Source organism: Gopherus evgoodei, chromosome 9 (genome assembly GCF_007399415.2).
Source record: "Gopherus evgoodei ecotype Sinaloan lineage chromosome 9, rGopEvg1_v1.p, whole genome shotgun sequence".
Classification (NCBI taxonomy): domain Eukaryota; kingdom Metazoa; phylum Chordata; order Testudines; family Testudinidae; genus Gopherus; species Gopherus evgoodei.
In genome coordinates, this window is record NC_044330.1 from 59,712,260 (window position 1) to 59,838,472 (window position 126,213).

General features: G+C 47.2%; 4 protein-coding genes, 2 long non-coding RNA genes and 1 pseudogene across 14 annotated transcripts; 3 read left to right on the plus strand and 4 right to left on the minus strand.

Moving 5' to 3' along the window:
- Nucleotides 1-314: 314 nt before the first annotated feature.
- Nucleotides 315-13,657, minus strand: LOC115658059. Its single transcript, XR_004002139.1, has 3 exons — nucleotides 13,548-13,657; nucleotides 12,975-13,178; nucleotides 315-352 (listed from the first exon to the last, which is right to left on the minus strand). It is a non-coding gene; the product is annotated as an uncharacterized LOC115658059 (long non-coding RNA).
- A 227-nt stretch (nucleotides 13,658-13,884) lies between these two features.
- Nucleotides 13,885-34,028, plus strand: FUNDC2 (FUN14 domain containing 2). 2 transcript variants are annotated; one of them, XM_030574683.1, is made up of 5 exons: nucleotides 13,885-14,041; nucleotides 18,466-18,616; nucleotides 27,757-27,832; nucleotides 29,544-29,678; nucleotides 30,336-34,028. In XM_030574683.1, the coding sequence occupies exons 1-5, from the start codon at nucleotides 13,906-13,908 to the stop codon at nucleotides 30,411-30,413; spliced, it is 576 nt and encodes a 191-aa protein (XP_030430543.1). In that variant the 5' UTR covers nucleotides 13,885-13,905; the 3' UTR covers nucleotides 30,414-34,028. The 2 variants fall into 2 exon arrangements, with proteins under 2 accessions (XP_030430543.1, XP_030430544.1); XM_030574684.1 differs by lacking the exon at nucleotides 13,885-14,041 and adding an exon at nucleotides 14,323-14,582.
- A 2,698-nt stretch (nucleotides 34,029-36,726) lies between these two features.
- Nucleotides 36,727-56,435, minus strand: CMC4 (C-X9-C motif containing 4). 7 transcript variants are annotated; one of them, XM_030574449.1, is made up of 4 exons: nucleotides 56,308-56,390; nucleotides 50,043-50,119; nucleotides 40,840-40,907; nucleotides 36,727-38,184 (listed from the first exon to the last, which is right to left on the minus strand). In XM_030574449.1, the coding sequence occupies exons 3-4, from the start codon at nucleotides 40,895-40,897 to the stop codon at nucleotides 38,015-38,017; spliced, it is 228 nt and encodes a 75-aa protein (XP_030430309.1). In that variant the 5' UTR covers nucleotides 40,898-40,907; nucleotides 50,043-50,119; nucleotides 56,308-56,390; the 3' UTR covers nucleotides 36,727-38,014. The 7 variants fall into 7 exon arrangements, with proteins under 7 accessions (XP_030430309.1, XP_030430310.1, XP_030430307.1 ...); XM_030574450.1 differs by having other exon boundaries at nucleotides 56,230-56,314; XM_030574447.1 differs by lacking the exons at nucleotides 50,043-50,119; nucleotides 56,308-56,390 and adding exons at nucleotides 42,230-42,281; nucleotides 42,431-42,465.
- MTCP1 (mature T cell proliferation 1) lies at nucleotides 42,058-42,930 on the minus strand. Its single transcript, XM_030574453.1, has 4 exons — nucleotides 42,706-42,930; nucleotides 42,431-42,601; nucleotides 42,230-42,281; nucleotides 42,058-42,148 (listed from the first exon to the last, which is right to left on the minus strand). Exons 1-3 carry the CDS (start codon nucleotides 42,823-42,825, stop codon nucleotides 42,234-42,236), a joined length of 339 nt encoding a protein of 112 aa, XP_030430313.1. The 5' UTR covers nucleotides 42,826-42,930; the 3' UTR covers nucleotides 42,058-42,148; nucleotides 42,230-42,233.
- On the minus strand, nucleotides 50,996-56,178 carry LOC115657123. Its single transcript, XR_004001880.1, has 4 exons — nucleotides 56,106-56,178; nucleotides 54,012-54,153; nucleotides 53,430-53,600; nucleotides 50,996-53,327 (listed from the first exon to the last, which is right to left on the minus strand). It is a non-coding gene; the product is annotated as an uncharacterized LOC115657123 (long non-coding RNA).
- Nucleotides 56,436-56,567: 132 nt separating the features above from the next.
- On the plus strand, nucleotides 56,568-68,626 carry BRCC3 (BRCA1/BRCA2-containing complex subunit 3). Of its 2 annotated transcripts, XM_030574444.1 has the most exons (9): nucleotides 56,568-56,709; nucleotides 58,135-58,254; nucleotides 59,635-59,722; nucleotides 62,019-62,107; nucleotides 63,169-63,224; nucleotides 63,714-63,845; nucleotides 64,632-64,675; nucleotides 67,083-67,273; nucleotides 67,379-68,626. In XM_030574444.1, exons 1-8 carry the CDS (start codon nucleotides 56,605-56,607, stop codon nucleotides 67,232-67,234), a joined length of 786 nt encoding a protein of 261 aa, XP_030430304.1. In that variant the 5' UTR covers nucleotides 56,568-56,604; the 3' UTR covers nucleotides 67,235-67,273; nucleotides 67,379-68,626. The 2 variants fall into 2 exon arrangements, with proteins under 2 accessions (XP_030430304.1, XP_030430303.1); XM_030574443.1 differs by having other exon boundaries at nucleotides 67,083-68,626.
- Nucleotides 68,627-93,194: 24,568 nt separating this feature from the next.
- On the plus strand, nucleotides 93,195-116,699 carry LOC115657628 (annotated as a pseudogene).
- Nucleotides 116,700-126,213: the final 9,514 nt, after the last annotated feature.

A 126,213-nucleotide genomic window follows, 5' to 3' on the forward strand; every position in this document is an offset into this window, starting at 1 on the left:
TCCAGTTATGCCCACTGAATGCTGCAAGCTTATATGAGTTCATCAATTTAACAAAGAAATTGTTATGTACCAGGCTTGTTCTCCCAAGAGGAGCCTCTGACATGCTTCAAACCAAACGCACTGCTTCAGGTAGAATAAACAAACAGATTTATTAACCATAAAGATAGATTCTAAGTGATTATAAGTCAAAGCGTAACAAGTCAGATTTGGCCAAAGGAAATAAAAGCAAGTGCATTCTAAGCTGATCTTGACACTGTTCAATGTCCTTACAACTTAGATGCTTCTCACCACAGGCTGGCTGGTTGCTCTTCAGCCAGGCTCTCCCCTTTGATCAGTCGCTTGGTGGTGATGTCTGTAGATATAGGTGGAAGAGAGAGAGAGTGCATGGCAAATGTCTCTTACTTTTATCATGTCCTTTCTTCCCTCTTGGCTTTGCCCCCCACCTTCAGAGTCAGGTGAGCATTACCTCATTGCAGTTCCAAACTGACCAAAGGAAGAGGGTGACTCCCTGGAGAGTCTAACAGATTATTTTGTTGCTGTCTAGGTCAGCATCGTTTGTTCCTGTGAGACTGGGTTTGTCCTATACCTGCCCTGATGAGGTGTAAACTGACTCCCTGCTCTTGGAAAGTTTTTGTCTAGGCTTGCTTTAAGCCATGAGGATACATTTTCAGCCTCATAAGTATATACATTAAATTATAACCTATAACATCCCTATAACAATAATGCTCAGTACATCATGAGCCTTCCGAAGACACCCAATATGACAAACTTTGCATTGTATACCACACAATCATTTTACAAGGATGAACATGGGGTCTGTGATGCTCTGTACCCTGAGGTACTCAGAGCATCACAGCATGCATATGAGCAAACCTATGCGTATAGCTATTGGGGTTCATGATTTTAAGGATTGATAAGCTGGAACCTACCAAGGCTAGAAATTAAAAGGGGGATCCCAGTCTCTTTCCAGTGTGATTAAATACCTGTTGCCAGCCTGATCTGTTCATGAGATATTCAGCTTTTAAATCTGTCACTGGTTGTCAAGAATCTACAGGTTTGGTGCTACACCCCCAGCTATGGAAGAGTCTCTAGGAAGAACCCTGTTAGTGTGCCAGACCCCCAAGGGGTCTCACTTTTCCTTCAGGATTGCATCTGATGAAGTGGGTTCTAGCCCACGAAAGCTTATGCCCAAATGAATTTGATGCCACAGGGTAGGCCATATGGCTTCACCAACTCCTTAGACTTGACTTCTGGGCCTTCAGGTCCCTGCTTCACACTATGAGCTCTGTTCAGTGAGTCCAACAGAGACAGATTCTTGTATGCACTGCAGGGATTAATGTACCTCATCCAATATTTGCAGTGACTCTACAGACTTACCAAAAGTCAGGTTTATTAGGAACTGGGACACAGCACAGAAAGTCCTCAGGTTGGCACAGAGGAATGAAGGTTAATGCATAGTTCACTCTGGGGAGCCTAGCCAAGCTGTAGTGAACCCCATTAGTCTAGCTTTGTCTGTCCCTCCTTGGTCAGACTCCAGGTGAGAGCCCTGACTCCTTCCAGCAGCCAACACCTCTGTCCTTTGTTCTCCAGCTGGGGGATGTTGCTCAGCTTCCCTGCTGAGAGGTGAGGAAAATCAGTATCTCCCTAGGTTATTGGTTATGAGGTGTCAATGTCATGGTTATTGGGTTTGACATTGTCTTCTCAAGGTACTCCACTGATATGGCGACTAAGGCCAGACAGCTAGGGGACATCCATACTGATGTTTCCTAGCATGCCCTGAGAGCAAACAGTCCCTTTCCCCACTTGATAACAATGTAGCATTTAGGGGAAACTGAAACACATATAGGCTTCATAAAAACATTACAGAAAATTCCCACTTCATATCAGTCCAGACCTGGATTTTGTGGCAAGTTTTTAAATTTCTGCATTTAGCAACTGTTTGAAGTTGCTGAGAGGTTTGGAAGGTTGGAAGTAGTCCCAGTGGGCAAAGTGTAGGTGAAATTGGTCAAAGATGCAAGGTGCAAATACAAATTATCACGACTCAGCAATTTAGTCATAGATTTTTTTAAGGCCAGAAGGGGTCATTGTGATCTTCTAGTCTGACCTCCTGCATCAATTTTCCTGTATCAATTTCTGCTTCAGCTTCATTAGCTATACTTGAACTAGAGCATATCTTTTAGAAAAACACTACCACCTCGATATCCCTTGCACATATATAGTACATGTGAATATAATTATCATTAATTAATATAGCACTTTTCAACTCTATATCTCAAAGTGTTTGCCAAAAGAGATCAGTATAATTATCCCTGTTTTACAGATGGGGAAACTGAGGTACAAGGAGGTCCTGCCCAAGGTCACCTAGCAGGCCAACAGCAGAGAGAGGAACAGAACTCAGGTCTTCCTCTATTAATAATAAGTGATTATTATTTACTATTTGTAATGCCTGAGGGCCAGTTTGTGGGAATCCTTTACTCATTTGGATGAGCAGCTGCGCATGCAAGTAGACCCATTGAAATCCTCAGGATTCCTTGCATGAGTAACTGCTCACTAAGAGCATATGGGAAATATGAGTAGGCTCTATATGAAATCAACTACCTTTTATACGGATTTGCCAAGGTTAGGGTGACCAGATAGTAAGTGTGCAAAATTGGGATGGGGGTTATAGCTGCCTATACAAGACAAAGCCCCTAATATTGGGACATCTGGTCACCCCAGCCAAGGTACAGTGATGAGCAGGGGAGAAGCCTGATTGGGAAATGGCCTCAAAGCTTTCACTAAACCAGATCAGCAGAAATTCCAGCTGTCAGTGCAAGAGGAGAAGAAAGTCCCTTTATTTGCTGAGTGGAAGTCAGGAAAGAGACAAACTAGGCTGTAAAGTCCCTACAGCCTATCTGAAAGCAGTCAGGGCTAAAAAGATGAGCTCTCGCCTCCACAAAGCAGCAAAATGTGCCAAATGGCATGAAAAACTGGAGACTGAGTGTGCTTCATTTCCAGAAAATGAGAAGAAAGCGAGAGGGGAGGGGAGAAAACCCAGTAAAAATCCCCCATTTCTTGTTTGATCTAAGAGGAGCTCTCGTCATCACAGCAAACCTGTGGCGCAGGGACTGTCCCTGCTGGAGGTGAGTAAGAAGAGTATGAACGTCCCATCCTGGGGGCAGGGGAATTCAGAGCTGCTTGCTGCAGTACTGATAAAAGCAGAAGCAACTCTGCCTCCATCCAGGCTCAACAGAGAGCAGCTTCAATGGCTAGATGGCACGAAGAAGGAAGCAAAATAATGACCCAAACTGGGGATTCAGACCATGGGTTGTGTCCAGGCCTCCTTCTCACTTCATCAGCTGCCCTGCTACCTGTGGATTTTACTCTGAGGAAGAAGCTGAAAGCCCAGGGGAAGAAAATGAAGCTCTACAAAGCCTTGTCTCTTTTTCTTTTTTTTTTCTCTTCAGTTCTGTTTAATTTTTTTTCTTCTGCTAAAAATGCTGAGTCTGGAGTTGGGCTGGGGACACATGGTTAGGAACAATGCGTTTCATTTTCTAAGAAAGCATCCAGGAGCAGCACGTCTGGTGGACAAAGGGTAACCCTCACCTGGCTCGGGCCCATCTGGAAAAGCATTTTGGTTCTTGCTTTTGTAAAAGAGCAAACTTTTTTTATGATTCGCTGAGAGAAATGGCAAGGTATGGTGACCACATCTGACAGTGCACTAATTGCTCCATGGGGATGACCCTGTAAGGTGCTGAGCATTGGGGCCCTGATCCAGCATATCACTCAAGCACATTCTTAACTATAACCAGTTCCATTTGAAGTCAATGGGACTCACTTGCTTAAAGCTAAACTCACACTTAAGTGCTTTGCTGGATCAGAGCCATAAGGTGCAGGTTCAAAGGTTATTTTCTTAATAGGAGCTGATGGCTCCCCAGTGCTGAGCTGTAGCATTTAAGCACATGCTTAACTTTAAGGAACTGCAGTAGTCCTATTGATTTCAACAGGAGTACTAATGTACTTACAGTTAAGCACAGGCTGAAATGGAGGTTGAGAGACTGGTGACTTTGCTAAGAGAGCAAGTAGCTTTTGAGCTTTGATTTTAAAAAAAAATCTGATTTTTTTTCTTTCAAAGTTTTGCATCTTGCAAACCATTGTTCTCTGAATTAAAATTTAATCTGAAAGGGGGCAGAGGGGAAATCCTTGTGCAGTATTTCTAGTCTGTGCTAGGAAAATGTTTCTTGTTTGAAAGTCTTGCTATGCTTTGAGGGTGATTGTGGAAGAACCTATAAGCAGCAGCAGCAGCTTAGAGCTGGCTTTTTGCCAGGCCTGAGTTCTACTGTAAATCTAGAACCCACTATTTCTAAGTGGCTTCTGCATTTGGCAAAAATAAGATCTCCCATTCCCAATCTGTGTGTGCATGTGTGTACCCAAGTGTGCATTTGGGTTCCATCTGAATGCCCTAAGTGCTATATTGTCCCCATCTGAGTGTGCCTATCTCCCTTTTATTATACAGAAGTAAAAAAGATCTGCAGTGATGAGCCACCATCTCTTATATAACAGCCATGCTACAGTGCTCTGCAGTCATGCCTCAAGCATAGCAGTAAGTTGGGGCATTCCAGTGTATTTCTGGAGAACACTGTAGCCTGTTAGAGCAATGCTGCACACCTCTGTAGGGCTCTATTTATATTCAAAGCATTTCACCCCCTATTTTTCCCAGAAAAGGAAGTTGCGTGATCACCTTGTGCTCACCTCTCACAGCAATCGTGCACATTTCTCACATCGGCTCGGTGCAGCAGGAAGGATGGGGTAGCCACATCGCCTGGGAGGATGTGTAGCTGAGCACTCATGCAAACAGGTGCAGTATGAGCCCCATCCAGCTGCCTCTGCTATGCGGCTGGGAAAGATGCTCCAGGGCGCGGAACCACCCTAGATCCATTGTGCAAGCTGGGGGCCAGGCTGAAGAGGCTGCACAGGGGGACATTTCACCCATGCACTCCAGAGCCCCTCTCTCTAGTAGCATGGGGAAGAGTGGGGCACAGGAGCATGCCACAATGCAGACCCATAGGGATAATCTCCCCAAACAGGGCTCCAACTGCAGCTACAGTGGCATTAGCAATGTGGCTGAGGGCCTTGCCAGGGGCTTGGAAAAGGTAGCCTCATACACTGATCCCTGGTTACATCTCCTACTTATCTGAGCTTTGCATGAGGGTGGGGAGAGACACAGGTGTTACCAGGCTTGTTTATTTCACAGAACAGCTTTGCTCTAAGTGGAAGGTGGCCGGCCCTGAATTTAAAGGTGGTAATGGAACAACTGGGAATGTTCAATCAGCTTCTCCATAGACTTTCACAGGATCCTAGCTCATTAATGGCATGTTCTGCCTGGAAAAGAGAGATTTCTTGTTGTTACTTACAAAAATGACAAAAGAAATAGTAAGGCTGAGAGCCAAGGGATGACCACCGCTGCTAGTGAGAGACATGATAGGAAAAGCAGGAAGAAAAAATGCAGCAGGGGGAGAAAGCAGGTGTCTATGACAGACAGGGAGGTGAGAGTGGGTTGATGGGAAAGATAAGCAGAAGGTAAATTGATGAGGCCAGGAACCAATGCACAATAGCCCAAGTTTCTCTGTGGCTCATCCTCAGACACTTCTGTCTTAAAAGAGAAAAGGGACACGTGTCCCTTTCTGAAAAAGCAAGTTGAGCATGTCACATAGCCTGTCATCGGCCCCACTTCCTGCTGGGTTTGCACCAGCTTGCCACAATGGTGGAGCAGGGCACAATGTGGTAACGCCCTCTACTATGTGAAGGATGCAGAGAATCAATAGTGTGCAAAATATGAAGGCTGGTCAGCAAGAGGGTATGTTGAGGGCCACGCTGATCTCAATGGTTCTCTTGTGGGACCCCAGCTGGGTTTAAAGGGGCCCTGCTAAAAAATCCAAGGAAGGGCAGTGATTGTTCAGACTGATGAGCACTTCCCCAGAGGCCTAGAGGAATTCTTGCTGTGTTAGCTAGGATTGCTCTGGGGACTTTGGCTGTTGGATGGCCCCACCTTGCCAGTCCTCCCCTTCCCCTTCTCTTGATAATGTGACCAGAGATTAAGTCCCCAATCTGGTTCCAAAACCATGTCAACCCCCAACACAAACCTTCCCCAAGTGCTGTGGCACAGTCTGAAAAGCAATGGCCTGGAAGTAACTCATGTCTTTTTCCTGAGGCGGAAGGAGAGTGAGTTAGTTCTACCACAGGATTAAATACCACGGGTCAACATGCATGGCTGGCCCAAAACCTGCCAAAGCCAGGAAATTCAGACCTTGCTCCTTAGCCCACTGAGGTAAACAAAGGGTGGTGGCCAAGTCTGACTTTGGTCTCTCCCTTCTCAGCAGAGGCTGGGAGCTGTGACTCAGCTGGGTACTCCCAACTAGACTAATAACAAGAGTTGTCAACAGGCTCCAAAGAGAGCCTGACTCATTCTCCTTGGCCAGAACAGTGTCTACAATGTGTGTGGCAGTGTAAAGCAGTGATGAATTGGAAGGGAGGCGTAGCTGTGAATTGGAGATTCTCAAGACCCTGGCTGATCCCCGTGAAGAAGAGAGATTTGAAACTCCTGAATGTGTGGGCTTCACACAGACCTCTTTGCACTGCAACACTGGTATTTTTACAGAGACAGTTGCATTTCAGGAACATAGGCACCTGTATGGTTGCTTTTCATCCAGCCTCCTTCTTTGCATGTGGTCACTACCCTCCTGGGACCATGTCTTGTTTTCACAGGGTGAAGATACTATGCTAACAGCAAGCCCCACTTGGAGTTCCCTCTCTTTCCCTTGAAGAGATATGGAGAAGCAGGAGACCCTAGATGCAATTAGCTGCTCAGTAGTCGGTGTAGGATCTGTCTGACATTATTACCAACAGCTACATCTGATTACTGGGTCACTGATAGCATCATCAAACTGCAGCCAACTGGAGCACTTCGACAGAGAAAGTCAGCGAGGGGGAAAAGAACAAGGATGAGAGTTTTTGTTCACTTGCGAGTTTGACCCTGCATTTGTAGCTTACCCCACGCCTCTGTTGACTCAAAAGGGGAACATAGGACTCAATCTGGGGATCCTCACAGGCATTTAGGCGCCAAAGTCCCATTTAAATCAATGGGAGTTAGGTGCCTGCATTTTTTCGAGGATCTGTCCAGTGTGTCTAAATGCCACAGAAAACAGTACCATGCCTGCTGGGAACTTTCATGAGTAACTTTCTAAGCTGAAAAGGAGCTAATAAATTTCCCATAGCACATTTTGGGTTATTTGGGTTGATCTCATTTTGCACTTAGCACTGTGGTAAGAACAGAACAGAATCCTGTTAATGGTTAGACATACAGTACAGACCTGTTTACGTGCAAATCCGCTTAGCACGCGGTAGTGCCATACCTCCCAGTGCTACCTATTTAACACGTGAGACTCATTAACATGTGGTACAGGAACTTGCTATGTAGCGCTACAGATTTGCTCACTAACTCACTGCAGGAAGTGCGGAGCAGAAATGTGTTGTACGTCTTCCATGCTGCTCATGATTCTTCATCTGACCTCAGAGATTTTGTTTGGGGCACAAGAAGTCTCACATAGAGCCCTGCCTTCTCTCTAATCTAATTGAGATGTTAATATTGAGCCAGAAATATCTTCAGTCAGATGATAGGACAGGAGTCAGGAGACCTAATTTCTATTCTTGGCTCTATCCTTGGCCTGCTAGCTAACCTCAAGTAACTGATGTCATCTGTTTGTGAGCCGATTCATCTGTGAAATAGGAATAATGATACTTGTCTTGCAATAGAAATTGCTCTGGAATGGAAGGAAAAAGAGTTAACTTTTTTGTAGTAGATGGATTTACCTGGCACATTTTGTGCCAGGAGTATAGAATCAAGTCTAACCCAGAGCCCAATGCCTACCCTTCCCCACAAGATCCAGCCTATGGGTTGAGGAGGGTTCTGCAGTATTTGCAGCAAAAATATCATCACCTTTTGTCATTTGATCCTTCCAATACTTTCATCTAGTGCATGCCAGGTTACATGGGCCTCAGCTCCCTCTCCCTGCACCCCTAACATGGACCTCTGTTTAGGAAACCTCCAGGTTTGTTACATGAAATCCATATGTACAAGAGAAGTAGAGCAGTTACACTAGAAGCAGCTTACAAATGCTGGCATCTCTGTTTGTCAGCCACTTGGAAGAGCACTCTGCGTCCTTCTGGCTGTTAGGTCAGACTCACTCTTTAACTAAGCATGCTCATGGTTAACTGTCACAATTCCCTACTCCCCCAGAAACAGTCCCAGGTCAGACCTGCCACTGTGCAGGCAGCACAGGCCTCCTCTTGCTTTCCAGAGTTTGGATTTCACAAAGCTCTCCCCTGTGCAGATTATTTTAGTTTCCCTTAATCAGTATCACAGGAAACACATGTGTTTGTGCATAACAGCCTAAATGACCTGCTATTTCTCTGAACACGTCTGTGTTTGCCTGGGAGGGGCAACATGATGTTCAATTGTTCATGAGCAGGATTTCTGGGCCAAAACTCCTGCATACGTGCTTGATGTGCTTTGGTTTCATTTGTTTTCAGAACAAATTACAATATACAGGCTCTTTTCAATGCCTGTTGTTTTGTTGAGGGTTTAATCCAAAAGTCTTTACTCTTCTGTCAAATGTGTTGGATTTTATTTCTCAGAGCCCACTAGAGCAAGACAGTAAGAAATTACTTGTTTGCTGAACTATCTAAAATGGGCTGCTAGGGCTCTGATCGATTCCTAGGAGACAAAAATTGTCATTGCCATCCTAAGATGACTGTCTCAGTAAGAGAGGGCAGGTGATAGACTAGGCAAGCTCACCCCATTGATGACCCTTTCAAGTTAGGGTGGAGGCAGACAGAATGGAGCTGCTTGCCACACTGCAACAGTTCTGTGGGAGAATAGAGGACTTTGTTCTAGGTCCAGATCTAAATTCAGGATTTTTCACCAGCACTAAATACATTTTAAATTAACAACGTAAGATATATGTAGAAGCACCAATCATCAACTGATATAGATTGCGGTAGCTCCACTGACTTCAGTGCCCAGCAAGAATCATATGATCAGAGTCATAATCCCCTCTTCAACCATTGCCCTAGAGTGTGCCCCATTAAATCCAGTCCCGCGGCTTTCCCCTCAAAGACAAAGAACAATGGTCTTTAGGGATGTTAATCTAATGCCAAATTTCCTCATTTTTTCCCCCATGCCTACCTTTGCACTGCTAAGAAAAAACAATTATAATTTTGATTGGGCCCATCAAAAATAAAATGCTGGATCTAGGAAAAGCATTTAAAACCAAGTTTTTGGCATATGTTCCTGTGCACATGCATGCACAGAGAGAACGAGCGAGCAATCAACCATGTGCTCCCTTGAAACACACAGCTCTTAGTACAAATAAGGAACCAGAGACAAAACCCATATCCCTGAGAATTTGTGCAACCTAACTAGGGATAAACTGGTGGCTGCTATAAACTTCTTAGTTATGGATGACTTCTGGGTCTGCAGGCACCATTTGTGATAAGTAACAAAAACAAGAAAACCAAGACAACATGGGATGAATCACTTGATGAGTGCCTGCTCTGTTCATTTCCTCTGAAACACCTGGCATTGGCTACTGTCAGAAGACAGGATACTGGGCTTGATGGACCATTGGTCTGACCCCGTATGGCTGTTCTTTTGTTCTTCAAAGAAAGAACATTAGTAAGCTGAAAATGATCTTCTGTAAAAATAAGGAACCAGTAAACTCAAGCAGAAATGCTGGAGGACTTCTACTAGGTTAAAATCTTTATTCTGCTAATTTACTAAAAAACCTGACAATTGTCACTTTTGCCCTGACCACACTAAAACCTGCGGGACAGCCAGAGAAAGGATGACAAACCCTGTAATAACTCACAGAAGCTATCTATATATCTATCTATGAAATGCATCCTAGAATACTCAAGGAGTTAATAGAGGAGGTATCTGAGCCTCTAGCTATTATCTTTGGGAAATCATGGGAGACGGGGGAGATTCCAGAAGACCGGAAGGGGGCAAATATAGTGCCCATCTATAAAAAGGGAAATAAAAACAACCCAGGAAACTACAGACCAGTTAGTTTAACTTCTGTGCCAGGGAAGATAATGGAGCAGGTAATCAAAGAAATCATCTGCAAACACTTGGAAGGTGGTAAGGTGATAGGGAATAGCCAGCATGGATTTGTAAAGAACAAATCGTGTCAAACTAATCTGATAGTGTTCTTTGATAGGATAATGAGCCTTGTGGATAAGGGAGAAGCGGTGGATGTGATATACCTAGACTTTAGTAAGGCATTTAATACAGTTTCACATGATATTCTTATAGATAAGCTAGGAAAGTACAATTTAGATGGGGCTACTATAAGGTGGGTGCATAACTGGCTGGATAACCGTACTCAGAGAGTAGTTGTTAATGGCTCCCAATCCTGCTGGAAAGGTATAACAAGTGGGGTTCCGCAGGGGTCTGTTTTGGGACCGGTTCTGTTCAATAGCTTCATCAACGATTTAGATGTTGGCATAGAAAGTACGCTTATTAAGTTTGCGGACGATACCAAACTGGGAGGGATTGCAACTGCTCTGGAGGACAGGGTCAAAATTCAAAATGATCTGGACAAATTGGAGAAATGGTCTGAGGTAAACAGGATGAAGTTCAATAAAAACAAATGCAAAGTGCTCCACTTAGGAAGGAACAATCAGTTTCACACATACAGAATGGGAAGAGACTGTCTAGGAAGGAGTATGGCAGAAAGAGATCTAGGGGTCATAGTGGACCACAAGCTTAATATGAGTGAACAGTGTGATACTGTTGCAAAAAAAGCAAACATGATTCTGGGATGCATTAACAGGTGTGTTGTAAACAAGACACGAGAAGTCATTCTTCCGCTTTACTCTGCGCTGGTTAGGCCTCAACTGGAGTATTGTGTCCAGTTCTGGGCACCGCATTTCAAGAAAGATGTGGAGAAATTGGAGAGGGTCCAGAGAAGAGCAACAAGAATGATTAAAGGTCTTGAGAACATGACCTATGAAGGAAGGCTGAAGGAATTGGGTTTGTTTAGTTTGGAAAAGAGAAGACTGAGAGGGGACCTGATAGCAGTTTTCAGGTATCTAAAAGGGTGTCATCAGGAGGAGGGAGACAGCTTGTTCACCTTAGCCTCCAATGATAGAACAAGAAGCAATGGGCTTAAACTGCAGCAAGGGAGATTAGGTTGGACATTAGGAAAAAGTTCCTAACTGTCAGGGTAGTTAAACACTGGAATAGATTGCTTAGGGAAGTTGTGGAATCTCCATCGCTGGAGATATTTAAGAGTAGGTTAGATAAATGTCTATCAGGGATGGTCTAGACAGTATTTGGTCCTGCCATGAGGGCAGGGGACTGGACTCGATGACCTCTCGAGGTCCCTTCCAGTCCTAGAGTCTATGAGTCTATAAGTAGGGCCATACCAATTTCACAGTGGTGAAAAAAGTGTCATGAACTGTAAAATAAGCCCTTCCCTGTGAAATCTGATCTCTCCCTTGCTTCTGGGAGCACCCCAGTCAGGGGGCTCCTAGGTGCAAGACCTGGCTGGGCTGGAGAGGGAGAGGAGTACTTGTCCTTCCCTACTCTGGCTCCAGGGAGAGATCAGACCCACCTCCCAGTGCCAACCCACTGCAGGAAGCTCCAGCCCAGGAGGTTCCTGGCTATGGAGAAGACTTGTGGAAGTGAGTCCGATATCCCTCTGCTCCTGGAAGCACCCTAATGAGGGAGCTGTGAGTGGGAGCAACAGGTCTTGTCCATTCCTTGCATGGCAGCTTGGGGTGGGGGAGATCAGACCTACCTCCAGGTATCTTTTGGATTGGGACTCTCATGGTTACAACACTGTGAAATTTCAGATGTAAATAGCTGAAAGCATGAAATTGACCAATTTTAAAACTCCCTGACTGTGAAATTGATCAGAATGGACTCTGAATTTGGTAGGACCCTACTATCTATAAGCAATAATGTGACTCTTAACATAGCAGTTAGGCGCCACCTAGGTGTACAGTGAGCTGCTGCATGTTAGTTTTCAAAGCACACCTGCTTAGTTTTTAAGAATGCTCACTTTGGAGTGACTGACAAATACAATAAAACATGAAAAACTAAAAATGTTAGCCATGCAAAAAATTATCTCCAGAGCCTTAGTATGGCCAAGTGGATCGCACACTGGCCTGGATTCAGAAGAGGTAGGTTCTATTCCCAACTCAACCACCAGCTAGCAGGTACCCCAGGGCAAGTCACTTCCCCTTTCTGTACCTCAGTTTCCCCATCTGTAAAATGGGGATAATGATACTGACCTCCTGTGAAAAGCACTTGAAGATCTACAGATGAAAAATGCTATATTAGAGCTAGGTGTTGTTTTCTCCTTCCCATTTTATGCAACCATCCAGTTGGTGGTGCTGTTCCTACACTACTTTGTATTTATTAGTTAAGTACCATCAGTGTGCTTGGCCCTATACAGAAGACTAACACCCAACCTGCCCAGAGACAGTACAATTTAGACAGGCTACACTGCGAGGCCCAGTAGCAGGAGTCACATTAGTTCACTGTAATTATTATTAATAATCAGATCATTTTAATTTTCTCCATGTTGTTCTCTGGCAGAACAAATAGGTGTTTGGACATATGCGCAGCCAAGGGAGGAGTGCACAGGAGCAGGGGTTGGGCATCAGTCTACCCAGGCAGAAGATACCAAGTGAGAGCAATCAAGAGAGGCACCGAGAGCCCACACCTCCCGCTGTCCTATGTTAGCCATTTCTATGGGTCAAGTCTCATGAGGAAAAAAAGGGGCACTGCCTTTCAAAACAAGCCCACCCCATTTCAGAGGGAGACGAGTGGGGGTGTTTACAAATTCTATTATTTTTTAGTAGTTCTAGTGTTGCTGCATGCAACATTAAGTTACACCTAAAAATCTTAAAATAATAAATGTACTTACATTATTAAAAATCCTCACTCTCTCCATCCTCAATGGTCTCTTTTGCCTCAACGTGATTCAATAGTTCAACAGGGGAATGTAACATATCCCAGGGGACGACAAAAAAACAGAACATAGGATGTGTCGTGTGCAGAGCAGAAGATTCACCAATTTGGAGGTGTCTTCTTAATTGAATGGGAGTCGGGATAGGATGATTCTAAAATTCTAAGGAGGGGCACAATGACACCAGTCAATCACCAAACTCCTCTCATACCATTGTGTTGAAATAACCAATTACAAAAACCCCAAATAAGCAGCTTCCAAATAAAAGAAGCCCCAGACCCCAGGGCCCTTGGAGTCCAGAACATTCAAGCCACTTTTAACAAAACAGGTCCCATTCTGTGAACTGGAAGCAGACGGGCAGAGACTGTAGGGGCTGAGTCAGGCCCTGGCCTTGTCGGGCCCCAACCTGCTCAGCTCCAACCCAACCCAGAGCCCAAGCAGGTTCGAAGGCCTGAGCGCCAATTCCCACAGTGGACACCACCCACCCTGTCTGACACCCTGGGACTAAGGGCAGGGGCCCGCCCTAGAGACCTGAGCCTGTCCCCACCCACACGGGCTGGGCAGGAGCCAAGGGCACTCCCCAGCTACGAGTGGAGGGAAGCACGTAAGCTGACCGCCCCGCTAGAATCCATCGAGGTGGGGCCTCCCAAAGAGCCTGGGTCACATGACACAGTATAGCTGTGGTGGGGGCGGTAATGGCCACGAGCCGGGTGCACATGGGCAGGAAGGAATCATGATCACGTGACAACGGTGGCTAAGGGGCCGGATCACGAAGACATGCGGAGTGTATGTCGTTGGGGAATGAAAGTCACATGACCAGTGTAGCTGTGTGACGTGTCTCAGCTCCGGTGTCACGTGGCGGGGCCTGGCGGTTTCCGCCGCGGGTGAGATGGGGGAAGAGGAGGAGGAGGAGCTTGTGTCACGTGTCCAGCTCCGCTCCTGCGCCTCGCTCATCCAGCAGCAGCAGGAGGCGAAGCGCAGGCGCTGGGCTCGGCAGCGAGCGCGCGGGATGGCGGCGGGCGGAGGTGAGAGCCCTGCTGGGGCCTCGCGCCTGCTGCCCGCGCGCGCTCCCTCGGCGCCGCCAGCGGTCGGGCCTGACCCGGGGGGCTCTGCCGGAGGCCGCTCTCCCCCCCCCCCACGGGCCGGGCTCTGCCCCGTCAGCGCCCCTCGGCCGCCAGCCCTGGGTGTTAAGCGCTCTCAGCCCGAGGCCAGCGCCGGTGCCGGCGAGCGGGGCTCCAAACCCCGCCCCTAGCGGACGGGCTCCCGCCCTTTGTGCTGGGTCTGCGCAGCACCTGGCACGCGGCTGGGGCTCCTGGCGCTGGGGTCAGGCCGCAATGTGCCGCCGGGGCCTGCTCGTCATGGGGGCGCGTATGCAGCCTTCGGTGTCTCTGAGCGTCCCTTGCTGTTAGCCCCTATGGCACCCGCAGCCGGTTCGCACTGCAGGGTTGGGAACACGCCCCCTGCCCATCGGGGGACGCACATACACGCGGCCCCAGGCACCCTTCCAGCATGTGGCTTGTTGCCCCATCCTATTGCCCTCCTGTATGTCTCGCTTCTGTGGCGACTGTAAGTTCTCTGGGTCATTAATCGTGTCTCCAAATCTGTGAATGCTCTTAGTGTTCTGTAAAACAGCTTGTAAATAGCAGTGTGGTGTGTAAACTGTCAGACAGGATCTCTGTCCTAATGAAAAATGATTGGGTTTAAAAGCAAACGTGGTAGTCGCTAAGATTAACTGGGGTTAATTTTACTGCAGTTAGCCTGGTTTCTGTGGCTTTCATTTTTCAAATCCCGATAATGTAGATTGTGCTGCTTTGACAATGGCAAATGTAGCCTTGTACATTTAGTGAAATCCGTATTTTCAGACAAATGGTGGGTGTCAGTGGACCATCCTTACCTATCTGAAAACATTTCCCCATCAGTGAGAACAGTAAACTCTGAGACTAAGTGTGTTTTGAAACCATAGCTAAGGTTGCCTTAATTTGTAAATTTTACAGTGTTTTAAAGCATTTTAATTAGCTTTTGATCACTGCTTGATTGTGATTTAACGTTGATTAGGTAGTATGATATCTTTTTAATTCAAAATCAGACTCAAAACTTCTAGTCTAAGTCCATTCAAAACAGGGTAAAGTCAGGAAGACTCAATTTAATAATGGATTTCTACAAAGAAGTGCATTCTTGTTATAACTTTAGTACATATTCTTCACAACTCAGACATGGTTTTCATTTTTAGAAGGTACATACTATACATTTTTAAAATGATTCATTTTGAAAACGTTTCAGATTGATTTTACGGCTATATCAGAAAATGAATGACTGGTTATTTTGTTTACCAAAGGTTATTGAAGCAGATAGTTCACCTCCTAATGACTTCATAAATATCTCCAATTCAGCGGATTAATCGTTAATATTTGGAGGACTTTCTTGCCATGCTGTATTAGAAGGAGAACATCTGCAAACAGACATTTAAATTGTTTTAACTAAAACAACAACGTTAGGTATTCTGGATTTTCTTCTTCAACAGCAAACATAATATTAACAAAACAAGCAACTAAATTCAAAAATTTATCTAAACACTCAAGTTTTTTTTTAAATCAGGTTTGTTTTTGTTTTTTTAACTAAAATAGTTAAATGAAATATTTTTTTTAAAAATTGTCAGCCAGGTCAACATGAGAAACTTAAAATATTGGCTTCTGTAGCTAACTCCGTCGTCTTCACCTTCATTTTCCTGTTTGTTCATAATCTGGAAAAGAAGAACAAGCTTTCCTGCTTTTTCAGGTCCCAAACAATTTCTCAGTTTGGAATTAATTAGTCCAAAGGAAGAAAATATTTTTCCTACACCAGCAGAAGAAGCTACTGCTGTTAAAAGTGAGATTATCACTCAACTGTCTCTGAATCTAAGTAATTAAGTGACTTCCACAAGTTCACTGGTGTCTCTCTAAAACCTCATCAGGAAACACACATTTCTTGAATGGTTCTTATTCCCAAACTGGGTCTCTTTTACAGTCTGCTGCCATTATAGGTTTCTTTTCTAATAAGAGACAAGTATGGTAGATCTCAAATCAATGAAGGCTACACTCAGAAAGACTTCTGGAATATGCTGCTCAAATAGTGTCACATTTGTTTCTACTGCCTGTCCCTCCCTTCTCGCATTTATCTCCAGACTTCTCCTTGTCCAGATCTATTCCGGCTCCAATAATCTTCTATTCATTGAACTTTTTGAAACTTTGCAATTTTAGAGAGAGGTAAGGGATTGACTCTGTGTACAGAAATTTGCAGGGAGACAATAGGGTTGAGGTCTGTTATTTCTCATCTCTATATATTATTTATTTAAAAACATTTTTGCTGTTAACAAGCATGTTATCTCTGGAGACACAATCCACAGTTTGGGAACTGCAAAACTAAGCATCTCTGATGGGATCTTCTAGACTGAGCACTGAGTCCCATTGGGTAGATAGAAAGATTAACCTAAATAATCTATACGGAAGGCCCTGGAACCCCATAAAATTGGGTCCCTAATCCATGAACTATTGAAACTCATTTACAAAACTTTGCTTAAACATTACATGAATATACTGTCTCATACTATAGAATTAAAATTTTTAATCCCTATTCCATGATGAGATATCTTTGAGCTATAATGTATCTTTAGATTGCTTTTTGAGGGAAAAACCTTTTTATCAAAAAACTTATATATTTTAAAAATCATTGATTTTTATCCACCCTGATTCAAACTAAATGTTTCTTAGAGGAGGTTCCATATTCTGGCAGTATGTGAGCAGATGCCCTTCTGTCGTCTTTGTACATCCTTATTTGTAGTATAATGTGATCCACAGAGAATTTGACTTCTATGCAGTCTTCCTCTTACCCATTTTTATCATCATTCCAAGTCCTGTAATGAGGAATATTTGGGAGGGGCTGGGTTGGGAAAATTAGTGGACATCATGGCAATAGCAGTGTCTCATCCCCCACACACGCACACCCGCGGGCCCCCCCCCTTTTTTTTAATGCAATTGTTACAGCTACCTGGACATCTGAGGTGCTGATCTAGCATATCATATCTGGCACCTGAACTCACCAAGTAACTACTTCTGCAGGGCATGTGTTTCCCAGCCGCCAAAGACATGCAAGTCCACTGTGATCTTTTCAGCTTATGCCTCTTGTATGTAATATTTCATCTCCATGTCATAGGCTAGCAAACTCTGTGTGTATCTGAAACTGTTTGTCTGATTCAGCATGTTATATTGTAATCACATGGCATCCAGTGCTTTCAGTTACCGATGAAAATGTTGACTCCTTAACTATGAATCCCCTCAGCTGTGTAAGGTTTTTTGCTTCAGGCTAAAACTTGGTGTACGTTCATCTGCCAATAGATTTACTATTTAAAAGTTTGGCATCTTTTGGTCCCTGTCTCTAGGCTTTTGAACTAGCATATTTGAACTGTTAGGATGCAGCCTGCAAATGAGCCATCTGTTAACCCTGCATCCCTGGGTATTCTGAGGATGTTATGTCAAATGTATGTTGCAGTGCAAAGATGTGCAGTAGACAATCTCTGCTGGAGAAGGACAAAGAAGACAAAAATAGGATCACTAATAATGGTGCAGCTGACTTTTTTAGGCCTGTTATTCTTGGGAGGCTCTCGTATATGAAAAATCAGAAGTACAATTGTTAAAAACCAAGCCACACAAACCTTCAGAAAGCCAGAACATGAAGGCTATGGCAAAACTAGTAAGCATGGGATGAATGTCTATTTTGACTATCACAGCTAGGCATTATAGCAGAGCACTGAGTGCAACTCCCAGGAACAATGGAAAGTGATGGTTGAGGCTGAATTCTTTGGATTTTGTTGGGTTTTTTACATGGAATGGGAGGTTTGTTTTTCTTGGTAGCAATTTATGAAAGACCCACACCTTTCTCTTCCCCATAGAATTTAATTTAAATAATTCAGAGATGGGAAGGATGGTTTCAGCACTTTAGCTACAAACTGGGAATTGGAAGACGTGTGTTCTATTCCTGCTGTTGACATACTGAGTGATCTTGGGCAAATCACTTACCTCTCTGTTTCTCTTTCCCTATCTGTAAAATGGGAGATTTGCTTAACTCTACAGAGAGGGATATGAAGTTTTGTTTATGAATGTTTGCCTGGTGCTTTGAGATCTGAGGCAGACGCTATGTAAGCATAAAATGTTGTATTAGGAGTTCTAAGACTGTATTTGAGCTGAGAACAGGTGACTGAAGCTACCTGTTCTCTTTAAGGAGGTTCTTTTCCTGCTTCTTAAATCTCATCAGGACAGTACCATTTACCATGCTTAAAGGCTCCTCATCTGAATGCTGCTGGCTCAGAGTAGTGAGTTGAAGTACACTTGACTAGAGAATAAACCTGGTCTCTGCCCTTCATGGTCATATTGCCTGCTAGATACACCTATGCTCACATGCATTTTCATATTCACAGCAAAGAAAGAGGACTCCTGCGAGGTGCTGGACCTGGCAGAGTACACCAAGAATCAGCCCTGGTGGCGCAAGCTCTTTGGGCGGAGCTCTGGTTCAAGTGCTGAAAAGTACAATGTAGCAACTCAGCTGGTGATTGGAGGAGTCACTGGATGGTAAGGTGATGGTTCTTTGGTCCCTTTAGCAGGCATGGGGTTTCTTTAATGCAGGGGTTGGCAACCTATGGCACGCGTGCCAAAGATGGCACGCGAGCCGTTTTTTAATGGCACGCAACTGCCTGCAGGGACTCCGCGTGCCATTAAAAATCCTGCCGATGCGTCAAGCTGCAGGGTCCGCGCTTCCCGGCTGGAGTGCTGGCCGAGCGCAGCAAGCCGCCGGCTCCTCCTCCGCCTTCCCCTGGAGCCCTGCCGCCACGCGCAGCACTCTGGGGGTGGGGCAGCGTTTGGCTCCGTGGAGACGGAGACGCTCCCCACTTATCCAGAGCCCTGCTGCCACACGTGCAGCGCTCTGAGGGGCGGGGCTGGGCTGCGCGCGCGCGTGGAGGTAGGGCTTCGGATGAGCAGGGAGTCTCATGGTAAGGGATTCAGGGGTTGGGTAAAGGGTGGGGGCAATCAAGGGACAGGCAGCAGGGTAGGAGTTCCCGGGAGGGTGGTTAGGGGCGGGAGTCTCTGGAGGGGGCAGTCAGGGAGCGGGGGGGGGGGGTTGGATGGGGCATGGGAGTCCCGGGGTCTGTTAGGAGGTGGGGGGTGGATAGGGGTCAGGGCAGTCAGGGGACAGGGAGCAAGGAGGGTCGGGGGAGGCAGTTAGGGTGGGTTGGTCTCTGGAGGGGGTGGTCAGGAGACAAGGAGCTGGGGAGGTTGGATGAGTCGGGAGTTCTGGGGGGCTGTCAGGAGGCAGGGGTGTGGAGAGGGGTTGGGCAAGCAGAGGGTGGGGTTGTATGGGTCCAGAGTTCTGGGGGGCTCCTGTCAGGGGGCAGGGAGTGGTTCGATGGGACATGAGAGTCCAGGGGGTTCTGTCTGGGTGTGGGTAAGTGTTGGGGCAGTCAGGGGACAGGTAGGGGGTAGGGTTCTAGGGGGGCAAACACGGGACAAGGGGCAGGGAGGTTTAGATAGGGAGTGGGGTCCCAGGAGGGGGTAGTCGGGACAAGGAGCGGGGGGAGGGTTGGGGGTTCTGGGGGGGCAGTAACCCAGCCTTCTGCCCTGACCGCCCCCCCACACATACCCAGTCTTCTGCCCTGAGCCCTGCGCCCCCCCCCCACAGTCTTCTGCCCGAGCCCTGCACCTCCCCTACACACCCCAGGCCCCTGCCCTGAGCCCTGTACCACCCAGCCCTCTGTTGACTCCTTCACCCCCCACCCATGACCCCAGCCCTGACTCTGGCACCCCCACACATACCCAGCCCCCCTACCCTGACACCTGCACCCCGCACATCCTCACCCCCACCCTGAGCACCAAATGGGAGCTCCTGCACCCCTACTCACATTCCCACCTGCACCTCTCACACCAAATGGGAGCTGCCCAGGTAAGTGCCCCCACACCCAAACCTCCTCCTGTCCCAACCCATAGCCCCCTCCCTCATTTTAGCTCCTGACCAGACCCTTCACCCCCAGCCCTGTGCTCAGTCAACTCCCACCCTCAGCTCAGTGCAGAGAGAAGAAGAGAATGGGCCAGAACCAGGGAAAAGGTAGGTACCCCTGTATGTGGGCAGGGCCAGGACCCAAGACCGGCAACGGGCTGAGCAGGTCCGGCAGCCGGGATCCCGGCTGGCAGGAACCAGCGGATGGAACCCCTGAGTGGTAGTGGGCTGAGCCGCTCAGCCCACTACTGGTCTGGGGTCCCAGCTGCTGGCCCTGCACAGCCTGCTGCCGGTCTGGGGTTCTGGCTGCCAGACCCTTCCCAGCGGGGGTCCCGGCCGCAGGCCTCACTCAGCCCACTGCCGGCCTAGGTGAACAGAACCCCAGGCCAGCAGCACGCTGAGCGGGCCGGTGGCATAAGATCAACATTTTAATTTAATTTTAAATGAAGCATCTTAAACATTTTGAAAACCTTGTTTATTTTACAGTACAACACTAGTTTAGTTATATAATATATAGACTTGTAGAGAGAGACCTTCTAAAAAACATTAAAATGTATTACCGGCACACGAAACCGTACATTAGAGTGAATAAATGAAGACTCGGCACACCACTTCTGAAAGGTTGCCGACCCCTGCTTTAATGTATGAATGATGATGGAGTGCTAGTCATCAAAAGATTGTATCTGTTTGGTGAGATATCCCATGAAGCATATGCATGTGGGTGGCAAACAACATTTCAGAGGTGAAGGGAGATTAGCCTGAGCTCTGTATCTTCAGGCATATCTTGTTCAGTTACATGAGTGTTTTGTAGAATTTAAGGCCAGAAGGCACCATTATAAGATCATAGAAATGTAGGGTTTGGAAGGGACCTCAACAGGTTATCTAGTCCATCCCTCAGCGCAAAGGCAGGACCAAGTAAACCTAGACCATCCGTGACAAGTGTTTGTCCAGTGCTGCCAATGATGGGGATTCCACGACCTCCCTTGGAAGCCTGTTCCGGAGCTTAACTATCCTTATAGTTAGGTTAGATATTAGGAAAAAATTCTGTCTCCCTTGCTGTAGACTAAGGTCATTACTTCTTGCCCTACCTTCAGTGGACACGGAGAACAATTGATCAGTGTGCTCTTTATAACAGCCCTTAACACAGTTGTGCCAAAATTTTTCCTGTTGTGCCCCCCGCCCCCTCTTTTATCGGTAATGGAATCTGTCCATGCTGCGCGCCCTCCCTCCCTCCCATTACTGCACAGTGCTGAAGACAGAATTAAGACAGAGCTGTGCCCAGTGGTGGAGCAGAGCTCCCTCCTTGCCCCGCATGGGTGCTGGCCCAGGCCCTGCTGCCCGCCTTCTAAATGTTCCTTCGCACCCTCGGCCCCTTCCCCATCTTCTTTTCTCAAGGCTAAATATGTACAGTCTTTCAACCTTTCCTTGTAGGTCTGGTTTTATAAACCTTTTAATCATTTTTGTTGCTGTCCTCTGGATGCTCTCCAATTTGTCCATTTCTTTCTTAAAATGTGTGTTGCCAAGAACTGACCACAGTACTTCAGCTGAGGCCTCAACAGTGTTGATTAGAATAGAACATTTACTTCCCATGTCTTACATGTGAAACTCCTCTTAATACAGAATTAAGGTCATCCGGTCTGACCACCTGCATAATACAGGCTATAGAACTTCATGCAGTGATTCCACCATCAAATCCAATAACCTGTGATTGAAGTAAAGTGAATAATTTTAGAAAGATATCCAGTCTTGATTTAAAGACTCTTTAAGTTATGGAGGATCCACCACATCCCCAGGTTAGCTGTTCCAGTGGTTATATTTTGGGACAGATGCTTGTGAGTCTTCTAGGATGACCAAGACCTTGGGGCTATGCACTGGGCCTAATCATTGTCTCTTGGGAGTCAGGCTACAGTATTTTCCCAGAGAACTTTCTTGTCTCCTCATCTGAGAAGAGTTGGACCTAAAGGGTTCAGTGTACTCAGAAACAAATCTTTTGCTGCTGAAAGGAAGAATTAGCGTACTGGTGGCTTGTGACTGTGAGGCCACTTCTAGATCTTCCTGTTGGAATATTCCACAATCCACAGTGCCACTAGAGTGTGCTCTCTTCTAATTAAGATGTTGCTTTTTTTAAAAAATGAATAGTACAGAGTTTAAGTGTAGAAGTTTCTGGTTATCAGGGAATAGCATACAGATTATCAGGGGTGCAAAGTTCGGTTTAAGATCGGATGGCATAAGGAATACATAATCTGCAGTATCCCTGATTGGGGGTAAAGGGTTAATGAGTCAAAGTACAGACATTGAGATATAAGGGTATGTTGTTCATATAATTGCTATGTTCAGGTGTGGAGTATAATGCGTGGATACGATGATGATAAATCAGGAAGTACAATCAGGACTGCTTTTCTAGCACATTATGGCAAAAAGCAAGAGTTCTCCCCATTCTACTCCAATGATAAGCCACTTAAAGCATAAGATGTACCCTTGCAACATGTATCTATTCGCAGTATGAGCCTGTAACTTCTGTCTTGTGCCCAGGCTGTTTGCACCTATTAGCAGAGCAATCCTGCAGTTTTATAATCTGAATAGTGAATCTGTATCACCTGAAATAATGCTTGATGTGAGTGATGTCAGACAATATTATATATAGGGCCCTACCAATTTCACGGTTGTGAAAAACATGTCCCAGACTGTGAAATAAGCCCTTCCTCATGAAATCTGATTTCCCCCATGCTGCTGGGAGTGCCCCAGCTGAAGGGGCTCCTAGCTGCAAGCCTGGCTGGGCTGGGAAGCAACAGGACTTGTGCTTTCCCTGCACTGCCTCTTTTGGGGACAGATCAGACCTACGTCCGGGTGCCTCCCCCTGCTGCAGGAAGCTCTGGGGCTCAGCTCTGGCTATGAAATTGATCAAAATGGACCATGAATTTGGTAGGGCCCTAATTATATATCTCCTTACTGCTTAACCAAGTAGTGAGAGCTGAGTTCATCTATGTTTTGATAGCAGGGATGCTCATGTACGTAGAAAGGAAATATTCCACCACACCAGGTTGAGTCTCATAGACTCTAGGACTGGAAGGGACCTCGAGAGATTGAGTCCAGTCCCCTGCCCTTATGGCAGGACCAAATACTGTCTAGACCATCCCTAATAGACATTTATCTAACCTACTCTTAAATATCTCCAGAGATAGAAATTCCACAACTTCCCTAGGCAATCTATTCCAGTGTTTAACTACCTTGACAGTTAGGAACTTTTTCCTAATGTCCAACCTAAATCTCCCTTGCTGCAGTTTAAGCCCATTGCTTCTTGTTCTATCATTGGAGGCTAAGGTGAACAAGTTTTCTCCCTCCTCCTGATGACACCCTTTTAGATACCTGAAAACTGCTATCATGTCCCCTCTCAGTCTTCTCTTTTCCAAACTAAACAAACCCAATTCCTTCAGCCTTCCTTCATAGGTCATGTTCTCAAGACCTTTAATCATTCTTGTTGCTCTTCTCTGGACCCTCTCCAATTTCTGCACATCTTTCTTGAAATGCGGTGCCCAGAACTGGACACAATACTCCAGTTGAGGCCTGACCAGCGCAGAGTAAAGCGGAAGAATGACTTCTCGTGTCTTGTTTACAACACACCTGTTAATGCATCCCAGAATCACGTTTGCTTTTTTTGCAGCAGTATCACACTGTTGACTCATATTAAGCTTGTGGTCCACTATGACCCCTAGATCTCTTTCTGCCGTACTCCTTCCTAGACAGTCTCTTCCCATTCTGTATGTGTGAAACTGATTGTTCCTTCCTAAGTGGAGCACTTTGCATTTGTCTTTATTGAACTTCATCCTGTTTACCTCAGACCATTTCTCCAATTTGTCCAGATAATTTTGACCCTGTCCTCCAAAGCAGTTGCAATCCCTCCCAGTTTGATATCGTCTGCAAACTTAATAAGCGTACTTTCTATGCCAACACCTAAATCGTCATAAAAGGACACAGTCCAAATAGTCTAGACCTACATCTACTCAAGACTATCAGTCTTCAAACTTTATCTTTACAAACCATCTTCTCCATTTTTGAGAAACTAAAACAACTGCCCTGGAATGTGCAGGATCTGCTTCACATGCTATGCACTCTTGTCATGGTATAATCCCCACTCTGAACCTTAGTGTCCAAAAAGATGGGGTACCAGCATGAATTCCTCTAAGCTTAATTACCAGCTTAGAACCTGTAGCGCTGCCACCAACCAGGAATTACAGTGCCTGGTACACTCTGGTCCCCCCAAAACCTGGCCCGGGGACCCCCAAGACCCAGACCCTCTGGATCTTAACACAAGGAAAGTAAACCCTTTCCTTCACCGTTGCCTCTCCCAGACTTCCCCTCCCTGGCTTATCCTGGAAGATCACTGTGATTCAAACCCCTTGAATCCTGAAACAGAGAGGAAAATGCACCTTCCCCCCTCCTTCTCTCTTCCCCTCCCGGATACTCCCTGAGAGAGACAGTAATCTTAACACAGAGAGAATTTAGCCTCTCTCTCCCCCTTCCCTCCTTTTCCCCACCAATTCCCTGGTGAATCCAGACCCAGTCCCCTGGGGTCTCACCAGAATAAAAAAACAATCAGGTTCTTAAACAAGAAAAGCTTTTAATTAAAGAGAGAATTTTTACTGTTTTTTATCTTGTAAGTTTAAGATGGAATAGGTACAGGGTTTTTTAGCTATAGGCACTGGGAATACTCTCCCAGCCTAAGTATACAAGTACAAATTAAAATCTTTTCAGCAAAAATACAAATTTGAACTCCTTTCAGCCAAATACACATTTGCAAATAAAGAAAACAAACATAAGCCTAACTCGCTTTATCTACCTAGTACTCACTATTTGGAATCTATAAGAACCTATATCGGGGAGATTGGAGAGAAACCTGGTTGCACGTCTGGTCTCTCTGAGCCCCCAGAGTGAACAACAACCAAACACTAACAGCAAACACACAAAAACTTCCCTCCCTCAAGATTTGAAAGTATCCGGTCCTCTGATTGGTCCTCTGGTCAGGTGCCAGCCAGGCTCACTGTTCTTCTTAACCCTTTCCAGGCAGAGAGATATGAAGCACTTCTGTTCTATTAACTCTTACTTATCTGTTTATGACAACTCTGGTCCAGAAGCAGCTAGAAAAAATACCAGTCCAGTTACAATTTTATTCTCTCAGCCAAGAGGATGTTATCCAAGATTCTTTGTCAGAAATGGCCGTCAAAAAAATCCCACGTTCATGTCATTTGAAAACTTGTCAGAAAATCAGTGGTAAAGGAGTAAAAATCTATAGATGGAGTGAGGATATGCATGTGAAGATTTAAAGGGACTCAGTTTTACAGTCTGTTGTGGGGTCCCACGGAGCTGACTGCTTTGCCTTTCCTTCCCCTAGTCCCAAATTTGCTCTCCTCCTTGTTCATCTGTCTTCCTTGGCAGGTGCGGCAGGTTTGTATATAATTCTTGGTAGTGCCCTGAATGTGTCTTAAGTCCCCTCCGCGCCCCCACTCCACCACCTTGTAAGCTGATATATATTTAATTAAATAATGTAAAAATGGACTGGAAACAGTAAGCGTTTAACAGTTTCCCTTTATTACAAAATATGTATTGTAATAAAAAAAAATTAACTAAGAATATCACTGTTATTAATACTCTTTTGAATACAGAAACAACCAAGCATTCTTTGATCAATAACCCTCAAAAGCAAATACTTTCTAAGATTAAAACAAATATAGCTCTTTCTTTTGCAGTGTTCTTTTGTGATGATCAAGAATTTGTTACTGGGATAAAATGAAGCTACAATGCACCAGCACCACAAGATTACAAGGGCCAGTTAAAAGTGGAAAGTCAGAAGCACCACTCGCCTGCTTCAGTATATTATATTTTGTTGTACCTGTTGTGATGAAGTGGGAATGTTCTTAATGTTTTCTCTAAATAATGTGTGGGTGGCCTCAGTTTCCCCTGCAAGGTGCCAGAGAACAAAGAGATCAGGTGTCCTTCTTGCCCGGAAAAGAGACAAAGGCCAGAGGAGGGGCTGGAGAAATGCATAGAGGAAACTGAGGCACCACACAGTATTCAGAGAAAACATTAAGAACATTCCCACTTTGTAACACCTGCATACAACCAATTATATACTTTAAAGGGTGTAAAATCAAGTATTGTGCTAAACACGATCATACCCCAAACTGACTGCCAAATTTAAGTTGCGTGTTTTTCCCCTCAGGTGAGGGCTCTGGGGTGGGGCTGAGGCGTTCACAGTGCAGGAGGGGGCTCAGGACTGTGGCTCAAGTCTGGGGTGCTGGGAGTGCAGGCTCTGGGGTGGGGCTGGGGAGAAGGAGCTTGGGGTGCAGACAGGCTGCCCAGGGCTAGGGCCAGAGAGGACTTCCCCCTCCCCTCTCCCAACCTCTTCCCACCTGCAGCAGCAAGCTCTGGGGGAGGGACCTCTTGTCGTCGTCGCCCCCCCTCTCTCCCGCAGCACACTCACTCTGCATCACTGTTGCTGCACATAGTCCTATGGCCCCTCTCAGGTCCAGGAAGCCCCCTCGCCTCCCCTATGGTGAGTACTGGGGATGGGGGGAGGCTGCCATCATGTGTGGCCTCCCTTCTGCTGCCTCTCACCCTAGCCTCACTGGGGGTGGGGGATGGGGCTGTCCCTTGCCCAGCATGCGGCAGGAGTGGTGGCTGCGGGATTGGGGGAGAAGGGCAGGGTGTCACAAAATTCACCCAAGCCCCAGCTGGTAGGTCCAGGAAGCCCCGTCCCCATCTCCCCTGTGGGTGGGGGGTGCTGTGGGGGGGAGGAGGGGACTGCTATCACATGTGGCTTCCTTCCTCCCATGCTGCCTCTCACCATAGCCTCACTGGGGGTGGGGGATGATGCTGCCCCTTGCCCAGCATGGGGCAGGAGTGGTGGCTGGGTGGAGGGGGAGGGCAAGGTGTCACAAAATTCACCCAAGCCCCACTGCTCAGGTCCAGGAAGCCCCTCCCCCCATCTCCCCTGTGGTGGGTGGGTGCTGCAGGGGAGAGGACTGCCATCACATGTGTCTTCCTTCCTCCCCTGCTGCAGCCTGCTGCCCCTCACCCTAGCCTCACTGGGGATGGGGCTGCCCCTTGTCCAGGGTGGGGCAGGAATGGTGGCTGCTGGGGGAGTGGGTGGATCACAGGGTCAAACACTCACAGAAGCTCCAGCAGCTGCTCAGGTGAGTGAGGTCCACTTCAGCTGTCTCCCACCGCAAGCCCCTTTGGTGTCTCCTCCCGGTGGGTGCCGTGGGAGGGAAGGGCAGCGCTGCCAAGCATGTGTGTGCCCCCTCCCCCTCCTGAGGTAGAGCAGCAGTGCAGGCAGCCGAGGGAGAGCCGCGCCCTGCTTTCAGTCAAGCAGGGATGCTCCAGGGCCGGGGGGGGGGAGGATGCGGGATGCTCCAGGGGCAGGGTGGGAGGGGATGCTGTGGGGGCGGGGGCGGGCAGTTGGGGGCCAGGGGACGCTGCAGGCAGGGCCGAGGGAGAGACCCAGCTCCAAACATTGGTGGAGCAGGGCCCTGGGCCCTGAATATTCCTGGAGCCCGGGCACCTCAGGCCCATGCAACTCTCCGCCCCTGTTCCTTGGTTAGTGAGGCTGTTTCTGGGGTCTCTGAGTGGTGTGTGTGTGTGGAAGGATGGAGTATCTATAGAAAGCCAAAGTGTGTGTGTGGTATTTGAACTCATTTTCTGGCCTGTCTTTCTTTGATTATAGGTGTACTGGCTTCATTTTTCAGAAGGTTGGAAAGCTGGCAGCAACAGCAGTGGGTGGTGGCTTTTTCCTACTTCAGGTGCGTATGGTTAGTCTAGGCTTTATGAAAACTGCTCTTGGGGATAGTTCTGAGCTGCAGAGAGGTAGGCTAGTCCAGTGGTTAGGTGCTCGCCTGGGTATCAGGAGCCCTACGTTCCACTTCCTGCTCTGCTGGAGATTTCCTGTGTGACTGTGGGCAAGTCACTTCAGATATGTCTGTTCTGTAAGTCCAGGTCTGCAGCTCGGACAGACATACCTGCACTAGCATGGCTAAAAATAGCAGTGTAGATAGATGTGGTGGCAAAGGCTTCACCACTGCATCGACGGTGCTATTTTTAGCTGTGCTTGTGGCTAGTGCTAAAGTGGGTATGTCTGCCCAAGCTGCCATCACACCTGGGATTGCAGTATAGACTGTACTTTTCTGGGCCTCAGGTCCCTCTCTGTGAAATGGGGATAATAGCCCTGCCCTGCCTGTGAAGTGTTGTGAGGGTAAATACATTGCAAATTGTGAGGTGCTCATATACTATGGTAGTGGAGTTACATAAGTACTTTTATGCAAGCATGCTGCATCACAGTGGGTGGGGCTTCTTCGCTTTTAATAGCTGCAATTGAGTCAATATGCATTGTTTGAAGCTGCTGATTTTTTGACGTTAAGGCCTGCTTTCAAATCCAAGACGGGGCCTCTTCTTCTCTGAACTGGCTGCACAGCAGAAACTATGTCCCCTGGACCGAGCATTGGAGGGAAGCCATGTGCTCAATAGTGACTACTGGCCAAGGCGAGGGGCAGCACTGAACTTCATAGGCACTGTCGACGTCTGCTCAGCCAGGCTGAGTTTGGCTTTAATGTAAGGCCTCACAGGGCACCACCCTCCACAGTCTGGTTAGGGACGAGAAGCCCCCTGTTAATGTATTCTTTGGGGACAGTGCAGCAATAGAAATTACTCATTTACTCAACTATATCTTCGTTGGCTTTAAAAGCCCTACCCTTCTGGAGCAGGGCAGAGTATCCTGTACTGGGTTGCTGGGCCAGGAGGGCAGGAAACTGAAGTCTAAATTTCACTGTTGTATGTGGGACAGAATGCAACTACTAGACCCTATCCAGTGATCCCCTTCTTTGTTCCAGCACTTAAACCGTGTATAACTGCTTCCCCTCACCCCGCTAGATCTCCTTGTCCCGTTAAAGGTGAATGTTTCTTTAAAGGTGGATGTCTCTTTAAAGCATTGTTCAGGCAGTGTTTCAGTTTTGGCCCACCATAACAAGACAAAATACTTATATGGAGACAACCTATTAATAAACCATGCCCTCTCATAGCAGCAGGAGATCTGGAATGTGACAGCTGCATGTAGGCTTTGAATGATAGCAATATAACAAGCTTGGGGGTGAGTAAGTGCAGTTGGTGCCAGTTCTGTATTGCAAAGTAAAGAGGCTGACCTAGGTTAATGTTAAACAATATGTAAAAATCTCTGTGTGTGAACTTCCAATGGAGGATCCTACAGATAGAGGTAAGCAGAGGGGTCCTGTGTAACTGAACTATTTAGTTAATTTCTCCATGCCTCTAGCCCGTTTATATTCCCTTTCCATTAATTTAGTTAGTAGAATAGTTCTCTCACTAACCAAAATGAGATGGTACCTTCTAGAGTTGTTGAGTGGGTTATTTGGGTTAGCAGTGGGGTAGGAGGGAAAGGAAGGTCTTGCTAGCTATGGGTTATGCAGGATTCACTTCATGTTTCTTACCACCACTCAAATGTAGATTGCGAACCACACGGGATACATCAAAGTGGACTGGAAGCTAGTAGAGCAGGACGTGAGCAAAGCCAAGGAGCAGCTGAAATTTCACAGCAGTGGCAGCAAACTGTCCCCAGAAGTTAAAAGCAGAGTTGATGAGGTAAGAGCACTTCTCCTTCTCAGATCTTTGCCTGGATGTATCCAGATGCTGGAGAGAAGGGTTGGGAACTACTTCTAGGGCTCTTTTAAGGGTAACCACACAGTAGCAAGACAGGGTAGTGGGCAAATCTGCTAGATGTCCTGTGAGATCATGAAGATGGCTTCCAGATGGTGTTTCACCATACAGTGCCCTGTGGGAAATCCCTTGGAATCCAAAGAAGGACCCCTCAGAGCAATTAAGACAGCTAAGCAGATAGCACAGCATAAAAGTGCATCAGTCACTCTAGACTCCCTCTGCACTCTGGATCAGTGTGTGCAGGGGCATTTGTCCCCATGCCTCCTGTCTTCTAGATCTTTGACTGCTAATTGTGGAAAAGCTATAAACGTTTGAAGCCCCTAGTGCATGTTCAGAATGTCTGCAGCACATTGTGATGCCATAGTGTGCAAGCAGTGAATGAAGTAGGGAGGGCCATATCTTTGCCCTCCCCTCCTGTGGAAGGGGAGTGGAATAGCACTAGTTCCCCTGCCACTAATTTTGGTCATTAGTTGAACTAGATATGGATAGTGAGCTGGGTGCAGTGGGTGGAAGGGCTCAGTGCTCATCTGACCTAAGTGACTGATTCTAATATGTGTTGACTGTCCTCTTTCTCCTGCCCAGGTAATAACATTTCTGAAGAAGAACATTATCCTGACTGGAGGGTTTGCTGGGGGATTCCTGCTTGGAATGTCTTCATAGAAACTACACAGAACTGACTACTCTGTCCCTTCTCACCCCTTCCCACTTAGTAAACAGTGGGTTGTGCTGACAGACTTGGCTTCTTCAGGTCCTCCTACTCCTCCTGAGATCAAGTCCCCCACTACCACTAACTTTTCTCCCTTTCCTTTCTCTGTACCTGATTTCTGTTGGTGCTGGAATCAATCAAGAGAATTGTGACCCTCAGCGTCTGCTTGTTGATCTGACTCCCTATCTCAATCAGAATGCCTCACTGCAGTTTTCAGGGTCAGTTGCAACCCCATGAATAGCCTGCAGGATGGAGATCTGAGAACAGGCCCACTGCTGTGATGCACAAGACTGACCGATATAAGCTCTCCTCCTCCAGTGCACACAAGGTTCGTCAAACTCCGTATGCTCCTAGTTGCCTTGTATTCTCTCTTCTCTGGTAATAGGAAAGCCCATACTTCCTCCAGGAAAATGGTATTTTCATGACTATCCATGGATGGAGGCAGAATTGTCAGAAGCTGTCTGAGAACACGCTCAGAAATGGACATAGGTGTTTGGGGAAAAAGCTAATTCCACAGTGGTTCGTGGCAAAGTGAGCACATGGCAGAAATACTATTGGAGATCTGTTCTTCTGCCTTCACTTCTCCCTAGACACTTACCATTATGTTACACACAGGTGATCACTTATCTGTGGTATTTATATATCCCCTTAATGGAATTGCAGCATTGGCACTGCCAATAGAAATTGTGAGTGTTGCATGTCACTATCCCAGCTCCTTTCTTATCATAGGTTTTGAAAGTCATTGGGCATCCCACCATTGAGAAGATATTCTCTCTCACTCTCCAGCTGGTGTCTCAGCCAATTAACTTTAAAATGCACTGAGGCTGTATGTCTGTCTGGCAGAAAGTCTGCCTGAAGTGTCTGTGTATATCACTGAAACCTGCACTACCAGCCCATTCAGTCCAGCATACATTTCTATAGTTACAATAACTAATTTATCCCTGGTGTCACATCAGCATTTCTGACGCTAAAGCCTTTTTCTCTGGAATTGCAGCTACCTGTAGGTATCTGGTGCACATGGGGCAAGCTTTCTGGAAAGTAGTGCCCTGGGCAGATGAAAGTAGGTGGGATCCTCCCCTGTGTAATACAACGTGGGATATGATATCCTGGAGCAGGATTCCAGTTTAAGTGCAGACAACTGTTCAGGATTCACACTCGGACTAGGATTACTTTGAATCCAGAAAGCCATTTGTCTCCCTTTGCAGAGCAGATTCCATCTGCCCTCAGCGAAAGGCTGAATCTTCCAGGCAGTCCCCCACTCAGCTGCACCGTAAAATCCCTGGTGATTACCTTCCTGCCTGTCATATGTGCCTTTACTGAGCAGTAGGTGACATGCTCTTATCATGAGAGCCTGTGTTTAAAGAGCGATTGGGCATGTGAGGGGAGCCAGTCCCATACGTTCCTTCTCCAAACAGAGACTGGCACTTCAGTGCCATAGACAAAGGAGTAGGTATCCCAGAACAGCTCAGTCTGCTTGCCTCTCCCTGCAAAAAATGATAGCACTCTTACTGTCTTATCTCTTTGGAAGCTAGACAGTGGGTGATAGGAAATGCACTCTGTGCTGCTGTCAGTCTGGGTTAACTTGCCCCCTTCCTCAGCTCCATTGGCTTCTCCCATTCATGCAAAAACAAGCATGTGTGTCCAGTTATTTCAATTTGTTTTAATTCCTGCACCTGCAGACCCATCACTGGGCTATAACATGGAGATGGGTTCTGATTGGCCCAGAAAGGCATGTTAACTGTTACCCACATCCTGAGCATCTCTATCCTTCAAGAAAAATGTAAAAATGACAGAGATCCATTAAGCAAAGCCTAGTACTAGGCAATACTGATCTCCCTGCTCAGACATCCTTTGGAGAGGAAGGAGGTCCAGCTGGTGATAAGCACATTCTTGTTGAAGGTTGGTTCCGTTCCGCCTCTGAAATCATGCCCTAGAATTATGTTGAACTCCAGGAGCTCATTGTGTGCATGGCTGGACGCTGTTCAGAATATAGTGTCCATGGCACAAGGATGCACGTTGCACTTCTATTATGCTGCAGTAATTCCATGTTTACAGTGTTTAGCATTTGACCTGACTGGAAGCAAGGGATGTACCCAAAAGAATGCCAGGAGCCCTGAGTACTGTCCTGTCCTATTAGAGCTGTGGCAGCCTGGCAACTGCAGCTGTTTTCAGGAGAGCCCCTGACATTTCATCTGTGCTAACTTTATTTCGCCATGTCTGTCCCCTAATATACAGAGTTTAGAAAGTCAGTCACATCATTTCAGCTTTTCTTTCCTTCCTGATCCCATAGTACAATATGCCTTTACCTAGTCAGAATCTTTGCTGTCTTGCATTCTCTGGCTGTCTACAGCAGGGCAGGAGAAATTGGGCTTATAGCATGTCTAATGATGTACAGTCAAATGCTACAGGAATTGTGCAGTGATATAGGTGCACGATAACTGTTGGTTAGGGAGCGGGGCAGCTAGCTGCTGTGTCAGAAGAAATTCTGTATAGCGGAATGATCTTGATGCATTTATAAAAACATATCTTGCTAGAACTCTCCTGTTCAAATAGGAAGATAGTATACCTACACCTCTGCCTGGTATACTAGTAACAAAGCTTTTTATTCAGACTTCATTCTTCCAGCCTCCCTCCAAAGACAATGCTGAATAGAAATGACCCTCCCCCTTTTCCCTTGGAAGTGACAGTTTTGGGATAACAGTTATAACTTGACCAAAACATTTGGCCTGGTACCTCTCTCTCCCATTAGCCTGATAATCTGCTGGAAATGTAATGGTGAGTTCTGCTCATGTGGGTATAAAAACTGGCCATGGTCTCTTGACTTCAGCATCCTCCTTTCCAGCTGCCATTATATTCCCTTCATGCATGGAGAGACTGCTGTGCATGCAAAGGCTCTGCTGGTGCTATATTGCTATAGCCTTAGAAGCAAGCAACTTCCCACCAGACCTCAGGGCTGTTCCTACAACTTCCTGCTAACTTATGCCAGTTAGTAAGCCCAAATCCTGGGCATAAGACTCATTAGTCTAACGAGGAATATATTGGGAGCCCACTCTGACCCTGAGGCATTTAAAAATAGCTATTTTGTCTAGAATATTATAAATTGATTCCACGGGGCTAAGCAACTGCAAGAAAGAGCTAAAACTTAACTTCTCAAAGCTGTTGCTGGAAGAGAGGCCAAACCAGCAGTTTAAGTACAGCCACAGTAGTTTCTGGTTTGAAGACTTGGAGGGAGAGAGGGAAAGCACGGGGCATCCATGTGTTGTTACCATGGAAAGTGTAAAACTGCCAAACTGGAGCTTCCTTGGTACCTCTCATGAAGTTCTGTAAGTAGCTAAGATATTTTGGTCTGGCAAATGTGATCTTTGTATATAGCATGAAAATCACATTTGGTCATGTCATGGGTGCCAAAATGAAATCTTAATCCCTCTTCTGTTTTGTTTCAACAGTCTCTAGCACCCATGCCAGGAAGTTGTGGTTTAAAAATAAGTAGGCTTTTAAGATATTTTTGTACATTGTATGTAGATGTTTGTTGAAGTGATATCTTATTAAACTGTTGCTCTAATCACTTATCTTTCGGTGGTCTTTCAGCTTTGCCACTCCTTGCACTGCAAACACTCTGTTTATGGTAGCCTAGAGGAGAGAAGGCAGGAGCAGTATCCAGTACTGTAACTGAAGGAGCAGTTGCTGTAATTCTGGGGGAGACGCAACTGGGAGTAAAGCCAAGATCATTGGAGATATTTAGGAGCCTACCTCCTGTTGAAATCAATGAATTAAGCTCCTAAATACCTGTTGGGAGCTGGGCCTCAGTATCCATGAAGGGGGTTAACTGGGAGTCTTCCTCAGCTGTGCACTCCATTTAACCATACTTCAGTCCGACCTTGCATAGAATACTAGCCTATTGTGCAGGTGCCAGTCCCAAGGCAGATGTGTGGTTGAGCTGGGCCCTACCTGTGAGCTTTTAATTCACATTGAAAAAATTTCCTTTCACAGCCAAACATCTCTATTTCTGGGCTGCTAACAAGCTCTAATAAGCTGCCTTTTGTGCAGCCAAGCTGAGAGTCTTATGTGAGCATGTTGGGGGCAGTCATGTGAATTCCTGATTTCCTGGGGGCTGGGTAAATGTGGCCCTCAAAGATAATCATTCCCTTAAATAACCCTGGCTTATCTATGTTAGTGTTGATCCTTTCCCCAATGGGGCAATTGGTGCAATCTCATTCAGCATGTGCCTAAGGAATCTTGGATTTCCCTAGCTATTTTGCCCTCCAGGGTAAGAAATCAATGACACCTCTGCAAGCTCCTGTTGTAAGAGTCTCCCTACTAACAAATGTCACACTCCATCCAGTCAAGCAAACAGAAGGGAACAAAAAAGTAACTCTTGTCCTAAGGCTTCTGCATTGGACACAATAAAAGGAAACTAAGTAGTCATGGGATGAGAGAGAAGGTCCTTGGGTGGATCATTAACTGCTTGAATGATAGGAAATAAGGGTAGGAATAAATGGTCAGTTTTTACAATGGAGAAGTGAACAGCAGGATTCCCCTACAATCTGTGCTGCTTAACACATTCAATGATCTAGAAAAGGGAGTGAACAGTGAAGTGGCAGAGTTTGCAAATGATACAAAATTACATATAAGAACAGTCATACTGGGTCAGACCAAAGGTCCATCTAGCCCAGTATCTTTCTACCAACAGTGGCCAATGCCAGGTGCTCCAGAGAGAGTGGACCTAACAGGCAATGATCAAGTGATCTCTCTCCTGCCATCCATCTCCATCCTCTGATAAACAGAGGCTAGGGACATGGTTCCTTACCCATTCTGGCTAATAGCCATTTATGGACTTAACCACCATGAATTTATCCAGTTCTCTTTTAAACGCTGTTATAGTCCCAGCCTTCCCAACCTCCTCAGGTAAGGAGTTCTACAAGTTGACTGTGCGCTGCATGAAAAAGAACTTCCTTTTATTTGTTTTAAATCTGCTGCCTATTAATTTCATTTGGTGACCCCTAGTTCTTGTATTATGGGAATAAGTAAATAACTTTTCCTTACTCACTTTCTCCACATCACTCATGATTTTATATACCTCTCTCATATCCCCCCTTAATCTCCTCTTTTCCAAGCTGAAGAGTCCTAGCCTCTTTAATCTTTCCTCATATGGGACCCCCTCCAAGCCCCTAATTTTAGTTGCCCTTCTCTGAACCTTTTCTAGTGCTAGTATATCTTTTTTGAGATGAGGAGACCACATCTGTATGCAGGATAGCTAAGGCCAAAGCAGATGGCTAGGAGTTACAAAGGGATCTCATAAAACTGGCAGATGAATTTTTATGTTAATACAAAGTAATGCACAGTGGGGAAAATTATCCCACCTATAAATACATGGTGGGTTCTAAATTAGCTATTACTGTCTAAAAAAAGAGATCTAAGTGGTACCATTAATAGTTCCCTGAAAACATTTGCTCAATGTGCAGCAGCAGTCAAAAAAGTTAATATTAGGAAGCATTAGGAAAGGGCTAGAAAGGACAGAAAATGTCTCAATGACACTACATAAATCTATGGTGCAGCCACACCCTCTGTACTGTGTCCAGTTCTGGTTGCCCCATCGCAAAAAGAATATAGGGAAACTGGAAAGGGTTTAGAGAAGGGCAACAATGATTATCAAAGATGAAAAGGACAAAAATGTTTAGCTTAGAGATGACTATGGGTGGATGAGATAGAGGGCTATGCAAAAAGTGAATAAGTGTTATTTACCCTTACACAGAATACAAAGACCAGGGGTCAGCTGACAAAATTAACATGCACTAGATCTAATACAAACAAGGAAGTACTTTTTCACACAGTGCAGTTAATCTGTGGAACTCATCACCATGGGATATTGTGATGGCCAAAAGTACAACTTGGTTCACAAAAGAACTGGATAAGTTTATCACTGGATATTTGCCAAAATGGTCAGGGCCAGAACCCCATGCTTGGGACAAAGCTGGGAGTGGAAGACACTCCATTACTGACCTGTTGTACACCCTCCCCAAAAGTTCTGGTACTGGCTACTGTCAAAGAGACAGGATATTGGGTAAGAGGAACCATAGTCTGACCCTGTAGGGCAGTTATGATGTCCTTAAGGCAAAGTTGTGGCTGTAAAAAACCTTTTAGCCAGCGCTTTGTGTATTGCTGCAACTTCTCTTTGAATGGGAAATGAGGCAAATATGAAAAAGGGCTTCAAAGCCACTTCACTTCATTACTTTCCTAGCTCTTAATCAAAACAAGATCCTAGGTTACTCCTGTGACAAATTAATTTATTATTACAGGCTCAGGATATAAACACACCAAACAGTTTCCAAATATTTGCAGGTGGAGGCCTTAATCCTGAAATCAGCCAATCTGCCTGACCATGTGAGAGAAAAGGTTATGCTCTAACCAGACAACAATAAATACCCCTAGCGAGAACTCATATTATTCCAGTCATTTATTTTGTATCATGGTATTTAGAATACAAGACACAAATGGATCTGTCACATGTGCTTTGATATAGCTGCCTATTATGTTGAGTAACTGCAGCAGTCTGTTATTGTTCATAAAAACCTATATTTCAAAACTAAGTTGTGCTTGATAGTGTAATGCTCACCCTGAAGTGCACAAAGTTGATTAGGCTTTGTATGACAGAATTATGTGTAAAGGGGCATTGCAGTCTCACAAATTCATTGCATATCATATTGCTCAGAGATGTTCAGTCAGACAAGATGACCGCTGTTCTCAACATCGTAAAAATCCATTTTATACCAACACCTTGGTTTTCCATAAATACGGCTTTAAAAGATTCTCTTCCTTTAGCACTCCCTGAAATAAAATGCTTCTGCAACATCTTTAAAGGTCATACAAATACTATTGTGCAATGTGGTCCAATTAATCATTAATCCAATACCCCATTGCAGAACTAAGGAAACAGGCACCTCGGTGAAGTGACTTATGGTCACAGAGGAAATGTGGCAGAGCTAGGAATAAACCCCAGAGCTGACTCCTATTCTTGCTTTAAGCACTAGAAATGCAGATCACATCTTTGGGAAACTATGGCTCAATGATAGGAATATTTCCGCTACTCAAAGATGGTCTTGCTAAATGCATCAAATTCAATAGAATCTCCTTAAACTTATATCCTGTACGTCCTATGCCAGAAGGCTGAATACATTTTATATTTTACCCTCAAATTCTTATTGAGAATGGATTACTGAGGACATTAAGAATCAGAAACAAACTGTGTTTAGAGAGAAGTAATACACTCTAAGTCACAATAGTTTGGGATAGAAAACAGACTCCTTTGAACAGCCCATCCATTGTATTGCATTTTACATTTGGTGCACAGGACGTTTTATTCTAAGAAGGATTCTTCTCTGGCTTCCTTATCAGTCTGAATAATACATTATTTTAACAGTTTTACTCCTCGAGATGGCCTCCACTTCAGCCTGAATCTCATGGTTTAGCTCTGAAGGTTTGTTTATTATTTGCCACTTGCACGCTACTTTGTCTGAGGAGAGGGCCACGCTCCATAACCTCCTGGAGCTGCAGCCTGTTACTGTGGTGCTGCATGAATCCCATTTGAAGCTGTCTTAAGCTTCTCCCTCTCTCTTCCCTCTTTCTCAAACCCCGAACAACAGATGGATCTGCCCTTGGGGTATTGGGCGCAGCATCTTCGCATCTCTTGGAGCACAGCCTCACATCTAGCCTCCAGGTAGTTGTTGGCTGTAAAATAAAAGAAGGGAGATGCTAATCCTGCACTAGAGAGCAAACTGCATGAAAAAGGGTGTTCATCTATCCCAGTTAAGTTCTTGTACATTGTGGATTGAGCTTAATCCTCTTGTGGCCACTTCCCCATCCCATCCACACCCCTGCTCTGCAATAGGTATTAGTTTGGGGAAAATGATGTTAAGGAGATGAGGTGCAAATAACTCACTTTAATGGAGGGAGTATAGCTGATGGGTTGCATCTACCACTGCTAGGTGGAGAACTTCACACTTATTAACAAATCTTCACTGATTGCCTGCCCTGCAACCCCAGTTCTCTCTAGCTGGGTTTGGACTTCGGTTCTGTTGTCCCACGGATTTATTCCCCATCCAATTCTGAGGTCACCTGTGCAGACGCTCCCCAGATTACGCAAACCCGATTTAAAGAAATCTGGACCTACAGAAAAAGTTCCATAAGTTCCGTAAGCTTATTTTTGCATATTTGTCAGAGATTCATTCCTGACTTATGCAAAATTCGACTTATGTAAGGCGTTCCAGAATGGAACACTTGTGTAAGCTGGAGAGCTTCTATAAATGATTAGAGTTGAATTTAAATCTTAGACACGAGATGAAGAACATAGTGCAAATGCAGAGAAAGATGATGCATGGTTTGTTTTTTCCACTCAAGTTAGTCAAAGAGGCCTTTGGGCCCCATAAGAGGGGCCAGGGATGGGTTGCAACCAGCAAGAATCATTCCTTGGGGGCAGGCAGAGAGCTCTGCAGAGCAGCATGAGGCCCCCTGCTCCCTTTCCTGTACGAAATACCTCTTCTCACAGTGCCTCAGTTAGCTCAAAGGAGCTGAGACTAGAAATAAGCAACCTTCTAGTGGATGTAAACCCACACAGCTCTCTCCTTCCCTTCCCAGTACCTACAGTACCCCAGGTTTTAAGAAGCAGCGATAGCTGTGGCACTTTTTGAAGCCATAATGCTCCAGGGTGCTAAGTCTTCTCAAGCTCTGCAGAACATGTTACTTGTCCAATGCCATCTTTAATCTTTACTTTCTGAAACTGACACTCGGCTCAGCAGCACAGCTTGTTCAATGCTGTAACATCCCAAAACACTTTGCAGGGCAGACCACCACCTTCAAAGAATGTGAGGATTTTGAGGAAGGTAGCCTCTAGCATGACTGAGCAGCTATTGCCGCAGGTGGAACAGTGGCGCTAGCTAATAAAGTCTCTGTCTGCAGGAAGCTTTCCTGGCCAGAGGGTTTGGTGACCACGCTGGGGTTACCTACCTCCCCTTATAAATTAGGCTTGAAAGGACTAGATTTTTATTGGTAAATGACATTTAGTGACAGTTTCACCCTACACAGACAAGCTGACGCATCCAATCAATAATCATCAAAATTTCCAGATCGGCAAAGTAAGAAAAATGCTGCTTGAGAACTTACTAGGAGTTTGATTTAAGGATATTTACCCTGTATATAATGTCAATTTATCTTTTCGAATTTCAACACTGACTGTCATTAAATCACTGACCCTGATCCCCCTGATCTCCTGTAATTGTGAAAATTTAAATGGATAAAAATAAAAATGTTTAAACCCCAAAATTTTGTGCAATTTTGAAAATATAGTTACAAATTGAAAAAAAATGAAAATTATTGATTGAAGTTATAAAACAATGAAACTCATTCTGCCAAGCCTAGTTAAAAGAGACGGAGATTGCGCTGCCCAAACAGGCACTGCTATAATCTTTCTCCCAAGCTTTTTGAAGACTAAGAAGGAGCAAACAGTGACCCAATGACTAATAAAGAGCAGCTTGTGGATTCCAGAACAGGCATCAGAATCTTTCCAGGGGAAGAGCAACCAGAGCAACATCCTGCCAGAGTAACCCCAACTAGAGCCCATGACCGTGATCTAGCCTGGGAGCGACACAGGTCTCCTGTTGTGTCACCTGTACATCTTGCTGTGTGTAAACAGGAGCTGCAGAGACTAAAGGAGGGTACGTTGCTCCTGGTGCTTTCCCTGATCAGTGAGCATCCCTTTTAAGTTAGCTGGAATGAGTCCAGGCCAATTAGCTCTCATTCATTCCCAGCCCCTCTCAGCCATTGGGAAAGCAAGGAGGCTGATTAATCTAGGCTTAATGAGGACGACACCTATAGCTCAGCAGCATCCCTCCATAGATAGCCTCTCATGGTTTCCCCTGCAGGCTGCAGACATACATGGAACAGGGGAGGGAAGACAGAGTGAAATCCTGGGCCTTCGCAAGAACAACTCACGGGAGAGAACCCGCACACCCACCTAGGATTTTCCAAAATGAGTGACCTTTGGCTCATTTTACTACGTGTGAGTAATGTGACCATCCAAAATTCAGGTTAATGCAAACTTTACCCCCTACTACACCACCACTGCCTCTCCTATATATCTATCTCCAGACACACAAATAAATACTATCCTTTATTATAACAAACTCTTTGTCGTACAGTAGTGGAGTTTAGTTACATCAAATCAAATGCAATGTGGTGATATTAAAATCTGATTTTACAATTACATTACATTTGCAACTAAGTCATTTTTTCTCCTTGCCTTATTCCTCTTACTAGGGAGAAAGGAGGATGGGGTTAAATTTCAAAACAAAACAAAAGACACCAAAAAGAAAACATTGCACATGGTACCTTGCAAGCATTTCTGTATTTCACAGGCTTGTTTCTGGCAGGGATCCTTCTGGGGCATATCCACAGAACTAGAATGATAGGAAAATGTTACTATACAAACAGTGGGGTTTGGGTTTTCTCTAGGGGCTGGGCAAGGCACTAGCGAGACCCTAGAAAGCTCACATTTTCCCTGCTCATACACCCTCATCACAATGGACAACTGGATGGGTCCTCATTCAAAGCCAGTCTCATGCTGCTTTAGGGTCACTGTGAGACACACAAAGAATCCCTTATCCCCACAATCTGACCACAGAGCCTTCCCCCTTTCCTGTCCTCCACTGGCCCAGGGAGCAACAATGCTTTAAACACCCTAGGATATCACTGGGGACAGCTAAAGTTAGGCAAGGAATGAAAAGTGGATGATGGGTATCTTGAAGCGTTCATCTTGTAAAACCTGAAGATCTCTTCCTGGTCAAATCTAGTTCTTTTCCCATTTGGCAGTTAGTGAACTCTCACCCACGCTGAATCTGAATGATGCTTAAATGAACATGGTTGTTTTAGTTTAACAGTTCAATTCAGGTAGAGCTTATTACGCTCAAATATCTTTCAATGTACCAACATTGCTGGGCAGAGCGGCGCTGCTAGGGAAACAGCATTTGTCATATAACTACCCCTGGAGAGAAATTTATAAATAAAAGCATATTTTTGTGATCCTAAGAAAGAATTACTTTTTTAACAAAACGTCTTGGCGATCGGTAGATTAAAACAACCTAGCAAAAAATGCAGCAGAAGACCCTATCAAACTCAAACCTTTTTAAGATAGGATTTTTGACACACAATTTGACCTATTGTCATGACACTTTGAGATCAAAAGGAAAGCAGAGGTGGATGGGATTAGTAGTTGGATGGAAGACTCCAAAGAAAATGCAGATGCTGCAGAAGTGGCATTGGGGCATCATTCTTCCCTCTGAGCCACCATTAAGCCGAAGTCCCCACACAGTGCTAGGAGATGCTGATGTACTGTCTTGTGGATAGGATATGAAACAGACATTCTGACCATGGTCATTAACAATCCTATGGCACTTTTCAAAACAGATGAGGTATTAGCCCCAGTATCCTGGCCAAACTCCAGTCAGGGAAATTACATTCTGCCTACCTAAAACTGCCCCTTGTAGTTTCAACTGGACATGATACTCTTCTTCACTGCCTGTCCTAAACTCTTGTGTGGTGCTGCTGTGTGCTGTTAAACAGCTGCCACCTCCCACCTCTGAGGTGGGAGAATCATATATTGTACAAAACAAACAGGGACATCTTCCTAGAGGCACCGCTCCTGAAAGACAAAAATTCATATTAAAGGACCACTACATATAGTTAAAGAAGAGTAAGAAAGAGAGGAAATGGTGACACTTACCAGGTTAATCACTGGGCATGAGTCTAAGCAGCAGCTCCTCAACTCCCCCAATCTGTAAATGACGAGGAAAAGCTCAGTACACTTTGTGGCAAAGAGCTAATATACCTCAATAATATTTCTTTGCCCTTCTACAGCACCTTTCCTCAGTGATCTCAAATCACTTCACAAACATGAATGACTCAGGTTTGCCACCAGCCTTACCATTAGGTGGTGCTGTATCTCCCAAATGCGAGAGTTACTATCCCTGTACTGCTCGCCCTCGGAAAGCTGCCACATGTGAGGCAGTTGCGATGGGGGAAGTTGGCTGGGTCGCAGTGCCTCGCCCAGGGGGACCCGAACTCGTTGAATCCGGGCCCTCAGGGTACCTGCCTCCTATGGGAAAGTACACAAGAGAAGAATAGTCAGCTATTAGCAATGCAGTAAAGACATCCACAATGTCAGAACTATGATCACTGAGAAGCTTGAAAGTCACTTGCCTCTTCCACAGCCACGAGCCATGTTTTACGGCGTTCATCACAGTAGACGCCTACCCGTCGCACCCACAGATGGATGGGTGGAGCACCGGCATCCCCTCCTTCTGCCATTCCCTCAACCATTTATGACACTCCCACTAGGCATGCAGCATCAACACACAGGACACACGCATGTTTCCCCCTCAGCTCTGAACAAATTCACGGAGCAAACTGTTAGGCCTGAAAACTACCTGGTTTCAACGGTGCCATCGTGTGCTCACAAAAAGAGTTACTAGCAACATACCCAAAAGTCAATTCACGAAACTAACGAGATACCCAAATGTCATAAGATGCACCTACTTTGGAGCATATGTGGCTGTATATAGCTTGTAAGGCATTTTGGGATCCTTTGGGATGAAAGTGCTATATAACCATCATTACATCCCTTTACAATCGGCATTACTTATTCCATTAACAGTTCTAATTAAGAAACAGGCTTTGTGCAAACAATACATTATTTTACAAAGTGCCTTTAAACAAGAGTCCAGAGCCAATGATGCTCATGATGCCAAAGGCAGGACTGGCAACCAACAAGAGGTGAAAGTAGCTTAGAAAGAACCAAAGTCATTCCAGAAACAATCCTGCCTACGCAGCATACAGCTCTGCAGGTCTGATTATCTCATACTTGGCACTTGCAGTGCAGCCATGCTGAATCATCAGATCTCTTTGAAAGGCTGGGAGAACTGCCCATTCATTTACAAGCTTCTTGTCAATAGCCATTACTACTTTGTGCATTTCAGATTTTAGCTGCTAATTGAAGGGTTACTGATACCAGCGAAGGCAACAGAATGTTAGTCACTGAGGTGGCTTTTTCTATTGGGATTCTTCAAATTTATCAGCCCTCTGAAGTCTGGCATAAGCTGACCTTAACATAATGAAGGTCAAGAAAACTACTCTCCTTAGAACTACATAAGGTAACCAAAACAGTGTATTCTTCTTTGAGTGCTTGTTCAAGTCCATTCCAATCAGGTGTGTGCGCATGCACATGCATGGTAGTTGGAAGATTTTCCCATAGCAGCATCTGTTGGGTTGGTCTGGGAGCCCGCTGGAGTTGCGCCTTTAGGGCATTCAATATAGAGCCCTTCCGACCCACCACCCCCTCAGTTCCTTCTTACCGCCAGTGACAATTAGCTGGAATTTTCCTGTGCTCTTGTCTTAGCAAGTGCATTTAGCAGTTTATATACATAGTTTTCATTAGCTCTGTAGTGTTAATTAAATAGTCAGTAGCCCTTAGTGTTAGATTGTTTTCTTTGCGCGGGGAGGGATGGTTCCCCTCCTACACTCTCTTGACACCAGGGCATGCCAGGCTCTCCAGGCTTCAAAGCCTGCAAAGTCTGTGGCACATGTATGCCCAGAAGCGATCCTCACACTTCGTGTTTGAAGCATTTAGGAGAGAACCATCAGAAGGATCATTCTGCCATCTGCAAGACCTTTCAGCCCAGGGCATTAAAGGATAGAGATCAGCACCTGAAGGTCCTGTTAATGGAGGCTGCACTCCGCCCCCAGTCTGACTGCAGGTCGACCGACTCTATGCCAAGTTCCTCAGTGTGGAGAGCTCCGGCACCATCAGCACAAGCACTGGTGCTGGGTTGTTCTTAGTCCTGCTTTGAGCAGGGGTTTGGACTAGATGACCTTCTGAGGTCCCTTCCAACCCTGATATTCGATGATTCTAAGGACAAGTACTCACGGTACCGTCCCAGCTCCATTCATGGCTCACATGCCACATGCACGCACCGTTCTCAATTGCCAGTACCGCAGAAGAAGAGGCCAGAGAGCAGTCGTTCTCCCTGTTAGGCCTAAGGAGCCAGCCGTTGTGAGACCCAAGTTGGGCCACACTACTTCCGCTACACCACCGGTGACGGTTGCGTCGACTCCTGCCCACATGGAAGGGCAGTTGAATCTGGACACTCTTTGTTCACCGAGGCCAAGCCAGGAGCTGCACCTCCCTTTGACTCCAGAGGCATTCGAGGCAGCCCAAGAATTGTTTCATCTCACGGCAGCATTCTCCCCTCCCAGACTGGACAGGTCACTGGCACTGGTCACTCCCCCAGCACCTTCGGGGAGAAAGCTTGCCATGATGCCCCGCTGATCTCCACCCCCAGTGTGCCAATCCCAGGCACCAGAACAGACCCAGCAGCTGCGCCGGTCCCCGAGCCCTCAGCATGAACAGTTGACGCCTAGAAATACCCCTCTTCCGTGGTCCTTTTTTTCAGACACCGCAGAGTTGGACTCCTATTGGTCCTGTAGGAGTGTCAACACAGGACCGGCACTCTTACCTGGCACCATGGCCCGTGCAATGGCAGCCCCCGGAGCAATGGCCATTTTGGACTCTCTGGGCTTTTCATCAAAGCCAAGGTCAGAGCCAAGGGTCACATCCCAGGGCAACGTCAGTGGCCTCAGCCATGTTTGTACCCCCGCCAGCACCGTTGGCATTGGCAGGATCAGGGATAGCTGCATTGCCACCCAGGAGGGAGGGACAGCTCAGTGGTTTGAGCATTGGCCTGCTAAACCCAGGGTTGTGAGTTCAGTCCTTAAGGGGGCCATTTAGGGATCTGGGGAAAAAAATCTGTCTGGGGATTAGTCCTGCTTTGAGCAGGGGATTGGACTAGATCACCTCCTGAGGTCCCTTCCAATCCTGATATTCCATGATTCCCATCGCCGCCTGCACCAGCTCCAGTTGTTTCGGCTCCGATGTCTCCAACACTGACAAGGGCTCTGGCACCGATAACAGGCTCGGCACTGATTACACTTTCAGCACCGACGTATGCAGTCCTGACACCAAGGGGCATGACTCCATCTGAGTCGGCACCGGCCCAAGAAATCCAGGTGCCGCGGGACCCTTTGGGTGCAGAAGGAAGGGAGCAGCCACCCCTTATGGGGGGTCTCTTCCTCACCCTCACTGGACAAGGTGCTGGCAGGCCTGGCTACAGCCTCAGCCCTGGAAGACTGCAGGGTTCTATAGCAATTGCTGTGGCGGGTTGCCCAGGGCGTGGGCATTCAGGCAGAGGAGGTAGTGGACGCAGATCCAATGGTAGACATCCTTGCCCCCTCCAGACCTGCACGTATCACCTTGCCTCTTATAAAGATCATCTCTGACACCACAAAAACTTTGTAGCAGACCCTAGCCTCATTGCCCCCTACAGCTAAGCACAACAAAAGGTGCTACTTTGTGCCATCCAGGGGCTACGAGCATTTGTATGCGTATCCCCCACCTGACTCTCTCATTATTGATGCTGCCAATTAACATGAATGCCAGGGCTTCCACGGACCCTCCCCAAAGAAATCAGGAGGCAAAACGACTTGACCTTTACCTATCAGCAGGTACTACTACAAACACATTCGGGACAATGGTGAAATTTGCGGAGCTGATTGCAGGACTCCTGCGCCGAGTTTTCGGCTCTGGTGAAGAAGGGAAAGCTCATTTCACGAGCTTCGCTACAAGCCGCACTGGATGGTACAGATGCAGCTACGGGCATAGCCATGACAAGGGGCTTCTGGCTCCAGGTCTCGGGCCTGCCATATGAGATCCAATAGAATATTCAGGACCTCCCATTCGAGGATTCGGCTCTCTTTTCTGAGAAAAGAGACAAAAGGCTGCATAGCCAAAAGGACTCAAGAACCACTCTCAAATCATTGGGCCTCCATACTCCTGCTATGCAGCAGAAGCATTTTAGACCACAACCTTCCCCGTGCTTCTACCAGCAGAACCATCAGGATAGTTCCAAGAGGAGGAAGAGGAGTGGCAGGAAAAGGCCACATCCATCATCAAGCCAGAGTTCTGGCCAATCCAAGCCACCTTCCGGCCCAAAACAGGCCTTCTGAAGTGCAGTTGAGGACAGCACACCAGAACAAAAACTGGATCTACCCTGCCTTACCTTTTCATCCCGACTGTCCCCTTTCTACTGTTCTTGGTCCCGTATCACTTCAGACTGCTGAGCGCTCTGCACAGTAGAGAGGGGATAATTCCATCCTATTCTGTACCCACCTGCCCTTCCACCATCCTTCAACGTCCCTTCATTAGATCCAGAAGACTGGTATGCCACCCTCAGCTTGAAGGATGCATACTTTCACATAATAACTCAGTCTGACAGAAAATACCTCAGGTTTGTGGTGAACACCACCTACTACCAGTACATAGTCCTCCCATTCAGCCTGTCAGCCACACCTTGTATTCACCAAGTGGATGGCAGTCGTAGCCACGTTCCTCCACAGGCGACAGGTACAGGTCAAGGGACTCAAGTAGAAATGCAGTTCATCTTCATAAGAGCTTCTTTCGATGAAGTGGGGCTGCTACTGAACAAGAGGAAATCAATGCTGTCCCCAGTTCAGATGACAGAATTTGTAGGGATGGTACTGGAATCAACATACGCCAGGGCATTTACTTCCAGAAGCGAGATTTCAAGCCCTGGGTGACATTATTCAAGGTCTCAAAAAGGTGTCCCACCACCACAGCATGGAACTGCCTAAAACTTCTAGGACACATGGTAGCTTGTACCTACATAGTACAGCATGCCAGACTTCGACCTCTTCAGTCATGGCGGTTGTCAGTGTATCGGCCAGCCCGGGTCAGTTTGGACAGGACTGTAACTCTGCCTCGCCTGGTACTTGACTCCCTCCTGTGGTGGCTCGACCTAAAGGTAGTATGTGCAGGGGTCCCTTTGACCAGCCCTCAGCCATCCCTCTCACTAGTGAAGGACACGTCAGAGTTGGGTTGAGGGCCACATTTGGAAGACCTCAGAACCCAAGGCCTCTGGTCTCAGGCAGATCTTGCTCTTCACATCAATGTCAGAGAGCTGTATGTCTGGCATACCAGACTTTCCGAGCACACCTAGAAAAGAGATGTCTGTCATGACTGATACAAAACACCATGGCGATGTTTTATATCAACAAATGGGGTTGCATGCTCTTCTACCCTGTGCCAGGAAGTCCTCATGCTGTGAGACTTCTGTGTAGAACACTTGATACACCTGCAAGCATCGTACCTACCTGGAGTACAGAATGAGTTGGCAATTCATCTCAGCAGGTCATTCCACAACCATGAGTGGTCCCTTCGCCCGGACATCCTTAACTCAATTTTCCATCAGTGGGGTTTTCCCCAGATAGACCTGTTCGCCACACAACACAACAGGAAGTGTCAGCAGTTTTGCTCCTTCCTGAATCACAGCCCAGGATCCATCACGGGAGTGTTCCTCCTCCCACGGGGAGGTCATCTCCTATATGCATTCCCACCCATCCCTCTGGTTCACAAAGTACTCAAGATATGGAGGGAAGAAACTTCGGTGATTCTGATAGCTCCAGCCTGGCCCTGCCAACACTGGTACACATCACTCCTGAAAATGTCCATGGAAGCTCCAGTCACTTTGCCGCTCTTCCCAGACTTACTAACTTAGGATCATGGGGGTCTCCAACATCCAAACCTAGAGTTGCTGCATTTCATGATGTGGAAGCTCCATGGTTGAGCCCAATGGAGCTCTCCTACTCAGACTTTGTTAAGCAAGTCCTCCTGGGCAGTAGAAAGCCCTCCACCAGGGCTACCTACCTTGCTAAGTGGAAGAGATTTTCAGTCTGGTCAGTGCAGCATCATTCACCCCTAATGCTCACCTTTGTGCAATTTATATTAGACTATCTCCTCCATCTCAAGCAGTAGGGGCTGTCCATATCGTCAATAAGGGATCACTTGGCCACCATCTCTGCCTTTCATCCAGGTGCAGAGGGCCACTCGATCTTTGCCAAATCTATGGTCAGCCATTTCCTTAAAGGGCTCGACAGGCTACACCCGCATTTCGAGCAGCCTGTCCCAGCTTGGGACCTCAATCTGGTCCTTTCCAGACTCATGGGATCACCCTTTGAACCTTTGGCGACATGCTCCCTGCTCCATCTCTCATACAAGGTAGCATTTCTGGTAGCAATAACCTCATCCTCCTTACACTGTGTTCCATAAGGACAAGGTCCAGCTCAGACCTCACCCAGCTTTCCTCCTGAAGGTTGCTTCCCAGTTTCACACCCAACCAGGATATCTTCTACCGGTATTCTATACTAAGCCACACTCAAGTGGCAGGCAGGGCCGGCTTCAGGCACCAGCGAAGGAAGCTGTCTGTTATTGGGGCGACATGTCCGGCACTTCGGCACTCCATTTTAGTCTTTGGCGGAAATTCAGCAGTGGGTCCTTCACTCCATCTTTTCATCTTTGGTGGCACTTCTGCGGCAGCTCAATTTTTTTTTCCACTGCTTGAGGTGGCAAAAGAGCTGGAGCCGGCCCTGGCGGCAGGAGGAAAAGACTTCACTCATTGGATGTCCACAGAGCACTAGCCTTCTACATTGAGAGAATGAAACCGTTCCGAAACTCGGTGCAGTTATTCATGGCAGTGGCAGACAGAATGAAATGTCTTTCTGTTTCTTCTAAATGGATTTCGTCATGGATCTCGTCCTGCATCCGGGAGTGCTACAATCTGGCAGGAGTACTTGCTTCTTCCATCACTGTGCATTCCACCAGGGCTCAGGCCTCTTCAACAGGGTTCCTGGTGCAGGTTCCCACCCAGGAAATCTGCAGAGCAGCAACATGATCCTCCATTTACACTTTCATCATGCACTATGCAATCACCGAACAGGCCAGAGATGATGCGGTCTTTGGAAGAGTGGTGCTCCAATCAGTGGACGACTCCAACCTCACCTCCTGAATCTGGGCTTGAGAGTCATCTGATTGGAATGGACATGAACACACACTCAAAGAAGAAAAAATGGTTATTCACTTTCTTGTAACTGTTGTTTTTCAAGATGTGTTGTTCGTGTCCACTCCTCCTACGCCTCTGTCAGAGTAGCCAGCAAGAAGGAACTGAGGGGCTGGCGGGTCACCAGGGCTCTATATTGAGCGCCATGAAGGTGCAACTCCAGGGGGTGCCCAGACCGACCCGACTGATGCTGCTAGGGGAAAAATCTTCCGGCTACCGTGCACATGCATACACACACCTAATTGGAATGGACGTGAACAACACATCTCGAAGAACAACAGTTACAAGGTGAGTAACCATTTTTTCTTTGTTCTATCTTTGACGTGGAGTAAAAGAATTAAGACCTAATCAGTGTAAGGTCTACCTGCTATAGACTAGAAGCAATATCCCAGTGAAATACAGTGATCTCATCCAGAAAAATTGTGGATGTATGAGGCAAACATTGCATGCAAGTAATCAAATCTGGGTACAAAAACAGGAGAGTTCAGGGAGAGAGAAAAATTATTAACTGCCTCAGTGCAATGTACATAGGAAAAATACACTCCCTTGCTATCCTATACACCTCGGACATACCAAATAATGAATTGGAACACTGGCACTTCAAGGAAATCAGCACTGAAGTCATTCAACACGAGGCTTTCTGGAACGATCTGTAAAGGATAAGGTGACATTTCTATTGCACCGTTCATTCTGGAAGATCCCAAAGTGCTTTACAGACTCGAATTGAATCTCAAACTATGCACAGGAGTCACTTTATCCAACACCAATATGTGGAAACCATCATTGTACACCTTAAGTGAGCAGAATGTAATTACCCAAGTTGGAATTTGGCCAGGATACTGCCCTACTCCATGGACTCCATAATGATCACGAATGCTCAAGATCTTGATTTTGTGTGTCATTCGAAAGACAGAACTTCCGATAGCACAGTTCTCCCCAACACCACATTGGAGAATCAGTTCAGTTCTGCACTGGCTGATACCTATTGGATCACCAACTCTACTTCCTACAGTTTTCCTTAGTGGTCTATCATCCAAGTACTGACCCAGTTTGATTTTGTTTAGCTAAATCTAACAGGATCACAGCACAGGGTGGTGTGACTGTAACATCTCCCACAAAGTCTACAAATACTATTAGATTATGCTTGGATTAGGAAAATACAGATGTATACTTATTTGGTATGAATGTGGTGCTAGTGAAAGGTACAGCATGAGCAGCAGCTGTGCAAGTTTCCATTTTAGTCTGGGAGTGTAACGTAGTAAAATCTCATTCTGTGGGCAAGTTAGTGACAGCGAAGTGCCAGTTGATTCATAAAAATCTACATAATCATAATTTCAATGGTATCCTCTGCGACAGGCGGGAACTTGCATCCTCCTCCCTCTAGCTCCAGGTCCTCCAGTCGGTGGAAATTTTGATAACAGGGTAATGTTGGAAATGGGTTGAGATGGGTATCACTCGAAAGCCCTTTCTCTCACAAATATAATGGTATCCAACATGACAAACCTAAAACAATTATGTTTGAGAAAATGCTTAAAAATCAACTTTATTTAATGATACTTCGACGCAGGAATGCAATGCTTACATAAAAAAAAAAAGACATTGATCTTTGGTAATTCTAGAGAAGTTAGCCTTGACTTGCAGGATTGAAAACATTTATTCAGCAAAATCACCATCCATGTCATCTCAGTCTAGGGCACCACTGCTAGACATGCTGTCACACTGACCTTTGTCCACACCACACTCGCACATCTCCATACAAGACAGGCTGATGGCCAAACATTTACAGAGTGAGCATCTGGTATTTGCAGATGAGCATTTGATTAGCTGAAGGATTAATTCAGGAGTATATGGTATTTCACATACAACAAGACTCATCCATAGGGAGAATAGTTTTGGATGTGTTCAATCATTCTGGAGCCATTCCATTACTCAATAATTTGCCTTGGTGTTAGCAGGTATAAACGCACCCCTTTTCAGTGGCAATTTTTCTCCATTTGTCTGCTTCTTGGAAAACATCCATCTATGTAGCTCTGCGAGTGTTGTCATGTTGGTCTTAAAATGATAAACTCAGCATACAAACGCCTCCAGTGCATTTATGACCTCATCAGTGACTCTCTCAGCTGTTCCGAGTACCTTAAGAGTGAGGAAAGTCTCTGGGGGCTTAATCAAATGCCTTCCAGTAAGATAATTTGGTCTTTCCAGTCAATCTTCCATTGTGACATTGGAGAAGTTTGTGGAGTCAATTATTTTTTATTGGACAGTTGTAATATCATGGAGTGTCTTCTTCCTGGTACTATTTTTCATTGCTTTCTCTGCATACATATCAAATGCAAGGGGGACTTTGTCATACATCCAGTATTTTCTCTGTAGCTTCATAATGAAGTGTTCAGCCAAATCTTGGCAGGTATTAACAGTTTCTGGTTTGTTGAGAGCATATATCTCAACCATAGCATCTATGATTGCTATGCTGAAAGACCTTTGCTGGTATAAGGTCCCGGTCACATTGTTAATACGTGGTGGCTTAGGAACACAATGGAAGATGTGCATTAGTTTGCTTTTCTCCTGGCACATATACATTGTTCTATCACATTCAAACATCAATTTTGGTACCACAGAGAACTTGTACTTTTTTCAAAGTCTCACATATCAACATCATTTTGAGATCTGGACACAACCAGGAGAAGAGCAAACAATGTACTATGTGTGGTTAACTCAGTAATTGTCCCTGCCACCTTCACTCTGACTTTCTCTCTTATATAAGAGCACAGCTTTAGTCTGTTCTTCTTGACTGGAGCCCATAGTTTGAAATAGTCTGGAATAATTCTTTGGGTTTTAAAGGTTTCATACAAATCATGACCAGAAGTATGCATTTGACTGACATCTTCAGTTATCTCATCACTGAAGACTGTTTTTATCATAATATTAATGAGCTCCGGCCCAAACAGGTTGCCATCCTGTAGCTTTAAAATTGCCCCTTCTTGGCATATAACTGCACCTAATGAATTTAGATGGAGCTTGGCTTTTTCTGGGGAAGTCATCCCAGTCATGCTTAATGTTTCATTGAAAACTTGATGGATGTAGTTCTGGATTTGTCAGGAAAAACTGTGAAAGAGCCTTTGGATACTGTGTTATGCCCACTCTACCCCCCTTCACTTTCGTTGCTCTATTTTTATGTTCTAGGAAAGTGGTTCCCAAACTTGTTCTGTCACTTGTGCAGGGAAAGCCCCTGCTGGGCTGGGCCGGTTTGTTTACCTGCCGCATCCGCAGGTTCAGCCAATCGCGGCCACAAACCCCGGCCACTAGGAGCCGTAATCGGCTGAACCTGCAGACATGGCAGGTAAACAAACCGGCCCAGCACACCAGGGGCTTTCCCTGCACAAGCAGTGGAACAAGTTTGGGAACCAGTGTTCTAGGGCTTCATCTGAACTAAGTGCACAGAAGGGAGTTGGCGGCCTTTTAACAACCCAATTTCCCTTTCAAAATTCCTCTGTTTTTCTACACCTCTTATTTCAGGGAGGTACCAGGCAATCATCACAATATAGCTGGTTAAATCTACAGCAAAGAAGTATTTAACAAAGTCTTCCAGTGCTGTGAGGTACAAACGCCAATTAGCAGTCCTGACAGATCAAATAAAGAACAGCAAAGACTCGCCCACAGATGGCACTCATCTTGGCATCTTCAACATTTTCCTGGGTGCTTGATGTACTTTCTCTCCAGCCGTTCCAAATTCAGTTTATGGGCGCACTTCTTATAAGCATGTGACGTGCCACTGAAGCATTTTGTTTAACCCAGTTCTCCACGGTGGTATTCTCCAAAGATGCAGCTACTAGATGTTACTCTTCATCTCCACACTAATGCCTAAAAAGGATCAACACCAAAGTAAAAACAAGGATTTTGCAATAAATTACTTTGCGATTGTAATTAAATTATATAATGTATTTTATGTAACGATGTGCATACCATTTGCAGATGGATTCCAGTAATTTTTGACTTGATGCTGACATCTTAACCAGTGCCTCATTAGAACTCTTTTGGCATAAAAAACAAAGCCGATAGTCGATACAACTGAACTGCTTCTTTTTTGCCAATGATGGCAAATCAACTCGAAGTACTCCTTCCATTTATAGTAATCTGTAACATCAAAAAATTAATCAGGTATCCAGTTCTGGCATTAACTGATGACACAGCACAGTCAGTCAAGGGCCATGATCTAGCTTTGTGAGGGCTGCATGTTTGACATGCCTGTGTTAAAGTATAATTTTTAAAAGTTGATTTTTTAAACATTTTCTCTAATGTATATCTACACAATTGTTCTAGGTTTATCATGTTGTGTACACTTGTGTTTTATGAAAGAAAGGGCTTTCAAATGATATCCAACTTAACCCATTTCTGATGACAATGTATTATCAAAAAATTCCACCAACTGGAGAATTTGGAGTGGGGTGGGGAGGGGGAGCGAGTCCCCCCGCCATGCTTCAGAGGGTGACACCACTGAAATTGTGATCCTGTAGATTTTTATGAATCAAATGACACCTCCCTTACCTTTCTATCATTAATGAGCCCATAGAATTGCACATGCTTCCAGACTATTTGCTGATTCAGAAATGTGCTCCAACTCTGCCCTGAATTCCACAGGTGAATTCAGTCCCCATGGCCCACTCAGTCCTGTCCCTCTTGTGTGAGACTGCCAACAAGATTCCTAGTTAGTGGCAGCTTGGTCTTGAGGACATGGAACTGGGGTAAGAAATATCTTTCTTTAAAAATAAAAAAGCTAACACAGAAGAGAGACATGGATGTGATCTGAAGAAGTAAAGAGCAGGAAGGATCATACCTAAAACCTTGAGAATAACTTGAAAGGAGAAAACATACAAAACTCCTATTCCTGATTATACAGAGAAGGCAATCAAACAGCTTGTAGGAAGCAGCAGCAGAAAGGAGACATGAGGTTACTTACTATTTATTTTACAATATAAGAACTGTTCCTTATTTTCTACACAATGTGGTTTAGCCCCATATTGTTCCATACTCTAAACAGAATCATTATCCAGCCTGAAATTTTCAGAATTAAAGAATCTATCTATTATAATTGATCCTATGTCCTATCAATATGTTTGCAGAGGAGTGCAGGTGTTCAGCCCATCTCAGTATCAGGCTGTTGAAGTTTAAAGGAGTCCTAGGACACCAGTGGCTTTCACCTATAGGCATGAAAATGGTTGGTAGGAGGGCTAGATCGTGTGATAAACATAATTTATTAGCTTTTAAGATTGATACAATAAATAATTTACAAGGAAAGATGAAGAAATTGTTATAGCTGCATCTCAGACGATGGCCAGAGCTACAGTTCATTGAGTGCTAAACAGTCTGTGCCCATGTGAAACATTTTGTAGTTGTTAATTGTAGTAAATTGTATTTCAAGAAGGGGTCAGGTCAGATTTTCAGAAGAGTTCAGCTACCATTTAGGCACTTTAGTAAGTGGCCAGTTTTTCAAAAGTTTGCAGCATCCTGCACCTCCTATTGTTTTCATTGGAATCTGTTTGATGCCGATTTAAAAATATGGCCATTTCATTTAGTCGCCTATATGGGAACTGAGCTCATCTGAAACTATAGCCCATCTACCCTAAACCAGCCATACATGCAAGAGCCATGAGTCAGGTGAGCCATTACAATACATTTAACCACTAATTTAACCACTCTCAACTCTACCTGGAGTACTTGCATAGAGCAGAGGCATCTGACAGACACTCAGCTTTCCACTCTGCTCAAATTATTAAGGGATAGAAGAGGTTTACCAATCAGAGAGTTGAGCAGAAGTTAGGAACGGATGATCTAGGTTTGATGGGATCAGATGAGAGGAAGGCAAATGGAGCACAGCAAGGAAAAAGCAAGGCAGAAATAGGGCATGGTAGCCAGAAGCAGGAGAGGATGAGCACAGGCAGATATAAAAGGGGAGGAGAGAGAAATTATGGCATTTGAAGGCAAAATGTGTTGCAGATTCACTTGGCATTACTGGCCTCCCCCCCATGCAGAACCATCCCCATCAATGTTTTCTGATCACTGTGCAGCCATTTACCAACCCTTGGCCACCAGACTACTGGAGGGCATGAAGCTGAAGTCACAGTGAGCATGCAATTCAGTTGCAAAAGGCCTTCACAAGGGGATCCAGTGTGGGACAGACCCTCTCAGGGTATAGCTCACTGATGCCCAAAGGCAACTGAACCCCTTCACCATGAGACTTTAAAATCTACCTTGAAACCTCTGCCAAATTAAGAGTCCCCACTCCCCGCAAGTGAATGAGCCAGGCCTGCGGGCGTGGGGGCACTGCACTCCACGCATGTCAGATGCAAACCAGCTGCTCAGCCTTTGCCCACCCTGTTCTGCGCGAAGTAGGGCATGATGGTCACCCAGCGCCCTAGGTGCCAATGGCAAAGCTGCCCCTGTCAGGGCACATTGCCCCGTCCTGCCCCACTACCCCTAGCAGGAGTTATTGGGGGGGTGCAGCCTCCAAAGTCCCCAGGGGCCTGCGAGACCTCTCCTTAGCCTCCCTCCCTGCTCTTCCCCATGGGAGTAGGGGACCCGATCCCTCTGCACACTGGAGGGCGCAGACCCTACGTTCGCCCCCGACTTCCTGCGTCTCACTGAGACATCGGCTGCCTCCTTCCTCGAAATGGCCCAGCCTGGGGGGAGCAGCCAGCCCGGCCCCAGCGGGACGCATGCAGCTGAGGAGACGCCCTGCCCCGCCCCGCCCCTCCTAGTGACCTACTTGCAGCCCCCAGCCAGCTAACGGCCATCACCGTGTGCGCCGCTCAAACCCCTCCTCCTGTCCACCCTTCCTCTGTACCTCCTGGGCCCCGGGCGGTTCGGAGACCCAGCGGCCAGCGCACACAGCCCCCGCCCGCGGACTCCGCTCTCTGCAGCCCACAGCGGAGGGTTCGAAGCGCCGGAACCGAAGTGCCTCAGCTCAGGCATGTGGCCGGACTCTTCCGACAGCCTGACCGGAAGTTGAACTGCCCCTAGAGAGGGCCATTGGCTGTTGGCTTTTCAGGGTGCGCTGGGATTGGCCGCGAAGAGCCGGCTCTTACGTGCGGCATGACCCGCACTTCCCTGGTGGGTGCGTGGGTGGGGTGGCGGTGCAAAGATGGCGGTGCAGGCTGTGCACTTGGAGGCGGATGCCTTCCTGGTCTGCCTCAACCACGCGCTGAGCACCGAGAAGGAGGAGGTCATGGGGCTGTGCATCGGGGAGGTACCTGCCGGGCCGCGGGCAAGCGGGCCCCAGAGCCCAGGCGCTGGGTGTGCAGGAGTGTCCCCGCCGCTGGTGCCTGGCCACCTCTGCTCCCCATAGGCGAGGGGCCGGGGGTGTCCCCCACCCCGGGGATGCCAGCCTGCCCCCCCAATAGACTAGGGGCCGGGGGTGTCCCCCACCCCGGGGATGCCAGCCTGCCCCCCCAATAGACTAGGGGCCGGGGGTGTCCCCCACCCCGGGGATGCCAGCCTGCCCCCCCAATAGACTAGGGGCTGGGGGTGTCCCCTACCCCGGGAGACAGTTCCAGTGCCTCCGCTCTTGCTAGGGAGAGGGGCAGCCACTGCTAATGCCCCCTGCTGGAGCGGGGGCACAACCACATTCCCCCTTTCCAGGAGAAAGGTGTGGGTGTGTATAGGGTGCTTGTTAGTAATACCGTGCCATCCCAAAAAAAGGATCTGTGTGTATGTCAGGAGGTCCTGCTGCCCCAGTGTAGGACTCTGAGATTTAGGGACAAGGGGTGTGGGGAGAAATATATATACACACGCACACTTATAATGGAGTGACTCCACACCACTAGTAATGTATGGTATTGAGGTAAACACTGGCTCTGTGGGGTGGGGGGCTGTAATGTATTGGTTGGGGGACAACATGGACTTGTTAGTGGGAGATGACCCAATGCTAACTGATATGGTGTGTATTTTCTGAGTGCAGCATTGACTAGTGTTTGCTTGAGAGCACTAGCATTAATTTAGGGGTGGGGGATGTGCAAAGTCTAGCCAATAAGAGACCATTTCTTCATGTTCCAAGTCAAAGCATCAGATGAGTGGCCTGCAGGAAAGGGCATGGCTGTGTGTTTTGACTAGATAAGTAGGTTTAGTTTTTGAGCGAGTGGGTGTTGGGTAGGCTTTTCATGCCCTGATTGATCCTAAAAGCGAAATATGCAAAAAATCGTGTAGTTAAGTTACATCTTTACACAAAGATAAACTTTCTAAATTCTATCTTCATGGGGGAACCTGATCCTCAGGGAACTGAAGAAATAATAGTAATGACCAAAGCTGGCATAGTTTAGACATGTTCTGCATAAGCATTTCTTGCATAGCTCAGGTAATATGTGCCTCTCTCTTGCTCTGGAGCCTACAGCTGGCTACTCTTGTCTTGGCTGACTTTTCAGTAGTCAGCCACTTGTGCCAATTCAGCTGTGAGATTGTTGTGACACCCTAAACTCATAGCTTCAAGAATTTTAAATTCCTGGTTTCAGAAGTGAAAACCTAGAATAAGTAACCCACTAAAAAACCTATCACTGTGTATTAAGAGTTCTAAGCTGGAAAGCGTGCTTTTTTAGTAAAGATGTGGTAGCAGCAGTGTCTTTGAGAAGTTGGTTCACTGAGAGAGATGAGTGATTCTTGCTCCCTCATTTATTATTAGGTGGACACCAGCAGAATTGTTCATATTCATTCTGTGATTATCCTGCGCCGTTCAGATAAGAGGAAGGATCGAGTGGAGATTTCTCCGGAGCAGCTTTCAGCTGCTTCTACTGAAGCAGAGATATCCTTTTACAGAGACTGTAGCCAGAAAGGGCTGTATTCAGTAGGAAGTTTTATCAACAAGGTTTCTAGACCTCAAACCTGTTTGGTTTCAGTACCACCCTTGATTTATTGTAGTTAATATAAAAGATGCCTACCATCTTTTCACATACTCTGCCTGAGAGGCTGTGCTATAGCACTCCACTGCTGCAGTCTCTTTCCACACTTTTTGAATGATGTGATGGAACCATATTGTAATTACCCATTGTTCTTGATCACTTGGTTTTGTCACAAATATATATTTTCAATGCTACAGTTTTTAATATGTGTAGGGAAGAACATAGAAGATAAGGGTTGGAAGAGATCTCAGGAGGTCATGTAGTCCAACCACCTGCTCAAAGGAAGACCAACTTCAGCTAAATCATCCCAGCCAAGGCTTTTTCAAGCTATACCTTAAAAACCTCTAAGTATGGAGATTCCACCACCTCCCTAGGTAACCCATTCCAGTGCTTCACCTCCCTCCTAGTGAAATAGTTTTTCCTAATATCCAACCTAGATCTCCCTCACTGCAACATGAGACCGCTATTCCTTGTTCTGTCATCTGCCACCACTGAGAACAGCCTACCTCCATCCTCTTTGGAACCCCCCTTCAGGCCATTGAAGGCCGCTATCAAATCCCCCTCACACTTCTCCAGACTCAATAAGCCCAGTTCCCTCAGCCTCTCCTCATAAATAGTGTGTCTTAGCCCTCTAATAATTTTTGTTGCCCTCTGCTGGACTCTTTCTAATTTGTCCACATTCTTTCTGTAGTGGGGAGCCCAAAACTGGACACAGTACTCTAGATGAGGCCTCACCAGTGCCAGATAGAGGAGAGAATGTTTAGACTAACACCAAAAGTATTATAACTAATCCCTGGAGTTTTCGTTTAAGATTGCCTTTGTATTTTGAAGAAAACTCACCTTTCACTTTTAGAATTGGCAAATGCAGCAAGAAAACTTTGTGGAAATGAAAGGTTAATAGGTTTGTGTTTTCAGGTTTGGTGTATCTGAAAACTCCCCCAGTAGAAAAGCCCATTTTACATGTAATCTTTGTAATGGCAAGAGTCCAATTCTTTGGGTAGCTTACTAGCATTTGTTATCAAATATTTCTATGTACAAATGCACATTGCTTCTGTTCAAGGAAGTGTTACATCTGTGAGGATGAGATTGTCCATTGGTGGCTACGAGGAAGATAGTTTCAGTGTACGCCGTCACTTGTCTTTCTTCCTTTTAATGTACTAAAATCAAATTAACCCTTGAGGGCCATGTTTGGATTCTGCCCCATGGTGGTTATTTAACTTGCACAAGGGACATATAGTCTCTTCTGCTCTATCACTGTTTTTAAAGTACCTTGACTGACACACAGATTGGCTGAGATTACAGGACGTCCCATGAGGGTTGTGGGCTGGTATCATTCTCATCCACACATAACTGTCTGGCCATCTCACGTGGGTAAGGAGTATCTCAGCCCAGAGCTTCATATAGATATGTGCTTCATTGTCCAATTTTTTTTGTTAAAGTGATACTGTTGAAGTTTTTAATCGCACATTTTTCCCTACATTCAAATTATCGAAAATGGGAAGTCCTCTGGACTCCTAAAGTAGGCAAAGTCTGTTTCTAGGTGTTCTTCAAGACAGGAAGTTCAGAGCTGCAGTCAGAAACACAAGGAACAAAAGGAGATACTCAAAGCTCTTTGGATGTCTTTATTTTTTCTAGTTGTACAGTAGAACATCAGAGTTATGAACGCCTCAAGAATGGAGGTTGTTCTAAATCTGAAATGTTCATAACTCTGAACAAATGTTTATGGTTCTTACAAAAACTGTTTTACAACTGAACATTGACTTAATATAGCTTTGAAACAGTACTATGCAGAAGAAATATGCTGCTTTCCCTTTATCTTTTTTTAGTAGTTTACATTTAACACAATACTGTACTGTATTTGCTTTTTTTATTTGATTTTTGTGCACGGGGGTGGAGGGGGGAGGGCTCTGCTACTGCCACTGTCTGGTTGCGTACTTCCAGTTCCAAATGAAGTGTGTGGCTGACTGGTCAGTTTGTAACTCTGTTGTTCGTAACTCTGTTGTTCCTAACTCTGAGGTTCTACTGTACATGGATGTGTATGCTATAACAAAAGAACAATACTTCTTCAAAAGAGCTGTTGAAATCTGCTTGGGTGTCTGGTCACTGCTTTGATCTGACTGTCTGGATACATGTTATACTCCTGGGGGAATTCTGTGCTACTGCACGTGTGTGTAATTAATGAGCCACGTATATTTTTAATTTTCTGCAGAAGCTTTTTTCTGCACAAAAATGTTGATGCATTTCCTCCTTTTGCCTACCAGAGGGCACTGTGGTGATAGAATGTTGCAGCAGCAGCTCCTGGCCATCTAGGGCAGAGAAAGAGCCTGCTTTCTTCACAGCACCTGTCGGCCTAGGTCAGGAGACAGGGGCTATGGGGAGACAGACAGCATGGGATGCTGGAGGGATCAGACAGGGCTCATAAGGGCTAGTTGGGGAGGAGAGACTGGGAAAGAGGCTGAATGGGAATGGAGGCACGGGAGGAGGGAGGTCCAGAGCCACATGGTGATGGGAGAAGAGGTGCAGAGCTACATAGGGACAGAGGGTGACTGAGTGGGAGCACAGAGTCTCATGGGGATGGGGGGGTGCAGGGACACACAGAGATGGGGTGGTTGAGTGAGGGCACAGACACGTGGGGACTGGATGGGGGTATAGAGCCACACAGGGATAGGGATGGCTTAGTGGGGGCACAGAGACACATGGAGATGGGGGCATGCAGGGACACATAGGGAGGATGTGGTTGAGTGGGGGCACAGAGACGCATGGGGATGGGGGAGGGTGTGCAGGGCCACATGAGGATGGAGGGGAGTGGGTGTCTGAGGGGCGGGTGGAGGTACATGTGGACAAGAGGTGCAAGGATAGATAGGGGTGCAGGAACACATGGGGAATGGGGCAGATGTGCCTGACTGAGTGGGATACTTTACCCACCCATACCCACAATCCTCCAAGTTCACACCCAGGCTCCTTCCCAGCAATTTACTTCCCTTTCCCTCAGCTCCTTCATTACCCCAGACTCCCACAGGCCTTTGCATCGCTTCTGAGGGGTGTGGGAAATACTGTTCTGTATTGTAGTTTAAATGAATTATTACTCAGAATTCTGTGTGAATATGCCTAGTAAGGAATCTGTTTGTCAAAAAACATTTCCTGAATCTTTTTTGTTGTCTGTATTGTTACAGACATTCTTGCTGACAGGTATTTTGAAAAAAATAACCAAAAATAATTGAAACTGGTGTGATTATATTGTGTTGTTTTGACAAATAAAATGTGCAGAATTGTGCAGAATTTTTAGTTTTGTTGCAGCATTTTAAATTTTTTGGCTCAGAATTCCCCCAGGGGTAATGTTATCAGACTACTTTTTACTTCATTATTTCATATTGCTTTTTTTATAATAGGATTTTAAAGATAGAACATTAGCATTTTAGCCTTGTTTTGTGTTAGATCGTTACTGGAAACTTTTAAATATTCCTTTAAAGCTGGCCATGTTTGGGACCTGGAGAGGTATTCTTTTAAAACAACCCCCCCCCCCCCCCAAAAAAAAAATTGACTAGAATGAAAATAAAGAGTGGTATCTGGAAAGGTGGCAGGTCTTTGCCTGGTGCTTCAGGTGACGGGCACAGTCCTTCACTGCTTAGCAGTAGGCTGTTTGTTTTGTTTTCATTCACACCTGCAGATGTTCGCACTCAAGCCATGTATCAGATGATGGACCAGGGCTTTGTGGGGCTTATCTTCTCCTGTTTCATTGAGGACAAGAACACAAAGGTAGGCAACTTGCAAATGGAGAGAAACCCTTCATATGCCAGTTTCAAGCTTCAGCTTTGATGCGGAGGTGAAGTCTTATGTTTAACCCTGAATGGTATCTGAAATTAGGGTTCACTCTGGAGCTGGGTCAGGGGCCTGCTGGAATGTAATCAGTGTAAATGCAGCACAGATGTGAATTAATCTCCAGGCTGCTTTGTTCACAAATATATTCAATGCTACAGTTGAATGTGGTTTGAGAAAATGCTCTGGAAGAAGCAAACTTGTGTTTAGCTCCAATTTATAATTGGCAAATGTAGCAAGAAAACTTGATGGGAAATGATAGGTTAATAGGTTTGGTGCATTTGAAAATTCCCCCAGTAGAATTCTGCAGCCTATAGATTGTTTCATAGCTCTGCTGGTGTTTGAGCTCTGGGACCAGACAGAATGGGTATGGTGTGCTTGTGTGTGCATCAAAAAGTAACTTACTGCACCACAATAACACATTCCATTCAATATAGACTTTTTTGTCCTGTTTTTCAGGCCTGTTGTGTCTAATTAGTTCAGAGTATTTTGTCTAACATCATTGTCCCTCTGAGAAGCTAACAGTTGGGATGAACTGGGAATGAAATGTTGCCTTTGACCAGGTTTTCCAGGTTTTTGTTGGTTAAATCAGAACCATCTGATTAAAGAGTTTTCATGTGATAGTTAATATAGTCTGCAGTGCAGGGGGTCGGGACCCTTCAGGATGTCACAAAGTTATTACATGGGGAGTTGCGAACTGTCAGTCTCCACTCCAAACCCTGCTTTGCCTCCAGCATTTATAATGGTGTTAAATACATAAAAAAGTGTTTTTAATTTACTCAGACGCTTGCTATGTGAAAGAGGTTACCAGTACAAAAGTTTGAGAACCACTGCTATAGTGTGTGTCTCAGTATTTTTGCTTATTAAGATTTTTTCCTTCCTCCTCCCTCACCAAAAAGTGGTACATTTGAACCCTCAGGGAAAGTATTATTTGCATGTTTGGATTTCAGGTGAGCTCTCATTGCTCATAGTCTGATGTTTATCTCTGCTGATTCTTTTAGACAGGCCGGATACTCTACACCTGTTTCCAGTCAATTCAGGCTCAGAAGAGCTCAGAGTAAGTACTGTCTGAAAAGATTCTTAACATTCATCTCACAGGAGAGAAATGATCAGTCTCTTCTGTCTCCTTTTAATTGTCAGTTTTCCTTGGTAACTGAGTAGTACTATTATTGTTTGATCATCTGAACGTAGAACTAAATGTTGTGTTAATCCCAGTAATTATGGATGCTTAAAGGAGGTCTCATTTCCTGCTTGAAAGTGGACAAATTTCTAAAGGGGAATCTAAGCCATAGTGCTCATATACTTATCAGGGGCTGTCGCCGATGCTGACTTCCTAGCTACTCTTTTTTCCCATTCCTAAACTGGGTAATGAACTCCATTACAAACTGCTTCTCATCTGTCAGTCAGCATGAGCAAGCCTGCCTGGCAGCAAACCTATAGTGATGTCACTGTTGGGCAAGCCATTACTGCTGTATGGAATATAGGACTGTCTAAAGCAGCATACCACAGGGGTAGGGGCAGTAACTTGCACATGATCATCTTGCAGGTATGAGAGGATTGAAATTCCTATTCATGTTGTTCCCCATGACACCATTGGCAAAGTGTGCCTGGAATCGGCAGTGGAGCTGCCCAAGATCTTGTGCCAGGAGGAGCAAGATGCATACAGGAGAATTCACAGGTAGGGGGAGTCAGGGTCCCACAGCACCAGAGGGTCTAGTTGATGACAATAGCTTTTAAGGTTGATATACTTGACCCTCATAGTCCTTTATCCTGAGCAGAGCACAAGTGTAGAAAGAAATAAAGCATTAGCTACACCTAGTATCATGAGGGGCCTTGAAACTAGCTCTCAGTCCTAAAGTTCTGCTGTTTAATCTATGCATTTGTATGTCTGACTAATGACGCCTGCTCCCTGAAGTGCCTCTGCAGGGGCACTAGTTTCAAAAAATTCTTCCAAATTTTTCATCTGTAAGCTTGATAAGACTGCAACTCCTTGCTTAGTGGAATGTATCTCAGGCCCCACTCCTAGAGATGGAGAGGCTACAGCTAGCAGCTCCTCTAGCCTAGAAGAGGATAAGGAGCCTGCATATTATGACAGTGATGCAGATACTAAGGCAACTGCATGATCTTCTCATGATCATGTTTATCCAAATTTGATAGGATTGAAAATGGTTGATCAGAAGGGAAGGTATTTGAGAAATAAGACCAAATGCTAGTAGGATTACCGCCCTCCTGTCATAAGCCTCTGTCTGTGGAGTTCAGCATGGAGAATGCATGATGCTCATTATAATACATGGTTTGATGTGGTGTAATCAATGCAGTGGAACTCCCATTAAGTAAGGGTTAGTAGTTCCAAAGTGGCTGTGGTTTTACACTCTTGTAGGTGGCTGTCTTCAGTAATTCAGGTTCACCTCATATTCAGTTCATTGCTGTCTTGTCACCAGCTGTGTTCTGTTCTTTTCCTTAGCCTCACCCATCTAGACTCTGTAACCAAGATTCACAATGGCTCAGGTAAGGGTTCCTCTTCTGGGAATAAGGAGCTGTACTGTGAGTTGAAGTATGAGTCACCTTGTGGTCTTGAAAAATGGTCATTTTGGGTCTGTCTGTAGAGGGCAGTAGACCATAATGTGTATCACCATGAATTGTAACCATGTGTCCACTTGGAGATGTTCAGCATTGAGCCAGCCTATGAACAGATTACTTCACCCAAGTTTAGCGCTATGTTTTGATCTTACCATGTGGTTTGTCTTGCTCCATAGCTTGGCTGACATTCAAAATTGTCCGTTCTTATATTGGGGGCTAGGGAAGTTCAGTAGTGAATCAAATTATTCGTTACATTTCTGGTGTTTGAAGGGGTGGGCCAAATCACAAATGGAATGAACTGGGTGGCCTCCTTCAGTTTATCCATTTGGTTTTAAATCGTTATAAAATTCGACTTGGTGTTGGAACAGCACAAGGTACTATAGTATGGATGCATCTTAAAGATTACTCGTGGGGGAATTCATGGCCCCCGCAGATTTATTTGCTTCCCCTCAGAAAAATGACTTTCTGATGGGGAACATAAGAAGGAGAAGCAAAGGGAAGCAGCAGGAGCAGTCATGAGCCCCTCTCCAGCAGTGCAGGTGTATTGTTTCGGGGGCCCGGAGCAACTGGTGGAGAGGTAAATCACTGCTGAGCCCCAGGCCCTTTTCTCTACCCCCACACCCTTCTGCTGAGCCCCAATCACCTTCACCTGGACCTCCCTGCAGAGTCCCATTGCTCTTGTACATGGAAGCCCCTGTTGACCCCTGTGCATCCAGATAGTCCCTGCATCCGGCCCCCACACTGAGCTGCCCGCACCCAGAATGCCCCACACAGAACCCGATCACCTCACACTAAGTCTCTTCACGACTGAGCCTGCCTGCCCGCAACTGATGTGTGTGGTGCAGAGGGAGAGGGCCCTGGGATGTTTCTGGGTCAAGCCCGGCCCTTGCACTGTGTCAGGGTTGGGTGCAGGCTCACCACCGAGTTCGTACCCCTTAGTGGGGGGGAGAAGAAGGGCTGGCAGGGAGATCTCCCACCTCTGTGTAGCCAGTAGTCTGTGCTCTAGGATAGCAGTGGGGAGTCTCCATGTTTGTTTATAGACACATTTTGCAGAATTTTCAAATACTGGGTGCAGAATTTTTATCTTTTTGGTGCAGAATTTCCTCAGGGGTAATCTTAGAGCTGTGTTGGTCCAGAACTGAAATCAGGGTAAAGGGGACCAATCAATATTCCTGCAAACACCTTCTGGTGCTTCCACATGTGAGTTACACCAACGTAGACTTCTGTGTGGTCACACATCACTGAGGGGAAGTAGGTCTCCTCAATTCCATAGCCTTTAACTCTGATCTCCATAGGGTGGAGTGGTGTTCTACCACAAGAGTGGCCAATGTCATGTCTAACTTCCAGTGTGAAATATGTTTTTTCATTATATAAGATGCTCTTTTCCCTATTGACCATGAATAAGACTACGTTTTAGTCACAGGTATTTGTAATAAGTCATGGACAGGTCACGTGCAGTAAACAAAAATTCACAGCCTGCGACCTGTCCATGAGTTGTACTATATAGCCCTGATTAAATCTTGGGGAGGGGGTTGGCCCGGGAGTGCCGCAGTTGCTCGAGGGGGGAAGGGGTCCCTGGTGGGGGCGCCGCGGGTGTTGGGGAGGGGAGCAGCTGCCTGGGGGGGGGAGCAGAATCCTGCCGGTGCTGGGAGGGTGGTTGGTGGGGCTGGCAGGCTCCCTACCCAGCTCCTTGCCTCCCCAGAAGCAGTGACATCCCTGTTCTGGTGGAGGTATGGCCAGGCAGCTCTTCATGCTGCCTCCCCCTGATCACCGGTTCCATGGCTCCACAGCTCCTGTTAGAGCTGCAGGGGTGGTACCTGCAGGCAGAGGCAGTGCTGTGCGCAGAGCCCCCTGGCTGTGCCTCCCCCCTAGGAGCCAAGGGATGTCACTGCTTCTGGGGAGCCCCCCTGAAGTAAGCGCTGCCCGGAGCCTTCACCCCCTCCTGCACCCCAGCCCTGAGCTCCCCACCCAAACTCCTGCTGCTATTGTCGGGGGGAGCGTTGGCTGCTGCAGAAGTCACAGAATCCGTGACCTCCGTGACAAACTCGCAGCCTTAACTATGAAAAACAATCAGTCTACACTAGGCTTGTTTACATGTCATTTTTTATTGTATGTCCCCAAAGGGCATCTAAAACTCAGGTTTAAATAATTTTTATAAGTATTCTCCCCTCCTCCCCTTCGGACTGGTAGCTGTTGTGAACCCTTTTCTGTGAGGATCCAAGATGTCTCAATGTGAAATACTGTTGTGAAACCTTTCTACTTAAGCTTTGCAATTCTGCAGCCTGGTGAGAGATTCTTCCTTTTGCACTAACATGTTGTATTGTGTCTTTTCCAGTGTTCACCAAGAATCTCTGCAGCCAGATGTCTGCTATCAGTGGTCCCCTCCTGCAGTGGCTGGAGGACAGACTGGAGCAGAACAAACAGCGAGTGCAGGAACTGCAGCGGGAGAAAGAGGAGCTCATGGAAGAACTAGCTGCCCTGGAGTGAAGAGGAAACCCCAGACACTTTTCTTTTTTTTCTTTTTCTGTAAGTCAGTAGGATTGGACAGGAGTGACGTGTGGCTGATGTGTGGTCTGTCTTGCCTTTCTATGAAGATGCTACTTGTTCCTCTCATCTCGCTTCTTGTGACAGCTCCAAGAACACTTCCACAAGATGACCAAGGGCTCACATCTGTCTCCAGCTAGATGGGAAAGCCTTGTGCCGCCTATGTGAAAAGTACACTCTGAGTGCACAAAGGAGCAATCCAGCACCACGCTCACTAGGGTAATTCAGCAGCATGCTCTTGGGAAGAGACCATAGCTTTAGGAGGGGGATACGTAGTGAATTTATTTGGTTTCCCTCTCCCCTGTTATTCAACACAAATCTTTTTCTCTTTTATATATATTGCTGGGAGCCTAGAGCCAGAAGATCATGAGTGGGATAATAGCTGCACTTCTGCAGTGATCATGACATCTCTGTTGTAGCAAATAAATCAAGCAACTCGCTAGTCATGGTCAGAGAAGGGAGGGGGGGGCATGTTATGCCCTTGACACTGCCAATTTTGCCTCTTTTTGGTAGCTCCAGTTGACAGGTAGTGGCTTGATGTCCAGTAACATTGCCTACTCTTGCACATGTGCTAGGGTTGGGGTAGATGCGGCCAAGATGAAGGGGGCTTAAGGCTTATGCCTCCTGTATTTCAAACCAAATAAAGAAACCCAAAGTGAGGGCAGTCTGAGAGTGGAAATGAGTTGGATGCTGCACCAAATACCATGTGAGTGCTGCAGTTTGAGTGTTCGGTTTCCTTCAGCCTCTCTCACTGTAGTTGTACACTGGTCACTGAGCTGCTACACACTGTTGAACTGGACTGGATGGGTGATGTTATTTTACAGAGAGGAGTATGTGAGGAGGGAGTAGCTGTGACAGACAATGAAAACTTTTCCTTCCTGTGTCCTGAGCGCCATTGCAGAGGTTTATTTGCAGTAGTAATTTTCAACTTCAGTGTTAAATTACCCTTCACATTTTCCTCCTCAGTGGGTTTTCAAGCAGGGTTTACCATCCGCCACCAGCCGCATAAATATCTACCATTACTGAGGGGAAGCCTGTATCAAGGGCTCTTGCGTATCTCAGAGTGATTCGGAGACCACCTGCATATTTGAAAGCTTTCTGTTAAAACTCTTTGTATTTCTGCTTTTTAAATTGAAGCCACTAGCTGCTCAGAAAAAATGGTATTCACATTTCAAAAAACATAAAACTGCACATAATACAGGGGCCCTCCTGCTGCATATAGCACTCTATAGCATGCCTATAATTTATCTTGCCACTTTGGGTGGCCCATTAATTAAATTGTAGTCAGTTTGATAAAACAGGTTAAAGGTATTCTTACAATTAAAAGCTACTGCTGTATTAGTGAGGCTAATGCATTGGAACAATACTCTGATGGCAATAGGCTGAAGTCATACAGGACTTGTCTATGCTGAGGAAAATTTCTAATCTATTTTAAAATCAGTTCAAATAAATTGACTTTAAAACTTGTTAGGAAATACAAAAGGAGCACTTATAGACGATAAAGTCATTGCAGAGAAACTAAATGGATTCTTTGCTTCAGTCTTCACGGCTGAGGATGTTAGGGAGATTCCCAAAACCTGAGCTGGCTTTTGTAGGTGACAAAACAGAGGAACTGTCACAGATTGAAGTGTCACTAGAGAAGGTTTTGGAATTAATTGATAAACTCAACATTAACAAGTCACCGGGACCAGATGGCATTCACCCAAGAGTTCGGAAAGAACTCAAATATGAAGTTATGGAACTATTAACTAAGATTTGTAACCTGTCCTTTAAATTGGCTTCGGTACCCAATGACTGGAAGTTAGCTAATGTAACACCAATATTTAAAAGGGCTCTAGAGGTGATCCCGGCAATTACAGACCAGTAAGTCTAACGTCGGTACCGGGCAAATTAGTCGAAACAATAGTTAAGAATAAAATTGTCAGACACATAGAAAAACAAACTGTTGAGCAATAGTCAACATGGTTTCTGTAAAGGGAAATCGTGTCTTGCTAATCTATTAGAGTTCTTTGAAGGGGTCAGCAAACATGTGGACAAGGGAGATCCAGTGGACATAATGTACTTAGATTTCCAGAAAGCCTTTGACAAGGTCCCTCACCAAAGGCTCTTACGTAAATTAAGCTGTCATGGGATAAAAGGGAAGGTCCTTTCATGGATTGAGAACTGGTTAAAAGACAGGGAACAAAGGGTAGGAATTAATGGTAAATTCTCAGAATGGAGAGGGGTGACTAGTGGTGTTCCCCAAGGGTCAGTCCTAGGACCAATCCTATTCAATTTATTCATAAATGATCTGGAGAAAGGGGTAAACAGTGAGGTGGCAAAGTTTGCAGATGATACTAAACTACTCAAGCTAGTTAAGACCAAAGCAGATTGTGAAGAACTTCAAAAAGATCTCACAAAACTAAGTGATTGGGCAACAAAATGGCAAATGAAATTTAATGTGGATAAATGTAAAGTAATGCACATTGGAAAAAATAACCCCAACTATACATACAATATGATGGGGGCTAATTTAGCTACAACGAGTCAGGAAAAAGATCTTGGAGTTATCGTGGATAGTTCTCTGAAGATGTAGAAACAAGCAACCTAACATTCACCAGCTCCTACTGCAAACAACCTCTGTTAGCCTTCAAGTACTGGACAAGGACAAGTCTGTGGGCTACTGCTCACAGCAGAAGACTGGAGTCAGGACATTTGTATAGAATTAACAACTCTGGCCCTCACTTGCTGTGGGGAAAAAAGAGCAAGCCATTCTCTCCTGCTGCCCACCTGGAAAATGGGTTTCCTGATATCTACCTAAGAGCTAGGGCTGAGGAGGGGCTTCAAGATTTACTGCAAACTAATTTTTAAAAAGTGCCTCTTCCTACTGCATGAAGCCCTGAAAGATTGGGGTGGGGAGCTATGCTTGTTCATTAGGGGTTTGTCTAGATGAACAGTGAGCAAGATGCAAATTTGCCACACACTATGTGTGTAGTAGTGGGATCCACACACTAAAAGGTCCCCTCGTGTACACTGCCATACTTCCATCTCTAAGTGGGGTAGATCAAAGTGTGCTAGGGAACTTCAAGTGCAGAGCAGCAGGGGCACAGGGACAGTCAGTGTGTGGCAGGCTGGTGCGAGATAGATTTACATCCCAGCTTGCTGCATTGTCCATATAGACAAGCCCTTATAGCAGTAGCATGGTCAAGGATAAAGTAGGGTAAACTGAGTTTACTTCTCATTTGGTGAGTATGGAGGTTAGTTTACCCGCCTTTAAAAAAAAAAAAAATCACTACCCCACATCACCGCCTTATACACCTGTACCCTGGCACCCGCCCAAGGACAGAATGAGCCTGGCCTGGTGCTGCTGAGCTCCAGCGATGGTCACCCTCGGGGTGCATTGCTGGGCGAACATAATACAAAAGGTGCCCCCTAACTGCATGGAGAGTAACATTTGACTGGGAGGCCGCAGTGGCGATGACATATAAAGGAAGGGGGCCATTACTCCTTCTGAAAGGAGTGCGATCTTTATAATGGCTGGGCAGAGTGCTAGCTGCATTCCTGAACCATGAAATTTCTTGAGCTGGTGGAAGATTTTCTGACATTTTATCATCAAAAAATGCTAATTCAGTGGAGCTGGCACATTCACAGGCGCTTGTCTACTCCATCAGACCTTGCAATGGAAAGCGTGTGGGCAGGCTTGCTGGCTCCCCAGCCAACGTGGGCAGTGGGTTCCGCAGAGTCTCTGGCATCCCTGGGCAGCTGGCTTCCCCAGCTGGTGGGTTCCCCAAGTTGCCCATCAGGTAGGTGGGAGGGCTTCCTGGGCAAACAACTTCCCACCTCTCCCTGCTGCTTCCCACAGAAAATTTTCCAGTTCATGCTGTTTGTTCTAGTTCAGGATGGATATTTTTTTTTTCAGACATGCAAAATTTTCTGAGAGAAGGAAATTCCAGTTCTAGTAATTTCTGTACAAGTAGCCGGGAGGCTTGGCAGGAGTAAATTGCTGCATTTGGAATAAAAGACTCTTTCCATTAGCCAGGAATATACACAACTCTCTCTCTTTTCAGAACTCTGCTCTAAAGCATCTCACTCTGCAGTTGAGGGATAATTGCACTGCTTTCCAAAAATGGCACTAAAAGAGCAGACCCCAGCAAACTAAAAAAAGGATATAAGTCCTTCAAATTGTAGTTATTAATTCCCACTGCCCAGAAGGACATCCTCATGTTGTGTACTCTCTATAGAGAAGTGTTTTTCTATAGAGCCCCCTGCTGAGACACTTGGGGTACTGCACAATATAAAACAACCACCCTCCAGCAAAAAAACCCACTCACTTAAAATATATACAGTATGAATATATCAGTAGTCTTTAACTAGGCAGAATGTGATTTTTTTTCTTATATTTTATGTTTCTTTTTAATTTTTATAGATTTAAAAACAATTACAAGAAACTATGGGGAAGGGTCAGACAATAGGGGAGCAGATAATGACAAGAGACACTGAGATTCCATAAGTTAAAGCCTTGTAACCATTAAAACCCAAACTGGCAACATCTCATGTCAAAATGTACAAAGTTAATATCCTTAAATCAAACTCTAATAAGTTCTCAAGCAGCATTTTTCTTACTTCAGCCAGCTGTAAATTTTGATTATCAGTGGAAATATTTTTGTCTGTTTTGTGTGTATGTTGAAATTGATGCTTAGTGACATTTACTGAGAAAAATATCTAATCTTTCCAAGCCTATTTATAAAGCAGGGGAATGGTCGTGGAGTTAAAGAAGTCGGTAAAAGTCTCACGTGAGAGTGAACTAAAATACACATGGAAAAGAAAACCTTGATTGGGGAATGAGATGCTTTAAAGTTGGATTCTGTCCTCACCCAGTACAAACAAGTACCTTCCGTGAATGTTTGTCTTGGCAGAGGGGGAAGGTGCCAGTATCTTTTGCAACAGCTGAGAGCAGTTGTAAAGACTCAGTTATCTGTGACAGCATAAAAGGGTGGTGAAATCTATAGAGCAGCTAGGGGAAGGCCAGATGTCAGATTTCCTCCTTCTGGAAAAGGAGAGAGAATCTCCCTGCCATTCAGCTATGAAAAGGGTCCTTGTCCTATCTCATCACTTAGAACAGCAGGAGGTCCTGATCCATTACCCTTCTTGGAGGACAGGTGCAAAGTGGTCATAGGGGGTCTGTCTGCTGCTCCTAGGGGTTCTATGACTGTTGTGAAAACCCTCTTCATTCTAGCACAGCCACAATCTCTGTGTCAGTTTTCTGGCTAAAGCATAGTTCAGTTCCATCTAATTTCCGAATACCTGATCTTCAGAAACCTGGCTGGAAACATGTTGCTTATGGATTGTCGTGAATGAATGGCATGGTGGCAGAGGTGCTGAGCATCCACAATTCCCATTGATTTTCACTGGAGTGGGGCAGGCTCTGCATTGCTGAAAATCAGGTCCTGAATGTTTAAAGTGTACTTTGTGATCTCAACAGTGTCAAAAGGCTGGATCAGTAACATTGAAGACAGCCCCAGATTGTAAGAGTGATCATACTGGTTCAGACCAATGGTCCATCCAGCCCAGTGTCCTGTCTTCTGACAATGGCAAAGGTAAGGTGCTTCAGAGGGAATAAACAGAACAGGGCAATGTATCAGGTAATCCATCTCCTGTTGTCCACTCCCAGCTTTGGGCAATCAGAGAGGCTTAAGGACTCCCAGAGCATGGTGTTGCATCTCTGATCATCTTGACTAATAGCCTTTGATGGACCTATTGGCTAATGTCTGTGAAAAAGCAGCAGCTTTTCCTGGAGGTCACCAAGGATATGGACACTTCGGGCGTGAAGCTCCTGCCATCTTCTTGGGGCCCTACATTTTCCACCTCCTGCCCAGATGACAAAGCAATGCAAAGATCTAGGTATGCAGCATGGCCAGGAGGAGGAATTAAGTGGCAAATCAGCAGATGATCTTCATGGATCAAAAGCTTGAGTAGCATCCAGCAAAAGGTAATGGAGATAGAAGTTAGGCTTACGGGCTGCACCGTAGAGCATCACTACACGGCTAGGACTGAAAACAAAAGGCTGAAATATAGCCTAGACCAGGGGTAGGCAACCTATGGCACGTGTGCCGAAGGTGGCACGCGAGCTGATTTTCGGTGGCACTCATGGTCCTGGCCACTGGTCCGGGGGGCTTTGCATTTTAATTTAATTTTAGAGGAAGCTTCTTAAACATTTTAAAAACCTTATTTACTTTACAGACAACAATAGTTTAGTTATATATTATAGACTTATAGAAAGAGACCTTCTAAAAACATGTATTACCGGCACACGAAATCTTAAATTAGAGTGAATAAATGAAGACTCGGCACACCACTTCTGAAAGATTGCCGACCCCTGGCCTAGACGCTGCTCCATATGCAGCATGAGTGACAGGGATCACTGGGCCTAGTGCCCAGAAGAGTTTTATAACATGAATAGGGCAGCAAATTCTGAGAGGTCTCAGGTACGGTTCAGAGAGAATTCAGGACTTCTTTTAAAAAACGAAATCAAACCCACTGTAAGATCCTTGTCTTTGGGGCAGGAGGAATCTCTCCTAAACCGACTCATAGGAGCCCTCAGCAACTTGTAAACAGAAACACAAAGCTGCTGAGCAGCCTCAACACCTATTGAAATCTATGGGATTTATTGGGCCAAACACAGAGGTCCAGATCCTTTGAAGGTATTTAGGCACCTAACTCCCACTGAAAGCGAGCCCCAAATCTTTCAAAGTGAGCTCTGTTGCAAAGCAAGCCCCACTTCCTGAGCACGTCTCCCGTTAGACACGGCAGAGGGTCTCCTATAACCCCAGTGGGACACGGCACTAAGTCCCCCTCACCAAGCCCAGTTCTGCTGGCATTTAAATTAGTGGCCAGGGGATCAGTCCACAGGAGGAAGCTAGGTTGAGTCATTTGGTTAGCCAAGCAGGCAGGCTTCTCCCATGTCCAGTCAGCACCAGTGATCGGATGATCACACCAAGTTTCACAAGAGAGGGATGATTTATTAATACAGCTGCTCCTACCAGAGAGAGAAAAGGAGCAGCTGGCAGGGTGTTCTCTGCGAGGGCCCTTCAGCTTTTGAATTCTTCCCCCCCTCCCCCATTTGAAAAAGACCTAATTAATTGACTTTCCTGACACACTGCAAGGCCCATTTGCATTCCATGGATGCAAGGATTCTGTCAAGAGGTGTTACAACCGTTCCTCTATTTTGACCTGAGCAGCTAGTCCAAGTTTGCGGCTCTGTGGCTGTGCCAACTGGGAGTAGAAATCAGTGATAGAACTGGGATAGAAATTGGTTTCTTTGATGCAATCTTCTTTTTTAACAAAGAATGCACAAAGCCCCGTGTTTCTGAGTTCAGAAGGAATCAAATAGCAGGAACCAGCATTTTTCACTCTCAGTGCTAGTAACGCTCTCTTCAGCCTGCATCTCTGACCCAAAACCTCTTCACGAGTTTCTTCCAGTCAGCCACTCAGCTTTCAGCAGCAGCTTCAGGCTGTATCTCTCTCTTTTCCACCCTCTTTTTCAGCATGTTTTCTCCCACCCCACCTGGTCACAGTTCCCAACTCTGCTCACCGGGTGCTAGTTTCTGGGCAGATTCTATTACACTTTGTTTTAAGTAAAAGCAGCAAAGAATCCTGTGGCACCTTATAGACTAACAGACGTTTTGGAGCATGAGCTTTCGTGGGTGAATACCCACTTCAGATGCATGTGGTGGAAATTTCCAGGGGCAATATATATATGCTAGCAAGCAAGCTAGAGATAACGAGGTCAGTTCAATCAGGGAGGATGAGGCCCTGTTCTAGCAGTTGAGGTGTGAAAACCATGAGAGGAGAAACTGGTTCTGTAGTTGGCAAGCCATTCACAGTCTTTGTTCAATCCTGAGCTGACACCATCTCCTCTCTTGGTTTTCACACCTCAACTGCTAGAACAGGGCCTCATCCTCCCTGATTGAACTGACCTCGTTATCTCTAGCTTGCTTGCTAGCATATATATACCTGCCCCTGGAAATTTCCACCACATGCATCTGAAGTGGGTATTCACCCACGAAAGCTCATGCTCCAAAACGTCTGTTAGTCTATAAGGTGCCACAGGATTCTTTGCTGCTTTTACAGATCCAGACTAACACGGCTACCCCTCTGATACTTTGTTTTAAGTGTGGCCCCTTAATTGTCTCCTACAACTCACTCAAATGCAGGACTCATTCCCCTGTGTCAGGTTAAAGGGGTTTTTAACTCCACTCATAACAAGCTTTCACCCAGCTCATAACATATGCTTTTAGGTGCTATTCGAAATAATCAAGTTGAGTTCCTGGCTCCCAGCTCTGTGCTTAGAGCTTATTTTCCCCTCTCTAAGTTACTGTGTGATGGGAGGAAGTTAAATGTAGTCACAGGACAGTTAGGCCAGCGATCCATACCAATATACTTGAGCTCATGTCACATGCATCTCAAAACAGTCACTCAAGTAGCTTAGTTCCAAAATGCTCCTTGCATTTTAATGCAATGCTAGTGACAGAAAGTCCTTTACGTTCTAACAACCTAGGAATGGGTGTTCTTGGGGGTTTAAATATCAGAGGGGTAGCCATGTTAGTCGGGATCTGTAAAAGCAGCAAAGAATCCTGTGGCACCTTATAGACTAACAGACGTTTTGGAGCATGAGCTTTCGTGGGTGAAAACATGCATCCGACGAAGTGGGTATTCACCCACGAAAGCTCATGCTCCAATACGTCTGTTAGTCTATAAGGTGCCATAGAACTCTTTGCTGCTTTTGGGGGTTTTAGTTCTACCAGGTTAGTGCATAGGGTAATAAAACTAATCTATGATTCTATAACAGACAAGAGAACTCTTGGATCTGGCTATTGAATGCTCAGTTCTTGATCTGCTAAAACATACTAACACTAATCCAACTTTGCCTCTAAAGACAAGACTGTTAGGTAATAAAGCAAGTCCTTACTCACCTCTCCAGCACCCGAGTTCGTGCGGGAGGCTATGGGCACACAATTCTGTCAGAGACCAGACACAAATGCGTTGATCAACGGGCTCACACTAACCCCAAAAGCTTTAGAATAAGTGTGGCCCCTTTATTAGGGGTGAGCATCAATATTTATACACAGAAGTAAACAAAGTGATTAATAAAAGATAATGGTCATGCATAATCAATCAAGATTTTACAGGAAAAGCAAGTTTAACAAGTAAATGCATAGAGATAAAGGCTAATGGCTACTTGATAAAGGGGGTGTCATGAGTAGTTTGCAGGTCAGTGCTTTGTTCGATAAAGGGTTCAGAAAGGATTATGCAGAGACGGCCAGTCTGGGTGTGTTTTGGCTCCAAAGTTCACCAAAAGTTTAGACCCAACATTCCTCCATTTGTAGCTTTGAGATAACTATTAATCAAAAAGCTACACCCTATTTCAAGATCTCAAGGGCCACTTGGCAATTTCAGCCTGGGCCAATTTGAAGAGAGTAAGGCTTTTAGCTGAAGTGGGAAAAGAATAAACTGACTTACATGAGTTTATGAGGGAGGGGACACACTGAATACAGCAACACAGTATTATAAGGACTACTATGGCCCCAACAACACCCACCAAGAGGTTTTTAACCCACCCAAGTCCGGGCAGCCAATTCCATAAGGCTCCCCACCAATCATAAGGTGGCTGGCCAGAGGAGTAGTTTTTAGCCATTTCCCTTAGGTGTTTGGTACGTTGAAAAGTGTCAGAGTAGGTGTCATTTACAAAAACACAGCATTCTTCATTTATGAGGGCGCAAGTTCCTCCCTGGGCTGCTAACATCATATCTAAAGCCATTCTGTTTTGCAAAGCTAACTGGCGCAGCTGGGACATTTTCCCGGCCTGATTTTCAAATAGGGTTGCAGTTTTATTGGTCAAAGATTCTAATAGTCCCTGTAGAAGGATGATAGCACCCTTCAAGCTAGTGTGACCAGCCCACCGCTGCCAGGACAAACCATCACGGAGATTAATATCTCTGTCAGTTTCACGAATGTTACGAACTTGGGGAAAATGAGGGGGAGTGAGGGAGATGCGAGAAGGCGGTGCTAGCCATGCCAAATAACATCACCCTGCCCAATCAGGGGAGAGAAAATAATAAGCCTTGGGCCCGCACACCCAGTATGTTCCATATAATGCGTTTTGGGTATTCCATTTCTCAAAGTAGGAGGTAACCCACCACCCGGTGTACCACTGTTCCCCTGGTAACGCAGAGGGGTCGTTGTGTGAACTGCAGAGGCACAATTTGGTAGTGTGGTCCTCAAAGGGCAGTGTAGTACTGCTTGAGCAGTTGTAGAAGGCAATTGTGTATCCTTTAACAATTAGTTGGACACCCTCTGAGCAGGGCTTTTTAAAAACTGACTCTGAAAACCTGCCCCTCCATGAAAAAGTTGAAAAGGTTGGATCGGGGTGAGGGATCCACATATGGGATAAGTGGGATGCGCAAGGCTTGAAGCCAAGATTTTTACTAAAGGCGGTGCCATTAAAATATATGTTGCATTTACTTGTTCCCACAAAAGTTGACCCTTTTTCTTTAACAAAACACAGTGATCCTGTTTGATTGGTTACCCTGAGATATTTGTTAATTAGCACTTCTGTTTTGTCCCATGTAAGATTGGGTTGGACTGGATCTTTTATTCTAGTCGGTGGCATTCAAGTCATATTAGCGGTGGTTAGGGGAATGGGTGTGAAGGGGAGTCCCTGTGCTGCATTTACTGGAAATTGAGTACATACCCAGCAATTACTTCTATTTTCTAAAATACGAGTTTTAACCTCGTGGGAATATCTAATAAAAGCATTATCTTCATAAGCAGAAAATAAACTAAAAAAGCATAAAAAACATACAGTTGTCAGAATAAAGGGTCCTCTCATTTTTTCCGAGTTAATTTAAGTCTAATGTCTGAGAGAGGTAAGCTGGTCCACTGGTCGAAGGCAGTGTCCTCAGTGGTGACAAGAGCTGCTGGTCCGTCACTGTGGTCCACTACGGCTGGCTTGACGTGGGAGTGGTGGATCCAAGATTTGCGTCCTTTCAGGAACACTGCAGTCGGGGTGTCAAAAGAACCTGGTGGGGTCCAGTAAACCTTGCTGGAGGGTGTCGTCACGAAGGAACTTTTTGGCCCAGACGAAGTCCCCTGGTTGGAACGGGTGGATTTGTTCCTCCAGCGGCACGGTCTGGGAAAACTGCGAGGCTTTCCAAAGGGTACGGAGGCGAGCCTGTAGGGAGAGAAACTGACAGCGCGGTCATATGATCCCCTCCCAATAGTGGAAACATCAGCACGTGGTAGCGCCCCGCCTTTGAAAGGGGGGTGTCCATAGAGCAGTTCAAAGGGGGATAATCCCAATGCGCGGGTTGGGCGAGTACGAAGGTGAAACAGGACCAAGGGAAGTACCTGAGGCCACTTTAAATCCTGTTTCCTGACAGTATTTAGCCAATGTAAACTTAAGTTTCCTATTCATACGCTCAACTTTCCCGCTAGACTGGGGGTGGTAGGGTGGTATGAAGGAGTGTGAAATGCCCAGTCCTTGTTCTAAACGGGGCCAAGGACATGACCAGTATAAGTGAGGTTCCGTCGATCTGAGTCTATCACAATAGGGATCAAAAACGGGGGTACAATATCTCTAAGGAGAATCTCGCCACTGTGGCAGCAGTACAATTAGCAGTAGGAAAAGCTTCGACCCAGGAAGTCAGAGGGCAACCAAAACAAGGAGGTGCTTTTTCCCAAAAGCCTTTGGCATATCTGCAAAGTCAATTTGAAGATGTTGAAATGGAGCAGCAGGCGGAGGTCTTCCACCCTTAATTTTGTTAAGAGGCGGAGCAGGTCCATTACGCTGACATGTGCGGCATGCTTTCAACTATTGATAAGGCAATAGGGTTGAATGCCTGGAGCATACCAAAAGCGAGCGATAGTGTCCACGAGGGCGTGCGTGCCGTAGTGACCCCCCTTTATCATGGTGCCAGCGAACTGCCACGGGGTATGTGGAGCGAGGGAGGCAGGCTCGGCCATCTGGGCATAAGCCAGGTCCCTTTGACCAGAGTGGCCCCGAGGCTCTCCCACGATTGTAGTTCAGCAGCGGGTACTGTACGGGGGTGCGGTGGAGGTAAAGGAGGAGGTTTGCATAGCCAATGTGGGCATGGCTAAAGGAAGGTGGCAGCCTTCTTGGCGGAGGCGTCAGGCCAGGGCAGGTCCCACGGGTAACGGGGCTGCTATCTTTAGTATGGGCCCGGCAGTGAACTACAGCCAGGACAGAGGGTTTTTGGAGGGCGTCCAAAAGCTTGTGGATGAGGGGGAGGTGCTGAATGGGTTTACCGGCAGCTGTCTGGAAACCTTGAAACTTCCAGAGGTGGATATGACAATGCACAACTTCAAAAGCATATTTGCTATCAGTAAAAATGGTAACGGTCTTACCAGCGGCCAACTGGCAAGCTCGGGCCAGGGCATAGAGTTCAGCGGCTTGGGCTCCCCAGTTGCCTGGCAGTGAGGCGGCCTCTTGAATGTCCCATTCAGAGGTGACAGCATAACCAGTGAAACGCTTGCCATTAACATAGAAGGAGCTTTTGTCCGAGAAGAGGATGCAATTGGGATTGTCCAGTGGCACGTCAAACAGGTTGTCCCTTATCTGTAAGATGCTGGAAACTACTTCCACACAGTCGTGCTGATCCTGGAGGACTGGCAGGTCAGGAAGCAAGGTAGCTGGATTAAGGGGTCCACACCTTTCAAAAATTAGGTTAGTGTCTTTTAAGAGTTTGGCCTCTAGCTGTTGCTGACGATGGGCCGAAAAGACTTGGGTTGTGCCCCTACGCAGAAGGGCTGACAAGACATGAGAGGTCCAAACCGTGGTAAAATGACCCAGGGTTAGGCTCTTTGCCTTTGTGATCAGCAGGGCAGCTGCTGCCAGAGTCCGGGTGCAGGATGGGGTTTCCTGAGCGACAGGGTCGATTTGCTGAGAGTAAAAAGCAAGCGGGAAATGGTGGGGCCCGCTCAGCTGGGTAAGGACACCACTAGCAATTCCGCCCCTCTCGTGGACAAAAAGGTGAAAGGGTTTGCTGTAATTGGGGGGACGGAGAGACATGGAGGAGGCCACACTGTCCTTGAGTAACTGAAAGGCTTTAATAGTGTCCGGGGACCACTGCAAAGGGTCAGGAGCAAGGTTAGCAGTGAGTCGGTGGAGCGGTTTGCTTAACTCCCCGCAGGATGGCAACCAGGGGCGACAGAAGCCAATTAATCCTAAGAAACCTCGAAGTTGTTTCTTGGTGTTCGGTAGAGGGCAGTTTTGAATAGTCTTTATGCGGGCTGGGTCCATCTGTTTTCCCTCTGGGGTTAACAGGAAGCCCAGATATCGGACCTTCTGTGAGACCCACTGAATCTTTTTAGGGTCTACCTTGTGGCCTCTGGTGTGTAGGTATAATAAAAGTGCCTTACCATCGATGCGGAGGGCAGCTTTTTCGCGATTACCTAATAGGATGTCATCTACGTATAGGACCAATGTGGATCCCTGCGGACTGGTGAAACCTTCCAAGTCGTGGCGGAGGCACTGGCTGAAAATCGTGGGGCTGTCTCTGTAGCCTTGAGGAAGTCGTTGCCAGACATAACTTTGTCCCTCCCAGGTGAAACCAAAGAGATACTGAGAGTCTGGGTGCACAGGAATGCTGAAAAAAGCTGATTTTAAGTCAATAACAGTGAACCACTCAGCATCCCAGGGGATTTGGCTGATGATAGTAGCTGGGTCAGGGACTACTGCATGAAGAGGGACCACATACTGATTAACAACTCGTAGATCCTGTACAAAGCGCCAACGAACAGGGTCTCCGTTCTTTTTAGGAGGCTTTTTGACAGGCAGTATAGGGGTGTTACAGGGAGTGCGCTGAGGGCGGACTAGCTTTTGTGCAATGAATCCCTCGATAATGGGGCGGATGCCCTCCCGGGCTTCCAGCGACAGGGGGTATTGAGGGACTGACGGGGGGGGTTAAGGAAGGCTTCACCTGAATCCTTACGGGTTCTGCCGAAAGGAGCAGGCCAACATCAGTGTCAGAAATTCCCCAGAGGGTTGAAGGCAAGTCAGTGAGGTCAGGGGAGAGAGAGAGGGGTGTTTCCCAATTACCCTGAGTAGGGGCCGAATCTCCTAACACTGTCATCAATAATCCTACCCCTTCAGGAGTGCAGGTTAAAGTAGCCTCAAGCTTACAGAGTAAATCCCGGCCCATCAAAGGGATCGGACAAGCTGGGGAAAAAAGAAAACGGTGAGGAAAACATTTATCAGCATAAACAACATTCAAAGGCAAAGTGAGTTCCAGAGACTGTGGGTTGCCCTCCACCCCAGTCGCAGTTTTAACCTCAGAGGATAGCCAGGGAGAGGGGGCATGATTTAAAAGAGAGAAAGTAGCCCCAGTATCAATGAGGAAAGAGACAGGCAGTCCCTGGACTGAAAGGGTTAAACGAGGCTCTTTGCTGGGAGGGGAGAAAGTGAGAAAGGAGCCGGCTAAAGACATTAAGGAAATAAGACCATCACATTGTTTGCCTTCGCCCCCGGGGTACCGTCATTGAGGAGGCTGAGTTTGCTGCAGCTGCTGCTGTTTCCCGTAGTTGATCCAGGCCTGGGGAATTGGCTGAGCTGGTGGTGCAGGGGTGTATTCCTCACTTGTGTAAGCATCTGCGGATGCAACCAGACCCTCTGGGCGTCCCCAGGGGCATTCACGTCTAAAGTGACCAGGCTGTCCGCACTGAAAACAATTTCCTGATGGCTGGGGTCGCCAGGACCCTCTTCCTCGGGCACCCTGGAATCCCCTGCCACGGCCACGGCCTTTGCCTCGAACACTGCCGTGAAAAGCTAAAGCCATCAGCTTATATTCTTCCTTTTTCTCTCTACTTAACAACTGATCCACATCCGTATAAGTAGGATTATAACTTAAAAACAATCTTTCTAGAAGTTCTATGATCTTTCGGGGATTTTCCCCAAAAGACCCTGACAACTGTCCCCACTCTTTCAAGTCCCATTCTAGCCATCCTTTATATTCCACAATACTAGCATGTTGCAACCGTCCATCATTGCCCATATAAGGTTGATCATGCACCTGTAAAGGCATCTCTCTAACTATACTTTCCTCGGGGGGGGGGGGGGCATGCACCCTGCCGTACCTGCTTGGACATAAGCCTAGTAACTACTTCTTCCGAGGTTTGCCCCTCCATTTCCTCCTTATCCTTCTGCAGAAATTCCAATCTGGTATCCTGCAGATTCCCCTCTGCTACAAGGAGAGGGTCCCCCTGCGGAGGAATAGGGGCAGGTGCAGAGGGGACCAGCTGACGAGTCAAAACACGCCGTGGTCTACACCCTTCATCGAAATAACCTGGAGGGGGTTCACTCTCGGGAGAGTACCTGACTGCCATAATTTTTAAAGATTTCCACAGCTCTGCTGCTGTGTCCCAACAAAACCAGTAACATAACTGTCCCGGATGGCCTTTTTCGATCTGGCTCTTTACTCCTCTTAAGGCAGCCTGTTCGAAAGAGCCATACGAAGGCCACCTTATCTCCGGGTCGGCCAATACCGCGGTATACCCAGTCCAATTCCTTACACATAGTGTGTACAATTTCTTCCTAGACATTCCTGTCTGTACTGGGAGTTTCCCTTCGTTTCATAACTTATTTACAATCCCCAACGGACTCTCAAGAGGCACGCTAGTCCCTTGACCCATGGTGTCTGACAGGAGCCCTCCAACTGGCATTTACCCTGCTGTCCAATACATGACCCCTCAATATTGAATTGGCTGGGAGAAATCTCCTGTGGCGCCTTGCCAATTCATATATGAGTGGTCTGACCACTGGACAGAGGTACCGCACCAGAAGGTATCCCGGACGAGCCCCCAAATTGTTAGGTAATAAAGCAAGTCCTTACTCACCTCTCCAGCACCCGAGTTCGTGCGGGAGGCTATGGGCACACAATTCTGTCAGAGACCAGACACAAATGCGTTGATCAACGGGCTCACACTAACCCCAAAAGCTTTAGAATAAGTGTGGCCCCTTTATTAGGGGTGAGCATCAATATTTATACACAGAAGTAAACAAAGTGATTAATAAAAGATAATGGTCATGCATAATCAATCAAGATTTTACAGGAAAAGCAAGTTTAACAAGTAAATGCATAGAGATAAAGGCTAATGGCTACTTGATAAAGGGGGGTGTCATGAGTAGTTTGCAGGTCAGTGCTTTGTTCGATAAAGGGTTCAGAAAGGATTATGCAGAGACGGCCAGTCTGGGTGTGTTTTGGCTCCAAAGTTCACCAAAAGTTTAGACCCAACAAGACCACAACCTGAGGTGCTCTGGATGCCTGCCAGAAAAGTTGCATTTGTCTCTAGTTTCCTTCTGTTTATTGTTACCATCCAGACTTTGTCAGTTTCTGCTCTACTCAGCAGGCCAAAGTCCAAAACATCTGCAACCAAACCAGCAGCAAGTGAGATCTTAGGCCTTGGCTACACTGGTGCTTTACAGCACTGCAAATTTCTCGCTCAGGGGTGTGAAAAAAACACTCCCTGAGCGCTGCAAGATACAGCGCTGTAAAGCGCCAGTGTAAACAGTGCCACAGCGCTGGAAGTGTGGTTCCCAGCGCTGCAAGCTAATCCCCATGAGGAGGTGGAGTACGTGCAGCGCTGGGAGAGCTCTCTCCCAGCACTGGCGATGTGACCACACTCACACTTCAAAGTGCTGCTGCGGCAGCGCTTTGAAGTTTCGAGTGTTGCCAAGCCCTTACACCGCAGAGACAGAGCTATATCTATTAGGGCAGTTCAGAAGGGCCACGCTCAGCTGTTCATTTTTAACCTAGCATCAGCATTGCCACCTCCAGTAACAGAAATCATGGGACTGGCTAAAATGATCACAAGATCATAAAACAATAATTGTTGGGTTCTTTTTTATTTGCCTTCTGGCTTTTGTATCATTAGGGTTCATGTTTCCAGGCTCTTCAATGCACCTCTGAGGGCAAGAAACCTAATTATTTACATTTTCTTTTTAAGCAGGATTCTCTCATAACTGGTTGACTTCAGGAGCTGGGCTTTTCATGATACTTCATGTTCTGTGACCTATGATAAAATCTTGCAAGCTGACAACACAGGCTGCTTTCCAGATACTGCAAATTAAACTGCCAGAATGCAGTTTGAATAGAGTGTGGGGGATGGGGGAGGATCAGACTCTCATCTGTGAGATTCATTCACCTTCTCCTGTGCTACTAACTCCTTTGCTGCTGCTGCTGGTTCTTGCATTCCCATCATGCTCTTGCTGGATCAATCAGCACTAAAGCTATTGTCCTGAGCTGGGACCTTTAACGAATGTCCTTATGAAATGGACAGAAAATCATTCTGTTCAATCTGCTCATGGCTCAGCGAGCCCTGAGATGCACCTTCCTGGATTAATCTGCCCATGAGGAAAGCCACAAATATAATCTTTCACTCCCTTGCTCCTTCGCTTCTGTCTTCCAGTAGATCACTTCATGGGCATGTGAGCCCCATGTTGGCTGGTTGCATAGATCCCTGACTCATGGGGAAGGCTTGGGGTGGGAAGGCAGTCTGTTAATGGCTGACTGCTTGGGGCCAAGCTAGCATACAACTGCATGGGAGGAGAAGGGAGGGAGACATTGACACCCACGGTCTGGTGCCAGCACTTTACTGAAATATGCCAAAGTCTAACAGGACTAAAACCATCCTTTTAATCCACTGAGGTCCTAAATCAGGGGTAGGCAACCTATGGCACACATGCCGCCTTCGGCACGCTAGCTGATTTTCAGTGGCACTCACACTGCCTGGGTCTTGGCCACCAGTCCGGGGGGCTCTGCATTTTAATTTAATTTTAAATGAAGCTTCTTAAACATTTAAAAAACTTTATTTACTTTACATACAACCATAGTTTAGTTATATATTATAGACTTACAGAAAGAGACCTTCTAAAAATGTTAAAATGTATGACTGGCACACGAAACCTTAAATTAGAGTGAATAAATGAAGACTCGGCACAGCACTTCTGAAAGGTTGCCGACCCCTGTCCTAGATATTCCTGAATTCTTCTTCGAGTGATTGCTCATGTGAATTCCACAATAGGTGTGCGTGCTTGCCATGTGGACCGGTGCTAGAAGTTTCTCCCTTAGCAGTACCTGTAGGGGAGCGCCCCTAGCGATCCCTGGAGTGTTGCTGCCATGGCGTGGTATAAGGGGCACTGCGCACTCTCCCTACCCTCAGTTCCTTCTTGCCGCCAGCGAAGGTGCTTCGGAACTGCTCTGCTCCAGCTCTGCTGTAGCTTTCCCTCTTTGGACTTTGTTAGTTCGTAGTTAGTTAGTACCTGTAGTTATGGGGAAAAAAAAAGTTTAGTTAGAATAGTTAAGTGCCCCCACATCGGGGCATGCCCCGTGCCCTGGGTTTTAAGTCGTGCGACACTTGTAAAAGGCCTATGCCCATGAGTGATCCACACATGGACTATTTACGTTGTCTGGGGGAAACCCACCTCAGTGACCGCTGCAAAATTTGCAGATCCTTCAAACCTCGGACCAAGAAGGAGTGGGACATACGCCTCCGAGCCATTTTGATGGAGTCAGCCCTGACCCTGACACTGCTGTACCGCTCCGAGTTGGCACCGAGAACCTCTGCATCGGTGCATGGCTACCTAATGGTGCCCTCTACCAGTCGGCACTGCTTCCCGTCCATGGGACCCTCTAAGAAGGCGAAGAAAAAGTCTTCTCTACCAAGACACTGGAGCAAGGCTGTGGGAGACACTAGACACAGGTTGGGCAGCTCTCAGTCTCCATTGGCCTCGCGGCCTCCGCCTCAAGTCGAGTAGAGTAACCCAGCCCACTCCAAGCCAACCTCCCTAGATGCCAGTGGCCACATTTGGGTGCCCTTCATGCCAGAGGCCCTGCAGGCAGCTCAAGACGTTATGTCTCTACTGGTATCAGCTGCACTGACATCAGCAGCTCCCCGGTCCAGAGGCATGCTGCCACTCAGATCCCCACAGTCATCGCCTGGACGGTACCACTCATGGTTGAGGGAAGGTTTGCAACGCGATTCTCTGCACAGCGACCGTCCCGTGTGCAGCCCACGCCGGTCCCCATCAACCCCCACCAAGTTGTCTGGCTTGGTGTCGAGCCACAGGGTTCTAGGCACCGCTCCACCTTGAGGGAACACAGACCTCGTGATGAGAGCATGCCTCGCCGAGACCAGGACAGACGGCACTAGAGGTTGTTATCTCCAAGAAGCTATTGTAGCCCCTTGCGGTACGGATGTTGATGCACTCCCGCTCTTCATCCCATTCGAGGTCTCCACCATGGCACCACTCCCGCAGCCCCAGGCATAGATCGCCAGCATCCTGCCATCGCGAATCTGCCTGTTGAAGCCATTTGCAGAGCAGCTGCTACAGATGATATTCCTGCTCCTCCACACCGGGATCACAGTCTCATGTTTGGCACCACTCCTGACGCCGTCACTCGTCCCTGGTAGCTGTAGATCATATGCCAGCCTGGCCTTCCTTCAAAGTCGTCAGGCAGGGCAGTCTGCTGCTGGGTCCCTGGCCAGCTCCCTGGTACCAATGGGCCCCATGGGCCCCAACACAGCCCCTGGTGGTTGCTTTCTCAGTGGCTGGGCCTCGAAAAGACCATCAACCTTCCTTTCTCAGCCTCCAAAAAAGGGTCAGCTGAGTGCTCATCCCCAGTCCTGCACCTAGAAGGAGACCAAGTGGTGGGACCTGCGGCACGGGTGGGGACACAGAGCACCCCCCCATCCTCATCCTCATCCTCCCCCGATGAGGCAATCATGGCTCCTCTGCCTCCCATCCCATAGTAGGACGTGAAAACCCATCAAGAACTGTTGAAAAGCATGGCATCAAGCCTCAACCTACAAGCTGAGGAGGTGGAGGAATCCTTGGACTCCCTCTTCAATGTCCTCTTGGCTTCAGCACCAGCCATGGTGGCTCTCCCACTCCATGAAGGGGTGGCAAAGATCTTGAATGCCCTATGGCAAACCCCAGCTTCCTTGCCCCCCATCTCTAAGAGGGCAGAACGAAAGTATTTTGTGCCTGCCAAGGGGCACGAATATCTGTATACCCACCCAGCCACCAACTCTCTAGTGGTCGAGGCTGTCAACCATAGGGAATGTCAAGGTCAACCCCCTCCTACTCCTAAGAATAAGGACTCAAGGAGACTAGATTTATTCGGTAGAAAGATTTATTCATCCTCAAGCTTCCAACTGAAGGCAAACCACCAAGCCCTGCTGGGCATATATGACTTCAGTTTGTGGGGCTCGATGCCCAAATTTGCGGACTCCCTCCAGGAGCATGGTAAGAAGGAGTTTAAGGCTCTGGTTGAGGAGGGCATGGCTACCATCAGGGCGGCCCTTCAGGCAGCCTCGTCCGCTGTGGATACGGCTGCAAGGTCTATAGCCTCCACGGTATCCATGAGGAGAGTGTTGTGGCTCCTGCTGTCTGGGTTGTGCAGCGAGGCACAGAACTCAGTCCTTGCAGGACCTTCCATTGGATGGCAAGGCCCTGTTTGTGGAACAAACAGACGTGAAGTTACACGGTCTTAAGGATTCCCGCACAACATTAAAGACCCTCAGTCTTTATGTCCCAGCCCTGGCCAGGACCAAATTGAAACCGCAGCTGGCTCACAGTCAGGGCACCTACTCCAGATATCAGCCCCCTTATAAAAAATCAAGGGACTATAAAAAGCACCCAACATGGCAATCCCGGCCTGCTCCTCAGCCTGGGCCTTCTAAGGGAACGTCCAGGGATGACTTACCAGTTTGTACCAGGGATCCACCCGACCTTCCCTTCTCCAGCTGCCTATGCACTTTCCTCCTGGAGTGGTCACTGCTGACCTCAGATTGATGGGTCCTCAACACCGTCTCCCGGGGCTATACCCTCCAGTTTCTTTATACCCCCCTCACCCACCCTTCCTCCCCGTCCCTCTTCAGGGACTCCTTCCACAAGAGCTTACTCGAGCAGGAGATGAGATGGCTCCTTTGCTTAGGAGCGGTGGAGGTAGTGCCGTCAGAGTTCAGATACAATGGGTACTATTCCTGCTATTTCCTTATCCTGAAGGCCAAAGGAGGGCACAGGCCCATCCTGGACCTGCGAGGCCTGAACCAGTACATGGTAAAGCTCAGGTTTTGCATGGTCTCTCTGGCCTCCATCATCCCCTCCCTGGATCCAGGAGACTGGTACGCCGCCCTCGATCTACAGGACACATACTTCCCCATTCCTATATTCGAGGGCCACAGGCATTTCCTCTGCTTCACAGTAGGACAGGAGCACTACCAGTTCACTGTCCTCCCATTTGGCCTATCAACGGCTCCCAAAGTCTTCACAAAGTGTATGTCTGTGGTGGCGACCTACCTCAGGCATCGGGGTTGGGGGGCAGATCTTTCCCTACCTTGACGAATGGCTGGTCAAGGGCAGCTCCAGCTGTTTCACAGGGCAGGGAGGGAGGGGGGCAGAGGGTGAACACAGCGCGCTGGGGGAAGAGGTGGGGCTGGGATTTGGGGAAGGGATCCAATGGGGCAGGGAGGGGGCAGAGTTGGGGCAGGGACTTTGGGGAAGGGGTTGGAATGGGGGCAGGGCCAGGGGCGGGGAAAGGGTGGAGTCGGGGCAAGGGTGGTGGGCGTGAGCACCCACCAGCACCGGAGAAAGTTGGCGCCTATGCCCAAGTGGACCTTTTGTGACCTGATAGAACTGCTGGTGTCCCCGTTTCTGCTCCAGGGGAGGGTTGGGCATTGGCACGATCTCTGACACCTTCCTTCTGTCCTGGTCAGGTCAGTTTTTCTATGCCTTTCCCCCAATTCCACTGATCGGCAAGGTCTTGGAAAAGATAAAGATGGACAGAGCCCATGTCCTTCTGATCAACCCGGCATGGCCTAGGCAAGTATGGGACTCCCATGACCTTGGCAGTCACCCCGCCGTGGATGTTGCCAACCCGCCTGGACCTGCTCTCCCAGGACCAAGGTCACCTCCTCCACCCCAACCTAGCAGCCCTCCACCTCACAGCATGGCTGCTAAATGGTTAGACTGGGCGGAGAGGACTTGCTCAGAAGGCGTTCAGTGCATTCTTCTGGAGAGCAGGAGGCCCTCCACGCGTCAGGGCTACCTGGCAAAATGGTCTTGGTTTTCCTGATGGCCGCTGATCAGGGTGTCTTGCCAGTGGCTGCTCTGATCCAGCTTATACTAGACTACCTCCTTCATCTTAGAGCCCAGGGCCTAGCACCATCATCTGTCAAGGTGCACCTGGCAGCCATATCGGCCTTCCACCAGCCAGTGCAGGGCCACATGATATTCTCATGCCGTGATGGGTCGATTCCTTAAGGGCTTGGATCGCCTCTTTCCATATGTTAGACCCCCAGTGGGACCTGAACTTGGTGCTGGCCAGGCTAACTGGACCTCTGTTTGAGCCACTTGCTACATGCTCCTAGTCACACACCTCATGGAGAGTAGGCTTTCTGGTGGTGATCATGTCTGCTAGAAGGGTTTCGGAACTCCGGTCCCTGACCTCCGAACCCCAGTACACAGTGTTCCATAAGGAGAAGGTCCAGCTCTGCCAACACCCTTCGTTCCTCCCTAAGGTGGTCTCTGCCTATCATATGGGTCAGGACATTTTCCTGCTGGTGCTCTGTCCCAAACCACACGCATCCAGTGAGGACCACCGCCTCCACATGCTAGATGTGAGACAGGCTCTGGCTTTTTACCTGGAATATACAAAGCCGTTCATGAAGTCTTCGCAACTGTTCATCACCTCGGCCGAACACATGAAAGGTCGGCCAATCTCCTCTCAGCGGCTCTCCAACCGGATCATTTCATGTATCCGTATTTGTTATGACCTGGCGGCAGTTCCCCCGCAGTTGATTGTGAGGGCACACTCAACTAGGCTGCAAGCCTCGTCGGCTGCCTTTCTGGTCCATGTCCCTATTCAGGACATCTGTAGGGTTGCCACATGGTTGTCAGTCCACACGTTCACCTCACATTATGCGATTATCTTCCAAACCAGGGAGGACTCTGGGTTCGGCAGGGCAGTGCTCTGCTCTGAGTGTCTGTGAACTCCTACCCACCGCCAAGAGATATAGCTTGGAATCACCTATTGTGGAATGCACATGAGCAAATACTCGAAGAAGAAAAGACAGTAGTTACCTTTTCTGTAACTGGTGTTCTTCGAAATGTGTTGCTCATGTCTATTCCACATCCCGCTCTCCTTCCCCTCTGTCAGAGTTATCTGACTCAATGCCAGCTCATGCCAACACCAGGGCTGGGACACCAGTCCAGGCTAGCTCATGAAGGATTCTCTGGCAGAGTTTCCCCTTATTTCAGCTCTGGGGTGGGGCACTGACCTACCATCAGACTCCCCAGCAAGAGAAGTCTCCCCTTTTCCTTAAATGCCTTCTGATAGGTTTGGCTTCTCTTCATTTTATGCCTTCTCTTCCTCATGCCTGCATGCTTAACTTTTTTCCTACTACCTGCTGTAGCATGAGTTGTGGTACTGCAGTGTACTTCATGGCTCGTCACATTATCTGCCACCCTTGTTCTCTGACCTAGCTACGAAACAGTGTGATCACTGGAGAGACTCCCATGCCCCCTCCCCCTTACCCTCCACTGAGCCAGAGGCTTGGAGTTGTCCAACAGGAGCCACCCAACCCTGGCATGTGAGCTCTCTGGGCTGTACAGAACCTAACACATTGAGCCCTGCGCTGGTTCCTAGATCTCCTTGAGGCATTACCACAATATAAATGGTTACAGGGTGGGGAGGGAGGATATAGTAAGGGATGGGAGAGCCAAGTAATGGGGGGGGGGAAGACATGAGGGAGTGACAGCAAGGGCTAGAATGAGAGCAAGTCTACACTACAGCAGCAAAGCATCATTTCATAGACACTTCCGACAGCAACGGAAGAGGATATTCTGTTGATTGATAATCCACCTTCCCTGTGTGGAATAATTCTTCAGTCAAATAATTTTCTGTTTACCTCGCCTTGTCTACACTGGGGGTTAGCTTGGCTTACTTCTAGCATCTGTGTGTGTATGGGAAGGGGGAATTAGCTTAGCTTACCTCTAGCATGTGTGTGTGTGTGTGAGCAGGAGTGGTGCCAGGGTTTTTGGCGCCCTAGGCACAGGGCCGGCTCTAGCCATTTTGCCGGCCCAAGCACGGCGGCACACTGCGGGGGGCGCTTTGCCGCTCGCCGGTCCCGCAGCTCCGGTGGACCTCCTGCAGGCGTTCCTGCAGAGGGTCCGCTGGTCCCGCGGCTCTGGTGGACCTGCAGCAGGCATGCCTGCGGATGCTCCACCGGAGCCACGGGACCAGTGGACCCTGCCTAAATGGAAGCTCTGGCCCTGTGTGTGTGTGAGAGAGTGAGAGAGAGAATTTCTCTCACCCCTGAGTGGAGGTAGCTAAGATGATGTAAATGTTAAGTGATGCCCAGGGCTAAGGCCAAGTGGGAATAGCAGTGAGGGTTAAGGGTAAATAAGTTGGGGGATGAGAGGAGAATAAAGACTGAGCAGGAGAATGGGATAAAGGAGGGAGAGGACTACAAACTGAGCATGGAAGGGGGTTGAGTGTTGGCAGTTTGAGGCAAACTGCTGAGAAGCAAGAACCATTCCCTGCTGGAATACATTCTGGGGTGGACAATAATCTGTGTATGATCAAGAGCTCTGAGCAGTTCATGGGAGAAAGGAGGCATCTGTATATGTTGCAGTTGCATAATGTCTATGAGGCACTTGACACCCCAGCTGTTAATCCTATACTACTTAGATATGGTCTGACTTGGCTATTGGCCATGTCTGGCAAAACAATCCCTTGGATTCCCAACATGGGCAGGCTGGGTACGCTTTCTTCCTAGGTTGGTGAGGACTCTGTGGGGTGGGGGAAGGGTACGTGGAGGGGGGACTTATTTTATTTGTTAAACTGGTATAAGCCTTGGATTTCTCCTGGAGCTTCTCTGACCCCCATTAATTTCAACTAGCACAAACTCTTCAATTTCAGAGCCCAGGATCCGGGAAAGACGGAGAGAAAGCCATAGGCCAGATCACAACTGTCTGACTCCGCTAGTGCCTGGAGTAGGGAAAGGGGAGCTGGGATACCTCTTCTAACTAATAGACCGCACAGCATGGAGTCTTCTGTGTCCAATTTTCAAGAGCTTAGTATCCAACACAACGCTTACTTAGGGGACTAAATGGGAGTTGAGCAGTCTTGAAAATGTGGCCCTGCTTGCTAGTGCTGAGCCCCTTCCCAATTCTCTAGCTTGAGCTCTGTGCCGCCCTGTCCCCAGCTGTAAGAGGGGGATAATACCACAAAGGTGAGTTGTGAGTCTTACTTCAATATTAGCAGCAAAGAATCCTGTGGCATGCATCTGAGGAAGTGGGTATTCACCCATGAAAGCTCATGCTCCAAAACGTCTGTTAGTCTATAAGGTGCCACAGGATTCTTTGCTGCTTTTACAGATCCAGACTAACACGGCTACCCCTCTGATACTTACTTCAATATTGAAACTCCTACCTCTCTCCTCCACCGATGTCACAGGTGTGTTGCCTGGTAGGCTGAAAGACGGGGGTTATTTATTTGTATCCCCAAAGTTCCTAAGAGGGCTAGTCTTGGAGTGAGACTCCCATCTGCTAGATGCTGTAAAGAGCCAGAGGGAACAGAGAGTGCCCCAATGACAGCACTTAATTTGTAATGAAAGAGGTGCCAGGGCTCAAGCAATTTTTTGACATTCATAACTGAGGTGGCTGGGGCTCAGCCTGGCAAGCACTGCCCAGAGCGATTCTAATCTAAGTGTAGGAGGAGACACAACACGTGTGTGTGTGGGGGGGGGGGTTATAGGGACAGAGACAAGGCGGGTGGAAATAGCAGCTGCGGAGAGGAGGAGGCCCCCAGACGAGGGGGCGGGCTGTGTGAGGGCGGCTCTAGGACCCCGAGGGCCCTGGCACGCCCCAGTAGCGGCGGAGCGCGGGGCTGGGCTGTGCGCTTCGGGACTGCCCAGCCCCCGACGGGTCCCGGGAGCAGCGCGGACCCCTGATCCCCGGGGACAGCACGGCCATGGGCGAGGTTCGCGTCCTCCGGCCCTTCAAGCTAATCGCCCTCGTCTGCCTGCTGGTCGCCCTGGCGCTGGACGTGGTGGCCCTATTGAGCCCCGCCTGGGTCACTTCGGAGCGCGGCTCGCTGTCGCTGTGGGAGGCGTGTAAACGGGCCCCGGACGTGTGGCACTGCCTCAGCACCTTGAGGACAGGTAGAGCGGGGGGCATGTCCGGGGGCAGCGCCGCTGGGGACAAGGGGCGGTCCCTGGCCCTGCCTGGCTGTCCGCGGGGTCAGCCTCGCCCCAGTGTGCAATGGTTATACTGGGGCTGAGGGGCTGGCTGCTGGGGCCGCCTCTGGGCGCTGAAGCCCCGGGAAGGGGAGGGGGCAGGAGGTGCGTCCCCAGGGTAAACTAGCCTGGCTCTAGCTTTGAGACTGGCCCGAAGCGGTAGGGGTGGAGGGGGAGCTGGATTCCGAGACTCGCAGCAGCTGTGTAAACGGGCTTGAGTGGCGCTGACAGCGTGTCTGTAAGACGCTGCGCCAGCGTCCTGTGGCACAAGCCAGCGCGAACATGAGCTTGGTCAGCCTGCTGGGGGGCTGTACTCTTGTGGGCTACGTCATCCGGAGCTGGAACCGTGGAAACGCCCTGCTCTCAGGAGCCCTCTGGGTATCGTCACTCCGAACTGATGGCAGCACCATGAATCCTAGAGTGCGGAGGCATAAAGGGTGCCCAGAGCTTGTCCCTGCGCCTTGGGGCCTGCACAGAGGGAGAGCGTCACCTGTCCGGGAGAAGCATGGAAGGAGACTGTGGGCGGCTGGGAGAAGGGGATGATGTAGAGGGGGTTGCCTTTCGTGATCATGTGATTCCTGAGGAGCCGATGGAGTTCTTGGCAGATAGGCCCAGTGTTAGAGGAAGGGAGTAACTAAGGGATGGGAGGCTCTGGGGAGGGAGCAGAGTAATTCATGAGAAGGTCAAACCTCCCTCCCCTCAACTTAAAGTGTAAAAGGCAATGTGGTCTAGTGGATAGAGCACTGGGACTTGGGAGACCTAAGTTCTGTTCCCAGCTCTGCCACTGGCCTACTGGGTGACCTTAGACAAGTCACTTACTGCTCAGTGCCTCAGTTTCCCCATCTGTAAAATGGGAATAATGACCTGCTTTAATAAAGTGCTTTGGGCTCCACTAATTAAGTGAGAAGCCTGAATCCAGTTTGAGGGTGGCTCCTTGGCCTGAATAAGCTGAAGTCAAAGCATCTGGAATCAACTTATTGGCTGTCAAGCTTCTGGGCAATTAAAGAATGCATCTTGAGAGTGCAGTGCCCTCTCTGATGGGACTCCCCCAACCAGTGAGTTATAGATCTTGGTGGGAGCTTTACCATGGAAAACTCATGAAGCTGTGCTGGCCAGGGACTCCATACACAACTGCACCTAGCATAGGGCATCCAGTGCAGGGGAAACAGCACGTGTACTTTACAAAGAGGTTGCACTGGTAACTCTGGGCCAAATGGGGCTGCCATTGGCTCACAGGAGAAATGTTACTGACTAGTACCAGCACAGTTTTATTGGGCTCCTGGCTCAGCCCATCCTATAACTTGGCACTGAGGCAGTGACCCCGGAGAAAAAGTGTAACCCAGCATTTGCCATCTCAATGTTGAGTAGAATGGATGGTCCATTCAGGAGGCTGTATTGTAGTTGTGTAAAAGACCTACATAAACAGGGGAATCTGTTTCCTTGCTGTTTCCTCTGAAGAAACTGAAAACACAAAGTAACAATAGAGAAATATTTTGCAAATCTTTTGGTTAGAATGATCATTAGTCTGTCTTGTAAATTTCATTACATTAAAAATGTCCCTTTAAACAGATTTCAGGTCTGGTTCTCCACTGGCCTTTCACCTTTTCTTGTCACTGAGACCTGTGCAATGTGGATGTAAAACACAGAGTGGAAAATTCTGATTTGCTGGCATTTTACATCCATTTTGAACATCCAGTGGAGTGTCAAGCCCTGCATGTTTGTCTGACAAAGAATAGAATTCACTATAGTGACACTAGCTGGGATAAAATGACAATGGCTCTCAATCCTCATGCTTCAGGGCAGAAGCTGATCAGATGCAGTTAGGAAGAAATGACCCCTATGGGACAGCAGATGTATGATGCCTTCTTCTGAAGAATCTAACACTGGCATGACCAGACAGATTAAATGGACCACACTGATCTTTCAAGATAGGAATTCATATGTTGGAGGTGTGAACAGATGTTCACAGCATGAGTCATCTCAACCCAAAGCAAGACAGGATAACAGAGATGAGGTAGCTGCAAACTCCATTCTCTGGTGTCTGCACACCTCTCTGTTTACAGCCATTATAGGTCTTGGTTATCTTGAGGTCCCTAGTTGAATATTTTATGGAGCTGTTACTTCTGGGGGAGGAAATCAAAACTGGCCTTCAAATGACATGCAGAGATCATTGTCCATCCGCTAAAAATGTCTCATCTGAGTTTCCTCTGCTCACTACCGATTCCCAGGGGTCCCCAGCCTCCTGCAAATGAAGTAAGCATAAATCAGGCCAAGTTGTGGTTGATGGTGCAGGCCGGCAGGGAGCATAGCTGAGGTCTCAATATAGTAATGTGTACTAATGCATTCTATCTCAACTTCCTTGTCTCCCAGAGCCTCTCCATCAGCACTTGGTTCTGCTGGGTCAAGCAGCCTGGTTTAAAATAAGTCTTCTGAGCAGGGTTGGGGTTGCAGTCAGTGCTCCAGGGGTTTGGATCCTGGCTTTCTCCCAGGGCCACCCAGAGGATTCAGGGGGCCTGGGGCAAAGCAATTTCGGGGGCCCCTTCCATAAAAAAAAGTTGCAATACTTTAGAATACTATATTCTTGTTGGGGCCCCTGCGGAGCCCGGGGCCTGGATCAAATTGCCCCACTTGCCCTCCCCTGGGGGGCCCTGCTTTCTCTTGCTGTATCCAGAGAAGATGGGCTGCATCCCCAAAGCTCCATTGCAAATTGCCTTGGGAACTCCCTGCTATTCCTGTTGCTGTTCTCCTGCTTCAAATGGCAGGGAGTGAGTGAAAGGGGGAAGATGGCTGCTGCTGAGTGAGTGACGAGGGTGACTAACTTCAGCACAGCTTTACAGGGTGTACTGACACTATGGGCTTGGTGCAGAAATCACTGCATGAAATTCCTTGGCCTGTGCAGGGCAGGAGGTCAGATTATAATGGTCCTTGCTGGCCTTAAAGTCTAAGAAGGCATCTTTACCTCTGAACAAGCACAGAATTCAAGAGAGTTCATAGTCCTGTAATCTGTCCACACGGGGATATCGGCTCCAATCTAGGTGCTTGTATATGAGCTCTTTTCTCCTTCTTGTGGAGATCAAGCCAGGCTATTCTGGCTATTGCCTTACCTGTCTCTTCCTTTATGGTCTTGAGTGAAGATGATCAGCTGCTTAGATGTATTTACAGCTTCATCGTGAAGTTCTAGTTTTGCTGTCTAACATAAACAGCTGGGCTGTGTAAGGGAGGGAGAATGGCAGGTGAGGGGGAAGCTTCTGAGCTCCCCATCCTTGGGTCTGTTTTCTTGGAGAGGGGAAACAATAGGGCAGGAGTTGTGGCACTGAAGCAATGAAAGAGGGAGGCAGAAGGGGAGCTCACACTGTAACCTCTTTCGTTTTGCTTTTTGTTAGCAGCAACTCATCCAGGAAAATCGGGGAGGAGCTGAAATGGGGAAGGGGGTTGGAGGAAAGTGTGTTCATTTGTTTCTGTTTGGGGAGAAGGCTGTACTGTCAGAGGGAGGGGGGAGCAGATGTGCACCATTCATTATGCTACCCCCTCTCTTCTGAACTTACCCCTGAGATTTATACCAAGCCCTTCAGCTGACTGTCTGCCTCAATCTCCCACAAAGCAGCTGGGCAGCTGCTGCTCCTCCCGAACAGAACAGCAGTGGGTGTGAACAGATGACTTTATGGCGCTGACTCCAGACCATGTCAGAGCCTGGGAATTGAGTAACGTCTCTGAGGCTGCCCACTGGTACTTCATTCAGCTGTGTAAACTAGTGCTCAGCCATCTGGATTCTCTGGGTAGCACTAGCTGGCCCGTATTCACAGTCCTTGCTCTTCAGTTGAATTCAGACTCTTAACAATACAGAAGTTTCACTGCATTAAGGCTTGTTCTCTTTTCATGGACTTGCTTGACTTTCATGTCTAGGGCACTGTAGAGTTTAAGGCCAGATGAGAGCGTTAGATCTAGTCTGACCTTCTGTACAGCACAGGCCATTTAACTCCACCAGTTACCCTTTTATTGAACCTATAAACTTGTCTTTCAGGAAGATGCTTTAGCCAAACACATCAGTCTGGATTTGAAAACTCCAAGGCATGGAGCATCCACCAGTTCCCAAAGTTAATTACCCTCACTGTTAAAAACTCGTGCCTTCATTTTAATTTGAATTTGTCTGGCATCAGCTTCCAGCCATGGGTTCTTGTTCTGTCTTTCTCCGGGAGATGACAGAGCCAGTAGGACCCAGTGTCTTCTCCTCCTGAAGGTATTTAGGCTGTAATCAAGTCAATTTCATTTTCATCCTTCATAATCATAACATGAACAGAGTGAGCTCAGTCCTTCACTGTAAGCCATATTCACTTTTGTGGCTCTTCTCTGCATCATCTAGTAAAGTCTCCTGAATTTCAGACAGGCCCTCCTATAACGGCTTTAGAGCTGGGGTAGGAGTTGGTACTTTCTAGAAGGTAGACGTCCCTCTAAATTGGTTCAGAACAAGTGCTCCAATGGCTGCTCAGCTCCTAGGAGATTGTTTTCTGGGTGAGATTTGAAGCTGAGGTGCTGAAGCACCTTGTAGCTATTAAAGATCCCATTACACTTCTTGCAAGAGCAGGGGAATGAACCCTAGTGTCCTGGACAAATTCCAGTTTATGTAACTGCACTGTCTGCCGAAAGACTGCAGAGGGAATTTAATTGGCTATAAAGTTCACTTCCTGTCCTAAACAAAGTAATGTCACTCAGCTTCTCCACCTGAGGTGGCTGCATTTCAGTTTGGGATGAAGCAATCCTTTATTCTTATAGCTTGTAAAGTGCTTTGGAATCTTTTACACCATTAGAGAAATGCACAGTACTGGCTTTTATCTGGGAGTTATGGACAGCTGAAAACTGCAGCTGACTCTCGTACAAGTGGAGCGGTTAGGGTTGGTTGTGCCAGGGTGGTACACTGGGAGTGGATTTCAGCTGGTGGCTGACTCACTGCTCCCTTAATTGACTTGGCTGCTCTGGAGATGGGACAGTTTGGTCTGCCAGCCAATAAAGCTGGATCTGGTGCCAAACATTCTTTGGACCGCTCCCTCTGTGAAACACAAGCTGAGAATATGCAGGATGTCAGATTCAAAGCAGAAGCAAGTTGTCTTAGACGGACTCTTAAACAATAGCAGAGAAGCAGTTGGCTGCGCTTCTAACTGAACTATCAGACTGCTCCAAATGTCAGAGGTGCCTGAGATCTTGAGTGTTGGCCAACTCCTGAATGCAAGTCTGTGAATAGCCTCCCTGGGACACTGTATGGAATCTGGGAGACATGATATTGTTGATACCAGTATTATAAAATTGCAAGGAATCTGACCAAATATGCCATCTAAGGTATCTGTGAAAATGTTATGATTTTCCTAGTATGATTATCTTGTTTATAAGTTTGTATCGCCTTGCATTGTGAGTTATTGATATGTATGGTATATCTGTATTTCAACACTTGTACTATGGTTCTGGGTGACACCCCCAGACAGCTTGGCATCAGCACTGCCTTGCCTGCTTTTGATGGCCCATCAAGGGACATCGGCTATACATTGAACCCATTGAATAAAGCCAGGGACTACATCTGAGTCAGCAAGACATGTAGGGGCCTTGTCTATGGATAGAACTCTAAGGCTTTTCCATGTCATGTGCTGTGAAGCTTGTGTTTAGGACATAAGAACCTAAGAATGGCCATACTGAGTCAGACCAAAGGTCCATCTGGCCCAGTATCCTGTCTTCCGACAGTGGCAGTGCCAGGTGCCCCAGAAGACAAAGGAAGTACAAGGCACATGGCAAAAGGTATAAAAGACAGCTGCCTCTTCTCCATTTTGTCTTCATTCCTGCTTCTTGTGTCTTGACTTTAGTAAAGCTTTTGATACTGTCTTGCATGACCTTCTCATAAACAAACTAGGGAAATGCAACCTAGATGAAGCTACTGTAAGGTGGGTGCAAAACTGGTTGGAAAACCGTTCCCAGAAGGTAGTTATAAGTGGTTCACAGTCATGCTGGAAGGGCATAACAAGTGAGGTCCTGCAGGGATCAGGTCTGGGTCTGGTTTTGTTCAATATCTTCATCAAGGATTTAGATAATGGCGGAGAGAGTACACTTATAAAGTTTGCGGACGATACCAAACTGGAAGGGGTTGCAAATACTTTGGAGAATAGGATGAAAATTCAAAATAATCTAGACAAACTGGAGAAATGGTCTGTAGTGAATAGAATGAAATACAATAAGAACAAATGCAAAGTACTGCATTTAGGAAGGTACAATCAGTTGCACACATACAAAATGGGAAATGACTGCCTAGGAAGAACTACTGCGGAAAGGGATCTGGGGTCACAGTGGACCACAAGATAAATATGAGTCAACAGTGTAAGGCTGTTGCAAAAAAAGACATCATTCTGGGATGTATTAGCAGGAGTGTTGTAACTAAGAGTATGTCTACACTATGAAATTAGGTCGATTTTTATAGATGTTGATTTTTAGAAATCAATTTTATACAGTCAATTGTGTGTGTCCCTACCAAGCACATTAAGTCCACAGTACTGAGGCTAGTGTCAACTTTAGGAGCGTTGCACTGTGGGTAGCTATCCCACAGTTTCTGCAGTCTCTGCCGCCCATTGGAATTCTGGGTTGAGCTCCCAATGCCTGATGGAGCAAAAACATTGTTGCAGGTGGTTTTGGGTACATGTCGTCAGGCCTCCTTCCCTCCATCCCTCTGTGAAAGCAACGGCAAACAATCATTTCTCGCCTTTTTTCCTGGGTTACCCGTGCAGACAATATACCACAGCAAGCATGGAGCCTGCTCAGCTCACTGTCACTGTCCATCTCCTGGGTGCTGCTGGCAGACGCAGTACTACATCTCCTTATCTTGCCTTGCTTTGCCTTGCCAGCGGAGATGGTGCAATACAACGGTTAACCGTCGTTGTCATCTTGGGTGCTCCTGGCCGACCTCAGTGAGGTGTTGGGGGCGCCTGGGCAGACATGGGTGCTTCTGGCTAACCTTGGTAAGGTTGGACGGGGGCACCTGGACATAAATGGAAATGACTCCAGGTCATTCTCTTCTTTAAGTTTCATCTAATGGAGATTCAGTCCTGCCTGGAATATCATGTGAGCTGGAGGCTTCTGCCTGGGGTTGCACTCCCAGCTGGCAGCACCACACGATCCCGCCTACCCTTTGCTCCCATGGCTCATGAAGCCTGGACAGTAGTAAGGAGCAGTTCAACTATAGGCTGAGCAAGTGCAGAATGGTGGTAGAATGTGCCTTTGGACGTTTAAAAGCTCTTTGGTGCTGTTCGCTGACTAGGCTGTTTGTGATTAGAAGAGCACAGCAAGCCGCACTGTGCATCACAGAGGCTTTGAAAACCAGTTTCATGACTGGCCAGGCTACGGTGTGACAGTTACGTGTGTTTTTCCTTGATGCAAACCCACCCCCTTTGTTGATTTTAATTCCCTATAAGCCAACCCTGTAAGCCATGTCGTCAGTTGCCCCTCCCTCCGTGACAGCAATGGCAGACAATCGTTTCGCACCTTCTTTCCATGCAGATGCTATACCATGGCAAGCATGGAGCCCGCTCAGATCACCGTGGCAGTTATGAGCACCGTAAACATCACACACATTATCCTGCAGTATATGCAGCACCAGAAACTTCAAAAGCAGGTGAGGAGGCAACGGCAGCTCGGTGACGAGAGTGATGAGGACATGGACACAGACTTCTCTCAAAGCACAGGCCCTGGCCATTTGGACATCCTGGTGGTAAAGGGGCAGGTTCATGCTGTGGAATGCCGATTCTGGGCCCGGGAAACAATCACAGACTGGTGGGACTGCATAGAGTTGCAGGTCTGGGGTGATTCCTGTTGGCTGCGAAACTTTCACATGCAGAAGGGCACTTTCATGGAACTTTGTGACTTGCTTTCCCCTGCCTGAAGCTCAAGAATACCAAGATGAGAGCAGTCCTCACGGTTCACAAACAAGTGGCGATAGCCCTCTGGAAGCTTGCAACACCAGACAGCTACCGGTCAGTCAGGAATCAGTTTGGAGTGGGCAAATTTACTGTGGGGGCTGCTGTGATCCAAGTAGCCAATGTGATCACTGAGCTGCTGCTATCAAGGGTAGTGACTCTGGGAAATATGCAGGTCATAGTGGATGGCTTTGCTGCAATGGGATTCCCTAACTGTGGTGGGGCGATAGACAGAACACATATCTCTATCTTGGGACTGGACCACCAAGGTAGCCAGTACATAAACCAAAAGGGGTACTTTTCAATGGTGCTGCAAGCTCTGGTGGATCACAAGAGACATTTCATCAACATCAACGTGGGATGGCCGGGAACGGTACATGACGCTCGCATCTTTAGGAACTCTGGTCTGTGTGAACGGCTGCAGCAAGGGATTTACTTTCCAGACCAGAAAATAACCGTTGGGGATGTTGAAATGCCTATAGTTATCCTTAGGGTAGGCTGGGTCCCCTTAATGCCATGGCTCATGAAGCCGTACACAGGCACCCTGGACAGTAGTCAGGAGCTGTTCAACTACAGGCTGAGCAAGTGCAGAATGGTGGTAGAATGTGCATTTTGACATTTAAAAGGATGCTGGTGCAGTTTACTGACCTGGTTAGACCTCAGCGAAACCAATATTCCCATCGTTATTATTGGTTCCCCTGTGCTCCACAATATCTGTGAGAGTAAGAGGGAGATGTTTATGGCGGGGTAGGAGGTTGAGGCAAATTGCCTGGCCGCTGATTACGCGCATACAGACACCAGGGTTGTTAGAAGAGCACAGCAGGGCACAGTGTGCATCAGAGAAGCTTTGAAAACCAGTTTCATCCCTGGCCAGGCTATGGTGTGAAAGTTCTGTTTGTTTCTCCTTGATGAAAACCCGGACCCTTGGTTCACTGTACTTCCCTGTAAGTCAACTGCCCTCCCCTCCTTTGATCTCCCTTTGCAGAGGCAATTAAAATCATTGTTGTTTCAAATTCATGGATTCGTTATTAATTCATCACACAAATGAGGGGATAACTGCCAAGGTAGCCCAGTAGGGGTGGGAGAGGAGGGAAGCACCGGGTGGGGTGGCGGAGGAGGTAAGGACAAGGCCACAGTGCACTTCAAAACTTATTGAATGCCAGCTTTCTGTTGCTTGGGGAGTCCTCTGTGGTGGAGTGGTTGGGTGTCTGGAGGCCCCCCACCGTGTTCTTGGGCGTCTGGGTGAGGAGGCTATGGAACTTGGGGAGGAGGGTGGTTGGTTACACAGGGGCTGCAGCAGCAGTCTGTGCTTCTGCTGCCTTTCCTGCACCTCAACAATACACGGAGAATATCAGTTTGATCCTCCATTGCTTTTGCCTCCTCTCATCATGCTTACGCCACCGATCATCTGATCCCATCATCTCTCCTCTTGCTCCTGCCACCTCTCCTCACGTTCATTTTGTGCTTTCCTGACATTGTCTGCCTCCAGGCATTCTGCTGGGCTCTTTCAGTGTGGGAGGACTGCATGAGCTAAGAGAACATTTCATCGCAAGTGCATTTTTTTCACCTTCTGATCTTTGCTAGCCTCTGTACGGAAATGATATGGGGAGCGTTGAAGCATTTTCAGCTGTGGGAGGAAAAAAAGGGAGAGTAGTATTTAAAAAGACACATTTTAGAGAACAATGGTAGACTCTTTCATGGTGAACCATGTAACATTACATAGCATGTGTGCTTTCTTTACAAGGTCGCATTTTGCCTCTTATATTGAGGGCCTGCCGGTTTGATGTGAGACATCACACACGCAGGGCTGGCAGGCAACAGAATTCGACTTGCAGGCAGACGTGGTAAGCCACAGTCTTCTGGCTTCTTTAACTTTCATAACATGTGGGGATGGTTTCAAACAGCAGCGCCCTCATTTCCCATACCAAGCACCCATTGGGTTGACCATTTCAAAGGAAGGGCTGTGGTTTTCAGTTTAACGTGTAGCACAAACCCAACTATCCCTCCTCCCCACCCCCTGCACACACACCCAATTCTCTGGGATGATCGCTTCACCCTTCCCCTCACCACGTGGTTAACAGCAGGGATGATTTCTGTTCAGCCACAGGCAAACAGCCCAGCAGGAACGGCCACTTCTGAATGTCCCCTTAATAAGATTCCCCTATTTCAACTAGGTGACCCTGGGAGTACATCCAGGAGAGCTTCACTGAGATGTCCCTGGAGGATTTCCGCTCCATCCCCGTACAGGTTAATAGACTTTTCCAGTAGCTTTACTGGCCGCCAATGCATCCCAAGTCTTCAGGGCAAATTAATCATTAAACACGCTTGCTTTTAAACCAGGTATTATATTTACAAGGGTACACTCACCAAAGATCCCTTCTCCACTCTTCAAGGTCCAGGAGCCCGCCTTGGGTGGGTTGGGAGGGTACTAGATCCAGGGTGAAAAACAGTTCCTGGCTGTTGGGGAAAACGGTTTCTCCACTTGCTTGCTGTGTGCTATCTTCAACCTCCTCCTCTCCTCATCTTCCTTGTCCCCAAAATCTGCATCCCTGTTGCGTGAGAATCCATTGACGGAGTCCATGCACAGGGGTGGGGTAGTTGTAGAGGCGCCCCCTAGAATGGCATGCAGCTCATCATAGAAGCGGCATGTCTGGGACTCTGACTCAGAGCGCCTGTTTGCCACTCTGTTTTTTTGGTAGGCTTGGCTGAGCTTCTTAAGTTTCATGTAGCACTGCTGCGGGTCCCTGTTAAAGCCTCTGTGCTTCATGCCCTTAGAGATTTTTTTCAAATATTCTGGCATTTCGACTTTTGGAACGGAGTTCTGATAGCACAGATTCGTCTGCCCTAACAGCGATCAGATCTAGTACCTCCTGTTTGGTCCGTGCTGGAGCTCTTTTGCGATTCTGGGACTCCATGGTCACCTCTGCTGATGAGCTCTGCATGGTCACGTGTGCTCATCAGCTCACCATACTGGCCAAACAGGAAATGAAATTCAAAAGCTTGCAGGGCTTTTCCTGTCAGTGCATCTAAAGCCTCATCCAGACTAGGGGAGGAAAATCGATCTTAGATACGCAACTTCAGCTACGTGAATAACGTAGCTGAAGTTGAATATCTAAGATCGAATTACTCACCCGTCCAGACAGCACGGGATCGATGTCCGCGCCTCTCCGTGTCGATTGCGGAACTCCGTTGGGGTTGATGGAGTTCCGGAATCGATATAAGCGCGCTCGGGGATCGATATATCGCGTCTAGATTAGACGCGATATATCGATCCCTGAGCAATCGATTTTAACCCGCTGATACGGCGGGGTAGTCTGGACGTGGGCTGAGTGAGAGTTCTGTCCAGAGCTGTCACAACGGAGCACTCTGGGATAGCTCCGGGAGGCCAATACCGTCAAATTGCATCCACCCTACCCCAAATTTGACCCAGCAGGGTCAATTTCAGCGCTAATCCCCTCATTGAGGAGGAGTACAGAAATTGATTTTAAGAGCCCTTTAAGGCGACAAAAATGGCTTCGTCGTGTGGACGGGTGCAGGGTTAAATCTATCTAACGCTGCTAAATTCGACTTAAACTCATAGTGTAGACCAGGGCTAAGACATGAGAAAAGTAAGTCTGTATCCACAAAAACAACAAGGAGTCCGATAGCACCTTAAAGACTAACAGATTTATTTGGGCATAAGCTTTCGTGGGTAAAAAACCTCATGAAGAAGTGGTTTTTTACCCACGAAAGCTTATGCCCAAATAAATCTGTTAGTCTTTAAGGTGCTACCGGACTCCTTGTTGTTTTTAAGACATGAGAAGTAATTCTCCTGCTCTACTTCACGCTGATTAGGCCTCAACTGGAGTATTGTGTCCAGTTCTGGGTGCCACATTTCAGGAAAGATATGGACAAATTGGAGAAAGTCCAGAGAAGAGTAACAAAAATTATTAAAGGTCTAGAAAACATGACCCATGAGGGAAGACTGAAAAAATTGGGTTGTTTAATCTGGAAAAGAGAAAACTGAGAGGGGACATAACAGTTTTCCAATATGTAAAAGGCTGTTAAAAGGAGGAGGGAGAAAAATTGTTCCTAACCTCTGAGGACAGGACAAGAAACAATGGGCTTAAATTGCAGCAAGGGAGCTTTAGGTTGGACATTAGAAAAATCTTCCTAACTGTCAGGGTGGTTAAGCACTGGAATAAATTGCCTAGGGAGATTGTGGAATCTCCATCATTGGAGATTTTTAAGAGCAGGTTAAATAAACACTTGTCAGGAATGGTCTAGATAATACTTAGTCCTGCTATGAGTGCAGGGGACTGGACTAGATGACTTCTCGAGGTCCGTTCCAGTTCTATGAGTCTTACCTCTGGAGTAACTTTTCTATAAATGAAGCTCTGAAAAAAGGACTGAATGACCCATCCAAGCTGGGATGTGTTCCAGAGGGACTTTCAAGCCAGCAAACTCACCAATACAGCTAAGAACTTGATATATCGACTTTGAAGTCTGTGTGTGTATTTAATTGCTTTACCGTTACTCTCTTCTTGTTCTTTCTTTTTTCTTTATAATAAACCTCTAGTTTTAGACACTAAAGGACTGGCTGGCAGCGTGGTATTTTGGGTAAGATCCAACCTAAATTGACCTGGCAATGTGCCTGGCCCTTAGGTGTCTACACAGGAGCGGCGCCAGAGTTTCTGGTGCCCTAGGCAGAATTCGAGGTGCGGCATTTGTGCACTCCCCATGGGGCAGCATTTGTGCGCTCCCCATGGGGCGCACGGAAGCTTCCGGTTTCACTCCCATTGTGCTGCCGAAGAAGGACCCTCCGCCGAAATGCCGCAGATGACAGCGGCAGTCATTGAACTGCTCAATTGCCTGCCGCTGTTTTCCGCGGCACGTCGGCAGAAGGTCCTTCTTCGGCGGTGCGACAGGAGCGGAACCGGAAGCTCCCGTGCGCCCATGGGGAGCGCACAAAATGCTGCCCCCAAATCCTGGCGCCCTAGGCGACCACCTATGGTCGCCTAATGGAAGCGCCGGCCCTGGGTTCAGAAGAACATGTCATATAGTGAGCAGAGTTTTTAAACAACTTCTCAGTGTATTGGAACTAGGTGCTGATTGGGAGCCAGAGAACTGGAATGCAATAAGGGGGCTGTGTGATTTCTTTTTTAGCTTCTTGATAACCAGTGTGGGGGATCAGGAGCAGTTTGTGACTGGGGTGAGTCTAACTTCAGTGTTAACCACCAGTTTTGGGAGAATCTGCTCTCCTTTTTGCATCCTGCCCTGACCTTGGCATTTTCAGGCACACCAGGTCACACCCTGCCCAAGTTTTATTGATGGAACTATAACCCCTAGCATGCAGACTCCACTCCTGCATTGCTGAGTGGTGTCACTCCAGTTTCACTCCTGCAGTGACCTCCATCGTTCCTCTTACTACACCAGATGTGCTCAGACTGAAACCCTCTCCCCTCACACAGCTCTCACCCCAGCTAAAACCCACTCCTACCCCTGCCTCCAGCAGGTCTTACATTTGGAATGAGTCTCCTCTATACAATATTGCAGGGGTGGCCAAACATACAGACCTCCCGAATGACAATCTTCAGATGTTTGGATAGCCGTCTTCCAAGACACTCCTCTCTTCCATCCCTGACAGGACTGACTGTTTTTCTTGCACATGACACTTACTGTACAGCTGCCCATCCCATCTCTCATCAGGGGCTCATTAAATGGAGCCAAAATTGCTGCACCCATCCTGGATCTCCTATTCCACCATTCTCTTTGGGCTCCCTGATATTCATGGCAAAACTGGCTTAATAGGCCCCTCTGGGAACCCAGAACTGGTTTCCCTAGTGATATCCCGTAGGACCTCTGGTTTCCCTCTGTCCAGCTGGTCTGTGCTACTCAGACTTTGCAGAGTCCCTTCAGCCTGCTGGCCTCCCTCCGTCTCGGTCTGTGGTGAATCCCTCAGATGTTTTTTTCTTGCTGCTCTTCTTCCAGACCAGTGAACCTGTCCTGACATGGCGTGACTTAACTGCCATCCCACAAGGAGGCGTAGGGATGTCAGATTCTTTGAGAGGCTACCCCTTTGTGCCATTCCCTTACCTGAGACATAGTAGGTCCTATGCAGCAGGGGAGTTCGTCCCACCCTGCCAACTAAGTTGCAGCGTGCCTATTCCCTACTCATCTCTGGCATGAGGCGCAGGTCTTGTGCTTTGACCTCTATAGACGTCTTTACTGCAGACTTAACTCAAGTGATAGGCATCTGGGTCTGAATATCCAGCTTAGCCTCGCTCAGGTATGAGCAGCCACCCTGTAAAGCCATGCCAGAATTAGTGTCCTCATGGTGCCCTCCTGTATGTTGCTAGGACTTCCAAGGCCAAGTCCCAGGGTTCTGTGTGATGCATTAAGCTGAGCTGCTCTGATTCCTGGAGTGAATTGTAGGAGAGCTTGTCTGTCCTCCCGGTTCTCCTCTATGTGCCCAGAAGGTCTATCAGCACATGAGTGGCTCAACCTGCATCCTCCCTGTAGAGAGGGTGGGTCACCAGCCTGAATGAAAGCCTCATTTGGGCATTCGCCCAGATGAGCTAGCTAGCCTGGGTTGAATGCACCACCAAACTTATGCCCAAGGTTTATGTGTGCAGACTGGAGAGGGGTTCAGGGCAATGCTCAAGTAAGAGACCAGGTTAACTGCAGTGAAGACAGACCCTGAATGGCTGCCCAGCTTCTAATTGTCAAAGAAGTATGTGTTCAGTAGGTACAGCAAGGGAGGTGTTTGTTTGTAGGTCTGCTCTGTGTAGTTCACCTGCCTCACAGCTTGCTTTACAAAGGACATTAGAATCACTACCAAGAGTTCATTTAGTCAGTTGCCAAGGGCACAGGACTAACCATGTGTCCCATAGGACATCTAGTTCATGGGACTGCAGTGTGTGCTGCCTTCCTGCAGCCAGTTTATTGTAAGGCACTTTAAAAGGATCCTCATGAAAAGCAGGTTCTTGGGGCCTGTGGCAGGACAGTAGGGTTGGCTGGGCATTAGCCTATCTGGATCTCATTGGTGGCTAGAGGCCAAAAGTGATTTGGTCACCATCTCCTGCCATATCACAGAATCACAGTGTTTAGCATTTCCCAGCCATGCTAATGGATGCCCAGGTCAGCTCGAACAGCAGGGGGTGCTGTGCTTTGGGACTGAGGTGCAGTAGCAGAGCCGAGGTGAGATCAGGACAGCAATGAGTCAGAAGAGGATTTAGAGTTTGAGAAACAAAATGAGCTATACCTGCAAATAGAATCATGCTGGAATAACTGCATCTACATTAGGGTTTTTGCCAATATAGAAACACTATTAAAAATTAAAAAAAAAAAATCGCACTGACACTACTGTACCAGGAAAAGTTCTAATGTAGACCTGGCCTAGGTTGAACTTTAAACTGAGCTTTAGAGGCTCAATATTCTGAGCTGGAGGAGAGCCCCCATCTGCTCCCCTTCCCCTTGGAAAGTGCCAGGACAAGAGCCGCAGGGAGGGAGGGGCCATGGACTGTATCAGGGCAGGTCAATAGCAGGCATTTCCTGGGGGCAGGAGGTGGTACAGGGCCAGACAAGCTTTTATGGAGTTATGCCGGAGTCCTGCTTATGTAGACAATCAGCCATTGGGCTCTTTCCCTCCCCCTGTTTTTGCAGCACAGTTCCCCCAAACCAGGCTGTTTCTTCCCCAAGTAATGCAAGAAGCCCTTTCCCTCCCCCAGACTCCTCTCTTGCAGCTCCATCTGGGCTTATGCTGACATGGGGCTGAGGGAGTTTGGGACATGGCCCTGCTAGTAATTGCTGATTAATAGGAGCTCAGGAAAGTCCTTGTTGTAGCAATAAAAGATGAGTGAAAAGCCCAACATTTCCAGATGCTTCATTTTGTTTGTGTTTCACACAGGCTGCAGCCTGGCTTAGAGTGAACTCCCAGCACAGGATTCACTTTCCCTACACCTCTCTTTGGGCAGCGTTTGCCATCAACCTGCATCCTTTTCCTTTCAGAATGATTGTCCCTGTCTCGCTGCTGCCCTGCACCCTTTGTTAGGTACCGTACACCAGCACCAGTGAAAGGCTAAACCACGTTCTAATTAAGCAGCATTTTACAGTTAATTAGTTTCACACACACTCTGCACTGGTGTACCTAAGGCAAGGTGCAGAGCAGCAGTGGATTAGCCCCCCAGGGTCTCGAGATAGACATAGCTGTGTTGAAATGCCCTGTTGTGAGTCAAAAGTGCCTAGCATTTCTGGGTTTGTTTCTTGGCCCTGGAGAAACAAGCTCTCTTCTATCCCTGCACACACAACCAATTCAGGGTGAAGAGCTTAATATGGCTGGTTTAGAATCATAGGGTTAGACAGAACCACAAGGGTCATCTAGTCCAACCCCTGGCCAAAATGCAGGATTTGTTGTGTCTAAAAAACCATCCAAAACCAATGGGTATCTATTCTTAGTTAGGAATATAGTGGGCATGGTTTGCACATCCACACTGCATGACTTGCAAACCCTGCTTGAGTCCTACAAGGGTGGAAGGTCTCTAGTTCTGAAAGTATTTATTATTGGTTAATCACTGCTCTACAACCTGTCTTGCTGCAGGATCCCATTTCCTTCTGAGTAAGGTCCCTGTTTCTAGCACATAAACAAGATTGTAAATTCACCAGCCCTTGCAGTAGGACTCAGTAATATCACTGTGATGTTGCAAAGTAACACCCTGTGGTGTGGAACTGGTGCAGTAAAGCAATAACATGCAAAGCAAATAACTTCTGGGTTTTGTAAACTTCTAATGCAGATAGTCTTGACACCAGGAGAGGAGCTGGGTGTTATAGTGAGAACAGCTCCACCCAAACTTGTCTGCTGCCTAAATGGAGGGAACTGGCAAGGCCAGCTGAATGTAACTGACTAATTTAGGGCTTGCCTGACCTATTAAGACATTCAAGATACTGACTGTCCCAAACTTGAAAATGAGAAGTATGCATTCAGGGTATTAACAGTTGCAAAGAAACCTATTTTTGTGCTCCACCTTGTGAGAGAAATCCCTTCCAGTTATCCTCTTGCTACAAACAAGCAGTAAGTTCTGAGGTGCAGGGCCTGTATCTGCACAAAATTCCTACCAGTATTGGTGGGAACTGCATACATTCATCTATGGCAATATACACCCATGTCAGGGTTCCTCCCCCAATCTGAACTCTGAGGTACAGATGTGCATGAAAGACCCCCTAAGTTTATATTCTACCAGCTTAGGTTCAAAACTTCCCCAAGGCACAAAATCCTTTCCTTGTCCTTGGGCGGTATTGCTGCCACCATCAAGTGATTTGCACAAAATTCCGGAAAAGGTCACTTGGAGTCCCTATCTCCCAAAAATTCCCCCAAGGCCCTTCACGCCCTTTCCTGGGGAGACTTGAGAATAATATACCAACCAATTGGTTAGCAATGTGAGCACAGACCAAAGCCTTTGTCTTTAGGACACTGAAAATCAATCAGGTTCTTAAAAGAGAACTTTATTTATAAAAAAAAGTAAAAGAATCACACCGGCAAAATCAGGATGGAAGGTAACTTTACGGGGTAAATAAAAAGATATAAAACACAGAAGATTTCCCTCTGGTTCAGCTTCACAGTTACAAAACAGGAATGAAACTACCTCTTTAGCACAGGGAAAATTCACAAGCTAATACAAAAGATAACCTAACGCATTTCCTTGCCTTACTTACAATGTCTGTAATTCTTAAATGGATTATTCCAGGTCTATTTTCAGGAGATATTGTCCCTGCTTGGTTTCTTTTGCAGTCCGGAGAGGAAACAACAAAGAGCCACAAACAAACCTCCCCCGCCCCCAGTTTGAAAGTATCTTCTTTCCTCAGTGGTCCTTCTGGTCAGGTGCCAGCTAGGTTATTTGGGCTTCTTAACCCCTGACAGGTAAAGCGATTCACTACAGTTGCCCAGGAGAGATTTTATGCTACCCTTATCTCTATGTTTATGATAACTCACAAGAGCTGCCAGATTCCATACAGATATACAGTGACTGCACATCGCCAGGATGTCTCAAGATCATCCCCTCTGAGATAAGAATGGGGTCCAAAGTCCTTTTCTCACCAGGAAACAGAAGAAAAACACATTAGTCCCCAGTACTCTGCTGTCATCTGGCCATTTGGCTTGAACATCACCTCTGAGAAGGGAGCAGGGTCGTCTAGTGGTTAGAGCAGGCGGGATGGGAGTCAGAAGTCCTGGGTTCTATCCTTTACCCTGAGAAGGGAGAGGGGAGACATGTCTAGGGAAAGATGGGCAGCATCCCCTGATACCAGACTTTGAGGGGGCATGGATGAATTTTACATTCTCTGTGTATATACATATTTTTTGTCTGAACAATAGACTTTGCTATTAAACTGCTAAAAAAAAACCCACCACCTGAAACAACAAAGAACCCAACATAACAAAGCAAAGAAAGTCATTCTCCAGAGAGAGTTAGGGGTCCTTTTGCAGCCCCTTCTTTTGCAGCAGAGCCAGCACTGCGGTGAACAGAAGGGCCAGGGTGGGAGTCTAAATTCATGTTTCACCTATAAGTACCAGATGTGCCCTGGTGTGTTTGAGACCTGATCTAGTAGCATTTTTAAAAAGAAGGCAAACTCCCTAGTTTCCTTGACTATCAGGCAAGACATGTTGGAACCAGAGAGATACTAATGGCTGACCTCGAGATATCAGTGTCTCTAAAGTTATATTTTTTTCTCCAGTACAATTGGGAAGCTCTAACCCTAGTTGTTTGTAACTAGTTTGAAAAAGGCAAGATTTTTTTTTTTTTAATTATCCTAATACCGCTCCTTTATGGGGAGAAATCACATGGACTAGTTTGAAGGGTTTTTAACTCTTCATCTCTTGATTACTAAAGCTACATAAAATGTGTCTCAGACCAGGGCTCAGGATGAAACCGCTAGACCCAGAGGTCAGCTCTAGAGACAGGCTGGGGTCAGAGGGCCATTCTTTTGAAGTAGCTGGAATTGCTGTACCTGCTTGTGTCAGCCATGAATTTGGTCCATGGTCTCTTTGAGAGGCACTATAATTCTTGCGTGACTCTTTCAGGCATCATAAGAAGAATTGCATTTAACTATCTGTTGATCATTTTGGTGCTATCATAAAATGGTGAACTCACAATGGACTATAAAACATAAGTTTCTGCTCCTTTTCGAAATCCAAGATATGAGGCATCAAGGAACTGCTTAAATCCTTCCTTTTCCTAGTTGTGTCCCTATTTTCTAACTTTCTCATAATTTCTTAGTCCCTCCGTGTCTGTAGCTACCTCCTACTTTTCCTCAAAGGCTTCTTCTGTTGCTTTGCTGCAGAGCATTCCATGACCTCTTTCAGTTTCACTTGGTGCCAGATTTCCAGACTCAGAAATGGTCTTGCACTAAGGATACCTTCTGTGACTCTTCTTCCATCACCATCACCAAACCACCTCCACCATGAATTGCATTTCTGAAATGTTAATGCTCTCTAATCTATAATGTGTGTGCCGGCTTGGTAGATCAGAAGTACTGCAAAATCAGTAGCTGGGCATTAGGATTTTTGAAGATTATGGGAAAATCCCAGACCTCAGTGTGGGATTAGTGGGGGGATGTTTTATTGTCGCAGCCTGAGAGTACGAGGCTGTTTCTTCATTAACAAGGGGTTCTTCCCCAATTGTGTCCTTTCCTCTTCTAGACTGGCAAGTGGCTACTCTGGTGTTAATCCTGACGGCAGCCACTATCACCTTGCTGTCGTTCCTTGCCTCCCTGGTCTCCTTCTGCCTAGGCACTCCCAGGCGGTACTACAGAGTTGTTGCTGTTCTCCTCTTGGTTGCAGGTACCTATAAGTCACTGCTCTAGAAAGAGAATACAAATTTGGCTACTTTAAATGATAAAGTGTCTCCTGACTTGCGTATCCTGCAACTCTATTGAAATCCGAGGGCAGGGTAGGATTTGGCCGTCAGACTGCTCCAAAAACTGGAGCCTACATACTAAATAAAATCTGCAGAATTGTGAAATGTGACTCAAACCTGCTTCACCTTTAATATAGAGGTGCAGCCCTCTGGCTCAAGATGGGAACCCTGGATCTCTTGGGGCCTGTAGCCTTTCTGGGTTGCAACTCTGCATTAAAGATCAGTGGCATTATTCTGCCCCATTTATGTACTTTAGGGGCAGCCCTTAGCCTCCTTCTCACCAATAGGGGCCCCACCAGGGTGTGTTCACACTTTATCTAACTGCCAACAGCTAGCCGTAACATGTCCCCTTATGAGGCAAAGAACAGCTGTGGTTTCAATTCCTTACAATGCACTCTTGTTAACTAGCAGGCTCTCCAGAAACTGCAGTGTGGTTGTGATAAGCTGTAGTGCAGGGGCCTGCGGCCCGCAAGGTTATTTTCTGCAGCCCGCGAGCTCCTCATGGCCCCCCTGCCCTTCCCCAGCATTTACGTAGAGTGGCTCTGGCCCAGTGTGCACCGGAGTGGCACTGCCCTGCCCCCGGTGTGCGCCGGGCCACAGTCCGCTCCCCGAACCTCTCCTGCAGTCGAACCCCTGCCCTGAGCCCCTTGCAGCACCCTCCACCCCGACCCTCTGTCACACCCCTCCTGCACCCCAACCCACTGCCCTGAGCCCCCTGCCGCACCCTGACCCCCACCATACCCTGCACCCTGAACCCCTACCCTGAGCTCCCTGCTGCACTCTGCACCCCTCCTGCACCCGAACCCCCTGCCCTGAGCCCCCTGCCACATCCCTCACCCCTCCTGCACCCCACACCCCAACCCACTGCCCTGAGCCCCCTGCCACAGCCCTCCTGCACCCTGATCCCCTGCCCTGACCCCATGCTGTACCCTTCATCCCTCCTGGACCTCACACCCCAACTCCTTGCCCTGAGGCCCTGTCACACCCTACACCTCTCCTGCACCCTCTAGGGGCAGGGAGAGGGCGGAGTTGGGGTGGAGATTTCGGGGAAGGGGTTGGAATGGGAGTAGAGAAGGGGTGGGAAGAAGCAGGGCAGGGGCTGGGCCTCATGGAAGGGGTGGAGTGGGGGTGGGGCTGAGGGCAGCAGGGGGGAGAGGTGTCAGTAATGCGGCCCTCGGGCCAATGCACTAGTCCTCATGTGGCCCTCGTGGTGATTTGAGTTTGAGACCTCTGCTGTAGTGTGTTGGGTTTCACTGAAGAACACTGGAGTGCCATTTTGTTAGGGATATAGCCACAAGGTTCATGTCTACATTAGGCAAAATAAATCTGACATGGACTGAACAGCACAATGTTACTGTTTGAGCAGTGGCAGGGTGGAGTGGCAGTTCAGTTTAAGCCCCAGTTTCATTGTGCATGAATAAAAATGACCTCTTTTTCTAAATATTCCATGGAAACTGAGATTTAAATCCCTGTAGTACTGTGAACCCGAACACAGCAGCAGGGTTGTGCTTATGCTGGAAACTGAATAGGAAAGGACTATAATGCAAAGCTGGCCTGTTCAGGTTCACCCCTTCCAGTCCTGATGTGCAAAAAGAAAACATCAGAGAGCAAATTAGAATTTTAAAATCCTTTGTATTTTAATTCACTTACGGTAGACATCCATTATGAACTCCTTTCTTCATCTTAAGGCTCCTTTTAAAGGGTTTTGAATACTACAGACACTGCCTTGACCTGCTTTAATGGCACGTATTACTATGTTTAACCCACCTGTTCTCTTTCTCCAAAATCTGGCTGGGAATGTGCATAAAATAACATTTAGAATCAACCCCTCCTCGTCGTTCTGGTGTTGCATGGCCAAAAACCCAACCAAGACTTTCCAATACCAAAAAATGCCCTGAGCTACACTCTCATCTAAACAGAGATGGTCTTAACTCTACATGGCACACCTCTGCTCTAGACCTTGCAAGTGCCTTAATATGGTACTAATGTTAAATTTCATCCAAAATGGAAAGTGAGGTGAGGGAAGACTGCTTGAAAAAGAATCCGGCACTATTTGTGGCTTTACTGAGTGAGACATGGAAAAGTGCTGGTGGAGGGTTCCAGCATCAAGGCTCTGAGATAAAAGGCTTGTGGCAGAAGTGCTGTGGTGCTGGGCTGTCACGAGAAGGGCACTCTTGTGAGGGAGATGACACGTGAGCTACAGCAAGTGGTGATAGCTGCTGAGCTTGGAGGATGCTTACGCTGCTGGCATCCTACCAGGCTGATGGCACTGTGGTGAAGAAGTTCACAGCATTGGTACTGTTGACATTGGGCCAGGCACACTTGAGGGAAAGAGGGCGATTGTACTTTGCCCAAGAGACAAGCTGAATGGGAAGGAGGTTGGGAGATTTGTGTGACCAAGATCAATAAAGCCACTAACAGCTGCTGCATGAACTTGCTGCATTACTTCTTTCCTCTTCTAGACTTTAACCAGATGTCTTTTCCCCATTTCCAGTGGTTCTGCAAGTGTGTGCCTTGATTCTCTATCCAATCAAATTCATTGACAGCAGCATGCTGAAGAGCTACCATGAGTTCAACTGGGGATACGGCCTGGCTGGGGATCCGCTATCTTCATGCTGGGTGCAGCCATCCTGTACTGCCTGCGCATGGACGTTTACCAGGACGCCTACTACTAGGGTTGGGCAGAGGAGCTGGCCAGCCACAGCAGATCATTGGACTACCATTAGATTGACTGGACCAGAGCATGAGGGGCAGGGAAGGGAGGAGGGCTGTTAGGTCCACTGGGGTTTTTAGAGCACCTGTTCTAAGACACCGAAACAAAAGTTTTGCAAGAAATCAACAAGCCCTAATGAAAGATGTGCTTGTGAAGATCTGGAACTGGACACTCATTAAGGTGGTAGGGGGAATGTGGAGAGAGAAATGGGTTGTAGCGCATCAAAATAACCAGCTGTTCTCTCAGTCATCTCATGGTTTTTTCCTTTCCTTTTTTATACAGGACAGTTTTCTCTGAATTGTAGAGAGTGACCTGTATTAGTTAAGAGGTGAAGCCTGCTTTTATTTGATACAATTTTGACACATGGTGCTGAAAGAAAATTCAGAGTTTGGGTTTTGTAAAGACTTGTCTATTCCATGTGACTTTGGAGTGACCACTAGCTCCTGAAGAAGCCAGGCTCTCTTTTAGATAAGTGTGCAGAGTTTGGACTGCTGCATCTTGCCTTTCGGTGGCTGCACAGTACAGAATGTCTTCTGATGCAGAGAAGAATAATTAGAGAAGAATCTGCATATACATTTCTTTCAGTCTTTAATGGCTCAGGTGACCTAACCACTGGAGCATATGAAGAGAGGTCAGAGCTGTAAAGGTCTGGGATATAAATAGGCAGGCACTGCAGTTTAAGCCCTGTGGAGCTAACATGCACAGCAGATGCAGCAGAGGGAGTGCTGCAAAGCAAACACATTCCTGAAATAGCATGAGGCTTTCTATGCCTGAATTCTTTCCAGCCTATTGTCAGTAATACAAATGCTTTCCACTCCTCCTCCCGCCCCTCCCCCGAAAAAAGGCAAGAGGGAGGAAAAACTTAGGATCTGGCTTAATGGCAACATGTACTGCCAAAAAATACTGTAAGCAATAATTGTCTTACTATTGGGTGAATGGGTTTTTATTAGGATATATGTTATCATAGATTCACAAACCTAGGTTGAGTTTTTAAGGTGCCCACTCCAACTACAACCGAGATAGGTATCCAGCTTAGATTTTGCAGCATTACAACTTGCACAGTAGATCATGTTTATAAATGACTGTATTCCATGGATTTGTATTGACAACTTAGTTGGAATGTTTCTTCTGAAATGTGTTTGGTTCACATGCAGGCCATATCTCAGAAAATCTTCCTATGGCTTAGTACAACCACTTTTTCATTTGGCCTCTGAAATAGGTTCGTGCAACGTACTGGTGTACTAACAGCCAACTAGATACCCAATTACCTGATGTACTCCTGGGGGGATTCTGCTGGACTGTGCACCCACAGAAAATGCCTCCCCCACACCCTGAATTCCTGCAGAAAACAGCAGGAAAACTGCGCAAGGGGTAAGGGACGTCCATGGGTGCAGTTTTTTTGGGGGGGGTGCCCCCCCCAACAGAAGCAAGGCATAGGAGGCACACGGAATTACGTGCCACTGCCCCCATTCAGCAAGCGCAGACCTGCCCAGCTGAAGGAGGCTACGTCTGGGCTCCCCTGACTCTGCAGATGAACGGTGCCTCCTGGGTCCTAGTGCTAGGTACGCTCTTCTGTGTTCTGGGAGCCTTCCTGTTTTCTGTTCAACGAGTGGCCCTGGTGGGGCTAGGTAAGAGGGAGGTGCGGGAAAATGAGGGAAGGGGATAGTATGGAAGGAAGGGGGTTTGACATGGCAGGGGAGGGGGAATGTGGGATTGAAGGGATGGTGATGGAGAAGAAGGTAGGATGGGGAAAGTGGGAGCCCAGCATGCAGTGTCATAGAATCCTGGAATATCAGATTGGAAGGGGCCTCAGGAGGTCATCTAGCTCAATCCCTGCTCAATGCAGGACCAAGCCCCAGACAGTTTGTACCCCAGATCACTAAATGGCCCCTCAAGGATTGAGCTCACATCCTGGGTTTAGCAGGCCAATGATCAAACCACTGAGCTATCCCTGCCCCCCCCAGAGTCCCCTCCTGCACCCCAGTCCCCTTCCTGAGCCAACTGCTGCACCCTCCACCCAACCCCCTGCCCTCGAACCCCCTGCTGCTGCCCTGTTAAACAAGCCCATTGACCCCTCACCCTTGACAATTCCTATCCCCTACACCTGGACCCCTCTGAGGAGCCCCCTGGACCCTTACCCCACTGAGCCCCAACCCTCTGAACCTGGACCCTCACCCCATCAAGCCCCACTCCCCCAGAACCTGGACTTCCCCCACTTATCCCCCCACACCAAGACACCCCCCACCAAGCCCCATCTTCCCACATCCAGACCCCCCTCGCTGAGTGCCAACCACCTTCACCTGGATCTCCTGCAGAGTCCCATTGCCCCTGCACCTGGAACCCCCCCAGCAAGCCTCTGTGCATTCAGATCTCCCACTGAGCCACCTGCACCCAGAATGCCCCACACAGAAACCTCTCACCCCACACCTGGATCCCCCTACACTAAGCCCATCCATGATTGGATCCTGCTGGGCTGGAGCTGCTCGCCAACATCAGGTGCACTTGGCATAGAGGGGCAAGGGCTCAGTGTGTTTCTGGGACAGGCCCAGCTCTTGCATTGTGTCAGGGTCAGGTTCAGCCTCACTGCCGAGTCTCTATACCAGGGGAAGTGGGGGCTTCAGAGGGATCTCTCATCTCAATGCAGCCAGTGGCTTGAATTTCATAGGCACTGACGTCTGCTCGCGCCGGAGGATGCTCGACCCCCTTTGCCCCTTAAGTGAATTAAAATACAGAGGATTTTAAAATTCTAATTTGCTCTCTGATGTTTTCTTTTTGCACATCAGGCACTGGAAGGAAAACGGGGGCTTAAACTAAACTGCCACTTCCCCTGCCACTGTTCAAACAGTAACATTGTGCTTTTCAGTCCATGTCAGATTATTTTGCCTAATGTAGACAAATTCATGAATCTTGTGGCCATATCCCTAACAAAATGGCACTCCAGTGTTCTTCAGTGAAACCCAGCACACTGACAGCAGGGTCTCAAACTCAAATCACCACGAGGGCCACATGAGAACTAGTACATGGCCTGAGGCAGCATTACTGACACCTCCCCCCTTTGCCTCTGCCCTGCCCCAACTCCACCCCTGCCCTGGCCCCTCCCACCTCTGCCCCACCCCCATTCCAATGCCTTCCCCAAAGTCCATCCCAACTCTGCCCCTTCCTGCCCCTATTCTGACTCCTTCGCCAAATCCCCACCTGGCCCCACCTCTTCCCTGCCTCCTTCCTGAGCACGCCACCTTCCCGCTATCCCCCCTCCCTTCTGGAGCTATTACGCCACCAAACAGCTGTTTGGCATTGGCAAGCGCTGGGAGATAGGTGGAGGAGCGGAGGACACGGCACACTTAGGGGAGGAGGAGGAGGAGGAGGTGGTGGGGGTGTGGAGAGCTTGACTGCTGGTGGGTGCAGAGCACCCACTAATATTTTCCTGTGGGTATCTCCAGCCCCCACAGGAAATTTGCAGAATTTTAAAATATTGTGCACATAATTTTTAATTTATTGGCACATAATTTTTAATTTTTGGTGCAGAATTCCCTCAGGAGTAACTGAAATATACAAATATGGACTCTTCTGTGGAAAATGTGGGCCACTATGACACTGATAATGGCCACTGTACCACAGCCAATGGGAGTTGTGGGAGGGCACCTGCAGGCATGGGCAGCATGCACTGTGCAGAGCTCCCTGGCCCCTCCACCTAGAGGCTGGACATGCCGGCTGCTTCCAGGAGCAGCACAGAGCCAAGCCCTGCTGTGCTGCCGACCGGGAGCCACCTGCCCAGATTGAACCCTCTCCTCCATTCCAAACCCCTCATCCCCAGCCCAGCCCCAGAGGTCCGCACCCCCAGCTGGAGCCCTCACCCCATCTCACACTCCAGCCGCCTGCCCCAGCCTGGAGCCCACACCCTGAGCCCCTCATTTCTGGTCCCCACTGGAGATTTAGGGAAGCCCTGAGTCCTCCACACTCCTCTTCCCCCACCTGCTGGGCTGGAACTGCAAGTGCCAGCTTGCTCCACTGCAGGGGGAAGCCCCGAGCCTCCGCCCACCCACCCCCCTCCCCGTGGGGGGCCTGCAACTGATCTTTAATGTGGGTCAAATGGCCCCTGGTAGAAAAAAAAGTTTCCCCACCCCTGAATCTAGAGAAACCACAGATATATAAATCAGGCGGTTCCCATAATGCACACCACTTTACTCACATAGTGTCTTCTCATACCCATGCTCAACAAGTTAATCATCACTCTTGTGGCTCCTCTAGCTTAACATCAAATACAAATTCAAAGGTTTGACAGAGTTATCTGGACACAATCCAGCTTGAAACAAAGCAAAAGTGCCACCATGTGGCTATGGACAGAAACCTGCTCTGTACAATCAGAGTAAGTCACCATTGAGATCCAAAGGGCGGTGAATTACAGGAGCCTGAGAGTGCAATTATACATATAATATATATGATATTGTTTGTGTGTTGCTATAATGGGAGCATCCAGAGGCCTGCATCATAGAAAGAAATGGTCCCTGACCTGAGGAGAGTTGACAATATAAAAGACAGATGAAGTTGGAGGAATGGGATGCAGCTTGTAGAGTTTTTTTCCCCTTTCAAAAATCCTTAATTTTATATTTCTCTTGCCTTATTCTTTTCCCCTTCATGTTTAGAGAAATTAGTTATAAAATCAATCTCCACTAACCCCTCCAGCACCACCTCATTTTCCTAAGCAGTTGGCTACTCCCTTACCCTCCCATCCCAAAGTCATTGCTTCCCATTCCTAAGGCGTTTCTCTGAGGTGATTAGCTTGCTAGATGTCTGCAGTCTCAGGCTGTGAAGGTGCTTCCCCGGGGGTGGTGGTGGTGGTGGGCTATTGATCTACCTCCATTCCTGGTGGCTGAAGGGAGTAGAGTATATTGACACTGCAATAAAAGACACACAGGTGGCATGGGTCAGCCACTAAGGATCAGGTTGTAAGGCTATAAAATTGCAGCCTAGATAGTCCAGGTTATGGGGGATCTCAGCCTCTGATGCCCCTAACTGGAGGGGGTCTCAGAGCCTGGGCTCCAGCCTGAGCCGAAATGTCTACACTGTTTTTAGCCTCTGAGTCAGCAGAGTTGGTCTCTGAGCCTTGGTGTCATGCAGTGTTGACATAGCCTGAGTGGCTGCCCAAACCATTGTTCTAGGGTCTTGGCCAGCCAGGCCCCTCCTCCAGTGTTCCTATTGCTGGTTCATTAGTATGATTTTGAGATTCTGCATTATTCACAAGCAAAGCACACAAATCCACCCCTACCATGCTACTAAGCTCTAGTATTATACACCTGTTAGCAGTAGCAACAATATTAGGGTCCATCAAGGTGTGCAGGGTTTTTGTGGTCAGTGTTCCAGTTATTTCCTTTTCAGACTGGACCCTGTCTCAGTCTGGACTCCTGCCCTTTGCCTTCCCTTCAGGTGACTTAGCGGTCTCTCTTCTTAGGCAGACAGGCAATGGAGAGGAGGAGTCCCATTTGCCTTCCTCCCCACTCTTAAATAGGATTTACATAAGGTGGGAATTCTTTGTTTCCCCAACTTGACCCCCCTTCCCTTCCAGTGGAAAAGTTCAAGAACGACCCAGGTAGTGTTGGTATCAGCTGACAAGACCACCTGATCTAGTAGTGTCACAGTTATGTCCCCAGATGCCTCCTAGGATTAGTATCTTCATGGTTTTGTTGTTCCTTCCTGATGGTTCATCGAATTTGATGGCCTGTTGTCTGATGGGTGTCTTCCCAGTACATACCCAGTTGTAATTGTTACATAGTCCATATTTTTAACTTTAGATACAGAAATAATACATGCAACAAATTGGATAAACACATTCAGTAAATCATAACCTTCCCAATGATACTGTTGGTGTCACCAGGTATAACCTAGGTAACTCGGGAGGGTGGTAGACCACAAGTGTCAATGAAGCCCTCCTGTTGTAGGCCTCAGTGAACCATTGTTCCTCCATGTTCAACACTTTGTGTAACCTAGTGTAAGCTAATATGTTAAGAGCTGTTAAAATGTACTGTCAGCAGTTAGTTTTCCGATTGTAACAGCCAGTTCCCTGCTGTAACACACTGGAGCTAAATTGAAGCAAGTTTCAAGGGCCGCTTTTAGATACAGCGTACATGTCTCTGCAGGCAGGAAAGCGGGAGAGGGAGGGGGAAAACAAAGAAGTGTGTGAGAAGAAATGCTGCAGCCGGACAGAAGAGGGAGGGGAAACGGGGGGATTGCTAGTCAGCAAAAAAAGTTCTCATGGGATATAAAGAAACAGACTGCTTGTTTTAGGTGGGCTTGATTTGAGGTGTCAGTCTCCCTGCACCGCTTTAAGATCTCAAATAAACTTGGTTGCTTCTCCACCCTGGTGTGTTTATTTGTGCGACACACCAGGTGACGGACCCCCCCTTGCTGTTGCTTGGCCTCGGGCACTTTGTGCCGGCAACAGTTCTTGGTGCCCAATAGTGGGCTCGAGGCTAAAATAGCCTTGCCCGATCCCTCCTGGTGGTCAATGGATTGCAGCGATGACCGACGCCCAGCGCGCACCAGTGACTTCACCGGGGCCCTCGGCGGAGACGTGGTGTGAGCGACCCCAGAGGGCACAACGGTGCAACGCGCTTGAGTAGTGGAGAAACAGTTGTGGGCAACAGTGAGAAACCGGTCCCTCGGATAAGGTAGGAACAGTCCAGTAGTGTGGACTTAGGCCCGAGGCTGGGGACGCCCAGTCGTTGTAATTCCCATTAGATAATAGAGTGTCATATAATGGGTCAAGGGCATGGTATGGGACGGCAGGTACAGTGTACTCCCTTAGAATGCATTCTGGTGAATTGGAAGGTGTTTGGCTCGAATCGGATGACTAAGAATAACTTTAAAAGGTTCTGTACAGTAGACTGGCCTCAATACCAACTAGCGGGTCAGGAAAGGTGGCCACCGGAAGGATCACTTAATTACAATACGATCCTTCAGCTAATCCTGTTTTGTCAGCGAACAGGTAAATGAAATGAACATCTGTATGCGCAATTGTTTATAGCTTTATGGCATAGGACTAATATTTTGCAACAGTGTAATTTGACTCCGACAAGTTCGGTAATCACTAATGTTAGTCCCCAGAGCCCTCCTACAGTTATAATGGCAGATTCGGTGTCCCCTTCGGCTTTCACACCCCCACCATATAAAGAGCAGGTGCCCCAGGCCCCAGGGATTGCTCCCTCAGTGGGATTCTATCCATTAATCACCCAGACCTTAATAGCCTGCCTAGAAGAGGAAGGGCGCCCGGCTGCTACTGTGCAAGTTTACACCCTGTGGAACTGGGAGCCTTTAAGGCACGATGGGGGTATTCTCAACGAATCCAAGCCAGTTTTATCTCAGTTTTTGAGGGGTGTCTGGCTAGCCACAAGCCTGACTGGGACGATTGTCAGATCCTTATGAGGACCCGGTTGTCTGAGGTGGAGCGGAATCAGGTTATGGCCAAGGCAAGGGAGCAGGCACAGCGAATACATGATGTGAATCCAAATGCCCCTGAGCCCGCGCAGGCGGTTCCTCTGGCTGATCCCAGGTGGAATCCTAATAATGAGCAGCACCTCACCCTCCTCGCCTCCTACAAGGAGCTGCTTTTGTACGAACTCCGACACTCGGCTGTCCGACACAACAATTGGGCAAAACCATATAAAATAATACAGAAGCCAAAGAAAAGTCTGGTTGCCTTTTTGCAGTGCATCCGAGACGCTATTCGGCAGAATACAAATGCAGACCCCGATAATAAGGCCACTGAGGCAATTATAAAAGGTATCTTTACCAGTCGTGCAGCCCCTAATATTAAAAGAAAATTGCAAAAAAAGAAGGATTTAATGGGCATGACCATGGCAGAGATTCTGGAAACTGCAAATAAGGCTTATAGCCTAGAAAAAAAAAAAGCAAGTAAAAATCTTGGTAGCGGCAGTGCAACCCAGCTGGAAAAGGCCCCAGGTAGGGGAAGGGACTGGGAGTAAGGGGCCGTGGGCGTGGATGCCCTGGCCCACAGAAGAAGCGCCTGGGTCGCAACCAGTGTGCTATCTGCCAGCAGAAGGGACACTAAAAAATGAATGCCCCCAAAGGGAGCGTACTCCTATAATGGCCGCAGAAGATCGTGAATAGGGGTGTCAGGAAGACGGACCATCCTGCCCCTGGAACCCCAAGTAAAAATGCCGGTGGAAAATTCTTTTTAGTAGACTTTTTAGTAGACTCTGGGGCAACATGCACCCCTGTAAATCAACCCCTTCAGCTGCCTGTGGCAGACTCTCTCACTGTGGTGGGTGCCACAGGAAAAAAGACCAAGTGTTCAGTGTATGCCCCAGTGGAATGTGCTTTGGGAAACAGAACTATAATCTCACAAGCTGGTTTACCTTCCCGATTGCCCAACAACCCTGCTAGGACGGGACCTGCTTTGTCGCTTAGGCGCCACCCTGCATTTTAACTCAAATGAAATAACCCTTACCTTACCCCCGAGAATGCATGAATGACTCTTGCAGTTGAGCCCTCAGATATGCAAGCCCCAGAGTGGAGCCAGTGGGAGAACCAGATATACCTCCTAGTATGGGCATCAGGGGTCCTGGGAAAAGCCACACACCAAACCCCTGTCAATGTGCAGCTTTTGCCAGGAAAAGGCCCGGTGCAAGTCAAACAGTATCCAATCAAGAGAGAAGCCAGAGAGGGGCTACAGGGAACTATAAACCAATTCCTACAATATGGTGTACTTCAGAATGCCAGTCAGCTTATAACACTCCTACTCTTGCTGTGCAAAAGCCTGATGGCACATACCGGCTGGTGCAGGACCTCAAAGCAGTTAATGAACAGGTTAAAACTCTGCACCCCCTCGTCCCAAACCCATATACCTTGTTGGCCTCTGTGGGGGGACAGTATACCCATTTTTCGGTCCTGAATTTAAAAGACACTTTCTTCACAATTCCAGCTGACACGCCATCTCAGGAGATTTTCTCCTTCGAATGGGAGGACAAAAGGAGGGCTTAAAAAGCAGCTTTGCTGGACAGTTTTGGCCCAAGGATTTAAAAACTCCCCCACCCTTTTTGGCTAGGCCCTGGCTAGGGACTTGAAGAAATGGGACAATAAGGACAAGGTCCTCCTCCTGCAATATGTAAATAACTTGTTAATTGCAGCTGTGAGTTTAACCCCTTGCCTTAAAGCCACTGTAAGCCTCCTGAACTTTGTAGAACTCCAAGGCTATCGAGTAGCACGGAGTAAGGCTCAAATCGCTCTACCAGAAGTACAGTACTTAGGGTTTCACATAAGGCAAGGAGAATATCAGCTTTCAAATTAAAAAAAAAGAAGCAATCTGTCAAGTTCCTATCCCAAGCAATCGTAAACGGCTCAGGGTGTTTCTGGGCATTGGCAGGCTTTTGCAGAACATGAATCCCTAAATTTAAACTGTGGGCCAAACCACTGTACGAACGCTTTAAGGGAGCGAATCACGACCCCTTTCACTGGTCCCCAGAAGCTAACAAGGCCTTTAAAATTAAAAAAAAAAAAAAAAACAACTAATGGAAGCCCCAGCCCTGAGTCTGCCAGACCTCTCCAAGCCGTTTCAACTGTATGTACATAAGAGGAAAGGGGTGGCTCTGGAAGTGCTTACTCAGTTATTAGGCACTTGAAAACGTCCCGTGGCTTATTTTTCCAAACAACTTAATCCAGTTGCCAAGGGGTGGCCAGCATGTTTATGGGCAGTTGCTGCAACTGCCCTAGTACTTAAGGAAGCCAAAAAGTTAACTCTGGGAGGGGTTGTGCAAGTGTTTATTCCTCACATAGTTCAGGCCCTACTGGATGCTAAGGGTGGTCTTTGGCTCACCCAGGCTTGGGTGGCTCGGCATCAGGCTAAGCTTTTAAAGAACCCTGAAGTCACCCTGCAGACCTACCCATCCCTTAACCCAGCCACCCTTTTGCCAGAGACAGAGGAACGAAAACACGACTGTCTAAATGTAATAAATGCCCAATACGCCAGCCGTCCGGACTTAAAGAACCAACCACTTCCAAATGCAGAGTGGCAGTACACTAATGGCAGTAGTGCTGTTATAAATAAACAAAGGAGGGCGAGCTATGCTG

Bases quoted from the DNA above. Each gene is read 5' to 3' on its own strand.
- FUNDC2 (XM_030574683.1), top strand. From the start codon at position 13,906: ATGGGGGAAGAGGAGGAGGAGGAGCTTGTGTCACGTGTCCAGCTCCGC. The intron at 18,617-27,756 runs GTAAGGTGATGG...CTTTGATTATAG, and splicing joins ATTGGAGGAGTCACTGGATG to GTGTACTGGCTTCATTTTTC. The intron at 29,679-30,335 runs GTAAGAGCACTT...TCTCCTGCCCAG, and splicing joins TTAAAAGCAGAGTTGATGAG to GTAATAACATTTCTGAAGAA.
- MTCP1 (XM_030574453.1), bottom strand. From the start codon at position 42,825: ATGGTTGAGGGAATGGCAGAAGGAGGGGATGCCGGTGCTCCACCCATC. The intron at 42,602-42,705 runs GCAAGTGACTTT...ACTTTCCCATAG, and splicing joins GGCTCGTGGCTGTGGAAGAG to GAGGCAGGTACCCTGAGGGC. The intron at 42,282-42,430 runs GTAAGGCTGGTG...CGTCATTTACAG, and splicing joins AGATACAGCACCACCTAATG to ATTGGGGGAGTTGAGGAGCT.
- CMC4 (XM_030574445.1), bottom strand. From the start codon at position 56,435: ATGCCTGAGCTGAGGCACTTCGGTTCCGGCGCTTCGAACCCTCCGCTG. The intron at 40,908-56,307 runs GTACAGAGGAAG...CTATCATTCTAG, and splicing joins AACCGCCCGGGGCCCAGGAG to TTCTGTGGATATGCCCCAGA. The intron at 38,185-40,839 runs GTACCATGTGCA...TTTATTTTACAG, and splicing joins AATACAGAAATGCTTGCAAG to CCAACAACTACCTGGAGGCT.
- BRCC3 (XM_030574443.1), top strand. From the start codon at position 56,605: ATGGCGGTGCAGGCTGTGCACTTGGAGGCGGATGCCTTCCTGGTCTGC. The intron at 62,108-63,168 runs GTAGGCAACTTG...TGATTCTTTTAG, and splicing joins TTGAGGACAAGAACACAAAG to ACAGGCCGGATACTCTACAC. The intron at 63,225-63,713 runs GTAAGTACTGTC...ATCATCTTGCAG, and splicing joins CAGGCTCAGAAGAGCTCAGA to GTATGAGAGGATTGAAATTC.